At 43.4% G+C, this 102,714-nt stretch overlaps 5 protein-coding genes across 13 annotated transcripts; 2 read left to right on the forward strand and 3 right to left on the reverse strand.

Annotated features, from left to right (window-relative positions):
- The first annotated feature begins 386 nt into the window (after positions 1 to 386).
- DAPP1 (dual adaptor of phosphotyrosine and 3-phosphoinositides 1) lies at positions 387 to 27,307 on the forward strand. Of its 2 annotated transcripts, none has more exons than XM_079991191.1 (9): positions 387 to 694; positions 15,060 to 15,182; positions 15,913 to 16,046; positions 20,968 to 21,098; positions 22,365 to 22,412; positions 22,818 to 22,880; positions 23,298 to 23,374; positions 24,647 to 24,734; positions 25,875 to 27,307. In XM_079991191.1, exons 1-9 carry the CDS (start codon positions 594 to 596, stop codon positions 25,926 to 25,928), a joined length of 819 nt encoding a protein of 272 aa, XP_079847317.1. In that variant the 5' UTR covers positions 387 to 593; the 3' UTR covers positions 25,929 to 27,307. The 2 variants fall into 2 exon arrangements, with proteins under 2 accessions (XP_079847317.1, XP_079847316.1); XM_079991190.1 differs by having other exon boundaries at positions 388 to 694; positions 23,289 to 23,374.
- A 606-nt stretch (positions 27,308 to 27,913) lies between these two features.
- Positions 27,914 to 35,116, reverse strand: LAMTOR3 (late endosomal/lysosomal adaptor, MAPK and MTOR activator 3). Of its 2 annotated transcripts, none has more exons than XM_079991265.1 (7): positions 34,981 to 35,116; positions 32,435 to 32,477; positions 32,146 to 32,180; positions 31,255 to 31,313; positions 29,993 to 30,126; positions 29,467 to 29,530; positions 27,914 to 28,737 (listed from the first exon to the last, which is right to left on the reverse strand). In XM_079991265.1, the coding sequence occupies exons 2-7, from the start codon at positions 32,441 to 32,443 to the stop codon at positions 28,664 to 28,666; spliced, it is 375 nt and encodes a 124-aa protein (XP_079847391.1). In that variant the 5' UTR covers positions 32,444 to 32,477; positions 34,981 to 35,116; the 3' UTR covers positions 27,914 to 28,663. The 2 variants fall into 2 exon arrangements, with proteins under 2 accessions (XP_079847391.1, XP_079847392.1); XM_079991266.1 differs by lacking the exon at positions 34,981 to 35,116 and adding an exon at positions 34,860 to 34,937.
- Positions 35,117 to 38,066: 2,950 nt separating this feature from the next.
- Positions 38,067 to 67,470, reverse strand: DNAJB14 (DnaJ heat shock protein family (Hsp40) member B14). Its single transcript, XM_079990290.1, has 8 exons — positions 67,022 to 67,470; positions 56,102 to 56,276; positions 52,152 to 52,297; positions 50,657 to 50,839; positions 50,010 to 50,104; positions 49,136 to 49,245; positions 47,232 to 47,404; positions 38,067 to 45,839 (listed from the first exon to the last, which is right to left on the reverse strand). Exons 1-8 carry the CDS (start codon positions 67,152 to 67,154, stop codon positions 45,715 to 45,717), a joined length of 1,140 nt encoding a protein of 379 aa, XP_079846416.1. The 5' UTR covers positions 67,155 to 67,470; the 3' UTR covers positions 38,067 to 45,714.
- Positions 67,471 to 68,789: 1,319 nt separating this feature from the next.
- H2AZ1 (H2A.Z variant histone 1) lies at positions 68,790 to 72,093 on the reverse strand. Its single transcript, XM_079990350.1, has 5 exons — positions 71,932 to 72,093; positions 71,305 to 71,382; positions 70,683 to 70,796; positions 69,465 to 69,594; positions 68,790 to 69,333 (listed from the first exon to the last, which is right to left on the reverse strand). The coding sequence occupies exons 1-5, from the start codon at positions 71,932 to 71,934 to the stop codon at positions 69,272 to 69,274; spliced, it is 387 nt and encodes a 128-aa protein (XP_079846476.1). The 5' UTR covers positions 71,935 to 72,093; the 3' UTR covers positions 68,790 to 69,271.
- On the forward strand, positions 71,389 to 88,486 carry LOC307223921 (uncharacterized protein). 7 transcript variants are annotated; one of them, XM_079990341.1, is made up of 7 exons: positions 71,389 to 71,768; positions 72,895 to 73,348; positions 79,052 to 79,331; positions 83,066 to 83,207; positions 83,789 to 83,834; positions 85,791 to 85,877; positions 87,878 to 88,486. In XM_079990341.1, the coding sequence occupies exons 3-7, from the start codon at positions 79,137 to 79,139 to the stop codon at positions 87,969 to 87,971; spliced, it is 564 nt and encodes a 187-aa protein (XP_079846467.1). In that variant the 5' UTR covers positions 71,389 to 71,768; positions 72,895 to 73,348; positions 79,052 to 79,136; the 3' UTR covers positions 87,972 to 88,486. The 7 variants fall into 7 exon arrangements, with proteins under 7 accessions (XP_079846467.1, XP_079846464.1, XP_079846465.1 ...); XM_079990338.1 differs by lacking the exon at positions 71,389 to 71,768 and adding an exon at positions 72,224 to 72,513; XM_079990339.1 differs by lacking the exon at positions 71,389 to 71,768 and adding an exon at positions 72,224 to 72,375.
- Positions 88,487 to 102,714: the final 14,228 nt, after the last annotated feature.

Raw genomic sequence — 102,714 nt, forward strand, 5'->3', positions numbered from 1 at the left:
TCAGAATATGGCCTGAGTAGAGCGCTGAGTGAGACAGGGTGTATGTTGACACCACCAGGCAATTGCTTCACTGTGTGCACATATTATGATGTCAAACAAACAAACAAAATCCAGGCTGACATTTTACCTTCCAGGACTCTTCAATAGCAAAATCATACATGCAGGGAGGCACAAATGGTTATGCAAAGCGGCAAATGTTCTCTTTCACACATGCATGTGCACATGCACAGTCTTGGAGACAAATACTTGCTCAGGCAATGCTAGTTCCGTATATACACATTCCCAGCATTGTAGTGAGTGATGACAGCAGGAGAGGCGGAACAGCCCGGGCGGCATTCTCTGCCTGAACTGGAGAGGCAAGGGAGGGCACTTTGGTGTAAGCAGGGAGGGACTCATTTTTCACTTCCTCATTCACTCCAAGCAGCAGCAGAAACAGCTTGCTTGCATGCTTGCTTGCGTTGTAGAGATTTCCTGTTGTCCACAGAAGGGAGGCAGAAGCCGAAGCAAAAGGATGCCCATTTGTTCCCTGCCTCCCACCTCTTTCTTCCTCTGGCCAGTGGTACCCTGAAGAGGAGCCGCAACAGGTGCTACGGATGGGCATAGCCGAGATGGAAGAGAGGAGGATGAGCTACCAGCAGGATCAGCGCCGCCACTTGGGGCACAGTGATGTAGAAGAGGAGCTTCAGAATCTAGGGTGAGAACAAGTAGCTGTGCGTAATTCCAGCAGACAGAGGAACCCTCCATTCCCAGGGAAGCTCTGAGAAGGCTGAGAAAGCCTGCTGACATTATCAAGCTGATGTTATGACACCAGAGGTACCTTTCCTGCTGACCCTTGTCTGCTTTATTTCTTTAGTGCTAGCTCACATGATATCGTCGTGCAATAGGCTAGGCGGACAGGAAGAGTTGTATTGCAAGCTGACACTCCTGTTTGCTCCCTTCCCCGCTTTTGGAAGTAAACAGGGCAGGTGTGTTTCTGTGCTGGAAGTTGAAGCTCTGAGCCTTAAATTTTAAAATGCATGAGTCTCTCGGCCCCACTCCCCTCACAGAGTGTTTGTTGTGGGGGAGGAAGGTAAAGGAGATTGTTAGCCACTTTGAGACTCCTTAAGGGGAGTGATAAAGCGGGATATCAAGTCCAAACTCCTCCTCCTCTTCCTCCTCCTTCTTAATTGCGGGGCGATGGGTTCAAGCCCCATGTTGGGCAAAAGATTCCTGCATTGCCGGGGGTTGGACTAGATGACCCCGAGGTCCCTTCCAACTCTACAGTTCTATGAAAGGGCAAGGGATGAGAGAAAGTGTTCAGTTAGGGATACTTATTTACTTGAAACTCCTTCAAGAACCATCTTTTACAGTGCAGATTACTGTGCATTCAGCCTCAACAGAAGTCCCTCAATTGTTCTTTAAATGAAATAATGCTGTGTCACTGGTTATTGGCAATATTGCAGCATTATCCAACAGGATAACACTCCTAGAATCCCATACTGCTTTCCCTCAGTGACAAAATATTCAGTCAGCTGGTTTAATTGTATATTCAGCCTACAGACCAATTATATAAAGTATTCAGAGCTAAGCACACATGCTTCAGATAACGTGACAAAACATTCTCGTTTGATGCTGCGAGAATGCAGTTTCTCTGCAAGAGATGTGCTACTTTGAGAAAACTTTTGGATCCCCTTCAACAGCTGAGTAACAACCACTGTTCCTATCTCCAGTCCATAGTTTGGGTTTCTGCTTTCAAGTCTCCCATGTGAATACTTATCTCCCATGAACAGAGAGAGCAACTTTGTGCCATTTCCGGCTATTGGTCCATTTTGAGAAATATTGTGTACTCTGTCAACAGGTCTCCAGGGTTTTTCATATTGCTGACTACCTGATTTATTTTAACCAGAAATGTTAAGGTCGAATCTAGAACCTTCTGTATACAAAGCATGTAGTCTACCATCAAGCTATAGTCTATCCCCATGGTTGGCCATAACTACTGTTAATGTTACATTTGCATCTAGGATAACTATGGTTTGAGCTAACCAGGACTGCCTACAGCAATAGTTATAGGTATAGTTAGGAGGCTATTTGTTTTAACCATGGTTTGCCTGATAGCGACAGAACACTAAACTATCGTTCTCGATAACTATGGAAGAGAAAGGGAAATTAGCACAAGAGCAGGGTAGGATGTGGTGTGAAGGTATGAGAGTTTGTGGCACACTCCTGATCTCCAAACCATGGTGGGGAGATGTGGACTGTCATTTTGAATTAAGTCATTTCTGTGTGACTGTAAATCACTCCCCCCTCCCCATGTTCTGCAGCCTCTAAATGCCCTTAATACCAATTGCTGAGGGGCAACAGTGAGGGATAATAATTGTCCTGATTGTGGTCTTGTCATAGGACTAGCTCAGGGGTCAGCAAGGTTTCTCTTGCCTGGGCTGGATCGGTCCCACGGAGATACATCTGTGGGCTGGACTGCGCGCCCGTGTTAGCATGCCCACCCATGATTTTGGGCATCTGTGCATGCACAGATGCGATTTCCAGCACCGTGGAAGCAAGTCTCTGCGCCGCACCAGTTTAGCGCAGCACGCAAGCGGGTGGCTCAGTTTGGGGGTGGCTCATTGGCCGGTCAAACGACCTCCGCGGGCCGCTTCTGGCCCATGGGTCTTAGGTTGCTGACCCCTGGACTAGCTAGACCTTTGTTCCGATTCAGCAGCTGGGCTCTTCTTGTGTTTGCCTGGATTAATAAACCCCTAAAGAAGTGTAGCACTAACAGCTAAAGCCACACAAACAGTATCCCTAAAGGTGCAGTGTGTATGTGTGTTCTTCACCATCAGATCTACTTCCCTTGTGCTGATGTCCCAAATCTTAAGTAAGTTACATTTGCCATGTAGCCAGCTGGAAAAATGTACAGGAGACACATTGTGCCTTGTAAAACTAAAATATAGTTCTCACTGAGATGCTGAACTGTCTCAGACATTAAGGTCTCTCTCTCTCTCTCTCTCTCTCTCTCTCTCTCTCTCTCTCTCTGCCATAAATGAGCATGTGATTATGTGATTTCTTGTGAAAAGAGAAAGGGAATAAAAGTCTGTGGGTCAGAAGTTCCTAAGATTCAGCAGTTATTCACGACACTTTTGGTTTTCTTTGAGCAACTGTGGGGGCGGGGCAGGGGGCAGAGTCTGACGTTGGTTTTCCATGTTGAAAAACGCAAGGTGGTTTCTCACTGTACTGTATTTTCAGTTGTATACATAAAAGGACACAGAGGGAGCTTCCAGGAGACCTCATTCATCCTGATTTGTTTGCAAGGAGATTAGGCGACTTAATGAGATTAGGCTATTTAATAAGCATTCACCCTGATTTATTTGTGAGGTTTGATGTTGTGTCAAAACAAGTGTTATCTCCCACTTTCTAGTGCATTTCCCCATCCCTTCTTGCAAAAGGTCTGAGCTTTCGGGGAAGCAGATTTGTTGCACAAGATCTCTAGAACTGTGCAACCTGAACTAGTTGGTTTGTGATTGAATCCCACCTGTTAATACCAACAGCCCAGAATTTAGAAGCGACAGACTATGTTTTATCTGAATAGCCCAATTGGTTAGAGCGTGGCGCTGATAATGCCAAGGTTGCAGGTTTATTCCCCATATGGGACAGCTGCATCTTCCTGCATTGTAGAGGGTTGGACTAGATGATCCTCAGGGTCCCTTCCAACTCTACAATTCTATGATCTCACTGCAACCCTGCTTCAACTAATGGCAGACTGGCTTTATTACACAGGGGGCAGAAATTGCTCTCTATTTTTCTGGAGGAACAAAGCTAACCAGGAGATACTATGGGAATGTGGAGTTGTAAAAGCCAGAGCGAAATAAAGGCTCTATTTAAGTGATCTTAGGAATGAAGAGGGAGTTACTATATAATTAGGCATTTATGAGTCTGGGCACTTGTGTCTTTTGTATGAGCTGAGAGAGCATTTTATTAATGCTTTTATTTCCCATATATTTATTCCAGCCTTCAAAGAAGGATTGAACATGTTTGTGTGGGGAAAGCTTTTAAGGAGATATCATGTACACAAGCAAATAATGGTAATGTAATTAAACATCACAGGTATTTGCTTGTGTAAAGCCACCAGTCATAGTTGTCTTGGTGCACTTGTAAGTAATTTGGAAAACAGAAATTTCCAACACCTTCTCATAAAAGGCAATAGAAACAGAAGTCTTAGGACACCTTAATGACTAAAAAGACTTGGGCTCTAATCCACAGACATTTACACAACAATAAATCCATAAGTCTTGAAGGTGTCAAACAGAATTCTTTGTGAGAGTGTTCACCTCGTGTTGTATGCGTACCATCTTCAGAGGGTCAACTTAAATGGTTCATAGAAACAAATATCTTTAAACAGCTCACAAGCTGTTAAGAGGATTTCATGCATTCAATGTAAGGAATCTCAGGATAAAGATTAGGGCTCAATCAAGACCAGGGGTTTTTTCTAGGTGGATTTACGTTATCATCAATTATTGCTGCTGTAAGCAGTTACTGTGCTTAGCTTTGCATAGAAATGTCCCAGGTTGTATTTTTTTGGACTTCTGGCCTCACTGTTTAGACTTCATTTATATCCATGGGTGCATGGCACAATTGCTTTTGGACACAAATGTTCATTAGTTTGCTAAGCTGAATTGAAAGTGGCTATTCTGTTGTTTCTAAAATGAGGAAATCTTTAAAATCTTCTTAGAAACTGCAGTGACATCATATTGGCCTCAGTGACTTTTCTGTAGAACAGCAAGTATCTCTTGATAATGCTTTAACTGAGGGTTGATCTCTACAGCTGCTTTTGGACTGAACTTCCCATCTATGCTGACTTCTGTTTCTTTTTGGTCAGTGGGTAGAAATGGCAGAACTGACCAAATGAGGAAACACTAAACATATTGAGCTCCAAGTTGGGTACAAGATTCCTGCATTGCAGGAGATTGGTGTAGATGGCCCTCGTGGTCCCTTCCAACTCTACAATTCTATGAAACCTTGCTGACAATCATCTTCCTGGCCTCAGCAATTTTCCTGTGAAGTAGCAGATAGCCATTTGGAGCTTAATTTTCCATCTATGGTTATATTTTGTTAATTTTGTCTGTTGAATTGACCATCCACCACAGATTAAGATTCTGGCTTTAAAAAAATATTGTCCACTAAATCAACAACTAGAATCATACCAGACAAGCGCTCACATGCTAGCCTTGCCACCCCATCATTCAGTAACTGATGTATGTATAGAACACTTTTGACTGCAATTTACATCATAAAATATACAGTGGTACCTCGGGTTACATATGCTTCAGGTTATATATGTTTCAGGTTACAGACTCCGCTAACCCAGAAATAGTGCTTCAGGTTAGGAACTTTGGTTCAGGATGAGAACAGAAATCATGCTCCGGTGACGCGACAGCAGTGGGAGGCGCCATTAGCTAAAGTGGTGCTTCAGGTTAAGAACAGTTTCAGGTTAAGTACGGACTTCCGGAATGAATTAAGTACTTAACCCGAGGTACCACTGTACTTCAAGACCCCTGCTGCCGTCTCTTCTTAGGGTCTTATATCTTTAAACCACACGTTGATTAGGCAGCCCTTCAAAGAGAGGACACCTTCAAATGAGGGATTTTCCTCTGTAAAGTAGAATACATGTGTCAGAGCTGCCTCTAGGTCCCAGCTCACAGAGGACCAACGCTAGGCTGTCGTAATGTACAAAAGTCTTTATTGAAGTTCAATTTCCATTTCAAAGCCGCAGCGCGCAGCCCTACATCTTAAACCCTAGATCGGCGAAGTCCCGTCTGAATCTCCTCCCCTCTTACACCAGTTTAAGATCCTAGCCCTGCTCCACCTTTTCCGCTGCTCTCTTCTCCTCTGGGTCCTCCTGCCCGCTGGGGCATTCCCCTTTCTGGACTCCTCAGACGCTGAGTCGCTTAGCTCCTCCCCCTGCCTCCGGCGGGCTTTAGGACCCGGTTCCCAATCCTCATTCTCTGCTGTCCCACGCTCATGTACATTTGAACTTGCCTCTCGCGCCAACCCAGTGACCTTCCTCCTGACCGTTACACTACTTCTGTCACTGCTTCCCTCTTCCGGGATACTGGCCGGATCTGACCTCCCCTCCGTTGTCTGACTCTCCGATGGAGGCGTGGTCAGCCCTGACTCCTCTCCTCTCCCTGCTGGGGGAGACGCTACTCCCGATACCTGTGACTCTTCCCCCCCCACTATGCTCTGGTGGGGAAGCTGGTCCTGATTTCCAACTGCTGCTCTGGGAGTCCCCGCTGGTCCCTTGCTTCTGGGGTGTCCCCCTTGGGACCCCCCTTGCCCTGGCCACCGGCGCCCCCTTCTGTGAATCTTCCGATTCGCTGGAGAGGCTCATGGAATCTCTCGGGCCACTGTCATCTTCTCCTACGCTGCCCTCAGATTCTTCCCCTTCGCTCTCCATCTCCCCTCTTCCCTGTGCTTCTGCTCCTGAACCCCTGACAACATGGTTACCTTAACAGTCATGCACAATGTGAGAGTAGCATGCAGGGGTGAAAACAGACACATTTTGACTGGTAATCGTGTGTGTGTGTGTTTATATACACATGCATACATTGCCAGGAAAGGTCATGAGTAAAATATATCTAAAAATACTCTGATTTTATGGTTATCAGAGTGGGATTTCTGAACCAGAAGAGGTACATAGCATTGCTAGAAAAGGAGATGAAACTGAATTGGCTTAAGGCACCGTCCTGTTTGATGAGACCTAAGAGGTATGTGTGAAGAGATGTTGGCCAATATTCAGAGGCAACTCATGCAACCCAGAGAAGTTCTAGGGAACAACCACAAACACGTTATTTCACAAGTCAGTTTCAACAGCACATGTAAACACTGAGAATGAGTCATAGATGGTCTTAGCAATATGTTCAGAGACGAGCAATAATTTTAAAAGTGTGCCATGTTACTTCCATGTAATTAGTGGCACTGCTGCTTTCCCTTTCCATTGTATCGTCTATAGTTATATGCCAAGTCTTGAACATGAGGCTTTGCTCTCTGACTGACTCTCAGATACTGTCAATGTGGAGGGTTCTCTAAGATCAGCATTCGTCTCTGGTATCATATGTAATGAAGATACTTGATAGAGTCTGGTGATATGCCTACCCTCAATCAATTACTTCTCTTGTCATTGCACCATCCAACTAGATCAGGGATCCCCAAACTGTGCTCCATGGACCATCAGTGAACTTAATTCAGGTGGTCCGTGGCATGTCTGTGGATTTATGGTTGAAGATGGGAGATAGCACATCAATTGCATTGAATAGTCATGTTGATTTTTTAATTGCATTTTAATTGCTTCTCATTTTTATGTTGTATTGTGTTGCATTGCAATCTGAATCTCATGAAACTGCAATTGCTGCAACAAGCAGGGAAAAAGCACCAAGTTGTCCACCATTATTTTCCATTAGCCCATGGCAGGGGGAAGTTTGGGACCCACTGAACTGAACCATAAGAAATGGTTCAACTCAACACCATATATTTATCACCTAGGTAAAGGACCCATGGACGATTGTTGTTGTTTAGTCGTTTAGTTGTGTCCGACTCTTCGTGACCCCATGGACCAGAGCACGACAGGCACTTCTGTCTTCCACTGCCTCTCGCAGTTTGGTCAAACTCATGCTGATAGCTTTGAGAACGCTATCCAACCATCTCGTCCTCTGTCATCCCCTTCTCCTTGTGCCCTCCATTTTTCCCAACATCAGGGTCTTTTCCGGGGAGTCTTCTCTTCTCATGAGGTGGCCAAAGTATTGGAGCCTCAGCTTCACGATCTGTCCTTCCAGTCAGCATTCAGGGCTGATTTCCTTAAGAATGGATAGGTTTGATCTTCTTGCCGTCCATGGGACTCTCAAGAGTCTCCTCCAGCACGATTAAGTCCAGTCAAAGGTGACTATAGGGTTGTGGGGCTCATCTCGCTTTCAGGCCGAGGGAGCTGGTGTTTATCCATAGACAGCTTTCTGGGTCATGTGGCCAGCATGATCAAACTGCTTCTGGCGCAACAGAACACTGTGACTGAAACCAGAGCGCACAGAAACACCGCTTACCTTCCCGCCACAGCAGTACCTATTTATCTGCTTATACTGGTATGCTTTCGAACTGCTAGGTTGGCAGGAGTTGGGACAGAGCAACAGGAGCTCACTCTGTTGTGGGGATTTGAACTGCTGACCTTCCAATCGGTAAGCCCAAGAGGCTCAGTGGTTTAGACCACAGCGCCACCTATGCTAACATTTTTTGAATGAACCACAGAAATCTGGCTGCTCAAACTATGAAGGTTGCAAAATCTAACATGCACATGTCTCCTCTAAATACAATTAAATTCCACAGAATATCAGGGCAAGGCTATATCCAAATCTAGATCTGGAAGTGTGTTTTCCAGCTCAGGGTCCCTGATTTTGCGGGCTAAACTCTGGTATACAGAAAGTACTCTTTGGTGAGGCCTTCTCCTCTTGCCTAGTCAACAATCTAGAAGCTTCACAATACCTGCCATTTGCAGGGAAGATGTTGAGTTGAGTGTCTTATTTCTGTCTACACTTCAGAAGGGATCTAAGGCTTGAACCCACACACCGTCAACTTAAAGCAATGACTCCTCGAAAGAATTCCAAGAACTGTAGTTCACCCCTCACACAGTTCCAGTTCCTAGCAACCTTAACAAACACTTCTCAATATTCTTTGGGAGAAGTCATGCGCTTTAAATGGATGTGACCACAGACACTGGTAGCTCATTAGGACCAGCCTCAAACTACAGATTTTCTGATTTAAGCCCTGGAGTCCCTGCCACAAGGACCCCAATATTCTCCAGGATTGCCCCATCTATCCTGGTCAAAAATGATCACGCAATTTCAGTGATGTGGGTTTAGCCACTTCCTCCCTACAGAGGAGGTGGGTTGCAGGAGTCACGGCCCCAACACGCGCAATTGGGGGAATCCCTGGCCGCTTCATCCCCTGGCCGGCCAATTGGCCGGCTCTGGAGGCGTGGTCTGCCTTATTTAATGCAGGCGCGGCTGGGGATCTCCCTCTTTTGCCACCTCTGCCTGTTCCTGTTTCCACCCTCCCACCCTTTAAGGTTTTTCGTTCCTTGACCTTGCTATGGACCTTGGTTGGTCACCGTTGAGGGGCCTGGTAGGAATTTTTCCACTTGGCAAATTGGCACCGGCCACTTGGTTTTTGCCTACCTCGTTGCAAATGTCACAACTTTCTTGGTATTGGCGGTTAGGCATGGGTATTGGTATTGTTATGTAGATTGAAGAAGTGAGGAAGCGCCATCACCTGCCCCACATATTGAAGGGTAGTCCGATAAAGGATTCCAGGGGGCGTGGCCCTATCCGAAGCCTATGGAGGTGAGGGCCTAAGGCACGCCCCCGAGCGGTGACCCCGGGGAGTTCCTAGTTGATGTGCATCAGCAGGACTCCCCCTACTGGTGGTTAACCCTTCCTAGACTTCTAGCAGATGGGCTGAAGCCGGATATAGTCGGTTAGGACCAATGCCTAAGCCAATACTGCTCATCGCCTGTAACCAATAAAGTTGTGGCCTTATTTAGCCCATTAACCTTAATAATTGTGTCATGAGTCTTTATTTCCACTGGCGGGACCTGGGAAACAGGCTAATTTGCATCAGAAAATGTTCCGTTTGCACTGGGAAAATTTTCTAATGCCTTAAAGGGTGACCTAGCTTGGCGTGCTTTTACTTGTATTCAGCAAACAAAGCAAAAAACCTGGAAGCTGCCAAGCTTGCCTAATAGCGTATCTGCAGTTGGCATCCATTCGTTGTTACCAATGAACTTATGCAATGGAAAATTTTCCATGGGGAACATAGAATGCTTGGGGGAGGGGGAATCCTTTAAGTTTTCCCCACACAGCATCACAACTTGTGCAGAGGGGTAGGGTACAAGCTTTACTTCCAGAATGTCCCTGGCATCTCCAGTTTAAAAGATCGGGTTTAGGAAATACCTGCCCAAAGATCTGGAGTCATCACTGACAGGCAATACTTGGCTAGGTGGAGTATAATTCTGACCTGGTATATATAGGCCTTGTCCATGACAGAACACATACGTTGCATGCAGAAGTTCTGTTTCAGTCTACAGTAGCTGATTGTGGATGTCCCCAGTTGGAAACTCAAGCTACTGCCACTCCGTATAGACCGTGCAGAGCTGCATGGACCAATGATCTGACTCTGTATGAGGCAGCTTTCTATGTTCCCATCTTCCATGTTCTATGCTGGTATTTTAGAACAGCTCTGTTGACACACAATTTCTATTTTGAACCTCTTCTTCCAGGCGTTTTCCTTCTAAAGGGGCAAAGTGGCTCACTTTCCTAGCAACCTCAATGCCACACTCACACTTACTGCATTCTCCAGTCAGATGCCTGATGTAACTTACTGGGATGAGTGTAAGTTGATGTGACCTCATCCCAATAAGTTGCATCAGACCCCTCATTGATCTTCCTTTTTAAGCTGCAAATAAGGCTTAGTGAAGTTGCCAAGTGCAATTAAACACTGTATTGTTGAACGCATTTTGTGGCTGATTTGTACTGGAAAGAAGGATGACCTTTGTTTTATCAGAATAGCTGTCCAGAGAGAACTGGCCAATTCTGCTCCTGTTTTCCCTTTGTTGAATTTTATTTTGGGTTATGTATATCTGTTTGTCTAATTTGTACATAGTTACTGTGTGAAAGCAGTTGATAATTTTGGCCTCGGCAGATCCCCAGTTGCTTGCCCTCTCCAAAGGAGCTGGATAGATTTAAATGCATGTGCCAAATTGTATAAGGTTGTGATCCAATGCACATACTCAGGTGTATGTCCCACATGTATAGCCTCAGGTGTTCACTGCCACCACTCTGCTGGCAATGTTCCTGACAATGCACGTTTATTCAGTGCAAAGCTCCACTGTGTTCACTGATGCTTAAAGGTAAAGGGACCCCTGACCATTAGGTCCAGTCGTGGCTGACTCTGGGGTTGCGGCGCTCATCTCGCTTTATTGACCAAGGGAGCCGGCGTACAGCTTCCGGGTCATGTGGCCAGCATGACTAAGCCCCTTCTGGAGAGCCAGAGCAGTGCACGGAAACGCCGTTTACCTTCCCGCCGGAGCAGTACCTATTTATCTACTTGCACTTTGACATGCTTTCGAACTGCTAGGTTGGCGGGAGCAGGGACCGAGCAATGGGAGCTCACCCCGTCGCGGGGATTCAAACCACTGACCTTCTGATCGGCAAGTCCTAGGCTTTGTGGTTTAACCCACAGCACCACCCGCGTCCCTCTCACTGATGCTTACTCCCACATAAATATGCTTATGACTGCAACATTATATGTTTTGGGCACTTGTTTTTGCCAGAATGTGTTGTCCCTTTGCATTTCCTACAGGGTGGAATTTGATTTGATTTCTCACTAGTCAGTAAGACTTGATTTAAATCTTTTTTTTTTTATGGACTGACTCATTCTTGCTGGTATAATCTTAATATTTACAACCAGAGGAAGGTTTCATTTTTGGAATAAATATTCAGAGTAGTTTTTACAGTTATATCAAAAATTACTGATTTGGTTATACTATTAGAAATACATAGACAGATAATTATGAAATTATTGTGAGGTTTAATAAGTTAACTGTTTATATTTGGACAACTTTTCTGCTGTACTTTATTGGAAGGAGAAAACAATCATTTCCTTAGTAACAATTTAAGCAATTAATTTAACTAATGCAATAACATTATAGCATATGTTTCCATGTTTGTCAACTGATGTGGTTAAACATTGTTGCTGTTGTTTTGAAAAACGTAGACTGAGTTTTAGCACACATGAAAAACTTAAAACAAATCCTTATTTACTGATGAATAGCCTTTGGACTATAATGTAACTTAAATAGAAAACTATCTTTAGAAATATTTTTCCTCCCAAAGCATTTTATTTTAAAAATCTGATTTAAATAAAAAAAATTGATTTAAATTAAAAAAACCCCATTTTGTAGTTTGTAGGATTTTGCTCCCTAGTTCGTTACGTTAAGGGATATTGAATTGGGTTAATGAAGCAAAAATGGGAGCTGGGTGGGGCTGGTTTCAGGGGCACCAGGTTGAAAAAGGCCCCTATGGTGTGAACTGAGATAAAGTCACGGGCATTACCATATATAATGGTAAGGAACTCTGCTTGGCCCTCTTTGGCTTCTGAGATTTCACAGGACAATGGCCACATATTATGTATCTATATAAAATACCAATATTTGTAAAGCTCTTCCTGCAATAATAATAATAATAGTAATAATAGAAGTGGTAATAACAACAATTAATAATAATATGTGACCCTCATATTGCTAATGCCCTCTGCAAAAGATTGATATTTATGAACACTACTGCATCTTTGGTTCTTCCTTCTGTTTCTACAGCTCAATTACAGTGGTTTTATATCTAAAACATCTTGCATTTAACTGCCTAGCTTTTGGTCACTAGATGTCTACTACATGTAATCTGTAGTAGATGATTGAGGTTGGCTGCATGCAGAGGGGTGTGTGAAGTATATATGTAGCTCAGCACAGCAGCATTTCTGGCATGCTTCATCTGTCCAAAAGGGGAAGTGTAACAATAAGATGGCTTCCTGGAAAAAAAGACTTCAGGAAATGCAGATTTAGAAACTCGCCAAGACGGTTTGAGAATGTCTTGTGCAGTCGAAACCACTGGTTTACACATGGATGCACAGAAAGCACTTTAACCCGACCTTCGACAGGTAAAGCATTTTTGTTTCATTCATCCCACCTCTTTTGCCAAGTTTATACTACAGTGGTACCTCAGGTTAAGTACTTAATTCGTTTCGGAGGTCCGTTCTTAACCTGAAACTGTTCTTAACCTGAAGCACCACTTTAGCTAATGGGGCCTCCTGCTGCCGCCGCACCATCAGAGCACGATTTCTGTTCTCATCCTGAAGCAAAGTTCTTAACACGAGGTACTATTTCTGGGTTAGTGGAGTCTGTAACCTGAAGCGTATGTAACCTGAAGCATATGTAACCCGAGGTTTGGAACAAATTTACTTATTACTAGTGCTATTTTTCTAGAAAAAGAGGTGCTGCAACTCACTATGAACGCCTCCCTTTTTCTCTTATAATGACAATGGCGCCCACCTGAGAGAGAGGTGCCAGAATTCACCTGAGGTCCAGTGAGTTCTGGCTGGAAAAAAGCCTTGCTATCTATCTATCTATCTATCTATCTATCTATCTATCTATCTATTTATTATTGTAGTTGTATCCTACCATTCCTTCAAGGAGCTCAAGGTTGCATACGTGGTTCTGCTCCTCTCCATTTTATCTTCACAACAACTCTGGGAGGGAGGGTGGGAGGACCGGCTGAATGGCTATCACTGACCCAAGGTCACCCAGCAAGCTTCATAGCCGAATGGGGAGTTGGACTCTGACCTCCCCGGTCTTAGGCCAACACTCTAATCACCACACAATACTGGTTTTATCATTATAACAGTTTTATCTCTTTTTATAACTGTATATTCCATTGATGTAACCTGCCTTGGAGTTACTGGGTAGATAAGAAAACATATGAATAAGTAAAATCAGGAGTGGCTCAAATGTTGCAGAGAGAAAGGTGGCTGCACCAGGCAGCTGATTTAGGGTGTCTTGAAAAGGTAGCAGGTTGTTAGGTATTTGTTGTCATTTTACAGCCAGGAAGAGATGTGGGGTGGATAGTTGCTTGTAGGGTTTTCTGTCTCGGGTGCCAAAATTACTTGGCCAGTCTTGGGTATCACACAGCTTGCCTTGGGGTGGGGGTGGGGAGGTGAATAGCAGGATGTGCTTCAGGCAGCAAAATGCCTTGAACAAATTCTTAACACTATCCTTGGCAGATTCCTTTCTTTCAGCCTAACTCACCTGTTAAAATAAACGACATAAGAATGACAGTGAACTTTGCACATGGAAAAGCATACCGATGGGGTGGTGGGGGGGGCGAACAGAACAATATTGGATAGGGGCATCATAAAGTCTCTGTGTGTATCTATATATCGAATTGCTTACTCCTCCACTGCCTGCAAAAAAGGGCATTCAGACATTCAAAATTCTGTGCCAGGAAAAGCATATTATTTTGTATAAATTTTCTTGGGGCTCATGGGGAGGATGAATAATGAATACAAAAATAAAATTATTAGTATCAGTATTCCTGGGTACCAGTCTGGGTTTGTTGATCAGCTTCTCCACTTCATTGAGGCAGGTTTTGTAGTTTAAGAAATCCCTGGTATAAATCATGAAGTTGGAAGTCTCTGTTGGATGGGTCAGGCACACAGATGTCATCGTACTGTAGGGCTTGTTGGCTGTAGATGATAGATTTTATGGTGAGTGGGTAGAAGATGCATCCAGGTAGATATGTGGAGTGGTTGGCATATTTCTCCTTTAAAGTGATCCTTAGATGTCCTTTGTGTAGTTGCTCAGTAGAGTCTATATGGTAGACGTTTCTACACAACAGCCCACTATCCAAGCGGTGAGAGATTCCAAGTGTTCCAATGCTTGCCTATAATTTTTTTTTTTGGAGGGGGGAGGGTTGGAATGAAGGGCAGCAGAGACTACAAAGGGGGCTGAATCTTTCACTGCAGACACAGCTCACAAGCTGTCCATACAAAGGAAAGGAAAGAGCAATTAGGAGTGCTCTTCGAATGTGCTCCCAATGCTTTCTTTTTAAGTTCTTTAGATGTTATGGTGATGCCAAGTCACCACAGTGTGTGTGTGTGTGTGTGTGTGTGTGTGTGTGTGTGTTGGTGAAGTTCAGGATTCAGCCCAGTCAGATCCTGTTCTCCTCCCCTTATCTATCTATCATCTATCTATTTATCTGTCTATTTCAGATCACATTCCATGCCTGATGATGTGGGCACTGGCTCATGAAAACCTATGGCATAATAAATAATAATAATCTTGCTCAAGTCTCTGTTGCTTTTGCTGTAACAGAGTAACACAGCTACCCCCCTCAAAATATGATCTTATGAGAATTTCCTAACAGAAAAGTCTCTCCCCCCACCACCACTATAGCTAACAATACAGTAGCTAATGGATGCTGAACTTTGATTTTTATTAGGTGGTACCATGACAGTCTGACTCGTCATGCAGCAGAGGCACTTCTTCTTTCCAATGGCAGTGATGGAAGCTACCTCCTAAGGAAGAGTGATGGCAAGGCTGATCTTTACTCTCTCTCAGTAAGGTACAGTATCTTCACTATCCCTTACGTCATCCCATACTGTTGAGATCCACAGTTGTGACCTTCCTTTCCACCACCTCCTCCTCCTCCTGTTTTTCCTGTATTTTTGTTGGAAGCTGCCAAGAGTGGCTGGGGCAACCCAGTCAGATGGGAAGGGTATAAGAAATTTATTGGTTGTTGTTGTTGTTAATATGATGATGATGTCCCATCTCTATTGTATATTTGGTGTCTGGGTTACGACAGACAGGGCCTTTACTGTAATGGCATGTGACTATTCAATATACTCCCAAATGAGATCTGCCTGACACCCTCATTGAATGCTCACTGTTGAGTTGCCTAGCTTTAAGAGCCTGGTGTGATATTGATACCATCCATCTACCTACCTACCTACCTGCCAGCCCACATACCTATCACTTCTATCTACCCCCATCTATCCCCCATCTACTTTCCACTGTGGTTGCTCTGTATGCCATGGGAACAATAATGGGACAACAGAAAATGAATCTGGACTTGCTGAAAATGGGCAACTAACAAACTCTTGTGATTGGTGGGATGCAATGGGCAGATGGAGGGAGGCTGTAAAGACAGACTAGGAACAAGCCGCTCATGCATACAAAGGGTTGTCTTCTCTGATGCCTCACCTGGTGTCTTGATATCTCCATAAAATTTACTATCCTTCCTGAGCTAAGAAGAATGTATATTTCATGTTTCAACAGCCTTATTTTTGTTTCAGAGCAAGGGATTCTGTGAAACATTTTCACGTGGAGTATACTGGGTCTTCATACAAGTTTGGTTTTAACGAGTTTCTAAGCTTGAGAGACCTGATCATGCACTTTGCAAATCAGCCTTTAATTGGCAGCGAGACAGGTAACTTATATTTGCTTATCTATCCATCCAGCTGTTAAAAATATTTTAGATTATATTTGTTAACCTGGGTGTGTGTGACCTAAGTTAAGAGTAGATCTATGGAAATGAATGGACTTCTGTTAGTCATGTCCATTAATTTCAAGAGTTCAATTCTGAGTAGGAGCTGAGTATCTCTTTATACACTTGGATAGTCCTTTGTTTTAATAGTTCTGTTCTTCTTCCCTCTTTTAGGATATGACACAATATGTTGTATATCAGGGTATATTTTGGACTGCAATGCCCACCATCCCTTTCCATCTCTGCTCTAGCTGAGGCTGATGGGAATTGCAGTCCAAGCAGGTCAAGCATTCATTTTTTCTGGCACCCCCAAGATCCTACTGATTCGGTGGTGGCATCAAAAATGAAATGAAATGAGATGAAAAAATAAAATAGACACAGCACTGAAGTGGGTGGGGAAGTTAAACCCTCTCAGCCTAGTCTACAAGAGGGACTTTAAAACTGCTGGCTGTGGAAAAATACATGCCCTATAGGGCATTCAGCAGATGAAGACACTCCCTCATGGCAGCATGCAGGTGCTTTGTTAAGGCCGCCCCCCAGGCCCTGGCACCTCTTGGCTTCTATGGGTTGGACCCAAAGGTTCCTCTGAGGGAAGGACTCCTTCAGCCAGAGTGCAGCTCCTCCCATTGAACCCAACTCTGTGTCATCCAAAAACTTATGTTTTCTGAAGGCTGCAACCCTATGCACATTTGCCTGGGAACAAATCTCATTGACATCAATAGGGTTTATTTCCCTTCCTATCAATGGGGTTTTCTTATGGGGTTCACTTCACAATGTATAGGATTGTGCTGCCAGTAGATTCCTGATGCAACAGTTAGTCTGATTTTTTTTTTTAACAAGCATTGTTGTATGTATTGCATTTTGGATCAAGAATTTATCCTACTTACTTAATATTTACATTTCAACAGATCTTATCAGATTAGTGATGAAGGGGGTAATAGAGAACCAAGAGCAGCCCCTGGGTCTGGTGTTGGTGCAGTTTTAAAGAGCCACCGTTTTCCAGGCCAGAAAGGGTTTAATCTCTTTGAAGTGTCATATCTATTTCCTGACATGAGTGTTAAACCCCCGTTGACTTGACCCCGACTGACTCAGTGCCCTGAAACTTGAGCTCTGTTGTTAAACAGCTCCTAAATAGGTTTGTTATTTAACACAAGAGGTGACCGAGGGCCTCTCCCCCCTGCAATGCTTGGTATTGGTCCAGATGGAAAATAAAGGCTCCAATTATCAACTGATTAGCTGGCAAATAAGATTTATGGGGACTGAAATTCAAGAGCACTGAAATACCTGGCTAACCTGAAAGAAGCAGAGCTGGTCAAGGACTATGAGCAGTCCTGGGCTCTAATTCATACTTTGACAGAATCCTGCCCCTGTGGCCTTTGTGAAGGGGGGTATCCTTTTCTGAATCAGCTCCCTACATGCCCACATTAGTTTTGTTCAGATTTTGGGGTTTAAAGAAAGATCCACCTGAGGATTCCTTTGCTTGGTGAGAGGTTGGTGGATGTGGAACATATACAAACCAATGGCCTGCTTTAGCATGCCCTAACTCTACTCCAGGGACGTGGGTGGCGCTGTGGGTTAAACCACAGAGCCTAGGACTTGCCGATCAGAAGGTCGGTGGTTCGAATCCCCGTGACGGGGTGAGCTCCTGTTGCTCGGTCCCTGCTCCGGCCAACCTAGCAGTTCAAAAGCACGTCAAAGTGCAAGTAGATAAATAGGTACTACTCCGGTGGGAAGGTAAATGGTGTTCCGTGCGCTGCTCTGGTTCGCCAGAAGCGGCTTAGTCATGCTGGCCACATGACCCGGAAGCTTTACGCCGGCTCCCTTGGCCAATAAAGCGAGATGAGCGCCACAACCCCAGAGTCGGCCACGATTGGACCTAATGGTCAGGGGTCCCTTTACCTTCAACTCTACTCCAGTCCTCTACTCAGCCCTGTCTCTTCCTGTCTTTGCATGGTCTGGACCACCATAAGTCCTATGTGTCAGGAGTGATTTCACCTTCTTGTCATTTATTCTTTTCTTTGCTGGAGAGGAAGAACAATCAACAGTACTGTACAAATATAAGTCCTTTTCTCAAAGCTTCCCAAGTTTATTGCTTCCAGAAATAAAATCAAAGAAGTTTGTGCAGAAATTATCTTTGCTGTTTGTAGGTGTGCGTCTGGGCTGTATCTGGGTGAGAGACCAGCTGGGAATCTTGTAGATACTGCCTTGAGCTCCATGGATGGAAGATGGGATATCAGTGGTCAAATAAAAGACTTGCATAGTATCCATCAAAGTCATTCTATTGACAGAAGGAATTCTGCTCTGAGATTTTCTATTGTCATTCTATTTCTAAGTCATTCTATTGACAGAAGGAAATCTGTTCTGAGATTTTCCCCAAATCTCAAGCAGATTTGGGGGTTATGTAGGGAAAGGAGAAGGAGGGTAAGTTCAATTGCACAAGTGGAAGTCTTTGTGCAGTTGGGACTATTTCGGATACAATCCGTTGTGGGTGGGTGAGAGATCACCAGCCCCTATTATACTTGCCTGGACATTTAAGTTCTTCATAGAAGGCCCTTCTCCAGTTTTCCCTACCTAAAGGGGTGAAGTGGATGACTATTAAGCAGAGGGCCTTTTTGCTGATTGTGCCCAGATTATAGAATGCCCTCCCCAATGAAACTTGTCTTGTGCTTGCATTAAGATGCTTTTAGCATCAGGTGAAAATGCATTTAATCTCCCAGACCTTTTGGAACTATATTATTTTATCTTGGAGCCGTTTATTTCAGCTTGATTTTAAAAGCTAGATTATAAAGTAATTGGTTTATTTTTGAATGACTGAATAAAGCTTTATTGCTGAAAGCCATGTTGTTGTTGTTGTTTAGTCGTTTAGTCGTATCCGACTTTTCGTGACCCCATGGACCAGAGCACGCCAGGCACTTCTGTCCTCCACTGCCTCCCGCAGTTTGGTCAAACTCATGCTGGTAGCTTCAAGAACACCATCCAACCATCTCGTCCTCTGTCGTTCCCTTCTCCTTGTGCCCTCCATCTTTCCCAACATCAGGGTCTTTTCCAGGGAGTTTCCTCTTCTCATGAGGTGGCCAAAATACTGGATCCTCAGCTTCACGATCTGTCCTTCCAGTGAGCACTCAGGGCTGATTTCCTTAAGAATGGATACATTTGATCTTCTTGCAGCTGAAAGCCATAGGTCACCACAATATAAATAGAACGAACAATCATTTCAGTGTATTCAGCAAACAAATATATATAGAAAAAGAAACAGAAAAATGATACTTCCCTGCCGAATGTAAATCTTTCATCCCTCCCCTCCATTGTAAGCTGTTAAAAATACAACAGTATAAATGCCTATCCCACTTATACACCCTAATTCTTTTTTGATTAACCTTGCACACAATTGTTCCATCCTTGCCCCACCACCAACTCCCCGGCCATCTGCTAGATTCATTAACAGTTAAGGAGTTAATGCCACCTGAGATCAGTGAATCTGATCTCCAGTGTTGAATGATAGACTTGCCCAGTGGCTTACCAGCTCCCTAATCAGATTCTGCGAGCTCTGTGAAGCTCCTTTCATGTGCCTAAAATGGACAGTGCCACCAGCTGGAAAACAGGCGTTGAACTTCACAGTACCACTTCCACTTTGCTTGCCTCTGTGAAACAATACTCAGGAACAGAAGGTTGACACTTGAGCTAAATAATTCCCAAGATCATAACACAAGCGATCCAAATTCCATGAAGCCTGGGAGATTTAAAAAACGGCTCAATAGATTAAAAATCTCAAACCTTCCTTTGCCCAATTAAAATTCTGTGGAGCTCTTGTGTTGCCTCAGGGAAGGTGAAGCAGGTCACACTCAGGGTAATGTGGTTGCTGCCTATCATTATAACAGTGACTAAGAGGAGAAACTGCCTCAGGGGCGTAGGAAGGCGGGGTGTGGTTTGTCCCGGGTGTCACCCTGAGGGGGGTGTGACAAAATGGCAGGCGGCACTCACTGTGAGGCCTGCAGTGCACCCGAGCCATGTGTCTCGGGCGCCTGCAGGCTCCGCACTTTCCGCCCACTTCCATTCCCCCAGCTGTAGGGTGGCTGAGGCCTGGCGGTACTGTCTGTGCGTCCATATTGTGCACCATGCATGCCGTCTGTGCATCCATTTTGGGTGTTGCGCGCACTGCCGGGCAGTTCGCCCCGCCCCTCAGCACGCCACACCAGGTGCCCGAGAGACTTCCTCCACCACTGAACTTCCTGACAGAAGATTGCACCACATTGGCAGGTCAGTGGCTGGTCCAGCCGAAGGTCTGCTTGAGGGGGACAAAGTTTTAAGAGGTACCAAAGAAGTGGCACGTAATCTCAGGGTGTGGCACTCCAAGATGTGCTGGGACACATAGACCTCACCTGCCCATGAGCTAAGGTCTTTGGTTGTGCCACAGCTTGCTGAGGCCCATCTTGCGACAAACTGGAGGCAGTCCTTTTCCATTGTGATACCCAGCTTATGAAATCACCTCTTTCCGAGGTTCACATCAAGGTTTCTGGAAGGCTTTGCAGAGGCCTCGCACTCCCTTCCCAGAGCCCAATGAGGAAGGGTTAGTCACACAGGGCTGGTTCTGTGGGTCTTCCTGACTTTGCTCAATTTTGCCTTTGCACACAAACCCCCTAAGTTGTGTGCCTACTGTACTCTAATAAATATCCTGTGTCAAGGGTAAGGGACTAAACTATATGATTCATTTAGGTCTCTCAATTGGCTTGATCCTGTGGCTTTTATGAACTATTGCTTGATCTGCTGCCAGCTCATCTGCCATTTTGTTTTTGAGTGTTTCCTGCAGGGTAGTGGCTGCGTTTTCCTTTTCTGTACAGGTCACTTAGCTTTCACTTTCTTTTAGGTACCCTGATTATATTGAAGAACCCATATCCGAAGATGGTGGAAGAGCCCTCCATTTACGAATCTGTGCGGGTTCACACGGCAATGCAGACCGGAAAAACGGAAACTGACCTTGTCCCCAACGCGCCGTCAGTGAGTCACTGCTTTTAAGTGTTACTCACTGTTCAGCAGCAGCTTGGGGGAGATTTATAGTTTTCCTCCAGGTCTGCAATCTGGGTCCTGATTGTATCTAGTCACCTCTTCTCCCTTTCCTCTGACGGCAATTTGCAAAAGCCTCTTTGTCATTGCATTTAGATTGGCCCTTAGGGTGTGTGAACTGAGTCAGGGGTTCCTGGTTTGAATCTTATCTCAGTCATTCGTGCAATAAGTGATCCCAGTCTCAGGCTGCTGATAATTTCATTCTAGGATCCTTGAGGTATTATAAATAATGCATAGTAGGGTTGCCATATGACCTCTTTTTCCAGGACACATCCTCCTTTTCATGGGTAGAGTTGTCAAAGCGATCCAAAGTTAAAAGTAGAAGTTGGCAAATGTGTCCTCTTTTTTTGCTCTTCAAAATATGGCAACCCTACTAAAAGCACAGTATTCTTTATTTATTTGAGCTTGGCTATGTGTGGTGTAGTTGTTAGAGTGTCAGACTAGGACTCGTGGGACCAGTGTTCAAATTCCCACTTAGCCATGAAGCTCATGGGGTGACCTTGGTTCAGTCAGAGTCTATCATTGTAACCTACCTCACAGGGTTGTTGTGAGGGAAAAAATGGAGAAGGACCATGTATGCTGCCTTAAGCTTCATAGAGGAAACAATTGAAAGTGAAATGATAATAATAATAAATAATAGTCTTTGTAGAGAACAAGGGCTGTCATTGCCTGGAAGGGTTTTTTTTTGGGTTTTTTTAAACCACTTCTGCTTTCTTGCCTGTGTCATTAATGGTCTTTGACCATCTGAGACACATCATACTGTTAGCCATCGAGGCCTAGTTCAGCATTTAGTGCCACGTTACTGCACATATACAATGAACACATTGTTGGAAGTCAAACAATGCTGAATTGCCCTAGGATTTATTTAAAATTTGACCCTCTGTGCCCTTTGACAGCAAATACCTCAGAGAATATGACAAGTGCCTGGTTTAATCTGTGATACAAGAGGGTGTCATTTCATCAGAACCAATATGATTATTTTGTGTTTTTACCTCAGGTGTAGACAGGGGCCCATACTTTTGGCAGAGAACACAGTGACCCAGTTTTAAGGATAAAATGAACAGACAGTTATGAGGTCATAAAAGCTACTACTGTGTTTTGCTTCGCCATCTTGTGTAATGACCATGCTCAAGGCTAATGTGTACTTGTTCCTGCCTTCACCCCCATCCTTTTGGTTAACCTTTACCTCTTTCCTTGCAGTTAGGCACAAAAGAAGGATATTTGACGAAACAAGGCAGAATAGTTAAGGTAAGAAATGTCAGTGACTTGTGTGCCTCTCCTTTCCTTCTGTGTAGAAAGCCAATGCAAAGTTAATAATAGTTTATTAATTAAAAAATAGTTATTTTCTAGAAAAAGAGGTGCTGGAATTCACTAGGAACATCTCTTGTTCTCTTAAAATGGCAACGGAGCCTACCTCAGAGGTGCCGGAACTGAGTTCCAGTGAGTTCTGGCTGAAAAGAAGCCCTGGTAATAATCATAAAATAATACATATGATCTGCACAGCAAGAAGTATATGGTTGTTAGTACTATATACGTGTTCTGAAGCAGAAGAGAAGAAAGGGAGCTCATTTTCAATGCCTGTGTTGCCATTTTCATTCTTGTATTTTTTCAAATGTCTAAGTTCCTCTAATATCACCCTCTTTATTCTTTCAGAATTGGAAAACCAGGTGGTTTACATTGCACAGGAATGAGCTGAAATATTACAAAGACCAGACGGTGAGTTGGCAAGTTGCGCTTGGGCACCCATGTTTTGATCCCTTGAGTTTGTTGCATATGGACATGAGTGTTGAGATCCTTCCAAATCGTGTGGGCCAAAGGAAATTTTGCCAAGCAAACGCCCTCCCACTAATGGTTCCCAGTGGTCCCCACGCGCTTCACATTACTCCGTGGAAGTCTTAGTCATTTCTGGCTTGTCAGTTCAGTCAAAATGGGGAGTGGGTGGATGGATGACGCAAGCATTGCTTCTTTATTATATAGGTGGGTGCCACTACATATGTGGGTAACAGTGCTTGTGCAGACAGGGCCTCACTTATTCCTCGGCATCTTTATTTGGGGAGTTGGGGGTTCTGCTCATTACAGGGGGAGGGGGAAGAATGACTGTTTCAAAGATAACTTACTTTTAAGTCCACAGAGCCAATCAGAGCGCTCGACCTAACAGAATGCTCAGCTGTGCAGTTCGACTATTCCCAGGACAAAGTCAATTGTTTTTGGTAAGCTGAGACCTAGATGAAAATTACTGTGTTTGTAAAATTACTTCAATACTTGTGAACTATCACAAATGAAGACAATAAATTTATTAGGCTGTCTTCTCAGGAGCCCAGTGAATGCCCACTCTTCCAATTTACCAGCCCCATCAACAAGCCCTTTCTCTGAACTCCACGGAGTGATTTTCCTGCTTTCCTTGTGTCTCAACAGCTTTACACGACAGCTGCCCATTCCTTGACTTTATTCTTTCCTTCTTGCTTTCTGTCAGTCAGTGCAGATAATGCTGAGCAAGATAGACCAGTGATCTGACTCGGTATAAGTCAACTTCCTTTGTGTCTATGAATGAGCTTATTCTTAACCAAGGCAGCCTTTGAGTTCCACATTTGTTGTGTTTTCTGCATGCAAAACCTTGGCTATTCAATAATGCCCTGAAGCACGTACCCTTACAAAATTCTGTTGATAAATATGCTAATAATATATATGCTTTAAAATGTTCTATTTTTTTAAAACCAATCATACCCTCCTCCAGCATTAACACATGAGAAAGGGACATATTTCTAAATCTCCAGTTCTCCTTCAAGTCTGTGTGTACACCAGGCATGGCCAGACTTGGCCCTCCAGCTGTTTGGGGATTACAACTCCCATCATCCCTAGCTAACAGGACCAGTGGTCAGGGATGATGGGAACTGTAGTCCCAAAACAACTGGAGGGCCAAGTTTGGCCATGCCTGGTGTACACCCTCTGTTTACTCTGCATCCAGTGTGTTCCCATTGTGGGTCTGGGAAGCAGTATATTGAATCTACGTTATCCAGAATCTGTATCTATCCTGTAGTTTCTTAGGAAATATACTGCATATTTACATGTTTTCCCGCAATCCAACTTTGATCCAAATTGAGAAGAGAAACATTTTAAGCTGGTTGTGTCTATGTAGCCAAAGCCAGCAGTGCTGCTGAAGACCCTAAGTTAATTCTGTATGCTGATGAAGTGACAGAGGGAAAATGTCTTTTTCAGCTGGTTTTATTTATTTTGCCACTGGCTCTGTGTTTTACTTTGGTGGTTTGACCCTTCTGTTCAGTTTTTTAATGTTCGCTGCTTTGAATTCTTACTTGGAATAAAAATGGGATCACTTTTGGTTTTTTTAAAAATAAAACAAACCAAAACTAAAACCAAACTTTAGCTTCAGTTCTTCTTTGGTAAAATGGAGTATGGGTGTTGGCTGCAGCTAGTATTGCTTATGTTTGTGATACCAAGTCTTTTTACAATTTTTCTTTTTACAGTTTAGTATTCCCACTGAGAACCTATTACCTTTACGCAAAGACTGGAGTAGAAGCAGACGAATGGATTAAAATACTGCAATGGAAACTGGTAAGGAAGTGCCTATCCCTCAAGATCAGATGAGCTTTTGGCTGGTGCATTTAAGATAAAAGGAAACATTTCGTGTTCTAAATGTGTAACGCCGAACCCTTTATTTCCTCACTGGCCTTACTATGCATGTAAAAAGAGAAAGCGATATCCCTAGCCTTTAAACAAGTATATAAACTAAGGAAGTCAGAGATATAGAGCACATGCTTTTACCTAAACAGTATCATTTCATACCCAGCCTCTCCACACAGAGGAGTGACCCTGTGACCCTGGAGAGATACTGTCAGAGAGTATAAAGTTTAGACAATGCTGAGTTAGCTAGATGGGCCAACGTTCTGATTCAGGGTAAGGCAACTTCCTATTTTCCTATCCAAAAGCCAGTGCAGCAGTCATGGTACTTCTGTGCAGCACAGACCCAGTTTTCCATTCCATTTGCTGTTCTTTTGCACTGCATCTGAGACGACTTTGGTAGCCTCCACCCTCGAGCTTCATTGGTGGAGGGGGACAAAACCCTAAGGGAGAAAATAGCTCTGAATCCCTGCTCCACAGGCTGAATTGTAGCCACGGTTTGCTTATAAGTGTGCACTAGGGTGTGGGCATCTAGCCCCGCTCACTGAGGTGACCGGGCATAACTATACTGAGGAAGGAGGGCAACAGAAGTGAGGGGGCTACCTTGGAGGGCATAGCTGTTCAGCCCTGGAGGCGATGGGTGACGGCAGCAGAGGACTCAGGAGGAAAGGGCTACAAGCCTAGCAGTTGCACATGTTTAGGCTCAGTTATTACTTGTGCAGCACATAGCGGAAACAGTAGCCTGGTTTGCATGTCACTCTAAGCCAAAACTTGACAGCTCAGCCCAGAAGCAGAATGTCCAGAGAGGCCATGGACCTTCCTTCCAGGAACCCACATGCTTGCACTAAGCTATGGTTTGGTTTAGCGTGATAAACAAACCAGGCCAACTGTCTGCACCGCTGCCACCAGTTAACTTCTGATACCTGCCAGTGCAGGCTTACCAAGTTGGATGATTAGGGAACAATCAAAAAGAGCAGCACCTTAATGAAGATTATAAAGGGGGGGGGGAAATCCTGTTTGATAAACTCATGTCTCTGTTATATTAATACCAAGTTTTTCTTTTTCTTTTTGTAGTCACAGATAAGGAGACAAGCACGCCAGCGTGACTCAGGCACATTCAGGCCGTAGCTATTTCTTCAGCAAGATTTGCCACAAAGGCCCAGGTTGGTTCAAATTAATGCTCCATCAAACCTGTCATTGTGACAGCAAGAACTTCTGTACTGGTTAAAAGCAAAAACCCATCAAGTCCATCCAGATGCCCAAAGAAAACCTACAAAGGTGGCATGTTGGAGATGCCAGTCTTTGTTCCCAGCATCTGATAACTAGAAGAATGCGACCTTTGAAGATGGATACCCTGCTTTTAGCTATTGTGGCTAATGGCTACTGAAGGCCTATGCTTCATGAATTTGTCTAACCCTCTTTAAAAACCATCATACATATTCACGAACAGCTGATCCTCATACGCTGATGTCTAAGGTTCCACTTCCATGGTGTGATTTCCACACACACCTGCTGCACCAAATGAATGAACTTGCAGCTTAAATGTCTTGGATCTTCTCATAGCATGGGTCATTGTGTTACCTCTGAAGATGTTCATCCTTACACATCTGGCATGGACTGTTTTCTCAGCCATTTACACCATGTACTCTAGCATAAGTGGACTTTTGGTCCCACACAGACTTCTGTGATTTGTTAGTGACCCATGACCGTGTTTGAGAATGTTTGTTCCCATGTGCACTGCAGCACAGATGGAAAGATTCATCTCCATCGACATTGGCTAATTCAAATGGAACTTGTGTGTCGGAATGTGCACCCAGCAATGAAATCTGCATGCATTCAACATGTATGCAGTCTTTGGTCTAGCAGGGAAAACCACATTAGCAAGTTATTTCTCTCACTTGCTGGATCATGAAAAATGCATCAGACAAAACTGCCATCTAGTCCAGCTTTTTGTCTTCCATGGTGACCAGCCAAATCTTATGGAAGCACACCAGCAGCAGCACATGGGAGGGCATGTGTTTAGCATACAGTGCCAATAATTCCAAGCCTGTCCCACATGCTCTTTAGAAACCAAGCTCAAGACATAAAGTCACAGCACTTGGGAGAAAATTACCATGGAGGCATGCAAAAGCAGATGCAACTGCCAATATATTTTAGTGAAATGTCCTTTTTATATGTGCGTGTTAATGAGCATAAGTGCCAACAGCATTCAAAGTGCTCTTCTGATTACTGTAAGGTAAGATAACTGGGGACCAGCATATTGTACTAGTTTGTTTTTTTTAACCCTGTAAAGCAACCATTTTTATTCTCTCTCTGTGTGTTCTATTATTTAATATTCTTCTGTGTTAGCAGCAGGAACATTTCAAAATATACTGTGAGTGCTGGGAATCAGGGTAGGTGTAGAGAACAGGACAATACGAAGGAAGGCTTTTCAAAGCTGTATCTGGAACAATTTAATGCATTTTGTATCTCTTGTAAAATTTCTAATAAACAGAAAAGAGAATATCCTGTCTGTATGCTAGAGTAACAGGGTCCAGCTTCGCAAGTAAGGACCTGTTGTTTTTTTTCTAAGCATCTTTTAGCGAGAAATGTCAGATGTCTCACATGTTTGTGCAATGCTCAGATACTTGCAGCATTTCCTTCCTTTTCTGGAATTTGACACACGCTTCTCTCCCTGGGACATAGGTAGTACAGTGCAAAGAGATAATAGCAGTGCAGTCCTACCCTTGCCTACTCAGAAGCCCGATTGAATTCAACAGGACTTACTCACAGCTAAGTGGGGTTACAACTGCATACTTGGGCTAAGAATAAGCACCACTGAATTAAACAGGGATTGTGCTGTTCTTCTCTCTGCACAGTGTCCAACTAAGTTCACCCTTGCCTGGGTTTTCATTTTACCTCATCAAAGCAGGAGTAGGTTCTCCAGATGCTGTTGAACAGTAAGTCCCATCAGCCGCAGCAAGCATGGACAGTGGTGAGTTGTAATTCTACATCATATAGAGGGCCAAAGTTCTCTCCACATCTGCACCACAGAAACACTATCCAAATCTAAGCAAGTTAGCCAGAATGCTGTTTTGCAAGATTCTTCTCTCTGGTAATAATCAGGCTACACATCTTATTCACACTTTTATTTCAATCTGTTTAGGGACATGCAAAAAGGTAAGATGAAGCAGCAAAGCAACATAATTACATGAACTTAAATAGAAATGGGATAAAACAAGAAATTTCATCCTTCTGTTTTACAAATACGTATGCAAAGAGAACACTGATTGATGCGATCTCTGTAAGAGCTCAGCTGTAGCAGTATTGAAGAGAACTAGCATGTACCTGTTTTTTTAAAAAAGCTTCCAGGCTATTAGTATTTCTCTGTCCAAACAAACCATGAGTCACTGATTGTGAGGGGAAGCTTTTCTAGCATTGATGCACAATGTGAGCAAATATTAGGAAGTTCTTCATTGCAAGAATGGGAAAGGAAAACTTTTTTTTGCACTGTTCATATAGTGGTAGTTCAAAGACAGGCACACCCGTTACTCGTACAGCAAGTGAGCTGGGGGTGGCCAATTCTGAACAGTATTTTTTTCCTATGAAATATATTCTGCATGCCTGAAGTTAACTCCATGGGAGTCATCAGCTGGTCTCCACAATACCCTGTAGTTTTAACAAATGCACCTGCAGCCTGAACCCCCTTCTCCCCATCGTATTCTATATTTTGCCCTATATGCAACTTGTTTAAATTATTTAAAACAAGAGAAAGTAGCATTTGCTCCAAGACACTTGTTACACGGCAGTGGGTTGGAAAAAGGAAATCAATCTCTCCCGTCCAGCATTCAAGAGATGCTTCACTCTGGAGATAAAGTGCCAGGTTAAGAGACTTCCACTACTTGCCATAGCTCTTCAAATAAGGGAGCAAGCTCTTTTTCCAAGCTTACGATCAGCCCTACACAAACATATATACAAAGTGGGAAGGGAAGAGATAGAAAAACAAAGTTTATATTTCATACTAGAGGGATCCATTTGTAAACATGAACTGATAACCTGTCTATACATTATTTGGGGAAACTGAACTTCATGCCAACATTTTGGCACAGGAGCTGACATTCTCACTGCCACTGACTATAAACTAGATACTTGCAGAAGCAACACAGGATCTGGTCCTGGCCCATAAGAGCTTTCATTCCCTTTGCTCAAGTGCTGAGACCACACACTGCTCCTTGCGCCAAAGCAGCAGTATACACAATCACCTCTGCTGAGCCATCCCTTAACAGGCGTGGAGAACCTGTGTTCCTGCATAATTTTATGCAGGTGGGAGAAACCTAGACCTCTGGCAAGGACAAACTGTCCCTCCCCACTCCCACACAGCCCACAGAGCAAGGAGGAAAAGAGAAAGAAGGATGCCTTGCTCCCAGTTGGCCCATCCCCTGCCTTTGGAAAATCTCATGCGGCTGAGCTGTCCTGTCACTGTGACTTTTGTTATAAGGCTCTACTTCTATCATATTATCCACAACTTGGGAGTTGGAGAGGAACTGCCTGCCAATTTCATGCAACTGGCCTTTTTCTTTTAAGTACTTAGCATTTTGAAAAACTCCAAGTGTACCCACATATTACAACTTAAATCTAGCAGTATGGGTGCTGAAGGCAGCAAAGCCTCTCAGTTCTGAAGACGTACCTGTGTTGGCATTGCTGCTAGCGATGAAACTCACAACCAAAGGCAACCTGTTGAACTGAACCACCTACAAGAAGCAAGACATTTCATTTCAAAATCCAGCACACAGTAAATGTTTTCTGGCAGGCAGTTCACTAGCCTCTTATGGTTCTAACCAGGTTCCATTTGTTGCTGAACTCCTATCAGCTCTGACCATTGGCCATGTGGCCTGGGGCTGATGGCAGTTGGAGCCCAACTTTACACAACATTGCTGGCAGCCATTGGTGGGGTAAGGATGAGAATAGATTTTTACAAGACACTGGCACACAATGCATCAGCAATGTAGTGCTGTTAACAATAATTTTCTAGACTAATTAAAAAGGTGAAGGAAACATCCTGCCAGATTATGATATTGGCCAAAATAGCTAGGCACAAGCAGATTGCTTGCTGAAACAGAACACCACTCCTCCCATTCCAATACAATGCTTTATTACATTACTTGCAAAATCCATTCATCCGCCAATTCTGGAAGGAAGACAATACATCTTACCTGATATGTGTTGTAGTAACAAATGATGCTTTTGTTTTTTGAAAGCCCAAGCTTGCTGCCCTGGTCTGTTGCGAGTGCAAAAGTTGACAAGAAACCCGGTCGAAGAGCATGCTCTGGAGCATTATCGTTGGCAACTAGAACAAGAGGACACTCTATAGCCAGTCTCCAAATATTGTAACAGACACATTTTGCACAGATAACAGGCATTTTGTTAGTTGAACCAGAAGCACAAACTCAAGGGACTAATCCTCGCAAGTGTAGTGAGATTGAAGCACAGTGCAATTCCAAAAGATCTTGCACTACTATGGCACAGTTAACATTTTTTAAAGAAAAATAGTCAATAGTCATGACTGTGAAAGAACTTGTTGACAAAGCCAAGGTGTGTTCAAGTGGGTTCCTAATGCTCAGCAAGTGGAGTTAAAGTGCCCTCCAAGGTCAACTATCCATCATCTGCTTCAGGCAGAATTTCCTGAACTCCATCTCTTCTAACTGCCCAAGAACAAATCTGATATCCATCCTTTCCTTGCCTAAACCGTACCTCCCCCACTCCCTACCCCATAATAGAATTGAAGGCAGTATACATATTAAATCATCAAGCAATATACCAGTCTTTTTGAAGCTTGGGGCCCAATAAGATGTTGGACTACAACTCCCATTATCCCACACCACTGGCTAATGGTCAGGGATGATGGAAGTTATAGTCCAACTATATTTGTAAAGGCACAAATATACAAAGCATGTAAACATCAAGCAACTATTTGCCATTTTACACTGTTTAATGCAGTACAGTATGGCAATGAAGACTGCAGTTTTGAGGACTGAGTGCACACAGCCCTGAATGCAGCTTTTTCTTCTAATGTAACTCGGAAGGAAACCAGCTCACACCGTTACCAAAGCACCAAGAAAGTGGTTTACACATACAGCTTCCTCAAACAGTATTCTTTTCTTCCACTTATTCTATCCAGGAAAGTGCATCACAGCTGACGAATAGGCACTGCGATCTCTGCTGACTCATGTCTACACTAGAAGCCAACAGAAGACTAGGGTGACAGGGAGTGGATATGTGTGCCTAGTTATATTTAAAATTTCTCCTTACGAATCAGGATGCACAAGGGAAAAGTTTAAAAGGTGAAAATGATTTCATGTTTTTGTCTATTTCAAAGTAGGAGGAAACGTCTTGCTTTTGAGCAAACAAGGATTTTATATTTCCATTAAATTGATGCAAATATCCTATCCAGATAAATACACAGGTTATCTCTTACCTTTGATAACAGGTACACCATCTCTGTCTGACACTACAATAGCATGGAGTCCCTCAACACTGGAAAAGTAAAAGAGGTAGAATTTTTAGCAACCTAACCAGAAATACTGTCAACTATTTCACATTGATGGTGCCACCTGCATCTTTTTTTAGCCTTACTCAGCTAATCAATTAATCATTTTAACAATTACAACCTGCAATTTAACAATTACAGCACTGTATTAATGCCTCAATTAAAACCCACAACATTCTCAAACCCCTTCGAAGAATTTAAAGGTTCAGAAAATTATTCCCATTCTTGGTCCAAAAAAGAATTTGATGGGAAATACAGACCAAACTTTGAAGCTAAGCAGATGCATATATTCTACTTGGAGAAAGGATGATAAAAGTCTAATGAAGTATTATGTCTTGGCTTGTAGTGTCAAAACTTTGGAACCATTTAATATTAATATTAGGTTACCTAATTATTAGGTTACTAAATCAAGGCTGGGAGCCACAGACACGTGTGTGTGTGAGAGCGGGGGTGGGGGAGAGAACAGAAGTCTCTTGCTAACATGGTTGGTATGTGTTGCAAGTTTCCCTGACTTAAGCTGTGTACCTCCATGCAATATCCTACAGCCCCCAGTATGAAGTTCCTCAATAAGTAGAGGGACACAGCTCCCACCCCCCAACACTTTCCAATTAGGTACCTGAAAGCAACAATTTTTCAAGGTACAGTATTCATAGAACACATTAAATCCTACTAAGGCTGACTCCATAAGCATTACTGACTCAGGACATTGCTCTGAGATAAATGAGAATTATTCCCAACACTGGGTTTAAAATTTCAACACAGGTTTCCTGATATGTGAAACTCAAATGTTCAGAATGTAAATCTACATAGGTACCTTACCTTGGGAGCTTTTTGTACAGGAACCTTTTCAATTCCTAGAAGAGGAAAGAAAACGAAACTGTTTACCTTAGTCACTTACAGCACACATTAAGAGGACATGTACTGGAGAATTAACTACGTCTTCCATTCACACTCATAATCACTCACTGGAAACCTCCATTACACCATAAGCTGTCCCTGAAAGCAGGGGAAATGGCCACTCTTTTAGGCATAATACTTTGGTACACAGCTCTCTGTCACATTCAACAAGCCACTTCAAAATGTGCATTATAGTGCTAATTATACTTACATCCGCCATGTTGTCAGAAGTGTTCAAATGAACAGTCCAAACCCTTTGGGGGAAAAAAGTTGCATGTTTTGTGACAAAACAATTTGGCCTTCTATGTGAATATAGCAGAGAACAAGTTTCTACTACACCACCCCTGCTACACTTAGCACTCACAGCTTGTTCTCAAAGTCACTCAATGCAGAGTTGCTATTGGGAAATGTCAACCCATAGCAATTCCAACCTGTGACAAGCCAAATCTGTGAAGCCCGACACCCAGGCATGTGACCATGGTTTTTTAGACAACAGAACAACTCTCCCAAAAAGAGTAACGAGGTATACCCACTTATTTGTCTGGAGTGCAAATGTACTATACTACAGGGATCCTATAGACACAGGAGGAGGAAAAATCTATATTGTAATTGGAACCCCTTCTGAATGATAAACAAAAGCCAGACAAGAATACAAAACGTACAGTTACAGGACTGCAACGGCCCCCTCCCACACAAAAAGAAAAGAAAAACCCAGGCTTACTGTGCTGATCCACTAGGGGAACCAATTCAAATACCAAGAGTATGTGTGGCACAAAGTTTTACTCAGACCCACTGAAAGTAATTTACATTATTAACAGATAGGTAGCCGTGTTGGTCTGCCATAGTCAAAACAAAACAAAAAAATTCCTTCCAGTAGCACCTTAAAGACCAACTAAGTTGGTCTTTCGTGTGCATGCACACTATCTTCAGATACACTGAAACAGAAGTCACCAGACCCTTCTATATAGTGAGAGGGTGGGGAGGGGTATTACTCAGAAGGGTGGTGGGATTGGGTGATTGGCAGATAGCTGTGATGAGCCTGTTGACGACTCTTAACGACTGCAATAGGTCTTACAGGAAAAAGCAAGGGGTGAGAAGGTGAAAAATGGCTTAGTCATGTATAATGAGATAAGAATCCAATGTCTTTGTTCAGACCAGGTCTCTCCATGGTTTTAAGTTTGGTAAAGGTAAAGGTAAAGGTACCCCTGCCCGTACGGGCCAGTCTTGACAGACTCTGGGGTTGTGTGCCCATCTCACTTAAGAGGCCAGGGGCCAGCGCACTTTCGGGTCACGTGGCCAGCGTGACATCGCTGCTCTGGCAAGCCAGAGCCGCACACGGAAACGCCGTTTACCTTCCCGCTGGTAAGCGGTCCCTATTTATCTACTTGCACCCGGAGGTGCTTTCGAACTGCTAGGTTGGCAGGCGCTGGGACCGAGCAGCGGGAGCGCACCCCGCCGCAGGGATTCGAACCGCCGACCTTTCGATTGGCAAGTCCTAGGTGCTGAGGCTTTAACCCACAGCGCCGCCTGCGTCCCGTTAAGTTTGGTAATAAGTTGCAATTCAGCAGCTTCTCTTTCCAGTCTATTTCTGAAATTCCTTTGTAATAGAATTACAAAGGAATTACAAAGGAATTTCAGAAATAGACTGGAAAGAGAAGCTGCTGAATTGCAGCTTAATACCAAACTTAAAACCATGGAGAGACCTGGTCTGAACAAAGACATTGGATTCTTATCTCATTATACATGACAAAGCCATTTTTCACCTTCTCACCCCTTGCAGAAATCGTGCTTTGTCGGTGCAGCGGCAGCAGGAGGCCCCATTAGCTAAAGTGGTGCTTCAGGTTAAGAACAGTTTCAGGTTAAGAACGGACCTCCGGGATGAATTAAGTACTTAAACCGAGGTACCACTGTACAACACCAGCAGTATCTTATCGTGGTCTATCTACCAAGGTAGGGCTGTGACTCTCCCAAGTTCTTTCCTGGACGCCCACATGAAGAGATAAAGGCGAAAGCAAAAATGTACCAAATACATACCATTTGGCACTTATATACTGGGGGGGGGGGGGGGAGAGAGAGAGAGAGAGAGAGAGAGAAGCAGAGGATGTCATCAGCAGCGCTAACGATGACCAAATCACCGCGCCATCATTACCTCCCTGCATAGGAGCCGACTCTTCTAGGGCAGCCCCCTCAGTCAAATACTGTATGTGAAGGGGTCGGGCCCCCTCGACAGGCATTGCCATTCAAATGGTTTGATCGATAACGCGGGGGGCGGGGGCTGACCTGCCCAGCCCCCTCCCAGTATTGTATTCAAGTTGGTACAGAAGCCCGACGGAGCCAGAAACTTCCAGCCGTCGCCGCCCAAACCCAGTTGAGGAAACAAGGGCCGATGGCTTTCGGCTTCAGCTCCGAAATTATCAGGAAAGGGAGAGGACAGGGAAGTTTTTAATGTGTGACATTTTAATGTATTTTTAATCTTTGTTGGAAGCCGCCCAGAGTGGCTGGGGTACAAATAAATTATTATTATTATTATTATTATTATTATTAATCGCCACTCCTTCTTTTGCGTACGGAATGAACTAAGCGTGTCCTAATAACTAATAATAATAATAATAACAACAACAACAACAGTAACCCACTTGTTGGTCCCACAGCGACAAGCGAGGGTCAACACCCGGCGCCTTCCCTCCCTCCCTCCGTCCCCCTTGCCGGTCTCCTGAAGGCCTCTTAACTGTCGGGTCCCCCTTTCCCCATACGCACCTCCGCTTTCTTCCGGGTTCAACGCCTTTAACAGCCGCCCTCCCTTTAAGCGAGCTCCTTCCCCCTCCCGTCTACCAGGTCGCGTGACTGCCAAGCGTGAGGCAGAGCAACTTCTCCGGGTCGCTTCCGCTTCCGCTCCGGGAAGGCAGACGCACGCGCTACTTCCGGTCTGGAGAGGGGACGGGGGCTGAGCGGGAGAGTGTCTTGATTCCAAGCCGGAGAGGCGTCCGCTACTGCGCACGCGTGGTTGCTGCTGCGACAGGTGCGTGGGTGCGCGCGCAAAGCGTCAAAGGCTCCAGCTGTGTGTGGTCTAGGCTCGCACTCGGAAGTGCATTTCAATCAGGCTGCTGAGGAGTGTCTCCGGCATTTGCCTTTTTTTTTTGCTGCTGCTGCCAGCCGCCTCTAGAGTAAGAAGATGGGAGCCAGCGATATGTCGCCCTGAACTGTGTTTTATTCCAGGCTCCTTAGGGTGCAGGAAGACTGGTACCAGACAACTGCAGTGTCGGCTAACAATGTCGTTTTTGCTTTGGTCTTTATCTACTTAAACCTAGATTACTATTATTTTGGTAATAATTGAATTTATTGTTAAATTGCTTGAGTTTTGTCATTTTTGAATTTACTTTTTTTAACTTTTTATTTTTGATTTTCAATTTTATATATTTCAATAATGTTACAATCATTTTGACATTAAACTCGACTTCCTTCCAACTCTTTCTGAGGTTCCTTAAATTTATTTTTTGTTTTTTCTGCATATTCAAAATAAACTTATTTATTCATCTACTTTAATAATAATAATAATAATAATAATAATAATTTTTTATTTATACCCCACAAGTGTATACCCTTAAAAAACTGCAGTTATTATAATAATCCTGCCAGTGTTCTTATCTGTTTAGAGTTTATTTGTAAATATTCAATAAACTATTTCCATTCTTTTCTAAAGTTTATATTGATTTGTTATTTTTTTGGTAAGTTTCGCCATTTCTGCTTAAGTTTTAGTATCCATTCTTCTTTCGTCGTGACTTATTAACATTTTTGGGCGTCATTTTTTAATTTATTGGCATATTTTGTATATTTGTATTTTGATGTTTTGAACATTCCCTGTAAGCCATTTTGGGCACAGCTATTTGTGGGAAAGCGGCATATAAATCAACTCAATCATTCAGAAGATGCACTGACACAAAGTGACCAGCTCTAGAAATAACTTCCACTGCAGTGCTTTAAGGAGCTGCTTAGGTTGCAGTCCTGCAAACACTTACCTGGAAGTCAGTCCCATTGAACTCAAGGGAGATTACGCACTTCCTAATAGATACAAATTAACTTACTTTGATTCTTGTGCAAAAAGATGGTGCCTAAGGTGCACTTGATTTTCATTATGTGGGAAGCTGAACCTTGATCCTTCAACATGCACAGACTTCACCACTATGCCTTTTATGATGCAAAAAGTACTTCATGAAAGTGCAGGAAATCATACTTCAAGTACTTGGACAGAAGTGCTCAAGTGCGTTCAACTAATTTGTTGGCCATTGGAAACAAACCTGAATAACCATGTGTGTCAAACTGACAAGTGCTGTGAAGCATCTAGTAGAGGAAAATGAACACTAAAGGATTATGTTCTATTGAATTTCTTCTGCATATTTGTAATTGTTGCCTGGTGTCTGTTGATGCAGCTGGTACTGAAAATATCATGTGGGAAGAATTCATTAGCTTTGGAATACTAAATGAGTTTGATGCTATACAATTATCGGTGGGTATACTATTATTGGCTTAAGAATAGGAAAATCACATGGCCAAGGATACGATGGCTGCTGTTACAATGGCAGGAAGGTAAGATGGCGTGAAAGCTAAAATAAAGATTAGATATTGCAAAGCTGACTTTGTCTCTTGTGCGGTACTCAATCTGTTTGTGAAGGACTTGAATGTACCCAAATAAATTACACTGGTACTGTCAAACCTGTAAGTTTTTTCCTATGAGAGTGCAATGAAAATATGTCTTATTCCAACTGTGACATTTGGAAGGTTGCCGGGATAACTGGGTATGAGATGATAGGCAGAGAGTCCTGAGCAAGGGTTGCTGGGATCTGTTTGATCCTTGAAACTCTCCCCTGTCGTACTCTGCACCCTTTGAGTGTTTTTGCTTGACTGTAATGTGTCCTAAAACTCTTGCTTGCCTGGATGGAGAATAGAGAGGGATGCATGTAGAAACTAATCTGTAGTACAGTGGGAAAGCTATGTTAGTTCTGCTCACTTTTGCCTCTAGGCCTGCCCACTGCTCGTATGTGGCCCCCAGAAGTTTGCCTGGAAGGGAATGTGGCCCTCTGGTTAAAAAAGATTTCCCATGCCTGCTGTACATGCTTCCTTTTAACATGCCAGTTCCTGAATGCAATAGGGCTATATAATCAGGTAAAAAGGTCTTTTATTCACATTGAAAATAATTTTATTTTGATATAAGTTTGATATTACATTAGGTACATTACAAATCCGATCTTTTTTAAAACCTAACCATTAAATCTACAGTTAAATAAAATAGGATCTTCTTTAAGATGCCACCGTAAATTTAGTTGAATTTTCTTTGCATTCATTTTTTTAAAAGCATGATTCACAAACATCAAAGCTCTCATCTTAGCCCTTCAAGAGCCAACACTGAAGTTCCTTCAGATTTTTAAAGCTAGCAAAAGACATGTCTGGCAGTTCTGCCCTAAGCGCATTTATTTAAAAATAACTTATTGATGCCAATAGAGCTTACTTCCAAGTTAAGCTTGTAGGCTTTTGACATCAACTTATGAAACGTCAGGGGGGAAAAAGTGGTTACCATCAGAAGAACATCCAAGGTCAGCAACTGGTTTGGAAACATTGTTTGGTCCTTAGGACATTTCCAATGTTATTTCACAGTTTAGTGGAGGAATGCTTCTGTTTATCTTCGCACTCCAGGGAAAAACAATTCACGGGATTTCCCTTGAAATGTTGACCCTGTAAAAACTTGATTGTCCTCTCACACAGGCCCCGTGCAGTCATAGTATTTAAACAAAGTTGCATCTGGAATACCTAAACCATTATTTGAAAATCCCTGGTGTTAATCTCTATACATGATTAAGGCTGTTTCTCCCTTCTCCAAGCTCTTATCAGGCGGCTTGCTTGTCTTTTCTTGTATACATTCTTTAGTAGCAGAGCTTACTTTGGCAAGCTGAAACCAGGGTTTCACTTTATGTGGGATTGTAACTAAAGTTCAGGCAACAAACAAAGGCTGCTGCTAATCACAATTAATTGTTATGACTGCACTGGGCCGTAATGGGAGGTGGGGGGGGGGTGGAAGGGAAAGAGAGAAATGCAGGCAAACATGCTTTTTGTCATTATGACACCAAAATCCCAACTGCCTGTGGTACTCTGTGCAAACGTACAATGGTAAAATATTACACCCAAGTTTAGAGTTATGAAGCTGGACAATACACACATCTACGCACACAAATGGTCCCACACAGTAATTTGCAAACACAGTAATTGCCAAACCAATAGACTTTAGTGCAGAGTGAAAATAAAGTGAGAGACAAAATACACATTCCAAAATGCTTTCCCAAATTATTTTTCAAGACCACCTGAAACTCTGAAATAATCCTTAACATAAGGTATACATTTTTCCTAGATTTTTTTTTAATAAAAAACCTAAACTGGCAATTGACAGTTGAACATACTGCTGCCTTTCAATTTTTTAAAAAGTTTGTTTTTATTTATTAAATTTGTAGTTGCAGTATAACTAGATGATTCATATACTCTTTAAATCTATGGGGCCCAATATGCTAGGCACTTCAATAGGACAACTTTCATTTGTTCAATAAAGGTAAAGGTAAAGGTACCCCTGCCCGTACGGGCCAGTCTTGACAGACTCTGGGGTTGTGCGCCCATCTCACTTAAGAGGCCAGGGGCCAGCGCTGTCCGGAGACACTTCCGGGTCACGTGGCCAGCGTGACATCGCTGCTCTGGCCAGAGCCAGAGCCAGAGCCGCACACGGAAACGCCGTTTACCTTCCCGCTGGTAAGTGGTCCCTATTTATCTACTTGCACCCGGAGGTGCTTTCGAACTGCTAGGTTGGCAGGCGCTGGGACCGAGCAGCGGGAGCGCACCCCGCCGCAGGGATTCGAACCGCCGACCTTTCGATCGGCAAGCCCTAGGCGCTGAGGCTTTAACCCACAGCGCCACCTGCGTCCCCATTTATTCAATAGTGCTTGCTTAAAAACCCTCACAAGCCTTACTGAGGTGAATGAGGTTGACCTGTCAATGGATTGCATCAGCACTAACTGAACTTGCACAAAAGATTGCTGTTCATGAAACACTATTGCCCCACCTAACATACGCTACCTCTGCAAAACCTCCCTCAAATATGGTTGAGGCATAGTTTTGTATGAATAATCAGCTGCACCTCAACTACATTGTTCCCCCAGTCTCTTTCCAAATTAGAAGAAATATTCTAATCTGCTCTAAATGAATCTTATTCCAAGAAGAGGCAGCTTGCTTTTGCTTATGAACTCATCCTGTGGATTGTGGCTCAGTCAGTCTTAACTACCTGTTAAAACCATGCAACATTTACTGCTGTTGCCATCCCATAATTTTTTGCAGCAGAGAAGCGGGAAAGGCAGCATTTTTTTTAAGTAGAGGAAGAAGCATCGAGGGCACAGAAAGCTTAGGAGAGATCCTCAAGGTCCGTCTTATAATGTCTGCTTTATAAAGTGGGCTGTCTTTGCAAAACTGACATAGATTGGGATCTACAGTGCTAGCATTATAAAAGTTAGAAAGACAACAACTGTTTCACCTATGTTAAGATGGCTGTGATTGAACAGAGTGCAAACATGCATTCCTGACTTGCTTGTTTTGTCCCGCTCTGCCTGGAGGTAGCAGCAACAAAACATGAGCCTTGGCTTAGTGGCATGCAAACCAGCAATCAAGGCTTGTTTTCCCCCAAGAACAAGCAGTGGTTCACACATTGTTAAGCCAAGGCTACTGGTTTATTACTCAGAGCAGGGCAGAATGAAATAGGAGCACGCACTAGCCTGCTTCTCTTTCACAATTACCTTGATATGCCAGCCAGTCCACTGACTCAATAAGAGGAGTGTACTTTTTCTTTCCCTCTAGCCATGTCATAATAGCTGCCTCCAAGTCCCTCAAAATAACTTGCTTTAAATAATAGGGGAGCTAAAGGACAGGCAGGTACAAAGCTGTCCATTAGCATGGACACAATTTTTTCTCAGTAGTTGAGAAATGGTCTGAATCGGAGTTCTGCTGTATCTTGTAAATGCGTTCACTGGCCAACTACACAGTTTAAAAAATGAAATGTCTATGCAGAGCACAAAAAGGATTTTTGAACAGAGCAGAAGCAAAGCACCCATGTTAGGCTTCCAGCTCAGGGACAAGATTTATTCTTTACAGCTACAGTACTGACATTTAGTCTCCTGCTCAAAACTCAGCTGCTCACTCAGGCTTTGAGGAGGGTTTCAGATATGTTGGTGTATGAGCCTGATCTACTGATTTTTGATATATTTTTTATTTGTTTTATGGACGCAATTTTATTGTCGATTTTATGCTGTTCACTGCCATGTTTTTATTTAATGTTGGTGGTATAGAAACTTTTGCAAATAATAAATAAATATATACCTGGTTTACTTACAGAAAAAACACAGAACCTACAATGTATAATATGAAGGAGCTGTACACCATTCATAAAAATGAAACATCTTGCATGGGAGTCCTCTTATACTTCAAGGCAGCCTATAAGGAGAATTGTGATGGCTCAGAAATAAGTAAATGACAGTTCAATCCATGAACTACTTACGGTAAATCAAAGCAAGTACAGTACTCTTAACTCTGTGCAGCTTCACTTAGCATTAAAGGATCAAATCTGGCATCTTCAAGGGCTTCAGACGTAACTAGTTTATAGATTAGGTAGTGGGTACCAAAGGCTAAATTATACAAGAGATTAGTAATGATTCCTCTGCTGTTTCCAGTATAAATAACTCCTGATACCAAAATCTAAAGCGGAATTTGCTAATAGATTCAGGGTGAGAAATTGGCATTATTTTCAGCTCTCCTACCCCCCTATCCAAAATACCAATGTATTTCATATATGGCAACAAATGTGCCCCTTTGATTTCAGATAAAAAGCCTGGGACACAAATCTTTAGGCGGCTCATTTGCCAGAAGAAATGTATTTAGCATTAACTCTGAAAGTGTTTGGACCAAACTAAGCATCCTAGAGCACGATATAAATCAGGAGGCTTAGTTTGGTCAGAATAGAGTACAGTATACACTTCTAGAGTTAACGCTAAATAAATTGCCATAGCTGCTAGAGGGCCATGAAAGTTTTGTGTCCCGGGCTTTTTAGACTCGTCTACCCATATTGATGCTTTTGAATTATGGTGCTGGAGGAGACACTTGAGAGTCCCATGGATTACAAGAAGATCAAACCTATCCATTCTTAAGGAAATCAGCCCTGAGTGGTCACTGGAAGGACAGATCCTGAAGCTGAGGCTCCAATACTTTGGTCACCTCATGGGAAGAGAAGACATGAAAGGCATGACAGTTACAGAGTTAAACTATTCTAATTGCAAACAGACTATTTCCCACGCCATCACAAACCCATAATTATGGGAAATGAATATGTTAAGAAGAAAAGACTGCTTGTGTTTTCAATTAAACATATTGCTTGACAATGTATTTTTCAATTACAGTCCATAGAGCACCCCCCAAAAAAAGTTTCCTGAAAGTCTAAGGAGAACAACAATGTACAACAACAGCAACAACAAAATCAAAGAATGACATCTTAACACTAAAAGCAGATCTCTCAGGCCACTTTTAAAAATGGAGGACTTTATGCTGTGAGTAACACACACTCATTTGCATTGCAAGAATAAAGTATCTAGTATACCAGGTCTTGGTTGTTATAGAAGGTTGACCCAGTTCAGCAAATATTGCAGATTTAGAAGTTTAACTGTAATCAGTATGAGCATTCTCCAAGTACATTTCAGTACTTTTTCAATATTACCACTTGGATTGAAAGATGCACAAGTGGAAGTCAGTTTACACACAAGAGGACTTTCCCACCAATCCTATTCTCTGCAACCTCCCTCCTCCCCTCCCACGCTGCTCCCGAGGGTTTGGAGAGACTTGGATGGCATGGGATGTGACAAAAAGGAGACTAGAATCAATGGCAAAAAGGATGCGCTTCATGTATGAGCAGATGAACTTTCTGCAAGGACAAGAGAAGCTTTGTATCCAATCCCCACGGGTTTACAATGGCAGTATTAACTGCTTGAGATTAGCCTTTATCATGGGAAGTAGGCCCAATTATTGCTGGGGTGAGTACTAGTGCGGCCTTCCGTTTACTCGAATGAAAGCTGTTGTATCTGGTTGTAGCCTGTCACAAATACTGTGTGTGCCTATAGCATTCCCTACCTCAGGCATAGGGCAAACTCGGGCCCCCAGATGTTTTGGGACTACAACTCCCATCATCCTAGCTCACAGGACCAGAGGTCAGGGATGATGGGAATTGTAGTCTCAAAACATCCGGAGCGCCGAGTTTGCCTATGCCTGCCCTACATTCTTGCTGCACCTGCAGTATGGCAGGGGAAGAAGTGTGTCAATGGAAAGCTTTTCTTCTTTCACCAATATTCTCATGGCAGAATCCTGGGTAAGCTTCTACAAAACCAAACTGAAGACCATTAATGTATTTTAACCTTTGGTTACCAGTAATTTTTTTTCCAAAGCTTAATAACTGCTTAATAATTCTTGCAACATTTAGTTTTGCTAATTCAGGAAAAGTGATCTGGGGAACCTCAACACTCAGAAAATAATGGGCAGCATACTGTGCAGCGCCACTAAAAAAACAAGGAAGTTGTCAAAAATTCAAAGAAACATCAGGTCCAATCAAGAAACCCTGGTCAAGAACCCCAGCCCCGCGAGACAAACCAACCATGCACAGATGTGACTTATGTATCTAAGAACGTAATCCTAATTAAATTACAAGGAAGAATGGAGAACTCAGTTCCAAGTAAAAGAGGTTTGCAGAATCATCTAATACATTAAACCAAATTAGGCATATTTTAGTTCCAGGCATGTCCCAAGATTTTGAAAAAAAATGGAACCTACAATATCTACTTTGCTAGAAATCCAAAAGGCACCTTGGCTCCACCCATACTGAAAATGCCTGTCTCTACCGTTTTGTTCATGCAAGGAAGACTGGCAAATTAAAGTGGGTGGGGCAGAGGGGGCGTTATTCAAGTTATGATACTGCATGTACATTCTAAGTATCAGAAAGTACTGTATACAACATTAGTTTTGCAATTCAATACAAATTGTGTGATCTTCAAAACAAAATAATCTCACAGGGTTCACATATATTGATCAGATAATGCAGGCATCGGGAACCTCTACTGATTATCACTTATGGAACCTTGCATATAAAGATGCTTAGGTACTGCTGCATGGCTTCTTTTTGTTTACCCCATAGCTTAACCGGGAGAATAATGAGGGGAAACTGATTAAAGTGCTCAACTGCCACATATTCTTTGAATCTCACTTTGGAAACACTCTCCCTGTGCCTAATACTACTTGTCCTACTCAAGTCAGTCTGTTCCAACCAACATTCTTTCTCCACCTGCAACAGTTATAATTATCTAGGAAAGGTTATGCAAAGCAGTTATAATCCAGAAAAACATCTTTGAAATAATGGTGTAGTTTTGCTCTGTATTCAGCCATCAAACTCTGTGTTCATGTGGTCTCCTGAATCAAGGCCAGGCATAGGCAAACTCGGCCCTCCAGATGTTTTGGGACTACAACTCCCATCATCCCTAGCTAACAGGACCAGCGGTCTGGGATGATGGGAATAGTCTGATGAAGGCTAATGGATTTCATATCCACTCAGGTAACATTTAATCTATTTTAAAAATTGAATTCTGTATACATCAGACTACAACGACTAGTTTCACGGGGGGGGGGGGGAATCAGCTGAGGTACTATATTTCCATTAACACAGAGAAATTTTGTTTTCTCTTGCAGATTCATTTTGAAGTAAATATTTGCTAAGATAAACCACACTGCCCTTAGAACAAAACAAATGGAACATAAATATTTTTATATGCAGTATTAGACCCAAAATAGCTTACAAAGGTTTGCTAAAGTCGGAACTCAGGCACCAAGACTCCTGTTTAAAGTTTCTCCAAAACCGCATATTAAATTTACACCAGCAAAAGTGACTATATCCTTTTTAAAGCATGTGATCACTGAGAACTATAGGACTTATCTTTCATCAGTGATCTCAATGCTCCTCTGTACAAAAATCTACCCTGTACACATCTGGACAGAAACTGTTGCACTGTGGCTTCTTAGCTCTTGTCAACAAGCAAAACCACAACTTAAAGCAACTCAAAGACAAAATAATTGTAAAAGAATCAGCAAAGGGTTCAAAGGCACAAGGCTGAACTTTAGAGGTGACATACAACAGTGTTATCCTTGCACAGTGGACTTCTGCTTGTGCAAGGGGACTTATTCCTTTTCTCTCCCCTGCACATCCTCAAAATCTGCTCCAGAGGTGGGAATATTCTGAGTCAATTACGGGGTCACCTCGGGGAGGAGAAGAAAGGAAAATCCCATTATATCCACTGGTGTGACATTGGATAATGCCCTAGAAGTGACTTGATCAACTGTTGATACCTACACAGAAAACAGAGTTGTAAATTAACACAACTGCCAAATTCCCCAACTTTTAAAAAAATTGCTACTCCGTTATTTTCTCTGCTTTTTAGTGAAAGAGAAGCAGCCTATGAATGTATATTTAGCATGCTTGTGTATTTAGCAAGTGGATTTAACACCTTCCATTTCTAAAGGATTTGCATGTGACCCTAAGTCATGCTAAACTAAAAAATATGGAGAGGTGGGTTATACAGCAGCACTTGCTTAAATACACCTTGTTCTTTTCTGGAACACCAAAACAGAATGTGATTAAGTACTAAAAGCAGTATCTGTTCACTTCTCTTTTTTTGTGCTAGTGTGCCACTTGGCAAGAAACAGTCTGGTACAGATGTCTGGTTTGTCACTGCTTAGATATACAGCATTAAAACTACAGCATGAATGCTGAAACTCTGGTATCAGCCAGTCTTATCCAATCATCTCATAAGAAATCCACATGGCCAATTACTTTTTAAAAAATACTCCTTCAACCTAGTAGATTTTATGCAGAGAGAAAATTGTTCCTATTTTCTTTCAATTCCACACACTTGACATCTGAATAAGGAATGATGTAGTCATACTATTTGTTCCATCCATGACATTAAAGGGTTTAATGCATCTAAATGCCTTTGAGATTTCTTTAAACATTTTTATATACACAAGTCTTCTTTTTCCACACATATTTACATGGCAAGTATTTCAGAAGAAGAAGCACTATGTCTACATCTCCACAAGTGTAGCAGCACATTGGAGCTGCTTCTTGTAGAAAAAGAAATCACAGAAGCTCTGGGAGTAAAACTTAAATGACAATTCAATGATGTAAATATATGACCTTGTCATATATTTCAGACTAAGATGCTATTAAATTATATTGGTACTTCAGGGTAAGGTTTTTGGAAACAGCTAGACAGCAGTTTTACATCCCTCTTCCTTTTCATGACGGAATAGTATTTTCTCAGTTTACAGATTTTTCTTTTTATACATAGAGAGAGCATGTACAGGCAGTACATTTCAGGATCTAGCTCATTCTCCCCGATAGATACTGGTCAACCGTTCTAACTCTCTGCAGTTGTCCATGGAGATGGCTTCTGCTTTCCTTCGAAGACGTTCGTCTCTGTACACTTTTGCTGCATACAGTAAATCTGTTTCTTTAAAAACAAAAACAAAAAGTAAATAAAACATTTTGGCAATAGCTGACAAATGTCATTTATTTCATAAAATGTATACACCACTTGATTGTAAAAAACCTCAAAGTGGTTTACAAAAAGAAAAAACAATAAAATGTCATCTACTTCATTCATATGATGCCAATACTAAAATGATTCAGATCCACAAATTTTCAACCTGCCAGAGAGTACCCTCTTCTCTTGGGTGCCATGTGGCTTTCAATTTTCTCTCTCCCCTTTTTTATTTAATATATAAACCGCCCTATAACAATGGATCATAGAAGCCGTGTACCAATCCAAGCTGGAAGGTGCTCCAAGCCACTCATGCAACTTACAAACCCAATCCTTTAGAGGGGCTACCTCTATCCAAATTACAAACCCAGTCCTTTAGGGGGAATACATCTCTATAGTTTGCACTGAACCTAAGCTTATTGGCCCTCATCCTCCTCATTACCACAGCCCAGCATTGAACAAGATAGACACCCTCATCTGGTGTCTATATAAAGGAAGGGGGGAACCCCTGGTGTCTATATAAAGGAAGGGGGGAACCCCTAGATGTTAACTGACAAACTGCTGACACAACATTCCAAATCCCCAGATGACCTCACCAAGCCATTTCATGTAGATGTTAAAAAGCATGGATAAGGCAGAACCCTTCAGGACCCCAAAGCCAGTGATGGAGTTGAACACCCGCTTCTGTCCAAGTACAAGAGGAACTACTGAACAGCAATGCTGTCCACACCCAATCAAGCAGCATCTTTAGGAGGTTACTATAACAGATACTATTAAGAACAGTGTCCAAAAAACCCCCACAAGGCTACACTGTGTCTCCCTACTAGCAAACATAATTCCACAAGGCAACCAAGACAGTTTTGGTGCCAAAACCAAGGCTAAACCGTGAATGAAATGGATCTATAAAGAGTTTAATTCAAGAGTGTCTGGAATTGGTCAGCAACCTGCTTGAACATCTTCTCCAGGAAGAGGATGCTAGCCACCAGAATATAATTGTTGAAGTATTCGGAGTCCAAATAAAGTGTCGTCGTCCCCCCTCCCCCCCCCTCGGAATTTTATGACTGCTTCTGAGGAGGTTGGGATCATTCCCCCTCTTGCTGACAACAGATATAGCACTTCCACTGCAACTGTTTGAAGCACTCTACAAAGATAACCTTAATAATTCTTATACAAGAAGAGCCTTATAAGTCAAACCAGGTGGGCAGGTGGGTGTGGTTTAGGGAAAATCAAACTGGATCTTACAAACCTCTGAAAAGGGGGGAAACTCCCTTAGGATCCATGCCAGTAACTCATTCTATTCAGAGCTACATGTTATTTCGATATAATGCCTTTATTTTTTAAAAAATCATAAGGTCTACTTACTTTGTTGCCTCTCTTTCCAACAGTTATTTCGAATGTTGGACACATAGTCCTCTTCCACGCTCTTTTCCACCTTCTGCAAATTTGCACCTTTATATTCATTTTTAAAGTCCTTGTTGACATAATAAGCAACACCCAAGTTTTGTGTCTGCATCTGAATGGTCTGTCCTGAACCCCTGTAAAGAGATCCCATACTAATTGTCAGCCTGTGTCACTGTCCCCAGTGTTGTTGTCAGCAAAGAAAAATCAAAGAGGGTTTCAGATTCATTGCAACATAAATAAGAGTTTTCACAAAAGTCTTTACGTATATACAACACCTATTTGCCATGTCTGTAAAGCAAGAAATAGCAATGTTGTAAATGATGTCTTGTATCTGGTGTCCGATTTTCTGTAAACTCTATACCTTCCATGTTGCTGGTTTGCTAAAACATGTCTAGAGCTTATCACAATGAAGTGGGCATTCTATTGAGTTAGATTGCTCCTAATTAGAAGGCTCCACATTAAATATCCTAGCATGCAATTTGCCCTTTTCACAGCTACTGCACACTGGATCAACATCTCCATCAAGCTATCCACAACTGCAAAGTCTCACTCCTGAGTCAGTCACTGCCAGTTCAGACCCCATGAGCTTATGTGTGAAAGTAAGATCCCCCCCTCACATGTAACACTTTACACTGAACTGAATTTTACAGTTCATTTTGGAGAGGTGCTCTATATTTACCTTTGCTTCATTTTTTAAAATTAATAGCCAAGAAAAAATATCTTCATACTAAAGGGTTAAATTAAGAAGTTCCCTCTGGACTTAACTGCCTATATTTACAGAGTCAGCCAGGCAGTCAGCCAGTGGCTTCCATTACCATAGGAAACTGGAAGCTAGTAATGCTGTGGACTTCTCACCTTCTAGGGAGAGGCTATCACTCAGGTAGGAGGTCCTGGCCTCTGACACATGCAACTGCAGTCTAGATACTAACAATGAATCTACTATTAGCATAAAAACATAATGCACATTGCATTAGTACATGGGTAGGCAAACTAAGGCCTGGGGGGGCCAGATCCGGCCCAATCACCTAAATCCGGCCTGTGGACGGTCAGGGAATCAGCTTGTTTTTATATGAGTAGAATGTGCCCTTTTATTTAAAATGCATCTCTGGGTTATTTGTGGGGCATATGAATTCGTTCATTTCCCCCCCCCCCAAAAAAAAATATAGTCCGCCCCCCCAAGGTCTGAGGGACAGTGGACCAGCCCCCTGCTGAAAAAGTGTGCTGACCCCTGCGTTAGTAGATAAACTACCAACAGAAGTAAGTACCAGAAGGAAAGCCATTTGTTTTAAGCAATCCAAATAAGCACTAGGATCCCACTCACAAAAAGCCTGAAAATAGCTGTGGTCACCATCTCCAGATCTCTAATTCTAAAAATCAAAACTCAGAACCACTTGTAAATACTTCTACAGCATCATGCTGCTAGTTTAAAGTGCAACCAAATGGGTAAATTTCACTGTAAGCTCTAATTTAGCCCCTGTTAAATCTACTTTCCTAAAGATATTCTAACTGTCCAAACCTTGTCAAGGACAACCACGTGAGAAAGCTTTAAGGCCTCTTGTCCCAGTGAAGCTGTGAAGGTCAAAAATAAGTCGCAGAAACCCTTAGCAACACTGACCTAAGTGATGTAAACATAGCACAGACCCACAATAAGCCATTGTTCAGCAGAACTGAGCTTCTATATTGAGCTAGTTTTTCAAGGGGGTAATAGGAGCATTTCTTGCTTTTGGATTTTCCTGATCATTTCTGTATTGGTGCACACAAAGGAGAAAAGCTCTGCAATACATAAAGCTTGAAAAAATACAGGAACAGCAGAGGTATTTTAAAATATCCATGTAAATCATACAAATATTAATAGTACTACTTACGATCTTGGATATAAGGAGTATGGAGGATTAGACACCATCAACTGGCTCAGCAAAGAGACAAGGATCAGCACAATAATTGGCATCAGCTGGATGAACATAGAGAAGCCACCCTGGAGAAGTAAACAGCAACCAGGTAGACAAATCACAGGGTGTTTTGTTTTTGTTGGAAGGAATCTAGTCCACCATCACCACCGCTTTCATAGACAGCAAAGATGCGTACACCCCAAAAGACCTATAGTGGATTCCTTTCCAGTCTTTTTTTGAAAGCTTTGGAAGGAGATAGGTTATACTAATGAATAGTTGCCTTATGTGTAGTCTTTCTTTAACTTCATATTGTTAAAACCTATCACTTCATGTCCTATCCTCATGTGAAGCCATGTCTTAGAGTAGCAGTTCTCAAACTTTTTCCTCTCCGCCACACTTACCATCCTTTCCTGCCACACTAGTGTGACGCACTACACCCTTTGAGAACCACTGGCTTAGAGGAATTGCAGGAATTCCCATAGAGGAGCAAAAGCAAGCTGCTGCTAGCTCCTCTTTATAAACTTTATGCTGCCTATATAATTAAGTGCAAGGTGCCACTACTGTAGCACAAAATCTAATGCAGGCTACAATATTATGAAGAAGTACCTGGGGATGAGCCACAATGGGTCTTACTTCTGAGTAAACATCATGCATAGGATTCCTCCATTAGAATTAGATACGCAAGTTCAGAAAATTCGGAATTAGGTTTTTAACTGTTACTGTTTCCTTGTATCTGTTTACTAAACAGGCACTCATTTAGACAACAGAACTGCAAGGCATGCTGCTCATTAATATTACTTCTAGGGATGATATTTCAAAAAAGATAAGTTCATGCCAAAGACAAACATACATCACCCCTCTCCTCTTCTCTTTCATGCCCACTATGACGATGTTGATTATGGTGACTGTAGCCAGACCTTCCATTAGAAAATGAATGCACACTGCCTACAGGGGAGAAAACATTTAAAAGATCGTATTGGGAGCAGAAAAAACACGACAAGGTGAAAAAGTAAGTACTCAGCTGTACTTGTTTTGAGGCAACACTATAGGCAATGCAGAATGCCATACTAATTAGTTCAAATAATATATTGAACCTTCACGAAAAAGGTATAACAGTTTATTGGACCACTGGCTGCTAGTGGGCAAGGCAAGCATTTAAGTTTAACAAACTTGTTCTTCAGGTTTGGGAAAAGCAAATTTGGTTTTAAGCAAAGCACTAGGAAGCATTAAATAGTTCATGGGAGCTCTGAAATCATTGTATGAGAACCTTGCTGGTACCATCCTACGTAAGGCAATGGTTGCTGAGCATGCTAGAACAGATTTAATCAGTTACAAAAGCACTTAAACCCCATTCATTTAATATATATGTACAACTCAAGGTGGCTGATCTACCTTAGGAAAGGGGAGATATTTGGGACTGATAAGTGAATGGGAAGGATGATACAGAGGGAGTGAGATGGAAGTGGTGAGCTAAGGCGAGGTGATCAGTGAATATACCTGTTGGAAATGCCCCGCCGAAGAACATGTTAAAAAGGTCCTCTGGAGTAATATCTGCTTCACATCCCCTGTGGAAGTTAAATCTACCGTTGCCAGGATGGCTGCATGGCTCTTCACTGCCTGTGAGGTCATATTGCTTTCGTTTTTCTGGATTGCTTAACACAGCATATGCATTTCCGATCTCTGAAATGCAGAGTGCAGGGGAAAGAAGGATGGGAGAAAAGAAACAGTTTAGATACACATAGAAGGGAGTGATACATTGTACTTGTATTAATTCACAGGTCAGATGGGGACCCAGACTGCCTGACTTGCAGTGAGCCACTTTTCCACACTGCACATAGACAACATTGGACATGGTCTCAAACACATCTGGGGGTTGATGCATAGCACACAGTCTAAAAGGATTAAGGAGTAAGTTGTTGTTGTCCATTCCCCCTCCCCTTTGAAACATGGAAACAAATGTATAGTACAGATACCAGTGTGACTATAGTACTGCGAAATGCTTTGGGATGCCTCATAGGAAGCAATTTATAAATAAAATAAATAACAATGCAAGTAGGTATCACAACAGAAAGTGTGTTCGGTAACATATAAACTCGTGTTCTTTTGGTGCAAGCAGTGCTTGGCCATAGCTGTGCCCAACCGATTTTTTTATTTAAATACAGTGGAACCTCGGTTTTCGAATGCTTTGGAAGTCGAACGTTTTGGCTTTCAAACGCCAGCAACCCAGAAGTGAATGCTTCCATTTTCGAATGCACCTCAGAAGTCAAACATTTTCCGAAGTGCATTTCTCCATTTTTCCAAAGGATTTTGCTGACCAGCAATTGCACCTCAGTTGTTGAGCGTTTTGGAAATCGAACAGTCTTCCAGAACGGATTACATTTGACAACCAAGGTTCCACTGTAGTAAGTGTTCATCTCATATCACAAACTGTTTAAACATGCTTTTGAAACAACCTACAGGGACCCTGCTCAAGACTTAGAAACCCAGCACCCCCTGGGCACATGAAACAAGGTTCCCAGTAGTCTGGATCCCAGCCCATGTTTCCAACAAGTTACTGGTAAGGTTTGTTTCATACCTATATTGAGGTTAGTACATAGATGATGGTTTGCTTTTACAACTCAATGTCTACCACCTTTTGTATGAGGATCTGAATATACTGAGCTACAACCAAAGGACCATAAATGGGAGGAAAATAACAACTAGTGCTATTTTTGAAAGGTTTGCAATAAGTTACTTCTACAGCACTTTTTATCCTTCCACTTGCAGAAGTAGAAGATCACAGATTTAGTTTCATTGTCACATAAAACGCTCTGGCCACAAGGTGTACAGCTTAGTGCAAGGTGTGAAAAGCCATCCTTTAGCAGCTACAAAAGAGCACCTTTGGATCCAACCCATTGTTAAAAGGATGTGCATTAACACAACCAGTTGAGCAGAAGAGATACACCTGCCCCTGAAATGTTTTCTTTTCTACAAGTGAATTAGAAAATATTACTTTTAAAAGCTTCTGTTGCTCCTGGTGCATGATTTTTGTCCGGATGAAACTTCAGAGCAAGCTTTCGATAAGCTTTCTTCAAGTCTTCGTCACCTGCATCTTTGGACACTCCAAGGACTTCATAGTAATTTTTACATTTTTTTATACTGCAAGAGGTCATTAAACAAAATAACTTCAATTTTAAAACACAACTATTAACTCTTAAAGCACAATTTGAAAAGTTCATTTTCAAACAGCTTCATCTTATGTACAGAAACCACAGTACCAGTATTTTGATTATTATTTTTGCTTTTTTAGCAGTAATATTACACATACATTGGAAAATCCATACGTAGGTAAAGTAAAGGTAAAGGTACCCCTGCCCGTACGGGCCAGTCTTGACAGACTCTAGGGTTGTGCGCTCATCTCACTCTAGAGGCCGGGAGCCAGCGCTGTCCGCAGACACTTCCGGGTCACGTGGCCAGCGTGACGACACTGCTCCAGCGAACCGGCACCAGAGCAGCACACGGAAACGCTGTTTACCTTCCCGCTATAAAGCGGTACCTATTTATCTACTTGCACTTAAGGGTGCTTTCGAACTGCTAGGTGGGCAGGAGAACTACGTAGAACTATGCCTAATGTTGGTAATGTATTTTATTGTAAAGCAATGTTAACAAAGGAATCCCAGATATAAAACACACACATCCAATATTACAGTTACCTGAAACCCATTTAAGTGGGCAGCAGTTTTTATTCTTTGCCCAGTTATATCTTTACAGTTCATGATGGCAAAAGCATTATGAGGTCAATGATGTAACCATCAAGAAAGAGGTGGCTTCAAACACCAGAGACTATAAAGGATAAACTCCAGGGACAAACAGCACAACTATTCTTACGGGGATGGATTAGAAAAAATGATGGCAGTTTGCAAGCAAAGCTCTTGTGTCTTCTCCTCAAACCAAAGGACACTTTTATCCTATTGCCATAGATCCAGCAGCTGACTTGTGAAATTATTACTATTATCGAGGTACAATTATTAAATGTGGGTCAAACTATACCCACAATATTTGAATTGCATGTACATTTTTAACTGAAAGTTTGGACAAAAGTGTTAAGAGGCATAGGAGGGAATATTATGGAAACACCTAAGAGTAGATAGGTTAGTGATTTCTAAAGAAATTAAATGACAAAATTCTTCTGTTAAAACAGATGAGTTCTTTGATACATCTATGTATTAAGAAGAGGCAAATCATTCTCATGAACTCTTGCTTGTATCAATGAATATCAATCATGCATGACAGATATAGTTCATTATACTGAAGAAAGAATTGGTAAACTTCCATTAGGTAAAAAAAAATGTAACATCTCAAAGCAGATCTGAATATTTCTTTAACAAAAAAAGCAAGAAATCTGCATGGAACCTGAAAGCGTAATAGATTTATAGTGGCTTCAACAAGGAAAGTGCACTCCTTGGAGTCTCATCTTGGTTCCAGCTCCTCTTTGAAGAGGAATTAAAAGTGCACCAAGGACAACTGGTAAATATTTTGGAGGAACACTGATATTTCGGCTAAATGGTTTTTAAAATCCCACTTTGATTCAGAGCAACACTAATCCAATAAGATAACGTAGTAGTTCCTACTAATAATAGTTACGAAAATGATCAACCCATCAGGTTTTCCCACCAACTTAATGAGATTAAATGCTGTGATAGATATTCCAGAGACACCAGCATTACAATAAGAAAGATCTCCATTTCATTTTTATGCTGCCATTGGTAGCTGTGCAAGTTTTGAAGATGATAGCTCTTTACTAGAAAGCTAAGCCCATATTTTTTGTTTCAGAAACTTGGAAATGAAATTTTGCCCACATGAGAAGACATTATCACCAGACCTCTTTGGTGCAATAAAGTGAGCAGCCTTCTGTTCAGCTTGCTTAACCCTTATGCAATCAGTAAAGAGTTATTGCATCTTGCACTGCTCCCAGTTGAACCATACTGTCACCGAGCAACACTCTATTGAAGAACTACAAGCACTCTCTCTTGTGTATAGGATAGGGAAGAAACTAAAATGCTTGTTTATATTTCTGCCTATCAACACGCATTATTAGATTCTAACCTGGCAAAAATATGCTTAAACTAATCACCTGGAGATTGTTCTGCTCTATAAATGGTGCTCCTGTGCTTCTTAACACTGTTGTCAAAACATTCAGGTGATGTACATGCAATCCAAATGTTGGTATAGCTTCTGTCATATTCAGTGAGGTGCAGAGGTTAAGTAGCATGTTGGAAAAGTAGCAGGAAAATCTATGTCAGCCATGAAGCTCACTGGCTATGTGCCAGTCACTATCTCTTAGCTGAACCTACTCCGAGGAGTTGTTAAGTTAGATGGGGGTTGGGGATAAGAAAAATCTGTCAGCTTCTTGGAGGAAGGGCAGAATAGAAATTTAATAAATAAAAATAAGAATAAAAACCTCAGGATGCAGCAAATGCATGACTAGACCATGTGCATCATATTTTAGAACGTGGATGGAGAATCTCTGGCCTGCCAGCTATATCTGGCTCCCAGAAGATTCCCATCAGCCACTAGGAACTCTTCAGTTTTGCCCCTCCTCCTTGACATTCATGCCGATAGCATATGGGACCCCAGCTAGTCCAGAAGTACAACAGATTGCAAGCACGGGGGCCTATCCAGATCAGGACCCTGGCATGGGCTAAGGGGCCTTTTACCCTTTCCTCCTGCACTGGAAAAGTTATCTCACTTACTTCAATGAGAGATTCAATCAGGAGTTGGGAACCTTTTCTTTTTTTTCTGTTGAGGGCCACATCCCCTTGGGGCAATCTATTAGGTGTGCATGTTAAAGTGAATAGGGCTGAAGCTTGTGGTGGGGGAGCCAAAGTCCAAAGTGGGTGGCGCACCCTCTTGCTTTTGGGCTTGCTCTCCATGCCCCTGCTTTTCTTTCTCCTTATCACTTGCAAATTGGGTCAAGGACCACGTGTTCCTCATAATCTAATTGTTGTTTGGATTCAGGTTAGAGTTGAAAGAGTCACTAATATATGCACTAAAGGAAAAGAAGTAGGAAAGGACCTATTCACCTACCATGTTAATAGTAGAATTAAATTAAAACACTTCAGTATATGGAACAATTCAACATATTGACACAGCTGCTGTTTATACAGGCAAAACTTTCTTAGCCATCTCATTTACTGTTTGAAATGATAACAAGCTACATCAGGCTCCAGCTGATATTGACAAAGCATTCAGTCAATATAGCGGCCGTGCGCTCAAACTATGAGACCTTTCAAAAATGGAATCCATGAGTTTAGCTCTCAGATCAGAACACTTAAGTGACAGCTGTACGGCTCTAAAAGGTTGACTTAAAACCTTTGTAAAGAGCAGTGTGATGTTCTCAGCTAAGTTAATATTCTTAAACTGAAATCACACTGGCAACATCTGAAGAGTACTTATTTTACCTAGACCAGCCTTCCACAACATGGTGCCATCCAGGTCGTTTGGACTACAACTTTGATCAGTTCCAGTCAGCATAGCAAATGTTGTTGTTGTTGTTGTTGTTGGTATCCATCTGGAGTGTGCCTCTGGGAGTGAAGTCAAATGATTGTGTTAGCCTGGGCAGTGTGCATGAGTCCTGGGCTGCCCAGATGACAAGACTCCCCTTTTGGCCTCGCTGATGTGATCCAAAGGAAAGCACAGCAATATGTTTTGCACCAGCTTGGCTCCAGGAGTTACGAGGCTTACAAGATGCCTTAGAGACCGGAATTTTAAAGGGTTTACCCTTCAGCCTTTTCTTCTCCTGAATATATCCTGCAAGGCAGCATGGCAATTGGTCAGGTATTATTAGAACTGCTGTCCAACAACAGATGGAGGGCACCAGGTTGGGGAACGCTATGCTGTCAGATACACTTGTAATTTATTATCAGTACTATCAACAGGCAATCTGTTTATTTAGAAAAATACCTTTGCACTCCTTCCACTTGGTCTTTGGTGTAGGTCTTCCCACTTTCACCTGCAGCAGATGTATTGCTGTCCTTCATGCTATTGGGTTTGTTCTTATCACTTCCACTTGCTGGTTTTCGACAGTAAGCACCACTCCCGGCAGCACTCCCGTTCTTTGAAATTGCTTCCAGTAACACTACAGAAGAAAAGGAGTGTAAGCTATATAAGCATAGAAGATACTGCCGATAGGATTACATTTCGGGGGGAAAAATCAGATAAATTATGTTCCTAGGCTAATATTTGCAATGCATTCCTATGCAGCAGGTCTACTCAGAATAAGCACCACTGAGTTCAGAACTTACTTTCAAGTAAGTGTGTATAGGATAGCATTTCAGAGCACAATTTGAACCATCCCACCAACGTCCCAAGACAGTGCATATGTGCCTTTCTGCCACCAGAAATGAGTGCTAATTGAAAGCTATTGTCAGACGTTCTCCTGCCAGCAGTAGCAAGTGCCCCCAAACAAGGCATTGAAGGGCTGTGGCACCAGCAATCCCTGAGCTTCCTTTATGCCAATCTGGAGGTCACAGAATGGAAATGAAGGAAGAACCATCTTCCCGCTGCTTTATACACACAGGCCCTACCTTAGATACCACAGCAAGAAATATCCTTGTCCCCCATATAACAGAAAAAGATTATGCCAAACTAGCTGATGAATTGCACAGAAGATTGGTCAGTTAATTGGTTTATTACTCTGGTTTATTATTCATTTATTATCTTTGTGCTGACACACTACTATAGACAGTTCAATCACACATCCTCAGAATATATTTTTTTTAAAGCACATAAAATGGAGTAGTTAAAAGTGACACAAGACATCTGGACCGATGTCACGAGTGCCATACAAAAGGTGCCTATGCACTACTATAAGTACCTGCTCAATCATTCCTACATTTCAGGGGTTGGACTAGATGACCCCCAATAACCCTTCCAATATCCCTTCTATGATTCTGAGATTCTATGCTGCTACTATTACCACAGACAGTAAGTTCAGTAGTTCCTTTTGCTAGGAAAATAATTGTTTTCCTGCATCTCCACACACAGCTTTTAAGGCAAAGAGAAAAAGCAATCATTTCACAGTAATTGCTGAGTCAGCACTGTCTGGTTGATTCAGTCCTGCCTGCAAAGTCTTCTATGGAGAATCACACTGAAAAATGTAGAACCCAAAAAGGTTGATTCTGGCCCATTTCAGACTATGTTCTGACATCAAAATTATTAAATCCACAGAAAGGAAAACCAAGTTCTCTTGTCAAGAGGGGACTAAACTTGAGTTATTTCTTCCTGAAAACTGAAACCTATAGTTTCAGTTTAATCAAGATCTTTTTGCTGTAAGATGCAAAAATAGAATAGGTTAGATGATACCATCAGGCGATACTATGATGCAACTACTGTATTTTTCGCTCTATAACACGCACCTGACCATAACACGCACATCATTTTTAGAGGAGGAAAACAAGGGAAAAAACATTCTGAATGAAACAGTGGATGTATCATTTTTGTGCTTCATGCTGTGGCCACAGACATGTGATCTGATGGTGAATTTGGGGTGACCCAATGCAAAAATCCTGAGAATCCCTGTGGATCCATGCTTTGTAACCACGTTTTTGCACCATTGCAGCCCCAGGCAACAGTGGGTGCGTGATTTTTGGGGGGCAGGCTGTAGCCATGGACATGCTATGTGCTCTGATGGTGAATTTGGGCTGACCCAATGCAAAGATCCTGAGGATCCATGTGGATCCATGCTTTTTAACCACATTTTAAGTGGGGAGGGAAGGAAAAACACAGAACGGACAAGGAGCACGAGAGGGGCGTGCAGAGAAGCAGCTGGCTAAGAATGCAGGAGAGGGGTATAACGGGAGGGAGGAAAGGAAGGCAAAAGTTTTCCCTCACCTACCCACCCAAGCCAGCCAGCTCGCGCTCTCTCTCTCTCTCCCTTCTGCATGTTTTCAGCAGCACGGAGCACAGACGACACTCTGCTTTCCCCTCTGCTTGCCTGGAGGGGAGGGGCTTTCCCTGCTCTTTGTTCCGTTTGAGCAAACACAGCAAGGAAACAGAGGTGGGTGGGCAGTAAGACCCTGAGGCAGAATGCAGGAAAGCAGCCGCTTCCTCTTTTCAGGTTTCCCTTCTCCGAGACGCGCGATTTGATTTTTGCCTGATTTTTTTTGCCTCCCCTCGCGCCATTTGGCTCTAGAGACCACACATTCGCTCAATAACACGCACAGACATTTCCCCTTCCTTTTTAGGAGAGAAAATCTGCGTGTTATAGAAGGAAAAATACGGTAAATTACTAAAATAAGAAATATAAGCTGCCATCTTCACAAGGGCCTCCATCCCGGCTTGATGAAATCTTTGACAGTACTGTATTTGAGCAATCAACTGACTCACGTCCTAAATTTCCCAAGTAATGTAATTTTAAATGTATATGATATTAATATTAGATTAAAAAGACTTTCTTGAATTAGTAAAAATAAGTTTTAAGATTGGAAAATCCTGAGCACACTTATCAGGGAGCATTTCCCGCTGAATTCAGTGCAGGTCACTTCTGAGCAAATACACGGGATCTGTAAGATACAGCCATTGTCTTGAAATGGGTTAAATCAGAACTGCAAGGAAAAAATGGCTTCAATAGCCTTAGAAGAAAACAATTTTCTCCCATGTTGTTGTTGATCATTACTATTACAGCATTGTAGTAACTCTCCAAAAATGCAGAAAGGAAACTTCTAATTAATCAAAGTTGTTAAGAAAATGCACATTTTTGAAACTAACAGGACTTCAAACAGAATGAAAAGTCTGTTAGTGTGAAGCATGTGAAGACAAATATTGTAGGTAGGAAATGGGATTACCAACTTTTATCTTTTCTAGTCCATTCACATTTCTATTAAAATGTCTAAGAATCCTTCTCACTAAGATATGAAGAACTGCATCTGCCAATTTCTACAAATAAAGCTGCTGTTAAAAGCACAAAAGCAGGCCAGGTTGGTGGTGTTTTCCCCGGTCAGTTTGCAATCCCAACAGGAAGACTGTCCCTCAAGTACCAAGAATGAAATGCTAACATGGCAACTCTTATTATTGCACTCAAAACTCAGAAATAAGGATACAAATTCACTAGAAGATTAAAATAATAATTTTTAAATAAGACAAAACATATCCAGTTGATTTTTTTAATAATCCATATTAGTATACATACTATTTACATGCAAATAAAGCATATAAATTAGTTGCTTCAATATGCCACAGAGATGTGGATATATGCAGTACTCTAAGGAAGAATTGAAATGGCGAGTAAAGTACAATGCTATTTATATAGTAAATTCAAATCCAGACTTCACTCTTGTAAAGCCCTTGAAATACTTCCACAATTATAAGCTTCTTTCAGTGCCCTTTGCTGTGTCTGCTGTTGATTATGAAAGGTACAATCTATTCTCCTGCTTGCGTATGGTTGCTATCATGTTATATAGAACCATGTCAAAGGGCATGTCTATACAGTCCCATATTCCTGGCTTGATGCTTTCATTTGTAAATAGATTGAATTTATCCCTCAGAACTCTCCGCCTCCAAAAACTCTTCAGTACATATGGACATATCATGCCTAAAGGAAACACAAAAAAAACAGCCTGGGCTTCTCAAAGCACAAAACAAAAATACCAGCTGTTTAGATGGAAGAACAGATCCTTCTGCTCCCAAAGAAGGCACAAATAAATCAGGAACAAATAGGCCTACAGGTGCTATACAGTCCCTTAACAGGTCCCTCCAGGGAATCAAAGATTGCAAGCAAAATATTTGCTGAAGTCCCATCAGTCTTAAGCATGCAAACTACCTCTGTAAGAATAAAGTCAAACTAACTGAAACATCACTGGCATAAAGTGACATGGAAAGTCATTCTTCCTTCCAAGAACAGACTTAAATGAATTAAAATAAACATAAATAAAGTGATACAAGTTTACCTGACATTTTGAGGGCCAACGGCCTGTAAGAAGAGAGTGGCTAACATTTTACAGCCCAAAAACCACATTGAAGGTTGGTTACAACTATTTTTAATATTGTGTTTTAATTGCAGTAACCTGCTCTGGGAACTTGGAGTGAAGGGTGTGTGATAAATTTTTATACTGTATTATCATCATCGTCCCCAAGGACTGCATGCCACTGTACACTCACATGCACACAATCACCACACACATAGATACATTCAGAGAGGCAGGCAGAAACATTCAAGCAGCACACCCCTCCTTTCTGCTGATCAGCCTAGCACTCCAACAGGGAATAAAAACACTGTCTCCGTTCTTCAGAGATACCAGTCTCTGAAGAGCATCATATGCTGGCCTACAAGAGGAACCTCTCCTCCACAGCCTAGTGTTGTGATTGAAAGGAAGCCCCGACTTACCTACAATGATGCCTCTTCTCCCTCTGGCATGGAGCCACTCCTAGAAGGTCTACTCTAAGCACTCCCCTGTTTCCCAAACACCAAGGCCTACTAAGAACTGCATTACTCCAGAGGCAGAAAAGATACCTCCATCTGAGAGTAGGTGGGCTGCTGCAAGTGCCTTGGCGACAGTGGCTGACCATCTCTGCCCTATGACATCCCTCAACCAGATATTCAGGCAGATTTCCTTAATTAAGACAAATTCCTTAATTAAAGTGAATTCCTGTGAAACTTACTTAGGAGTAATTCTTTAGTATTTACTTTAATTGAATTTGCAAAAACTAGGTGTGCCTAGGCTTGATTTGATTATTTGCCATGGTTGCAGCTCTTATGGCTGGTGAAGACTACAAATTTGGATTTGAAGCAGGGCTATGATAATGTTACATGTGCTGCAAAAATCCAGTTCCACTGCCTACTGCAATTTGCACTACTGCTTTTATATCTACTGAAGTAAACAGCAGTATAAACAAGAGCATCGGATGGACTAGCATCAGGCCTTTTGGTTGGCCTAGAACAGGGGATTGAAGTTTACCCCAAAGTTGCTGAGCTTTTTTTAGGATTTTACCCCAGGACATAGAGTGCCACATGTACAGTGGTACCTTGGGTTACGAGCTTCATTCGGTCCGTTCTTGGCCTGAAACCATTCTTAACCTGAAGCGTGCTTTCGCTAATGGGGCCTCCCGATGCCGCCGTCGTGAAATTTTCATCCTGAGGCAAGGTTCTCAACCCAAGGTACTACTTCTGGGTCAGCAGAGTTTGTAACCCAAAGTGTTTGTAACCCGAGGTACCACTGTACGTGCCTGGCCTAGAATACTGTAGATGCTTTCAGAAGGGAACGTAAACACATACCATTCACTTAAATTATTCAGGTAAATCTGCTCTTTTGAGAAATTTAAACTGAACTGCCCTCTCCTCAGGTTTTTAATTATAGGGTTCAATTTAAACATGACACTAAGAGTGCAAGAACTTAGACATAGAACATTTCACAGCGCTGAAGACCTCTGCTGCTAGGTATGTGACATGCTAACACTGCACACCCAGGTGAACTGATCTGGCTTATCTGAGATACTGGAAACATGGAATGCAGCAAGGGTTTTACAAAATGTCTGGCAATATGTTTCAGCTGGATCATACTTGTTGGAGAATCTCTGAATAAAACAGAGCTCAGCTAGGTGTACATTCTACAATGGCATTTACTGCTAAGTCTTATTTGTGCTTTTAAAATATACAGTTCATTACCTTCATCTTTAATATTAGGTCCATGCCAGTTACAAACTTGGATATATACTCCTATTCAAAACATGACATCCACAGGAAGTATAGTTTGGAAAGCCTTAAGGACAACATTTAATCTATAAAACCCTATGCAGCTCAGGACCACCTCTCCCTGTATGAAATAGCACAGACCCTGTGGTCTTCATCAGAGATCCTTCTCCACAGACCTTACTTGAGTGAGATACAGAGGGAGCCACATGAAACAAGACGTTTTCAGAAGTGGTCTCCCATACGTGTAATGCTCTCCCCAGGGAAAAGTGCCTGGCACCATCATTATCAGTTTTTAAATGCCAGCCCAAGATCTTTTCATTCACTCAGGCTTTTGGCAACAAAGCCAGTCACTACAGTGGTGCTTATCTTTTAATGGGGTGCATAGGATTTGCCATTACTGTAGTGTGTTATTGGATGAGCGCTTTAGGTACTTTGTATTATATACTGCTTTAAATTTTCTAAGTTAAATTGTTTTTAACTGTTATATTTCATCTTGTTAAGTTGTTTTGAAACTTTTTTCTTTTCTTTTTTTGCAAAATGTAACTAACAAATGTAAATAATAATAATAATAATAATGTTACTTTTATTATTTGCAGAAGAATCTTCAAGTAATATATGTACTGGTCCAGCGCAATGACGATACAAATTGCTCTGAAAGCCACATATATTTCTGAACATGTTACCTTCACACCAGATTACCAGGGTACACGTAGTGTGACCTGAAATATAACCAGGTATTTGAAATGAGGTTTATCAGAGCCAACATATATTAGCAAAGCTGTTTGTACTTTCATATACTGGGTTTCGTCACAGATCAGCCTAGATTAGGCTAAGTGAGTAATGTGTAGCAGGTATCTCAGGAACAACATATATTTGTATGATCCCCAAAAAGCTCTAAACTGTGGAGGGAATGATAATTTCAAAACATTACCGTATCTTCACTTTTGTATTTCAAATATCCAGCCTTGATTCCACAGTTTAACCAGATTTCAAGTCCTCCTATGCTTTTAGCAGTTGGAAACTGGCTTGAATAAAAGGGAACTTGGGACAATTGTGCAGTCTATAGGAAATAATTTGATCATGGGGAATAGCTAAGTAGTGAAACAAGGAAATGGAAAATTGGAGGCAGGCTTAGCATAAAAGATTAAGGGCTGAGAACATTTCCACAATCATATGTAGGAATCTGACATTCAATAAATTCAGCTTCCTGAGAATCTATGGTTTTACTTTAAAAGAAGCAAGCCAGTGATGTTCACGTGGGAAATCTTCCATAAGAAAAAAATCCAGCACTTCAGTTTTCTATGGAAAAAATGGAGCATGAGTTTGGCTCTCCACTTTCCACCTAACCCAGTGGTTAGCAGTTGCCACCAGTGTCCCCATATCCTGAAACCAATCCTGATGGTGATATTATGTAGTATTTGTAAATAAGTTTCAACATGTTTCATGCCCATTATTTCATTGATGGATTACAACAGCAACTCTGTAAGGTAGCTCAGAGACTCAGTTGCCTAGTTACCTAGTGAGTCCACCTAGTTAGCTAGTGAGTCAACCTTTGAACTGTGTACTCCCTTGCTATAGAAATCCCGTTGTCATGTTTCGTAACTTCTATAGGATAATTAGCAGAGATGATTCTAGCCACAATTAGTAGGGAGTAGCTGTAATTAAATTTCACAGGTCTTACTTCAGTATCGACTTAGTTAGCGCTGCACTGTATTAAAAGTGCCTCAGTATATTTGCAACTCCCTCCCCCTTTCTTGTTATACATATGGCCTAAGCTAACTGGAGCCAGCACCATTGTCTCAGTTTGTTCTTTCTTTTTGCTATTGTAAAAAGCAAAAAAGTATGTAGTCTTGTTGGAAAAACACTTGGTAATACGTGAGTTGTACCTGTTGAAATTTTAGAAACTTGATCTTTGGGGTATATCTACACAACAAACAAACCAGTTGTGTAGTGCAATCCTATGCAGGATTATTCAAGTGCCACTGAGTTCATTGGCATTTAGCCTTAGGTAACTGTGCATAGCATTGTAGCTGGGTGGTCTGGTTTAGCTGGTTTTGACTTCTGTAAGGGGATCCCAGGGAATCTGTTTCCATGAAGGCACTGAGAAATGTTAATAAATTTCTAGTTTCTTAACTCTAGCTTGCTGGCAGGGGATCAGTTTTAAGTGTGGCAGTAAGCAAGTTCAGGTTTCCATGAACTTACATGTATATCCTGGGCTTTTGTAGAAACTTTAAAAAGGGTGACCTAGATTTTTCCCAAGATATATTTGCTTATTTATAACATGATTTTAGTTTCATCAACCATGCATATCACTGAAACCCAAGTCACTCGAAATTCTACCCAGCCTCCATCTTTCTTGCCCACATGCTTTAAGCATATCTTTGCAGGTTTAGAAGCAGTGGTGTGAGTTTTTTTAGATATTTTTTTTCTAGGCAAGGGTAACTTGTAATGGAAAAAGTTTCTGATACCCTAGAGAGTGATCAAATTTAGCATGTTTATTGTACTTTTATTTAGTGAATACAGCAAAAGTGTGAAGCTTCCAGACTTGCCTAATACTGTATTTGCAATTGGTATCCATTCATTGTTACTAATAAATGTATAAAATGACATGAGAAAACTGAGTGTAGTGGGACACGTACTCTGGATTTTAAGAAGGCCAATTTCAAAAAGCTGAAGCAGCTACTGGGTGTGATCCCATGGTCAGAAATACTCAATGAGAAGGGAGTCCAAGAAGGATGGAAGTTTCTAAAAGGAGAAATATTGAAGGCCCAAATGCAGAGAATACCAACAAGAAAGAAAAGTGGGAGGCATCTAAGGAAACTGGTGTGGCTGCATAAGGAGCTTACAGATGAGAGGAGAGTTAAGAAGGGCATGTATAAGAAATGGAAGAAAGGGGAAATCACAAAGGAGGAGTATACATGAGTAGCCAACAGTTGCAGGGGGAAAGTCAGGCTGGCTAAAGCTCAGAATGAGCTCAAGCTTACAAGAGAGGTTAAAAATAATAATAAAGGTTTCTTTGGCTATGTCTGAAGTAAGAGGAAGAACAAGCAAATGGAAGTTCCTCTGCATGGAGAATACAGAGAAATGCAATTGGGTGGCCGAGAAAAGGCGGAACTACTCAACACCTACTTTGCCTGTTTTCACCCAAAAGGAAAGTGATGCCCAACCTGGTGATAACATAATAAATGATGTAAGGAGGGAGCTGCAGCCCAAGATAGGAAAAGAGGTAGTAAGGGAACACCTAGCTACTTCAAACGAATTCAAATCTCCGGGGCCTGATGAGCTGCATCCAAGGCTACTAAAGGATGTAATTTCAAAGCCTTTGTCTATTATCTTTGAGAATTCTTGGAGAACAGGTGAGGTCCCTACAGATTGGAGGGGGGCAAATGTTGTCCCCATCTTCAAAAAGGGGGGAAAGGAAGACCCAGGTTGACCAACCGGTGAGCTTGACATTGATACCAGGAAAGGTCCTAGAACAGATAATTCAACAGTCGGTCTGTGAGCATTTAGAAAAGGATGCTGTGATTACTAAGACCCAGCGTGGGTTTCTCAAAAATAAGTCATGCCAGACCAAACTGATTTCTTTCTTTTTTTTATGGAACTACAAACATGGTGGATCAGGGAAATGCTGTGGACATACTGTATCTTATTTCAGTAAGGCTTTTGACAAAGTCCCCCATGATATTCTCATGAGGAAGCTGATAAAATGTGAGTTGAATGAGGTAACCGTTAGGTGGATTTGTAGCTGATTAACTGAACAAACCCAAAGAGTACTCATCAATGGTTCCTTGTCATCCTAGAAAAAAGTGACAAGTGCTGCAGGGTGCTGCAGGGTTCGGTTCTGGGTCAGTTCTTGTTCAATGTCTTTATAAATGAATTGGATGAAGGAATTGAGGGGATGCTCATCAAATTTGCAGATGGCACCAAACTGGGAGAGGTAGCTAATGCCACAGGAGACAGAATCAGAATTCAAAATGACTGAAGAACTGGGCACAAGCTAACAAAATGAATTTCAATAGAGACAAATGTAAGGTTCTGCACTTAGGCAGGAAGAACCAGAGGCACAAATATAGGATGGGGGACACCTGGCTTACTAGCAGTATATGTGAAAAGGATCTAGGGGTCTTGGTGGACCACAAGCTTAACATGAGTCAACAGTGTGATGCAGCAGCAAAAAAATCTAATGCTATTCTAGGCTGCATCAACAAAGATATAGTGTCCAGATCAAGGGAAGTAATAGTACCACTCTATTCTGCCTTAGTCAGACCACACTTGGAATACTGTGTCCAATTCTGGGGACCACTAAACATCCGACTAAACATTCAAAATAACTTCCTGAACACACTCCCACAAGAGGTGGTGAACTCTCCTCCCTTGGAAGTTTTTAAACAGAGGTTGGATGGCAATCTGTCATGGATGCTTTAGCTAAGGTTTCTGCATTACAGGAGATTGGACTCGATGACTCTTGGGGTCTCTTCCAACTCTTAAGATTCTATGATCCTATGATCTCTAGTTAGCAGGATCAGTGGAACAGGGTGATGGGCATGAGACTTAATCTCAGGGTCATGAGTTTCAGCCTGACATTGGGCAAAAGATTCCTGCATGGCTGGGGGCTGGACTAGATGACCCCTGCAGTCTGTCCCAACTCTACAATTCTACGATTCTATAATACTGATACTTCAATCCACCATGGAACTCTCAGGAGGTCTCCCCCCCAAAAAGTTAACCAATAAACCTCAAAATTACCAAGTTGACTTCAAATCTAACCAAAGAGCTTCACCCATCACTGATGTTTCCCAAAAATGTTTATATATTCTAAATGGAAAGTGCAAAAAAAAAAGAAAAGGGTTGTTGGCATGCCCTAATAGTGTCCAAGCGTCTTTCATTAGGATCCGTTGTGTTTTCAGCAGCAGCTTCAGGAATAGGATCATTAATGGGTTGGGGGCCCAAAGCTGAGAAAGGCCAGACACCAGAGATGAGGCGACGGAGTTTGCACGACACTTCCTTATAGCCCCCCCCCCATTTTTTCTCCTTCTAGACTCCCGACACCTGCCCGTGAAGGGAGGACATGCTAGGATCCCAAGGGCGCTCTCGAGATCCAAGGGCCACCTTTCAGAGGGAGGCGCGCAGCGTCGGCCAAGAGCCCCGCCGGGCGGGGGGGGGGGTTTCCTCTCGGTCGGGCGCCCCGCGCTCACCTTTGGCGGTCTCGGTCGGGTAGAGCTTCTGGGCCTTGTTGAGGAAGCGCAGCGCCCGCTCCCGGTTGCCGGCCTCCAGGGCCTCGCGGGCGATCTCGATGCATTTCTCCGCCTCGTCGCGATTCCCTTCCATGGGCCTGTCCTTCCTCCGCCTCCGCCCGCCGCAGCGCAGGGAAAAGGCGCCGGCCGGGGCCAGCCGGGCGGGCGGGCGGGCGCCGCCGGGGCGCTGAGGAGGCCGGGGGTGGCGGGGTTGGCGAGAGGGGGCCTTGCCGTGACCGGCCGCCTCACTCCGCGCCTCTGGGGCCGCTGCCGGCGGCGGCGGGCGCCCTCCGCTGCATCGCCTTCCGCTTCTCCAGTCAGCGACGTCGGCTTAAGGCCGCTTGCTCGACGCACCCGAGCCGGCCGGGCCCAGCACCACCGCCGCCGCCGCTTCCGGGGACAGGCTCCGTGACCGGCCGCGAGGATCGCTTTGCGCAGGCGCGGCCGAAAGGAGCTCTCGCCTCCCAAATGCCACGACGCGAGCGCGGCTTCCCCGAGCGGCCAGTAGGGGACGCAGCCCAACCCCGGCGGGCTCCGGGGGCAACTTTCCCGCCTGCTCCTCACCTCTCAGTACACTTCAGGTTGCTTTTTCTGGGTGTACCTTACAGTATTATATACTTGTGGTGTATTAGACCCAAGCTGTGGTTTTAGGACAAGCTGAATTAGATCTCTCCTTCAAAATGTGAGATGTTAAGAGGACCACATCTAGTTTTTTAGGATGTGCAACAGGGATTGGGAAATCGTCGCCCTCCAGATGTTGGACTCCCAACTCACACCTTTATCTACATGGATTTATTGCTGTTTTTAAATTGCTGTAACCCACCCTGGTGCCTCATGGTGGAGTGTAAGAAATCGCTAATATTCATCATCCTGCACCTGCTTTTCAGCTGCATACAGGCTCCTTAAGCCAAATGTCACTCAAGTGCACTCTTAAATGTTTTATTTTCTGTGCTTTAGTAGGCCCCAAAACTCACATGTAGCTAAACTTGCACAATCCACTCCAGGAGGCAAAGCTTCCCAGAAATACAAATCTCTTAGAAAGACCCTAAGAAATCCAAGGAGTCCAAAACGGACCACAGGGAGTCTCCAGCTGTTTTTGGACAACTTCCATAATCCATAGCTAGCAGGACCAGTGGTCAGGGATGATGGGAACTGTAGTCCAAAAACTACTGGAGACCCAACTTTGGGAAACCCAGAAGAGTAAGGAGGAAGCACTGCACGGAAACTGCTGGTTTCTAATTAGGCGTGTAATTAGAAAAGGTCAGTTTTTTCACTTTAAAGAGCCCCATCTCTGGAATAAAAAATGTAAACGTAAATGTAAAATACTTCTAGTACAGTAGTTGGTTCTCTGGAGATAGTATATGGAAACGATCTGCTTGAAATGTGGCAGGCTGTTCTGCCTACATCATCACCCCTTTTAGAGGCCAATTATCCATTCCTACTTTATGAGACAAAATAGAATCACCCATTGTTTCCCCCTTACAGCATATGCTGTACATGAACACTTCCCTGTGTTAATTGGCCAACTGCCAATAAATACAAATTACCAAATACCTACCAGTACACGATTAGCAATTACTATTGCTGAACCAATGCTGTCCGATTTTTGCACCTACATTTACCTTAGCTTTCCTTTGGTTACACTTAGACATTGGTCTGTGTTAGGAACTAGTCAGTTCAAATTAATTGCAATTCCACTTCTTAAAGACACGAGTAAAATGATAAAAAATGTAATAATGTAACATTTATTGAACTCATTGACCAGAATGGAATAAGGTCTGTTTCTGCTTGTCAGAATGGTTATTCTTATTTAACTACAAGAGATTGACAGCCACAACAGCGTTTTAATACCTGTAGTTTTTTTAATTATTTCATAAAATGCTTGTGTCAATCCTTTGTAGTTAAATTTTAACTGAGTAAAGCAACTTCAAGCATAAAAAATGAGCAACAATGCCAAGAATTTCATTAAAATCGAACATATCTAAAACAGTCAAGAACCACGACAACAGCTTCTCTGAAGCCATGTAACACTTAAATAAGGTTAAGACTTCAAATATAGAATTTTGGTTTGTTAGAAAGCTTGATGGGCTCCAGCTTCAATGTTACAGAAAGGCAAAAAGTGTTTCACAGATGCAGTCCACTGGAAATCCACCAACACTGGACAACTGAGTATTTGAGTCCCAAGTTAATAAGGAATCCCATGTTCCTTCTTTACACTGTTTTCTGCTGTCCTTTCTTTCCAATCAGAGATTTATGGATATGTGGAATTACACCTGTGGGAAGGAAATAAAAAGATGGATTCAAATGATGAAATCACCAACACAATTAGATTATTACGTACTAAAACAAAGCCACATTACTAACCGTGGTGATGGCAGACTAAGTTACTTAAGTTGTCACTTACCTCCACCAGCAATTGTTGCTTTGATTAGGGAATCCAGTTCTTCATCACCTCTTATTGCAAGCTGCAAGTGACGGGGAGTGATTCGTTTCACCTTCAAGTCTTTGGATGCATTTCCTGCCAATTCAAGAACCTAAAACAGATGTTACTGTTAAGTACACCTTAAAAGTGGGACCCGAGAAAATAGTTTATTATATTCTCAGTCTAACAGCAGTTCTGGGGGCAGGTCAGCCACAGCTTCCTCCAGTTTAGCCCATCTCTTTACAAACATCCCCCCCCCCTTTCCAAATAACATTTAACATTTCATGGCTCCTAGAGAACAAGCCTCTTGTTTCAAACATGTCCAGTATAGTACTAATCACACAGGGTTAAGAGTATTGGGGAGTGTTAAAGTGCCCTTATGGTAACTGTTGAGCTTCAGTTACCGAATTCAGTAACTGTTGGGCTTCATCTGAAGGCAGCCCTGTTTAGGGAAGCTTTTAATGTTTGATGTATTACAGTATTTTAATTTTTTTGGGAAGCCGCCCAGAGTGGCTGGGGAAGCCCGGCCAGATGGACGGGGTATAAATAGTAATTTATTATTATTCAGTTACCTATGTTCCTTAACAGAGGAAATTATAAAGAAAAACAGGAAGCTTCCTTATACAAAGGAAACTACGGTACTTGTCTACCTAGCTTAGTGTTGCCTACACCACTCTTTGCCAACCTGGTGTACTCCAGATGTTTTGGAGTGCAACTCCCATCAGTCACCTGTGCTGGATGGGGTTGATATTTGTAATCCAAAGTATCTGGAGAACACTAGGCTGGTGTAGACAACACCAATGGGTCTGTGTTTAAGAAGCCTTCCTAATCCTGGCTGGCGAATGAACCCTTCTACATGCAATGCATGGGCTAGTACACAACAATCCCTGATGAGCAAATTTCAGACAAACAAATCATGTTTCCTTGAGCTTAATAGTTTGGGATTTTTCATACATTGTGGACTGCCCCAATCTTTGTTGAAAAAGCAGATTTAAAATGCATTAAATAATAGCAGCATGTTTTCCAAAAGCATACAGCCTCAGTGGGCTCTTAGTGGTCAGGATTAGTAACTTACAGGATTTTACTACTTTGCACTTTTCAATATGGGGCATTTTATTGGGATAACAAGATAAAAAGTTAAGCTATATTCTATTGTGCATGTGCAATGCAGAGTGGTTTCTCTCCTTTCCAGATTCTTACCTCAGCTGTGAGGTACTCCAAGATAGCAGCACTATACACAGCAGCTGTAGCTCCCACACGTCCATGACTGGTAGTCCTTGATTTTAGATGCCGATGAATACGACCCACCGGAAACTGCACACACAGAAAAGTAGTCAAGGCCCAAATAAATACCAGTAGTTTCATACCCAATCTTAAAAAGGTAAAGGGATCCCTGACCATTAGGTCCAGTCGTGGCCGACTTTGGGGTTGTGGCACTCATCTCGCTTTATTGGCCGAGGGAGCTGCTGTACAGCTTCTGGGTCATGTGGCCAGCATGACTAAGCCGCTTCTGGCGAACCAGAGCAGCGCACGGAAACGCTGTTTACCTTCCCGCCGGAGCAGTACCTATCTACTTGCATTTTGATGTACTTTTGAACTGCTAGGTTGGCAGGAGAGCCAATCTTAAAAGCCTCAAAATTAGTCTAACAGATGACGCTAACACACAGATCTCCATATTTTCATGGGAATATCTAGAAGCCAGCCTATCCATTAAGTGTGCAGTAGGGAAGTGAAGCACGGACGCTCCCTCCATTGCAGAATGTGTCAAAACATAACCCCCACACAGGAGATCATCCACTTTAAACCTCCTACACATACATACCTGTAAGCCAGCCCTTTGCGAACGGGACACTGTTTTGGTCTTAGTCTTTCCAGAGTCTTTCCCAGCTTTGCCGCCAGCCTAGTGCACAAAATTAAGTGTAGAAGAATCAATACTGGTGGTACCTACCACCCCTAGAACCACGTGCTTTACTTTCCCGGCTGTTGAAAGAGAAATAGGGAGGCGGGGAAATCTCACAGCAAACTAGTAGCAGCCCGCGCATGCGCACATATGGTCGCATTTCACTCGCAGCCCGTCCCGTCCCCCCACAGTCGCGCCTACTTCAGCCTCCGATTCGACGCGCATGCGCCAGTCGCCGCCACGAGCCGGCTGCGCGGCGCATGCGCCTCAGTAGGGACCTCATAGCCGTCCGCTATGTCTGTGACCGCGCCCCTTTTCCTCCTTATCTATTTTCCCCTCACAGCTCTCCCTCAACAGGCGGGAGAACCGTTGGTACCGCGAGAGACGTACGTTTGCCTAAGCGGCTCTCGAGTCCCCAACGTTCGCCTCGCGGCGGCGGCAACAACTCCCCCCCCCTCAAGGCTCAGGCGCGCGCTCGTGCCTGCTGCGAACAAGCCCGCCTCCCTCTCTTCAGCCACCCTTTTTTCTTTCGTCCGCGGTTCTACTCACCATCTCGAACGGGCACTGCTTCTCTTCGTGGAAAGCGCTTCACAGACGTTGAAGGGAGCTCAATGGACGCCTTTCCCCTCCCAATTCTTCGGCGGCGGCTTCCAATTCAAAACTGCGTCCACTCCCGCCTTCCACGATCCCTTTATACCCGACTCCAACGTCCTCGCATCCGGGAACCCGGATCCCGACGCCGGCCAATCGCGGCGAAGGGGCGGGCGCCTCTGCGCTCCGGGAGAGCCAATGGGAAAGCGGGGCGGGAACCAGGCCGCTTGTTCGGAGCACCTCGTGTCGAGCCGCCCATTCGAACTCCGCCCGCATTGAGAGGGGCTCGTCTGTTGAAACGCTGTTAGGCGGGAGGAGGAGGCCGAGGCCCCGCGGAGCGAGTGGTCTCGCCTTTGCCCAGGGCTTGGGTTCTTTCCTTTAGCTCCACCACACAGGAACAGGGTGGGAACCAGTCAAAGGAGGTTTCCTTTCAGCCTAACGACACCCTTTGTGTTTTTAAAAGCGCCCAGGGATCCTCAGCCGAAGGGCGGTATAGAAATTTAATAAACAAATGGGAAAAATGCAATTTGAGCTTTTCAGGCAAGTGGCACAAAAGCTGGATTTCATGGACAGATGGGTTAGAAATCATAATTAGCATTTTTTTTAAAAAAGTTAGAGCTTTTAATGAAGGTTGGTACATACTTTTTAAATAATATCAACAATAACAACAAAGTAGGCCCAACAGAACCCCCAACAGCAGCAGCAAAGTATGTCCCGCAGAAACGCACGCACACACTGAGATTCTCTTTCCCTGGAAATTTTCTGTGCAATGCTACAGTTTTTAGATGGAGAAAATTAAGGGAGTAGGTGTTCCATAGTGGGATCAGCCCCTTTTGCAACTTGTATGCTCAAACAGTTTGTTGAAATCTTCATTATAGGTTGCCACCAGAACTGCAAACCTGACCTCTCTTTTCTTTATAGGATCATGATGAAACGTTGGAAGCTTCCTTATACTGAGTCTGCTCATTGCTTCCCTCTTCCTCAGTGCTGTCCACACCTAAGATAACCATGCTGGAGCCTTCCAGATGATGCTGGATTGCAGCTCCCATCAGCTCCAGCCAGCATGGCTAATGGTCAAGAATGATGATCCACAATAGCTGGAGGATACTGTGTTAGCTATCCCCAGCAGGCATTGGCTAGCGGTGGTATTCCTGGCCCATCTGTGGATGGCAGAAATTGAATATGGGGTCTTCATGCAAATCAGATGCTCTATCACTGAGCCATGGACACTCAGCCAGGAAGACATGGAGGGCCTTGAGTTCCTCACCTGCGTACACCATCGTGTGGGTTCTCCAGTAAAGGCTGAACTGATTTTTTTCCCAGTGCACTAAAATGAGTTTGCATCTAATTTGTCATGACATTTAGGTCAAATCAGGTGGGATTTCTTTTCATACTGCATCATGGTGTGGTATGCTGGTTTGACAACAACTGATAGGAAGTGCCTACAGAGGGTAGTGAATACAGCACAAGATATTATGAGATGTCCTGTGAATCCGCTGGATGAAATAGCAGGAGAGAAGAAAATTCTCAGGGATGAGTCACCCCCTGGCCAGCACTTTCTTGATCTCCTGCCCTCAGGCAGAAGATACAGAAGCATGATTAGTTGCACCAGCAGGGTAAAGAACAACTTCTACCAGTGGGCTGTTAGGCTGCTGAATGAAAAGATAACAACGGGGCAACTGACTTTCGAGTTTGGTGGGTGTGCGTCAGTAAATGAGGGGAATTAAGACTAAGAGAGCAGAGTGGGAGGTGTTCGTGTAAAGTATTTCAATTTATAAAATTATGAATTGCGTGGATGAAGGGGATAGAAAAACTTGAGTGCATTTGTGAAGTGAGCACAGTAATCAGTGAGCCATTCATGGTTTTCTTCCAGTGTCTTTCCAATACTGTGGGTCAAACCTGCAGCACTTAAAACAAGGAGTCACAAAATGGGGGTGGTGGCCTTTGTGCAATCCAATTGTGTGACACAGTCCAGTAATTAGAAACTGTTGGCATATTTCTGTTGGCATCTGCATGAACAGCCTATGCCAAATATCCACCCCAAGAGTACTTAGAGCAACTTTCAGTTTATACGGAAAAGGAGAGCTTCTCATGAATCTGCCTTGTCTTCTCTCTTCCTCCTACAAAGGTGTTAGCTCAGAGCTATAAGCTTTCTTAATACCCAACTTTCAAGGTCACAATTACAAATGAAGATTGTGACATGCTTCCAGCTCTGATGGTTTCCTATGTTCATTTATGTGCAAGCCCTTTGAATACAGTGGCACCTACTTTTGAGTAAAAACAGTTGGACAACAAACATATTTTCTATACCCTTTGTGAATCACACACCAGTTTCTCTGGAGAAGGAGGAAAAATGAGTGGATGCTAGCCATATATATATTACCTTCAGTGTTGGTGGCAGTATGTCTCTAAATACCTATTGCTGAGAAAGACAAGTAGGGAGAGAGGACTGTAATGCTCAGCTCTGCTTGCGGGCTTATTTTTATTTATTTATTTAGAGCATTTGTACCCTGCTCTTCAACCAAAACAGTTCCCAGAGTGGCTTACATATAATCAAAACAGTCACATAATGTTTGGTTCACTACTGTGTGAACAGGATGCCAGACTTAGATGTTTTGTCTAGTCTAGCTTTGCTTTTCCTAGCTTCTTAAGTAGGACACTGCACATGGGTAGCTCTCTATATCTTGAGTTTACACATTTCACTTAATCCAAGGCCATTCACTTACTCCAAAGCCAAATTCTACCATACTGAATGGGTCTTAGTATTGCAGCTTTCTAGTAACTGCACACTAGCCCTACAATTTTTTCACGTAGTCCACTTTAACACACACAACCATCTTGTCTCAGCTACTGTATGTACTTGTCAGAGCTGCCCAAGGTCCCAGCTCACAGAGGACCAACGCCAGGTCGTGGTTATATACAAAAGTCTTTATTGAAGTTCAGTTTCCATTCCAAAGCCGTAGCGCGCAGCTCTACATCTTAAACCCTAGACCGCCGAAACTCCGTCTGAGTCTCCTCCCCCTAGACACCAGTTTAAGACTCTAGCCTTACTCCACCTCTTCCGTTCTCTCCTCTGGGTCCGTCTGCCCGCCGGGGTGTTGCCCTTTCTGGACTCTTCTGATGCTGAAGAGTCCCCGGATTCTTCCCCCTGCCTCCGGCGTGCTTAGGACCTGGCTCCCAATCCGAGCTCCCTGCTGTCCCGCGCGCCTGTACATTTGAACTTGGCGCGCGCGCCCACCCGGCCACCTTCCTCCTGACCGTTACACTGCTCCTGTCACTGCTTCCCCCTTCGGGGGGGCTAGCTGGATCTGACTTCCCCTCCGTTCCCTCACTCAGCGATAGGGGCGTGGTCAGCCCTGACTCATGGGACTCTTCCCCCCCGCTACGCTCTGGTGGGGAAACTGGTCCCGATCTCCAGCTGCTGCTTTGGGAGTCGCTGCTGGCCCCTAGCTTCTGGTGCGTCCCTCCCGGGACCCCCCTTGCCCTGGCCATCGGAGCCCCCTTCTGTGAATCTTCCGATTCGCTGGATAGGCTCATGGAATCCCTCGGTCCACTGTCCTCTTCCCCTACGCTGCCCTCAGATTCTTCCCCTTCGCTCTCCATCTCCCCTCTTCCCTGTGCTTCTGCTCCTGAGCCCCTGACAGTACTTTTTTTTTGTTTTTTACTAGAACACAAAGGTAATTTATGAACACTGAGGTTAGAATGAATTCCAGCAATGTCCTGCCTTTTCCTGAACAAGCTTTGGGACCCCTGTCTTCCTTTACATCAAGTTACCTTACAGTGCCAAACTGCATATTTCTGAAAGGAGAGCCAAGTTGTTTAGAGAAAGCTGGAGTCAAAAGAGGGTGACCAAATTAATCTCAAATCTAGATAAATTAAATTGGCTTTTCTTACATCCAGCCAGAAACAGCTCTTTAAATTGGGTCTGCACTCTAGACCCAACCTAATTATCTGCTCATAGTCACCCACTATTTCCCTCTACTAGGCATGTGATTTTCCCCAAGGAAAATAACTTGATGAACACGGAATTTTATCAATTAATGTGAGAACAATGGAAGTAGTTGGTATAAGGTGTGGGCCCACCCTACTGGTAACAGCAGTTAAGAGACAAAGGAGGTTGGTTTCAGATTTCTGTTTGAGGCATGGTGGGCATATGGAAAGTCACAGAGGCATTTGGAATAAAATAGAAGTCTGCACAGAAATCCTATTTTTTTCCAGGCTTGCAGCACACCAAGCTTTCCGTTCAACTGGAATTGTGAACATAACAGTTAAATAATGCTGGCAATCCATATAGAGTCATATAACAGCACAGCCTAACAGGTTAGCTCCTCAACCACCACGCCCACCCGTGGACCACTTTGACTGATGGGCTGGGTTGCCTGATCTCATTACTGTTGGTTCAAGGAAAAAAAAATTCTTGGACACCAAGATCAAAGTTTGAGGCAAGTACTCTTTAGTGAAAGAATCTCAGCAGAGGCTTAAAATGACAAAATATGCAGCAATGTGAAGTGTGGAAATATAGGCTGTTAGACCTTTAAAATGTGCCCTTTAAAGTTCCTTCCAGAATCCTCCTCTTCCCCTAACATAGAAAAAGACTACACATTTGGTAAGTTAAAAATGGTTTCCTTACAAACTATCCAAAGATCAGGTTCATGTGTTTACCCATTTAGCATTTAGAACAAGTTGCACAGACAGTAAAATTTGACTTGCTTACAGCAGTGAAAGTTCCTGAGTTGTTGGTCTAGGAACTCAACAGTGGCTTGTAAGAGCCATACAGTCTGAGCTGCAGCAACCAACAGATTTGGTGGCTTTACCAAAAGAATAGTATACACCAATAACTACATTTAGAAAGGGCAAGATTAGATGCAGATGCACAAAGCATTTTTTTAAAAAATCAAGACACATTGCACTCTGCTACGCTCCCCTTTTCTTTCTGCCCAGGATGGCCCTGCCCTCTGCCTGCACCTCAGAGCTGGTGTGTCACACAGGGCTGGGCCACACCGGTGGCAGTCTTTCCTCCTTACCTGCTCTCCAGCCATTGCTATGAGTCGCCCAAGGGAGGAGATCAGCAGCAGTAGCCATGGAGAGGCCATGGAGAAGCAACAAGATGTTCCCTTGCATTCGCCACTGTCACCGCCATAGTTACTGAGGACAAGTGCCGGTGGCGGCACCGGTGACATTCCAGGATCAAATCTGAAACCGGGGTGGCTTTTGTAATTCTGGGACTGTCCCTGGAAAAAAAGGGACACTTGGAGGTTATATGATGGGCAATTGAAAAGCCTCTGTTCTTATTTCTTATGGCTCTTTGTCTTTGGACCAGGCAGGATGCCTTGAAATAGAGGACTGTCCTCTGACAGCCCTTCAAAACAGAAAACTGCCCTTTAGGACGTGAGATGCATGTCCACTCTGCCACACATGGAGCTCCTTATCGGGAGCAGGGTGTAGAATTTCCCAAGTGTGCTGTTTTAGTTAGCTGATTGTCTCTGGGAAGGCTAGCTAAAATGGATTCCATTTTCTTTAAAAACCCTCTGGAAATTGTAGCATTAAAAAGCTAATATGACCACACGATGGCAGCATGGTATAAGGATGGCTCTTTATCACTGCTTCTAACATGGCCACTCAATCAGCAGAGGACAAAATATAGGCTACAACCCACCCATCAATTTCCAGTGGGCCAGCCCAGTGCAGAGTGATGCGTTAGAGTGGGTGTAATTTGCTGACTGGTATTACTTCTGTCAGCAATTGAGCTGCAGCATATTGAATGATGATGATGATGATGATAAACAGAATGAGTGCACAAATTGGTAGATAAGAACTGCAAACAAGTACATTTGTATATTATTTTGTTGTTGTTGTTGTTTAGTCGTTTAGTCGTGTCCGACTCTTCGTGACCCCATGGACCAGAGAACGCCAGGCACTCCTGTCCTCCACTGCCCCCCGCAGCTTGGTCAGACTCATGCTGGTAACCTCGAAAACACTATCCAACCATCTCGTCCTCTGTCGCCCCCTTCTCCTTGTGCCCTCCATCTTTCCCAACATCAGGGTCTTCTCCAGGGAGTCTTCTCTTCTCATGAGGTGGCCAAAGTATTGGAGCCTCAGCTTCACAATCTGTCCTTCCAGTGAGCACTCAGGGCTGATTTCCTTCAGAATGGAGAGGTTTGATCTTCTTGCAGTCCATGGGACTCTCAAGAGTCTCCTCCAGCACCATAATTCAAAAGCATCAATTCTTAATTAAATTTGTATACCACCCTTCATCCGTAGATCTCAGGGAGGTTCACAACATAAAAACACAAGATTAAAAAAGACACCGGAGCTGATGGCAGATGGAGCCAACTGATTCTGTTTGGTTTATTGACATTCGATGGGCAATTGGTCCGACTCTGCTTAGAGCAGCTTTTTATGTTCCCCTCTTTTCCTCTGAAGGATCATAGGACCATAGAATTGTAGATTTGGAAGGGACCACGAGGGACATCTAGCCCAACCCCCTGCAATGCAGGGATTTTTTGCCCAATGTGGAGCTCAAGCCCACAACCCTAACATTAAGAGTCTCACGCTCTACCGACCGAGCTATCCCAGCAAAAACAGTTTCTTTTTACATGTAATAAAATTATTGGGAACATAGTTCTTTGCTCCAGTTTTCTTAGCAGCAAGATCTCCATTGCTAACAAGAAACTCATAATTATATATGAAACTTATATGTTGAGAAATGAGCTGAAAACATAGGGGTCAAAAATGCTTTTTAAAAAAATGCTCACAGCTGATGGCGTCGCATAATGGCCGAGAAGCTTAACATGAACTTTTTTGTTTTTAAAATATGAGCTGTTGAGAACCTCCCTAAAGGAAAAGTCACCATTCCCCTCTTTCTGTTCAGGTGGGATTGCTGGCTTATCCCCTACATCACTATATATTGCTGAAAGCTGCATCTGTTGAATTTCTGTCTACCATGCAGCCAAAGCACAGAAGCCTTGCTGGGGAAGAAAAAGCAATGAACCCATACAAAAGGAAAACTGTCCCCCCCCTTTTTTTTTGCTTCCACAAACAGTGCATATTTTTCTTTTTCTTGCTGCCCATAAATCAGAGGTAGAAGCCATACTGAGCACCTGCCTGCTGACGGGAAGATATGGGCTAGAGCGCAAACTGTGAATGGGATCTAGAGGAGGGGAATGAAGCAGGCTGTTCTTCGCTGGAGTAAAAAACTGGCTAGCAAGAAGCATGCGAGAGGAAGCAGGGGCATGAAAGCGGCTACAATGCAGAGGAAAGCGACAAGAAGGAGACAGGCAGGTCCTGAGGAGATCTGGGAGGCTCCTCTTCATCAGAGGATTAAGAAAACCTCTCTTTCCGAGTGGAGCAGATGGGAGGTGAGTGACCAGGGATGGGGACTTGGGGCTGTGGTTCACTTTCCGGGTCATCTCTGCTCAAAGGCAGAAAGGATAGCCATGATTATTATTTGTCGCAGGTGGCAGGGGCAGTATCAAAGGATGCAGAAGTGGGAGCTGCAACAAATTGTTGCAGCATGGACTGCTCCTGTTCAAGATTCTCCCCCCCCCATGCCAGCCAGCTATGCCCTGTTCCAGGACACTCCATTCCATTCCACCTCCCCCGACCCCGTTTTCTCTCCCCTGTCCACCCCAGCAGTCAACATTCCATGCCAAATGGGTACACTCAGTCTTCACTGGACTGCTTTTGGTTTTTCTTCCCTCCCTTTAAAGGGTTTATATTTGTGAATATTTTTTTGAACTTCTGCAAATCTCTGGGTTCCCCCGATCCTGCTTCCTCCTTTCCCTGATGTAGGAATGTTGCCATTTCGGCTGCATAAGGATTCACACGGTGAATGAATTTAGTGTTAGTACATTGGATGAGAGCAACAGACATGCTGTATCCCTGCCGGTACGCTGCTATTACACTATGAATTTTAGACAGTAAAGCAACACGAGGCAGGGATCTGTCTTCTTATTGTTCCGCTGTAAGTGCCCAGCACAGTGAACGTATCAGTAGTAATAATGCAACCAAAAACAGCAGTAAAGGTGTGGTGATGACGCCAGCCACTGTGTAGCTGAGAAACTCCAGAGTCCAACCCTTCTTGTTCATAGAAATACAGTGGTACCTCGGGTTACATACGCTTCAGGTTACAGACGCTTCAGGTTACAGACTCCGCTAACCCAGAAATAGTACCTCGGGTTAACAACTTTGCTTCAGGATGAGAACAGAAATCGTGCTCCGGCGGCAGCAGCAGGAGGCCCCATTAGCTAAAGTGGTGCTTCAGGTTAAGAACAGTATCAGGTTAAGAACGGATCTCCGGAACGAATGTACTGCCTGTCCATTTAAACTGCCTAGACAATTTGATGTCACCCAGATGTTTTGGTCTACAACTGCCGTCAACCCCACCCAGTATGGCCAATGGTCAGGGATGATGGGAGTTGTAGTCCATATTTGGAGGGGCACCATGTTGGCTACACTAAATGGCAGAGGCTTTCCAGAATCTCAGCCAGGAGGTTTTCCCAGCCCTTACCTGCACATGCCGGGAATTGAACCTTGCAAAGCCTACCCTCTGCAACTGAGCTTCTTCAACGGAATGGTTTTCTGCCATCTTGCTCCAGGCTTCAGGAAATGCTACGCCCATGAGACCAGTGCAAGGCTAATTCCACAGAATATTTCACCACTAACCCATAACAGTAGACAAATGTTGGATTAAATGGGCCAATAGTCTGAGTTGGTTTAAGGCAGATTCCCATGTCCCCCCTCAACTTTCTCATTGCTGATACATATCTCTGTTTTCCTGTTTCCTGCTTCTTATTTATTTTTCAAATGCTGCAAATAGAACCTGCCTCCTGACAACAAAGATAACAAAAAGAAAAATAGCTCTCATTAAGCTACATCCAGAATGAACACATTTAAAGGCATCAAGCACTTTTAGGCAGGAAATCAACAGGTAGAGGAGAAACAATCATTGCATATAAAGGCTGCAAGGGTCCTATTTTCTAAAGCCTCATTCAAAGTGGTACCCACCTTTTGCTTCGGACAGGGTGATCCATTACCCTTTGTAACAGCTTGTCATTGAAAACATCTGTGTGCCCTATGATAAAAGCACATTTGTCATGCTTAAAGGACTTAGATGGGCTTTATCGAAGAAGGAGCTGTCTAACAGCAATTTGAGTCCATTGTGAAAGGCAGAGATTTCATAGGTTTGATACTGTTTGCTTTGCATAAATTGTCAGCCACGGCCTGCAAATATGCTGATAAGCTGGCCAATCAGTGACCTAGACAAAAGAAGTCTGTGCTCCTCATTCATCACATAGAAGTGGGGAATTGCAATAACCCAACTAAAGAGACGTCCATCCATCCAGGCATATTAGAAAACCATTTATTAAGAACTAAAACCATTTATTAAGAACTAAAAAGTCCACAATAACTAGTGTTCTAGCCATGGCAGTATCTCCTAAATTGCTTTCTTAAAATGAATTCCATTGTCCTAAATGATCTCTTATTGGATGCAACAAGCAGCGGCTCTGGATGAAGATCACAATCCCATTGGCATCCAAAGAAGCAGCCAGCCATTGCAGAATCATAGAATTGTATGGTTGGAAGGGACCATGAAGGGTCATCTAGTCCAGTGTTTCCCAACCTTGGGCCTCCAGCTGTTTTTGAACTACAATTCCCATCATCCCTGACCACTGGTCTTGCTAGCTAGGGATGATGGGAGTTGTAGTTCAAAAACAGCTGGAGGCCCAAGGTTGGGAAACACTGATCTAGTCCAACCCACTGCAATACAAGAATTGTTTTGCACAACCCTGAGATTAAGAGTCTCATGCTCTCCCGACTGAGCTCTCCCGCAGAAGGTCTTTAGAATACCATGGAGATCCAAATTCATATACAGTACAGTGAATCATACTATTTTGTTTCCAGGCTCAAATCAAAATGTTGGTCTTAACCTTCAAAGCCCTAAATGGCTGGGGACTAAGGGAGTTATTAAAGGACTACCTTCTCCTGCATGGAGCTGTCCAAAATTTAACCATCTGTTACAAAGGCCCTTTTCTGAGTGCCCTTCCAGATGGAATTAGGTGGGTAATAACTGCTCATTGAGAGTGCCTGTTATCCCGTTTGTGGACTGTTTTGTTCGTAGTTTCGGGTGTCAGAGTTTGTGAGTGTCAGGCACTCATAATTTCTAGATTTAGTAAGTGTTAGAATGTAATAAATGCCTGGAGAGTTAAACTGGAAAGCACACTCTTAATAGCCACACTTAGCTTCCCATGTCCAGCCTGATAATGGCCAAGTCATTAAGCAAACAAAGACAGGGTGATGACCCATCAGGAAAGCCATCAAGAAGGCAAACACTCTCTGCTGGATGTGGAGGGATAGGGGTTGAGCTCAGGGTTAGCTAGAAAAACAAAGGCCAGCAGTGGAGCTTCAGGTTAGCAGCTTTTGCTTGATGTGAACTGGAGGAAAATCATTTCAGTTTGTTAAAGTTGGAAAGCTGGTGAGAAGGCTAGAGCCACATTTTGGAGCATGTTTGATTTCTGTTTGTTTCTGAGGCTGCAGCAACAGAAGAAGCAGAACCCTCTTAGAGGGTAAGGCTGGGAGCCTGTCCATCATAGGCTCAGGTTGTATATAAGTGTAAATAAACCGTATATCATAAAGACATCACCATCTCCGCTGTGCCTCATTCCCAAAGGAAACATAAACCCTGGACCCCTAGAATCTCGCAACACTCAGAGATTGGGGTGGCATGTAACAGAATGCTTTTAAAGAAGAAATGAAGAGGGGAGGAAACAGGCTCCCCCCCCCCGTACATTTAAAGCACGTTGCTTCCTCCAAGGAATGCTGGGAATTGTAGCTTGCACCTCACAAACCTATAATTTTTAGCACCTATTGCAAGCTACAGTTTCCAGGATTTTTTTGGGGGGGGGGAGTTGGGGGGTTAAAATATATGGTGTGTGTACACACCCAGGATAGAAGAAAGAGTGAAAGGAGAATGACTGTGAGACAGGGGGAGGAGGAGGAGAAACACTTCTACAGTAACAAGCCTGGGGATTAGTGGTCTTTGGTCTAAAAAGACTGCTAGCAAACCTCTCAGTCCTTTCTTCTTTCTTTACAGCTGGTGGCTATCATTGGTTCCATCTTTCTTCTGCTTTACATCATGCTGTGTTACGAGAACTTCCATTTTCATGTAGCTCACATGTACGCTCATCTAGGGTACCCCAGTGCCCAGCACATTGTGGGACAGAGATACCTAAAAGGTAATATTTAACTTTGGTTGCCATCAGATGACTTCTGTGCCCAATTAGCAACCTTTGAATTTGTGAAAAGGACATTAGTGCAGGATCCTGCCCTGTTCACACAGATCTAGGCTACCCATGATTGAACTTGAACTTCTTTTTTTTTTGCACCAAATAGAGAGCAAGAACGTTGGAAAACATTAGATAAAATAATCTGGGCTGTGTGTACATGGACCCTTTCATGTATTAGGCTGAATGTGTGGGCTTGTGGCAGCTGCTGCACAGCTGGATCACAAGTGCATCCTGGTTCCCCCTCTGTATTTTCAGCTGCTGTGATAGCTGCCCTCAATATTTTGGATAATAGGGGTAGGCTTTTCACCTAAAAGGCCTGTATTGTGAGGTTGTCAACTGATGGTCTGGCTTGTTGCTTTAATGGCAACTTGCGGAAATGAGCCAAGCCAAGTTTTTCAAAGCATGGAGATGTTCAGTATCACCACCGTCTGCTAAGGTCTGTAAACCAAGCTGCCCTTAACAATGCAGGAGCAAGGACCAGTAAAGAACAGTTAGCAACCATATTGATTGTGACTTTGCCTCATTGCTAGGAGCTGGTGTGGAAAAGAATGAAGAGAAAGCCATGCAGTGGTTCAGGTGAGAAGCGGGTAATGATTCGTTCTATTGTTGTTGTTGGCATCTGTCTGTCTGAGGAGACAATGGAGGAGTGAACCTTTTGGGGATGAAGTCAAACTTCCAACAAAGTTCACAGTGCCTGCTATGGCTATTTGTAAAAAAATAAATAAATCCAGAGCTGTCCAGAGCTCCAGGGCCAATGGGAGGAACGGCAAAGTAACCATTTCTTGGTATTCTGATTTCTAAAACTCCCCTGTTTATGAAAAGGCATAGTGAGGGATCTGAGGGCTCAATTCCAACAACAAACAGCCATCTCCATTGGGATGGCCAAAAGCAAAGGGCTCCTGAGCATTTAACAGTTCTTTGTAGATACTGTAACGTGGGCAAGTGCGTCTCGTGAAGAAGAAGTAAGAATTAAATGGCTGCACCTGCCGATATTGCAATTAGGTAATTTTAGCCTCTGGGTCTGGGATTGCCATCCATGGGATAGCTCAGTTGGTAGAGCATGAGATCCTTAACCTCAGGGTCATGGGTTCAAGCCCCACCTTGAACAAAGGATTCCTGCATTGCAATGGGTTGAACTAGATGGCCCTTGTGGCCCCTTCCAACTCTACAATCCTATGATTCTATGGAATAGTCTTAAGAGGGTTTCCCTCACATACATTTTGATGTGTCAAGCCATTCCTGCATTTGGAGGTCCTCCTGCTCAATCCTGGACATCTGCCCCAAAGCCCTGCCTTGATGGTACCACTAACACCTGCTGAATTTAAAAACATAAGAAGAGCTCAGCTGGATCAGACCAAAGGCCCATTTTGCCTCACACTCTGTTCTAACAGTGGCCAACCAGATGGCCTTGGAAAGCCTGCAAGCTGAACCTGAGTGCAACAGCACTTTCCTCACCTGTGGCTCCCAGAATCTGGGATTCAAAGGCATATGGGAGGTAGAACATAGCCAACGTGTCTAGTAGCCATGGATAGTAGCTAAATCCCTTTGTCCTTGATCGCCCTTCCTCTGCTAAATCCCGCAGCTGGGCATGCTCAACCTATCTCTTCAATATGCTTCCTAAATGTTTCTCCATTAAGCACCTTGATATGAAGAAGTAATCGATGAGAATAATTTATTCTAGCTGTAGTAATTGAGTTTATAGCCATCTGGAGAGCAGTTTGAAGGTCCCACGCCAGCAGGAAGTCCAGATGGGACAGGTTTTTTTTTAGGGTGGCCAGTTATGCATTGCCAAAACAGATTTGTATAGCCAAAAAGAAGAGGACAAAGGAGGATGTCAGTTTGCACATGGTAATTTATAAGTATAGACGCAAATTTAGAAATAATTGCCATGATTTAAATAAAAATACAATACATTTCCTTACAGTACAGAAGACACTAGGTGACCTGTGTGCCTGCTCAGTCTGTTGACTAGGCACTCCTGACTATGGATGGGCAACTTCAAGGGTTTTACTGTCCTCTTTTATGGTTCCTTAACTGTAAACCAGACTTGGACTGGACAGTCCTCAAATTGAGGTTGATGTTAAATAAAGGGCTGTTCTCTATCAGGCCTTCAAAATGGAGGTCTAGTCTCTGTAAAATAGGACAGATGGTCACCATAAGGTTTCTTTGGACTTATACTGCCTGCACTTAATTCACCTCATATTCTGGGGTGGGATCTTTGGGCCTAGCTAGGTATGGATGTGTAACACACATATGTTTAAAGCCCCCACTCTACCCACAAGAATTCGAGGTCCTATAGTTGGTTAAGGGTGTGGGGATTGTAGTTCTGAGAGGGGTAAACTACAGTTCCCAGAATTCTCCCCCAATCTCCCTCACATGTTGGTGTCTCTGTTGTGGCAGTAAAAGTGTTTCAAGCATGCCCCCATTTCATCAGCGAAATGTTGGAAGGTGCCACATTCTGCAAGTGTGTCTGACCAGGTCGCCATGTTGACCCCAATTTGGAGCCTCTTTTCTTCGTCTTCTCTCTTTCAGACAAGCAGCAGAGCAAGGCCACCCACACTCCTCTTTCAACCTGGCCGTGGGGAAACTGAAGAACATGACAACTATCCTTGAAGAAGGGTATGTTTCATTTCTTTCTGCTCCTAGGGCAATAGTCAATCAAAGTTCTCCCTTCTCCATGAGCATGTTCTTGACCAACCCTCCTTGTCTTTCCCTGACTAGAAAGTTTCCTTGAATTCTGATTGCGCTTCTTCTCTGTCTGGATACAGGACAGAATGGGGGCGTGAGTATGCATAGCCTATAGCACAAAGATTACAATTCATCCACTTTTGCCTCAGGCCCGGTCCACTGTCAGCATATGTCCCCCAGAAAACTAGCCAGATGGGAAGGCAGCCCTTGAGCTGAACAAGGTTCCTTGTCTCTCTTTGAAGTGCTGTTCAGTCCAAGTGTGACTTAAAGAAAAAGAAACACAAGAAGGGAGAGCAGGGCTGGATCTAGACACATCAAAGAAGTGTTTCAATTAAACACTTTGTAAATTTAAGGTGAGGGACGCGGGTGGCGCTGTGGGTAAAACCTCAGTGCCTAGGACTTGCCGATCGCATGGTCGGCGGTTCGAATCCCCATGGCGGGGTGCGCTCCCGCTGCTCGGTCCCAGCGCCTGCCAACCTAGCAGTTCGAAAGCACCTCCGGGTGCAAGTAGATAAATAGGGACCGCTTACCAGCGGGAAGGTAAACGGCGTTCCGTGTGCTGTGCTGGCTCGCCAGATGCAGCTTGTCACGCTGGCCACGTGACCCGGAAGTGTCTGCGGACAGCGCTGACTCCCGGCCTATAGAGTGAGATGAGCGCACAACCCTAGAGTCTGGCAAGACTGGCCCGTACGGGCAGGGGTACCTTTACCTTTTTTAAATTTAAGGTAGGGTTGCCCTATGTCCTCTTTTTCCAGGACACGTCCTCTTTTTATGGATCACAGAGATCCATAATTAAAAGCAGAAGTCAGCAAAGGTGTCCTCTTTTTTGCTCTTCAAAATATGGCAACCCTAACAGGGAAACCCAGTAGGGAAAGACAGGACTCCACAGTAGCATCTGGTGTCTCAGTGTTATATTGCATATACAATGCTTTTTCTTTACCAGTCAAGCTGAGTCCCAGGAGGGGGCTTCAAATTGCCCATCAACAAGTAGCTCCCCACAGCAGACTAAGCAGGCATGCACCTGCTGTTACTTGGTCACAGTCTTGCTCCTCACTCTGGTGAGGTGTATTATTATTTTTGCTTATATTCTGTTAGTTATTTCTTACCATATTTTTTGCCCTATAGGACGCACTTTTTCCCCTCCAAAAATGAAGGGGAAATCTGTGTGCGTCCTATGGGGTGAATGCAGGCTTTCGCTGAAGCGTGGAGAGCGGGAGTGGTCGGTGCGCACTGACCCCTCTCGCTCTCCAGGCTTCAGGAAGCTATCAGCAAGCCTGGGGAGCCCGCGGGAGTTCCCGCAGGGCTCCCTCGGCTGCGGATAGCAGCCTGCTTGCCTGGAGCACAGGGCGCGCCAAAGCAGAGCGCCCTGCGCTTCAGACAGACATCCGCAGCCTAGGGAGTCCTGCGGGAGTTCCTGCAGGGCTCCCTAGGCTGCGGATAGCAGCCTGCTGCACAGAGCGTGGGGCACGCCGAAGCAGAGCGCCCTGCGCTTCGGACAGACATCCGCAGTCTAGGGAGCCCTTTTGGAGTTCCCGCAGGGCTCCCTAGGCTGTGGATAGCAGCCTGCTGCACGGAGCGAGGGGCGCGCTGAAGCAGAGCGCCCCGTGCTTTGGGCAGATATTCGCTGCTGGGGGGGAATAATTCCCCCCTTTATTTCCCCCCCAAAAAACTAGGTGCGTCCTATGGGCTGGTGCGTCCTACAGGGCGAAAAATACAGTAATTTGCATTGTATGCAATAGCATGTGCAAATGTTATGCAAATCTGCACCAGTCTTTATTTTTTTGGCAATGCATTGGACACACCAGTGGGCATCACTGCAAACGTACAGATAATGAAGAAGCGACGCAAGCACAAAACTGCCCATTCCCACACTGTTCTCATTTCTCCTCTCTGTCTGCCTGTTTATCTGATAATGATTGCATATCTTCCAGGGATGTAGAAAAGCTTCTGAATGTAGCTGCTGGTCATGGACTCCAAGAGGCCCAAAATCTCCTGGATAACATCCGAAACAGGCATCTACCCTGAGAGACCAGGGCTATTGAACAACATGGTTTCTGAGTATATTTTGTGTGTTTTGGTTCTGCTTGTATTTCTGATGCTTGGTTTTGGAAACACTGCTGCTTCCTTATATGTGGAGTTAATTGGCATGATTTACCGTATGATGCAGGAAGAAATACCCCATTCATGACAACACGGTGTACCAGACAGCGTGGTTTAGGATTTAAGGCCATCACTGGAGCAGTAGAATTTATTTATGCATTGTAATAGTCGGCTGTGACAGAAGCGAACATGGCGCATCTTTACCATGCAATCTATAATGGAAATTACCTTCATTTAGCATTCACTATGGCTTAACAGCTGCACATTTCACAATGCAAGTAGCTGGGGGAACTAATTACATTGAACAGAAGCTGCCTCCACATTCATGATACCCTCATTTTCAAGCTACCAGGGGAATAATTATATTGAGCAGAAGGCACAGTTCCTAGGCCTAGATATATATGATATTTGTGGGTAATAAAGTCTTGTTTCATGAGAAATTTCAGTCTGTGCTCTCTCATATATTTGTCACGACTGCTCGGTAAAAAATATTTATGATGCAACATGGGGCATTTTACAAGCATGATCTGGAAGGTTGTTGCTACAGTCAAATTTGGGGTTTACAAGAGCACCTGGGAATAGGAACAGGATCACAAGGCACATGACAGAGTCCAGTTTTGAAGAGTTGCCATTTTACAGCGGTTTTTAATCAAAACTATAAGAGTGATGAAAGTCTGGCTCTTGGTAAAAGGCGAAAGATTTATACGATTTGAGGTGAAACCAGAGTATTGAGTGATGAAAGTCTGGCTCTTGGAGGAAAATATTATGAAAATGGTATACAGATGGTATATCACTCCCGTAAAATTAGCAAAAATGTATAAGACATGTAACAAATGTTGGAAGTGTAAAGAGAGGGAAGGGACATTCTACCATATGTGGTGGGAGTGTAAGAAAGTAAAAGGCTTCTGGGAAATGATATATAATGAGTTGAAAAGGATGTTTAAATACACGTTTGTGAAGAAACCAGAAGCTTTCTTGTTAGGAATTACAGGAAGAGAAATTAATAGAAGTGATTATAAACTTTTTCAATATGCAGTGACTGCGGCAAGAATTTTAATGGCTCAAAAATGGAAACAAGAAGAATTACCAACATTGGAAGAATGGAGACGGAAATTGATGGACTTTGCGGAACTAGATAAACTGACAGGAAAAATTAGATACCAGAAAGATCACAAGTTCACACAGGACTGGAGAAAGTTTACGATTTATCTGGAAAATATTTGTGATGAACAGACAACGCTAGTTGGATTTAAAGAGGCTTTGTGATGAGAAAGGGTATTGTGGGAGGGATAAGAGTTGTAAAGATTAAATAACTGGCAATACAATTATAAAGGAAATGTGAAATAAATATAAAATTATGAGGATTGTGGAGGAAGCGGGGGGAAGTCCAAAAGAATTTGGCATTTTGGTTGATGTGAATGTGTTATTTAATTCTGTAAAAGAAAATTTTTCTAAAAAATTAATAAAAAAAAAAAAAAAAAGAAAGTCTGGCTCTTGGAGCTTTTTGTTGTTTCCTTTCTCTTGTCATATCCTTTCACGTCCTTTCTCGTGTTCTTCTAGAACAGTGGCTCCCTATTAGCTAAGTACTGTGCACCCCATGTTTTTTCAAAAGCCAAGCCAATGGACCCCCTACTTTTGAAAATGTTGATATCTTGGTGGTAGTTTTTGTTATGTGAATGGTACCACCATACTCTCTGACATGTCCCAGAGCAAAACCAGCTGTGCGTCTTCCAGGCAGCGCTCCTGTGCATTTTTGGGCACTGTGCTCTCATGTGAGATGTGTGTCTGTCCATTATATCACACATTTTGGGGAGCTGCGGTCTTGTGCAACAGCATGGACCCTCAAAAGAGGATGTCTTGGACAGCTGATGGGTATGTGCCATGGACATCCTGTTTGGGGCTGCGAGGTATTGGAGGATATGATAAAGAGATACTTGGAAAAATAGACATTCTGCTACTGAACTGTGGCCCTTCCCCTTAGGGTTTATAGAGCTGTTTTTGTTGATCTTATCATCATCCAATGAATTTGTATACCGCCCTATACCCACAGGTCTCAGGGTGGTTCACAACAAAAAAACACAATATAGAAACATCCAGCCATGCTAGTCCATTCAGGGGGGAACTCCCCTCCCCAAGCAGCAGTGAGCTTACTCAAAAGTTTGACCACTATTTGTCAACCCTTTCCTTCGTCCTCCTAATAAAATGATTCCTCTTTTGCTGCTTTTGATTTTAAGGTGGTGAGTTTTGGTTTAAGGATGCGACCTTCCATGTAGTGAACACTAGGAGTCCCCAAAGCACTGTCTGAACTTTTCACAGGAACACAGTTCTTCGTGTAGGTCACAGCAGTATAGACAGTATATAACACAGTGCTTCTCGAATGGTGGGCCTTGGGCCCCGTTTTAGGTGGTCACTTGCGCCCCAACCTGCCCACTGCCTCCTCACTTGCCTGCCCCACCCTTATTTTGATTTAATATTTGATATGACATTTTTATTCTGCTTTTCCAATAACCAGCATTGAGCTCAAATCGGCTCACAATAATCATAAAAGCATCAAAACATTACAACAAACATTACAACCACTATACTGTCAAACACAAGAACATGCAAATAAAGCAAACAACAATGAATTCATCAGTTTAATAAGATCATAGTCATTCAAAATATCAAAAATTGTTCATCAAAATGATCAATACAATTCAAGATGATTAATACCCTGGAATCAAGGGACTCCTTGCTGAGTAAAGGTGGTTGGGAGACAGAGAAATACAGCATGGGTTGGGTTGAGGAGAGGAAGAACTCCCTCCTCTGAGCAGAAGGGCTGGAGGAGGTAGTGAAGGAAATCAGAAAGTGAGATAAAAGCTAATAGGTATTGGGCAATGATTTTTTTTTACAACAAACAAGCAAACTGGGAATAGAAAGGAAGGGCATAAGAGCAGAAAAGCGTTGCAGGAGGAAGAAGTGAATGTAAAAGGACCAAAGAGGAGGTGTGAAAGAAACTGGAGTGCTGGAGGGATAAGGGCTGAGTGTGAAGGGAGACGGGAGGAAGAAATTATAGGAGATGGGATAAAGAAAACTTTGAGAGGCAAGTAGGAATGGGAAGGGAAAAATATAAGAGAGTTCTAGAGGCTCTGGGTCAACTCATTCTGCCTAAAATGAGGGCGCTGAGTCCCTACAATTCCAGAGCCTTTGCCTGCACTTAGCTGACGGAAAGGGAGAACTATGAAACTCCTTGCTACAGGGAAAATGTTGTGGGAAAGAATTTAGTCATTTCCTTAGATGGTTTAGATACCAGTAGAAAATGTTGCTAGTGATTGCCATCTTACTATGCCACACTCTGCCTCCAACCATGTTGTGACTGATGGACCTCAGAACTTTTCCGTTGTCTCAAGTGGGCCCTGCAGGTAAGTAAGTCTGAGAACCCCTGCAGTAGTCTGAACTAAAGCTGGACAGAAGATTACCCCTCTTTCTACCCGTGTCATTTGTTTCCTGTGAAAGCGAGGGGTGGTTTTGGAGACCCGGTCTTCCAGCTAACGGTAGTAGTTCTTAACAGTCTATGTGGAAGAAAAGAAGTTCAAGCATTGTATGTGAGCCCTTTGAGGAGATCAAAGTGGCACCATCTCCACTTACAGCCAACTCAGAAGCAATTCCTATTGAGTTCAATGGGGCTTACTCTGAGGTACGTGTAGGATTGTGGCCCCACGTCTCCTTATCATGACAGTATCTTGGCTTGGAAAAATACAACTATATCAAGTCCAAGGTTGGAGAAATCCTGCTTTAATGAGATTAGTCCCCTGGGTATTTTCTGCCTAGGGCAGATAAAATGAGCTCGATAACTCTGGAAGGAGCAGACTGTTGACTCTTCCAGCCCTCTGTGATTGCTTTTCCTGTCCTCTCAGGGTTACTGAGTGGAACAATTAAAAGTGTATTGTACTGGATTGGCCCGGGAGAATGAAGCAGTACAGAGGCCAATTCTTTGGCTGAATTCCTAATACCAATCAGCAACCGATGCCATTAATTTAAGTGAAAACCACGGCCAAATGTGAATATCAAATAGCTTGAGGTTGGTAGATGAGGTTAGAATGTGAAGATTTGAAGTTAACCACCACCACCCCAACCCATTGCCTTCCTGCACATCTTGCGACTCACGAATTTTCTCTAACCTCCAAATCCCTCCCCACTGTCCCTCCGGAAATAAGAGATGTCCCTCAATAAGGACCTTTCCTCATCATGGCTCCCACCCCACCCTCTTTCCACCCTCTTCTTTATGGCATTCCAGAGGGTCCAGAAGCCTTAGAATCATAGATTAATATGGCAGATGAATGGCAGATGAAGGTGATGGATTTTTCGGAGCTTGCCGACCTAACCGGAAGAGTCTGCGACCAGAAGGAGTTGGAGTATCAGGAAGAGTGGAATAAATTTAATGCTTATCTAGTTAAATTTGTTAAGTTAAATTAATTGAAAATAGCTTGCAGATACTTAATTGGCTTAGGATTTTATTTATGTTAAGTGATGAATTAATATGTTTAATTCCATAAGGTGAAGATTTAAGGATGTTAATGTTTCAGTTAAATTTCATAAGAATTGGGATTTGGAAAACCGTTAAAAGGACATGCAATGAAATTCAACCAAGGGGAAGCGAGGAAGTCACTTAACAAAGTCAATAAGTGTAATTTTCAATGAGGCTATGATTTATGTTTGTTTGTCTTGTGTGTTTGTTTGTCTGTTTATAATATTGTGAAAACCAATAAATTTTTTGAAAAAAAGAATAATAGATTCATAGAACTGTAAGTTGGAAGGAGCCCTCGGGTCATCCAGTTCAACCCCTTGCAATGCAGGAATCCAAGTAGTCTTTCTACTGTAGTTATAACATTTCCTCCGTACTCAAAGGACAATAACTTGTGCCTGGTGAAATACAGTAAGCCTCCCAGATAGCACGATACTCTTTATTTATTGCCATTTATATATTACATTTATATCCCACCCCTTTCCTTCAAAGTGGTGTGCAGATACACACACACACACACAAAATTTTTTTTCACAGGAGTAGCAAAGTTATAACTGCTACTCACCCGCTGGTGGCAAAGAGGATTTCTGCAGAGCGGTGCCCCAAAGCTTGGTTAGGCTAAGGCAGTAATTTTCCTGAGGAAAGCAGGTAATATATTTTAATTAGCTTCTATTTCGTTTTTGCAAAATAGCTTTCAGGCTGGAGGTGCTGCAATTAAGTGAACATGATCATGGGAATGAAATTCATTAAGGGATGTACCCTATAATTGCCTTTTCCATTTGTCACCATCTGCAGCCCAGAGAGGTGTTTCAGCCCCTTGGTACAGTGGTACCTCGGGTTAAGAACTTAACTGTATTTGCTGCAGGCAAGCTCCTGTAGCCTCAAAACATATGCGACATACAGTTTATGCAACAGGTGAAGATGTTCCTAGCATGGAGCCAGTGCCACAAGAGACATGGCACCTGCGGCTACCCTACTGCATGTGTCAAGTCACTGGCTGGTGCTCGGGTGAGTAGTTGGAACCACAATATGGTTTTCCCTTTTGGGACCTCCTCCAGCCCAGATGCTGTTCTACGAAGACTTTGGCATTGTCCCATGTGTTGCTTCTTGGTCGCTAGGGGCCGGCAGGTAACAGAGCCATTTCCAACCCCCTAATACTAGCTCAGGATGACATTCAGAAGGTGGCAGGCAGTGTGATGGGCTCAGGGCCAGTGGGCTCCTTAACCCGCTCACTCAGGTTTCCTGGACTGTGGGAAGACCGACTTCCCAGGACGCACTAGTGGGGTGGCAAATCGGCAGAAGTGGAAGGAGAGTGAGGGATAAATGTTGGACGATGGTGAGGGAGGAGCAGTGGGACAGTGATGCCTGTTGGCTGGGATGGTGGTTTGTTGGTACGGTGGCTGCTTAAGCATCACCAAAAAAGAAGGGCCGAGGTCAGGGGGCATGCTTGCAGGTGCTAATTTATTTGTAGCAATGCAATCTTCAAAATAAGGGCTAAATAGAAATCTCATCCTGTAAATAGAAATCTCATCCTGGTGCAGAGGACTGTGACCAGGTTATCTACGTGTCTGCTCCATCTGCTACCCAGATTGTTGGCTTATTGTTGCTGGGCAACTTCAAGGTCCCTGCTCTCCCTCCTTATGGTTCTTTATTTTGTTAAAGTGAAATTGGATTAGACAGGTCTTCAATGGAGGGTTGCACTTAAGCAGACCTTTGGGGGTAGGGCCATGGCTCAGTGCTAGAGCACCTGCCTTGAATACAGAAGGTCATGGGTTTGATCCCAGTGTCTCCAGGTAGAGCTGGAAGAGAAATGTGCTTGAAACTCTGGAGAGCTGTAGCCAGTCAGTGTCCATAAAACTGAGTATGAGATCCAACTCCTAAGGACTGAGGTCCGTTTGGATCTCTTCTGGGTCCCTCCCTGGTCCCCTGCCTCACACTCTTCAGAGCCCTGCCAGTTCCTGACAATGAGTTTGATTCCTGGGAACTCCCTGACGATTTTGTGGTCAGGTGTGCAAAAAGTTAGTGTCAGAGCAGAAGGTATGAGTTTTGAGCCCCTGCTGGAACCAAACACACACCTCCTGCTTTTCCACTCCGTGCAGTGAACCACTAGATGCGGCTGCTACCAGTACTTTCTGTGACTTCTCTAGTTGTGTGACCTGCGCTGCATTGCAAAAGGGCGCCCTTCCCTCTCTAAGGGGGTCTTCTGGACCCTTTGTCTCTGAAGGACTGGGCATGCCTCCTGCCCAGGGAGGGACTGTTTCGGTGCTGTGTTGTGTTGCACAGGCTTTCCTACTTTCCCTCCAAAATTGTGCTTAGGAGCAGCAGCAGGGGAATCAAACCTTTACCTGGAGTGATGCCCAAAAACTGGAAGAAGCAGGGCCATTGCTGGCTGTGCCACAGGGACCGATAGACTGGGGTGATGTAGGGTGCTGTGTGTTGCATGCTGGTTGCGTGTTGCAATGCAGAGTTGTGCTCTGGAAACGTATCCTCATTGCTGTGAGTTAATTGGCTACATGGGCTGCAATGTTGGTGTTATTGGCATAGCCCGTGGTGGGCGGTTTGAAGAGTTTTCTGATTTACTGTGTTTTTTCCTCCCTTTCTGTTCTGTGCTGATAGGGAATATGTCAGCCACTTTGCCAGTTGTACACTGCTGACCCCTGCTGAATGCAACCAGCTCAGCAATTCTATGGGACAGCCTTCATCAACCTGGTGCACACCCGCTGTTTTGGACTACAATTCCCATCAGCTCCTAGCTGTAGTTCAAAACCCCTGTAGGGCACCAGCTTAGCAAAGCCTGGCGTAAAGGATTGCTGAGGCAGTTGCATTCAGCAATGATAGGTGTCGGATATGCCAAAGAACCGTGAGCTGATTTTGTATTTCCTGGATGCCTTTGGCTGCTCCTCAGGCTAAGGAATAAGTAAAGAAATGGGAAGACAAATTAAAGCAATCGGAAACAGTGCCCTCCGAATCATTGAAAGTGAATTGAGTTTGGCCTTAAGGTTGCAAACAAAGCTGCCGAGATGCATTAAAACATTTGTCAGATGAAAACAGGTGATCTTGTTCAGTGAGGGCCAGCTCAAGTAGAACACTTGGTATTCATAGGATGTTGCCTGGAATGACTGCCACAAGCGCACGCACACACACAAAAATCCATGTCACATACATAAAAAGGCTTTGGTGGAGCCTTGAGATGCCGCTCCAAAGCTGCTGATACTTCTAAGCTGCATGACAGCTGTGCAGTTGTAGTGAGGCTACTGGCTGGCCAGGACAGCTGCCAGGGCTTGAGTCAGGCAAAGGTCAGCAACAAAAACAACAAATCACCTGAGGCCAGTGAAGTTAAATCTCTAGTCAATGAAACAAACCATAGAACTCCGGCCTAGTGGTCTCAGCAAGGCTTCCAATGAGGTCTTGCCCCAATAAAGCACTTGTGAGGACTGAAGGTCCTTCTCACCCCTCTCTAAGGCTCCTTCTCTCCAGGGTTTTCTCCATGCAGTCTCAAACTGCCTGTGCACAACTAATTTCTGTTCTGCTCTTTTCATTTCTGTGTGTTCCTGAAGATCGGGGGGGGGGGGGAGGGAACTGGTCACAGCCGGGAGAGGGGGGAACTCCCTGGATTCTTCACCTCACTTCTCTCCAGCCTCTGCTTCAGCCTCCAAATCTGAACTGCACTCTGCCACGGACTCTTCCTGCTCACTAAACCCGGTTGCCTCTCTTGCTGCTGACACCTCCTCCTCCCAGTCTGCTCCTTCTCTCTCTGAGCACTCATCACTGTCCCAGCACCAATCCCCTGGCTCTGAGCCTTCCTCCCCTGGGGGTTCCCTAGGGGGTTCCCTGACTAGTGCCTCCCACCACTCCTCTGCAGCCAGCCAGTCCATGACAACAGTTCAGCAAAAAGAATTGTTGGTGGGTGCACACCTTCCATGGCCCTCAGAGATGAACCACATGGTGATTCCTCTTTTATTGAGATTGATAAATTTGCATTTAAATGGTTCTGGGGTTTTTAATTAAAAAAAAATGCTTTTAGTGTAAGTCGCCCAGAGAACATTAGTTTAAAACAGTTGCCATGAATAAATAAATATACATGGGTTTCAAAACTGCTTACCCTTGGCTGGATTATGCCCAAAACAAATAATATACCAGCATGATTTTTTTCTTTTCTTTTTTGCTGACTACAGTGAGAGCAAGATTGGCATATCAAGCCTGCAAGCAAACGAAATAAATACTCCCCTCACCTTCTCTGCAAAGTTAATGCAGAACAATGACTGCCTGTGTCAGAGGTATTCTGAAGTTGCCAGTGGAGCTAATGAACAAAAACATTGACTAAGTGTCCAAAACCTGTCAGTGCCCTGCACTCTGATGACTCTGGGAATTTTTTTAATGATCTACCGAGAAATGCCACACGAATAATACAACAGAATTATTCTTAAGCACAACACTGAGCACTTAACAAACTTCTAGTTCAGCATGTCCAAAGGCAAATACTATTTTCCTGGGCATGGGTATCGTGGGGCATGAGTACTTCTGGGGAACCAAATCCTATGCCATGACTATGACTAAACTGCTTCTGGCACAACGGAACACCGTGATGGAAACCAGAGTGCACGGAAACGCCGTTTACCTTCCCACCGGAGCGGTATCTATTTATCTACTTGCACTGGCATGCTTTCGAACTGCTAGGTTGGCAGAAGCTGGGACAGAGCAATGGGAGCTCACCCCACCGCAGGGATTCAAACCACGACCTTCTGATCGGCAAGCCCAAGAGGCTCAGTGGTTTGGACGCAGCACCACCCGTGTATTTTTGTAGTCCTGCCCTTTGCTGCTAATCTGCCATGCTGAGGGACTAAATGAGACTATCAGCTTGCAAATTTTTAAAAAATATTTTTGCAGTGGAGAAGCATGAGGGGCTTGGGACAATTTATCATGTCTCTGTTGCTGAATCTCACACCTCTCAGCACTTCACAGCACCCAATGATGAATGGGTTGTTTACTACTTTCTGCTTTGGTCTCAAGGGAGATGTGGGGTGGGATCCTGCCAGCATTTCTGGAAGTTTTTTGTTTTTGTTTTTTTTAAGGCAGCATTTTCTTTAGTTTACAAGAAGAGGTTATGAGAAGATTAAAGGGTAGGCTTAAAGCCTGTCGCTGTCAATTCTTGTTAATTTACAATGCAGACATTTTGCTTGCTTTCCAGATGATATCATTCCACATTCTTGTCCTTGCATCTAGTATTTAAGATTCAGCAGTGTGTTCATAAATTATCTGAAGTTAGGTGTGAATAGTGAAGTGGCTGAATTTTGCAGGTAAATGCAACACATCCTTTGCTGTTGCTAATGAATGCCTGTTGTTGTTGCTGCAACAATTTGCAATTTTAATATTGCCTGGTGTATTTCTGCTTCTTTTGTCAGCTACTTTGACTTTTCATCTGAACTGAAGAATGGGGTAAAAGTTTTAAAATGGGACATTTAATATGGCATTGGTTCAATATTAAGTGGTTTAGAAAAGCAAACACCAAATCATTCCTGTAAGAGCTCCAAAGGATTATTTCCAAACTGGGAAGGTGCAGCTTAATCCCAGTATGCAAAGGCAGAGAGAAAAAGAGCTAAGTCCAGTGTCCAAGATATTTTTGGATTTAATCATTCAAAGAGATACATTTGTTTTGTTAAGTGAAAACAAAACTAATGTTGAATCAGGACTAAGCATCATTTTCATTGCTACAAGCTATGCAAATAGGACATTTAAAGTTATAAATGGTTCCAACAAACTGAAATGTTATCCCCCCCCTGCAGATACTTGATTATGCAACTTTATTACTTTTGCACTCTTTTTTTTTTTTAAATGATGTTAATCTCATCACATTGATTCAGATTAGCGAGGGGGGGGGGGAGAATCTGTAGTTAGCCGACATCAAATATTCTGTTTGCTTAGGGTGAAAAAGAACCTAATAGATGTCATGTGGAGCTCGTAATAGTTTGATACATAAAGGCAAAAAAATGCTGTGATTATCCTACACCGCTGCAATTCCTATCAAATAATAAGATTAGGAATAGCAAATATAACAGTGGTACTGGTTTGGCACTTCTACTTTCCAACATTCCTTTTTAACTCATCGCTTCACAGCTTGGAGGTTTCGCTTTTGTTTTGTTTACCTTCTTCCTTGTATGAGGCATATGTAGTATCTACTATTACAGGGTGTGTGTGTATGTGGGGGGTGTGTGTGTCTGTCAGTCTGGATGATACCCATAGGTCCCTTCCAAATCTATGATTCTGTGCATGTGAGGTTAGAAACTATGAGAAGAAACCAGCCCAACCAGTTCCCTTGTTAAGGTAATGGCCTTGGCTGGCCCGTTAAATAGTGCCATGTAGATGCCCAAAGAGAGTTTCATGGAGACAAATAAGTGGGCCTTTCTCCACATCACCTCCTGGGTGCCAAGACATCCTAAGATGGGAAACAATAGGCCAAGAGAGAGGGAGAGAGAATTTGTGTGTTTTGACTGATGCAAGAAGCTGGGGACACAGAGGCATGTCTTGCTCTGTGCTGAACCCAGGAGGTGTAGCTTGGGGCTCCCAGGAAACCAAACGAGGAGGGCAAGAGCTGTTGGTGTGCTAATCCTGTGAGTCCCTCCATTTTACACTCAGGCTGTATGCAGTGCTTTTTTTCTGGGGGGATGCAGGGGTACGCATACCCCTAAACATTTTGTGAATCTAAGTTTGGCTTCATTGAGGGGCAGTATTTCAATATGAGTAGGAAAATGAGAGTACCCCTAAACATTTTTTTAAAAAAGCACTGGTTGTATGTATGTGTAAATAAAACCTTATATCCTAAAGACACCACAGTCTCCATTGACCTTCACTGTAAGGAAGCCAAATCATGGGTAAGTGCAGACACCCCTGGAGTCTCTTGCACTCCACAGTATGTGGTCTACTCTGTGTCATCATCAGCCATTACTTTGATGTCCAACCTTGATGTCACCCACCATCATGGGAAGATGCCTCAAAAGTGCTTAATGTCTTGTGAACGACAAGAACAACAACAAGCGCACAGCATTCTGAATACCCAAAGCAAACAAGCTAAAAGCGTTCAGGAACAAGCTAAAACTGCACTGATGGAGCCAGATGTCATGTCAACTCTGCAACTGCTTTTCCTTTGAGAAGCAACCTCAGCGTGGGTTACTTGAAGTGGAGGGAGTGCTGAACCCTTTTCCTTGGTATCCTGACCTCCCCTGAACTTCTTTCCACCAGCATACTTCAGAATACTATGTGGAGAAAATGAGCTTCTGGGGGGGGGGGGAATTTCAGGGGTAAAAACAAAAAAGCAGGTTGGTAAGGAAAAGATGAAGCACCCTTTGTCAGGAGCTTGTCCTACACTTGAGTAGGACCCTGGCAGAGACACATGCCCGACTGGCATGTTCCCTCCCTCCTGGGGATAGACAACAATCCTATGACTGCAGTCACGGAGCAGGAATTCTAACACCCTACTCCCTCAAAATTGCCCTCTGAAGGATGCTTTGCAAGGGAGAAAAACTACATACAGATCTAATTTTATTCAGCCCTGTTAAAGGGTTTTGTTTCAGCCCTTTTACAGGCACTTATATCTGCTTTTGACTTTCATTACTAAAGCTGTGTACACACTATACCTTTGGAGCATATCATTTTCTTCAGAGCAGAGAATTCCAGGCACTGTGGTTTAAGAGCTGCTGGGAATTGTTCTCTCTGTGAGGAGTAAACTACAGTGCTCATAGTCCAGAGGGAATGGCTTTCTGTCTCATGTTGCTGGAATCCAGTGTGACAAACCACAGAATAACTTTAAGGATGGGGAAAAGACAACTGTATAGGAAAAGGGAATAAAGTAAATCACCTTGTAAATAAGGTTCAAGCTTCTTCCATGCACAGAAAAGTGTGGGATAGAATTTGATTCATTGCTGCCTAACTATAAAGATGAATGCAACCTCTGAAACTTTGACTGCACAAGAGCCTGTCAGAAATGGTTGAAGCAACAACCCTTCTGTTCCCCAATTAATCCTCGAGTTGTGCTTTTCACATCCGCATCTTCTTGCAAGTATGCAGCCTTTTAAGTTTCACTAAATTCTTCTTCTGGGGAAGATTGTGCTCTAGGAAAACAAAATAAATGACACCATCAATGGGGAGTTGGGTCGGTTGATTTCAGTTGGAGAAGGGCTGCCTGGTTGGTGGGAAAGTCGCTTCTGCAAGTAAACATCTTTTGAAAACCAAAATAAGCATGAGGGGGATGTATTAAGAGTCTTAAGAATCCAAGTCCTTTTTTTGGAAAGGAGTAGATGTGAGGGTGTTCTACACAGACAGAATGTTCAAGCATGTCTCAGCAAACAGGAAGCTCTTCGTTCAGATCTCTGTGTACCCTGAGATGTGTACTCCTTATTCCAGGCCTAGGAAGCTTGTTTAGCCAAAAGTGCTTAAGAGCAAACTTAAGAACAAGCCTTGCCTGTCAAGGAAACTTCCATGCAACGTAAAAGCTCACAAGATACTTGTTACTCAGGCCCCAACCACCCTCGCTCCATGTTAGTGTTGCCAGTGTACTGATGACCCTCACCTTGCAATATCACTCCTACAAGTATGCAGTTCTTCCCAGAGTTGCTTTCAGAACAGTGTAATTCCATTAGAAGGTGGAGGACCTTGAGCAGTGAAGACTGGGCCATTACAGGAAATGGAGCACTGCTCCACCAACCTCGGTCTTGATTCCTCCAAAACCACCTGTGCTTTCTTCATAGAATCATAGCATCAGAGAACTGTAGGGACCCCAAGGTTAATCTAGTCCAATCCCCTGCAATGCATGAATCTCAGCTAAAGCATCCAGGACAGATGGCCATCTATCCTCAGCTTAAAAACCTCTAATGAAGCAGAGTCCACAACCTCCCGAAGGAGACCATTACATTGTTGAACAGCTCTTACTGTCTGTCAGTCCTTACTTACAACTAATCCAGAGGCTGGTTCTGGCTGTGTGCTTCCTTCTCCTTAGGCTCAGCGTTGCTCTTGTTAATAGGAACAAAGCTAAAACTAGTTGGCTGTACCTGTCTTCACCAGCCATTAAGCACATTGCCTTCCACACCACCAGTCCCAATGGGATCCAAGTCGGTTTTAAGTGTCTGATTTCTTCCTCTGCCTGTAAGACAGAGTTGTTCCGCCCAGTGGGGGGGGGGGGCGGCCGTACCGGGCGCAACATCTGGGGGTTAGGGTTAGGGGGCGCAAATCCACGGGTTAGGGGGCGCAAATCCACGGGTTAGGGGGCGCAAATTACTTGCCTTGCCCCGGGTGCTGACAACCCATGCTACGCCACTGGTTCCGCCTGGCCTCTGGCTTGGAAGCAACTTGATCCCCTCCCCCTCCCCCTCTTTCCTTTTTCCTTCTGTGATGGAACTCCTATTTGGGGACTTCCCTGGCTTTTTTTTTGGCCCACGTAGGACCAGTCTGAATAGTTATCCTTGGTGAAGATTTGGCATTTTCATCCCCCAAAAGTTTTTTATTTGAGTTTGTATTGAAATGAGGCTGCATTTTAATGTTGTATTTTAATCTTGTTTTTAAGTTGTATCTTAATCAGCTGTTTTATATCTGATGTTAGCCGCCCTGAGCCCGGTCTTGGCTGGGGAGGGCAGGGTATAAATAAAATTTATTATTATTATTATTGTCAGGGGCTCAGGAGCAGAGGCACAGGGAAGAGAGGAGATGGAGAGCGAAGGGGAAGAATCCGAGGGGAGCGTAGGAGAAGAGGACAGTGGACCGAGGGATTCCATGAGCCTATCCAGCGAATCGGAAGATTCACAGAAGGGGGCGCCAGTGGCCAGGGGTAGGGGGTTCCCAAGGGGAACGCCCCAGGAGCAAGGGGGCAGCAGGGACTCCCAGAGCAGTAGCTGGAAATCAGGACCAGCTTCCCCACCAGAGCAGAGTGGGGGGGAAGAGTCCCAAGGATCGGGGCCAGTGCATTCCCCACCAGGGAGAGAAGATAAGGCAGGGCTGACCACGCCTCCATCAGAAAGTTGGACAACGGAGGAGAGGTCAGATCCGGCCAGTGTCCCGGAAGAGGGAAGCAGTGACCGAAGTAGTGTAACGGTTAGGAGAAAGGTCACTGGGATGGCGCGAGAGGCAAGTTCAAATGTACAGGAGCGCGGGACAGCAGAGAATGAGGATTGGGAACTG

The sequence above is a fragment of the Podarcis cretensis genome, assembly GCF_951804945.1.
Source record: "Podarcis cretensis genome assembly, chromosome: 9".
Lineage (NCBI taxonomy): Eukaryota > Metazoa > Chordata > Lepidosauria > Squamata > Lacertidae > Podarcis > Podarcis cretensis.

Excerpts from the sequence above, each read along its gene's own strand:
- DAPP1 (XM_079991190.1), top strand. The coding sequence starts at position 594 with ATGGGCATAGCCGAGATGGAAGAGAGGAGGATGAGCTACCAGCAGGAT. Across the intron at positions 695-15,059 it reads GAGGAGCTTCAGAATCTAGG|GTGGTACCATGACAGTCTGA; the intron begins GTGAGAACAAGT and ends GATTTTTATTAG. Across the intron at positions 16,047-20,967 it reads TTTAATTGGCAGCGAGACAG|GTACCCTGATTATATTGAAG; the intron begins GTAACTTATATT and ends ACTTTCTTTTAG.
- LAMTOR3 (XM_079991265.1), bottom strand. Across the intron at positions 29,531-29,992 it reads GTTACTACAACACATATCAG|GTGGTTCAGTTCAACAGGTT; the intron begins GTAAGATGTATT and ends TGCTTCTTGTAG. Across the intron at positions 28,738-29,466 it reads TAGCAGCAATGCCAACACAG|GGCTGATCGTAAGCTTGGAA; the intron begins GTACGTCTTCAG and ends ATGTTTGTGTAG.
- DNAJB14 (XM_079990290.1), bottom strand. The coding sequence starts at position 67,154 with ATGGAAGGGAATCGCGACGAGGCGGAGAAATGCATCGAGATCGCCCGC. Across the intron at positions 56,277-67,021 it reads CCCGACCGAGACCGCCAAAG|TGTTACTGGAAGCAATTTCA; the intron begins GTGAGCGCGGGG and ends TTTCTTCTGTAG. Across the intron at positions 50,840-52,151 it reads AGCAACAGAAGCTTTTAAAA|AGATCGGAAATGCATATGCT; the intron begins GTAATATTTTCT and ends TCTGCATTTCAG.
- H2AZ1 (XM_079990350.1), bottom strand. Across the intron at positions 70,797-71,304 it reads CGCAAAGGGCTGGCTTACAG|TTTCCGGTGGGTCGTATTCA; the intron begins GTATGTATGTGT and ends CTGTGTGTGCAG. Across the intron at positions 69,595-70,682 it reads TGGAGTACCTCACAGCTGAG|GTTCTTGAATTGGCAGGAAA; the intron begins GTAAGAATCTGG and ends CATCTGTTTTAG.
- LOC307223921 (XM_079990341.1), top strand. The coding sequence starts at position 79,137 with ATGAAGCAGGCTGTTCTTCGCTGGAGTAAAAAACTGGCTAGCAAGAAG. Across the intron at positions 79,332-83,065 it reads CCGAGTGGAGCAGATGGGAG|CTGGTGGCTATCATTGGTTC; the intron begins GTGAGTGACCAG and ends CTTTCTTTACAG. Across the intron at positions 83,208-83,788 it reads GGGACAGAGATACCTAAAAG|GAGCTGGTGTGGAAAAGAAT; the intron begins GTAATATTTAAC and ends CCTCATTGCTAG.